Here is a 121,442-nt window from a genome sequence, read left to right on the forward strand (position 1 = left end):
CGCCTCTGGCAGGATATATTATGGCGCATAGAGGCACAAAAGACAGCAGTAGTGTGCTTTTGTGGGTGGAGCTTCTTCTGAATGCTTAGGTTGTGACGGAGTTTAGGCTCGATACACCTCCTTTTTTGCTCGCGGCGATCATTTGAAAATCAGCCGTAGGCGCTCTGCAATCTGGTGTTATAAGTCCCTTGATGAGGTCATAGTATCGGACAGTGCCACATAAAGGTTTCCCGTGTGCATCACGGGCACGTGACATCCAAGTGGTGATCCGATGAGACGGACAGGCATTCACTGATTCTTCATTAAGATAAGGCGTAAATTTTTCTTTCGAAATATTTCTGCAGTCTCTAAGTTCTGAGCAATAAATTGTTAACGGGCTCTTTGCCAGCACGCACGGGCATTGCGACAGCCTGAAAATGGCCTTCGAAACGTTTTTTTCCGCGTGAGAAAAAAAAAAGGGTTTTACGTGCCATCACCACGATCTGATTATGAGGCACTCCGTAGCGAGGGATTCCGGAAATTTGGAGCACCTGGGGTTCCCACCAGAAGGGGTAATTCGGGTGATCGAGGCACAACGCCTGACCTCGCATTCTTCCGAAATATCGAGGGCACATGGCATAATCTTCGGGAGGACTTGGGTAGTGACCACTACGTTCTCGAAATTGTGGTGCAGGCCAAACCCGAACCTCCGGTCAATTACAAAATACGTTGATTGGCATCTTTTTCTGAAAATTTGATCCGTAACAGCCTCCTCAAGCGAATCATTTAAATATCCAATTGTCAATCTCAAAGAGGCCGTCAAAACCGCGACAAACGAAATCAGCACACAAGTTGAAGTCCCCAAAATGGACTCGCGGTTAGCGCATCTCCTGGAGGCTAAACACGCTCTTGCGGAGACGTCGGAAACGTGGAAATTAAATCGCCGACTACGAGAAAAACTAACGTCAGTAAACAAGGAAATAGAGTGGTATTCCAGACAACTGGCTCTGCAACAGTGGGACGAGACATGCAACGAAACGGACGTTCGCATGAGCTAAGAGGAACCTGCTTAAAAGGCTGCTCAATGACAAACAGACCAGGAATGCGTTTACTTTCGCCGTCCACAGGCTCATATATAAGCAGGTCACCTCGGGCCTCACAAACGAAGTAACTGCCAACGACCTGGCGCGAACCTACCTACCCTTCAAGGAAGGAGATTCGCAAGGCATAAATGCAGGAGCGGATTATACACGGGGCTAGACAGGCCAGTATTAGACGAACCTTTCACAATTTTGGAAATCAGACACGTATGCTTCAATTTAAATGAGAGATAGGCCCCGAAGCCAGACGGGGTCACCAATAAACTCTTCCGGAATCTGGAGGACAAGGCGATCGAAATCCTAACGGCAGAGATAAACGAAGTGTGGAGCTCGGGGCAGGTCCCGTCGGAATGGCGAACCACCAACGTGGTGCTCATCCCCAAACCGGGCAAACCTCCGCATATAAAGAACCTGCGTCCCATCTCTCTAACATGGTGAATATGCAAAGTGGTCGAACATGCAGTAAAGAATCGAATCGTTGAACACACAGAAAACCGCGAACTATTTAAGCATAATCTAATAGGTTTTAGAAAAGGACATTCCACACAGGACCCAATGCTCCTCCTGAAAAGATCCATATTCGAGAATGAGGCCGAACATGCAGTAAAGAATCGAATCGTCGAACACGCAGAAAACCGCGAACTATTTAAGCATAATGTAATAGGTTTTAGAAAAGGACTCTCCACACAGGACCCAATGCTCCTCCTGAAAAGATCCAAATTCGAGCACGAGACGTGGTACGTACGAGGAATCATTGCACTCGACCTCGCTAAGGCCTTTGATAACGTGGCTCACGAACACATCTTGAACGAAATTTCCTATCTCAACCTAGGGAGGAAATTCATTAATCTCAGACCCTCGTTCTTATAAAAAAAAGCGTTTCTTCGACTGGGCACGATCTCGGAGGGCCCTTACGAAATAGGCAACTGCGGAACCCGTGAGGACTCGGTCATATCCCCGCTACGATTCAATACCGCCATGCATAAACAATCTGAAAAGCTGGCCGAACTCCCAAAAATAGGGAACGCAATGTATGCAGACGATATTAAAATCTGTACCCCAGGTGGATCTCTGGCCGATATGGAGCAATCTCTCCAAGCGGCCATAGATGTATGTAACGGAAGAATTTCTTACATACACGGGTCTCAAGCTTTCACTGACTAAATCCAAACTCCTCCTCTACAGACAGTCTAAGCAGGGTGTTAGGAACCTGGAGCCTCTCAACGGCTGCCAATCGAAATTACGACACGAGAAGGGCACACCATTCCGAGGATGAACCTTATCAAAATTTTAGGTATTTTAATCAACGCCAAAGGCTTTAATGCTGAAGCTCTAAACAAGCTAGGCGCGTAGGCGAAAAATATACTAAGACTCATCACTAGAATCCCAAGCGAAAGGGAATGACTCAAGGAGGACAACCTACTCAGGGTCTTTTAAGCTTTGTTCATCTTACACGGCACCGTGCCTCAAATGGAGCAAAATCGAAAAGAACAAACTCGACACGCTCATCAGGTTCGGCGTCAAAAGAATACTTGGTATTCCACCAGTCCGCTAGCATGGTAAAACTACTCGAACTTGGAATTCACAATACCACAGACGAATTATTCGAAGCTCAGTCTACTGCACAGATCTCCAGGCTTTCGTCAACAAAGCCGGACATTAAGATTCTTGATGAAGCTGGTATACTCCTTACACACGCACCGCTCGACAGACACCCCCTGTCTAAATTAGCCTGGGAAGGCATAAAGGTTGAGCCCATACCGAGGAACATCCACCCAATATATAACGAAGGTCGCAGAAGAGTGCGGGCCAGAACCGTCCTTCAACGTATCGATCCTTACGGGGCAGATGCATTCTTCGTCGACGCCGCCAAACATGGCAGCGAAGGCAGGTTTGCAATCTCGGTCGTGGTCGTGGACACTTATCAGCGCCGCGTCAATCTACACTAAACACGCGAACGAGGAGGAGGAAACCGTGATAGCCTTGGCTCTTGAGCCGCAAAAGGCCCGGCGAACATTTTCTCCGACTTGAGCACGGCGGTCAGGGCTTTCTCGTCCGCTCTAGTTTCTAGACACGCAGCCGGCATCGTCAACAGGTCCTTTCGTATTACTACGGGCGAAGAAATTGGAGGTCATAGCATAGCGTGGTTCCCGTCCCACGTGAACGATATAACTAACCAAACGCGTTGCAACCGTAACGAGCAGGCCAACTGCCTGGCGCGTGAATTCACGAACCGCACCAGAGCTCATGGTCCGGCTTCCCCACAGGATTGCCCCTTCAAAGGCCCTCTTACCACCTATCACGAAATTACGTCGCATTACAGACACAGCAGAAGGAAATTCCCTGGCCCCAGCACGAAACTGAATAGGGCTCAGGCTGTAACTTTCAGGCTCTTATAGACCAGATCCTACCTGACCCCCAGAGCGCTTAGTTGGATAGACCCCAACTTCCCGCAGTCGGGCTCCAAATGCGGTCACGCATGCTGCTCCTCCAACCACATGATCTGGTTGTGCCAGTACAACGCGGGCTCCGAACTTCAATACAAATTCAAGTGGGCCGCCTTACAGGAGAGCTCGGAATTCACGCCCCAACTACAGGACGTCCATAGGGCCCGCGACGTCGCAGTGTCACCACCTCCCTGTCTCGTCGTGGGCGGTGACACCAACTTGATTGGGGAACCGAAGTCAAGTTCCTCGTGACACTGCAGTAAAGTTCTTGTCGCTGTCACCTGGGGTTCTTTAACGCGCACCTAAATCTAAGTATACGGATGTTTTTAGTACTCATCTAAATGCGGCCGCCGTGACCAGGATTTGATCCCGCGACCTCGTGCTTAGCAGCCCGACACCATAACACGCGATAGTAGGCTACACGTATATAGCGGCTACGCTGCTTTGTTAAGCTGGTTGTCCGAAGTCTAATTGTCAGTCATAGGTGCATCCAACATGTCTAATCACGCAAAATTTGACATTCAGTATCTTCTTATACTTTTTGTTTTTACTGTTTCATGCCATCTTCTATAGAGCGCCTTGTGCAACGTATGTGTGACCCGCCACCCTAAGAAAGAAAAAGAAGAAAACGGACAAACAAAGAAAAAGACGGAAAAAGACCCAAATGTTCACATCGAAATACAATAGCAGTGCCAGCAAATGGCAATGCTACAATGCGCCGCAACAGGTATTAGTTCTCACGAAGCGTGGTATAGTAGCTATAGTGTTGTGTAGTGCGTTAACGCGCATCTGAAGTTTAAACTGATGAGCACAAAGTCTGGTGTCGCCGGAAACCCACCGTTTTTTTTCTTTTTTCTAATATGTAGAGATGTACCGCGACTTGGCGCTCGGTTTTTTTAATATGCGTTCTCATTTCGAAAGGGGGCCCTATAGAGATTTGTAAAAGGAATCTGGCGGTCCAATGCCACCAGCTTTCCAATATGTGGGTGGCCTTCCCAGCGTACGCAACTCCAGTAGTTGCCCAGCACCAGGCCGGGAGCGTGCTTGTACCTGTTTCACCGGTAGTTACCTGGCGGCAGCACACGTCCGACTTCGACGGAAGCGGAGGATGCTCGACTATATTACCAAACTGCTACAGGTACGGATTGCGCATACTAAGACGAATACACAGCAAGGCACACAGATAAACAATGGCGACCACTCCCACAACTGATATCAGAAATGTCCGGCCTGGTGTCTATATATATATATATATATATATATATATATATATATATATATATATATATATATATATATATATATATATATACATATATATATATATATATATATATATATATATTTATATATATATATATATATATATATATATATATATATATATATATATATATATATATATATATATATATATATATATATATATATATATATATAATCCGAATAGCCACATGACGCTCGCTATAGCACGGACGAATTCAAGAATACCATTTTTTTATCTGACAGAACAATCGACGTTGTACTCACCCATTTAGCCTCGTCGCTGATTATGGCTTTCGCCTCTATAATTTCCCGCATAGATTGTTTTCATGGCCGCTGACAATGCGGTAGTTTGAAAATAGCGGGCGAGCAACCACAGTCGCTGCAATGTGTGGACAGGAGCACACCTCTGTACCGTGCAACGTTTTAACGAGATGGCGTTAAGGGCCCCGTGTCGCAGCAATACCGGCGTTGGCGTCCCGCGTGCACCGTCCCTCGTCCTGTGTCGGACGTCGTTTTGGCAAAAGAATTTCGAACCACGCATACTCAAACACGCAAGTCCTCCATATGCCGCAAGAAAATTACTGAACCAATTGAATTTTTTCAACGTAAAATATGTAGAAAAATCGCAAAGACCCACACACTGTAATGTAAAAAAAAGCCCACAACCTACGCACATGATAGCATTGGATTGTAGTCTGAATATACGAGAAGACATGACTGTGTTACGCGAAAACTAAAAAAAAGATCTGGCAGGCTGACTTCGGCGATATGGTCGCTTGAAGCAACTGTCCCTCTTGCAGCAACCCAGGGTGGCCCCTGTTTGAAATTTCGGGTAGGCTGGCGGTGAACGTTTCGTTCGCCGCCAGCGTTTCCCGGTGTAATTTATGGTAACATAAGCTGCAGTTGCCGGGAAGCTTGAGAAGCAGTCAGGTGTCTTTGAATGCTATCGCGTTCCACTCTCAAAGACGAAGCTTAAGCGTCCTCAAAATTTTTGTTTGTGATCCCACAAACATATCTGTCTATATCGTCTCTGCACCGTGCAAAACGTAGCTGATAAAGGCAGCCCTACACTTTCCGACACGCGCATAAGAAATGTTTTGCAATAGCGGTATATATTTCGCAGGCATTTACCTTCCTACACAGCTTTGCAAGTAATCAGGCTCAGTTTGTTACGTTTGATCTTGATGTACCATGTGCAGTTATGCCAGGGCCACGTGAAAGCTTTCGCGCTTTTCAACCGTATAGCTTTGGAAGTGCTTGAGTACGTGTTTTATTTCACAAACCGTAATTACCCTAAACATTTTGATATATGCTTACGCTCAACCGATAACGTGGCAGTTATTTTCGCGAAATATGCAACTTTGTGCAACATATGGCTATTCCGGCAGAATGGAAAAATGCGCAAAATGGTCTTCTACAATGTTTTCCAGCATTTCTTTTGTTTTTTTCGTCTAAATGCTGTATTTGATTCCCATCTATTTAACTTCGCATACACATTGGCCACCCATTTCTCTGTGTCTTCGTTAAATTGGATGGCGGTGGCTTTTGAAGTTACGGCAGCGCAGCGGGCTAAAGATTGCGCCACTTGTAAAACAAACCCATAATGCTCTGAAGCACGTGCTTACGTAATTTATTGCAAAATACCAGTTAACACATGCTTTCAACTTTTTCTATATCTTACTTATGATGTACCAGTTGTTTTTGTTAAGTATGAACGAGCTCGCCTTTAGCACATGAAGATAGCAAAAAAACAGCTACAATAATAATTATTTTGAACGCTTCTTATTAAGCCAGGAAGGTGAACGTTTCACCACACAATATTTACTACATACTGTTAACCTTATTTTGGTCGACTTGAAGTTAGCGCCTCGCACAGTTATTTTAGGACTTTGGGAAACCTAGCGGGTAATTACAGTATGACACTTTGGAACACTTGTATGATTAACTTTTTACAAAGGCTGCAACTAGCCCATACAGAGGAGGGCATTTATCGTTCGTAACAGAAAACATGCTTCCCATTTCAAAGAAATGTAAACACCGTGGATCGCACATACCACCCCAGAGACCGGGCAAATGCGACTACATTCTTCGTATATAAGAATTTGAGGAAGGCTAGTGTTCAATAATTATTGTGAAAGCACACATTTAACGTACAGATGTCCGAGTTTCAGTGCGAGTCGCCAGTAGAGCGTCCGATAATTTCTGTAAATATGAAATCGCTACCGCTTTTGGTTCTTTCAGGAAAGCGGCGAACGTTTTTGAACGTTTCATATAAGAGCTCGATACGTGCTGGAAACGATTGTCTGGCAATATTAATTTAACTTCTAACTTAAACGCACACTTAGCAATTGCCCTTCGTATCGCGCCTGATTGTATTAATGTTGCAATAAAGTGTGAAATTCGTGAGTGACGCAGTTCTTTTTTCCGGAAGACCGTGAAAAAATGGCCACATAACATATAACCTCTGTGAGCTAGCGCTTCAAGTGAGATAAACAGCTTCGCCGTAAAACGGTTTCGCGTGGTCGCAAGTAAACAGGAAATGAAGTCCGCAACATAGCAGCCACGATAAATATAAAATAACGCCAGTGACGCAGACAGAGCCAAAAACAAGAGGGTGGTGCGCTGTTGTTCCTTTTCTCTGTCTGAGTCCCTGGCCGAGCTCCCCTACTTTTGCAGCAGTCAAGTAGCCAGTGTTATACAACAAATTCAAAGAAATAAAGCTGGTGTAATTTTTTGAGGGCTAAAGAGCGTAGTTACATGTGTGCCGCTAATTTGGACGACGAAGAAGCGCTCGTTCCTAGCCAGAGATCGGCTCCGTGATTTCTAACTAATTACGCAGTGCTATTTACCTCGAACGTAAGTTTTGCTTGCACCAATGTGTCCGTGAAGGCCAGCGGCATCGACCGATCCCAGCTGACCCCAGAGAGTTTCGCCTTGGAAGGGAACGGACGTGTCGTCGGCGCGCTCCCCAACCACGAAGACGACGCCATCTTCACCGACCGCCCTCGGCCGGGCCGCTTTCGCCGGAAGCCATATGGGAAGCGGCTTTCTTGCCGTTTCCCACCGACCGCTCGATGGCTCTTGCAAATCAACCGCCTGACGCACCTGCGCGTCCCGGACCCTCGCGGGTGACGGACACGCGCCGCCAGGACCTTGACAGCATGGATTTTCAAGACTCCGCTGCTCACAACCTCACGACACCAAAAGGACCCAGCGACCAGAACGCCGGGACAGAGAGCCAAAGTCAAACAGATGGGGATTGGCAGACGGTCCTCACGCTTCGGCAGAAAAAGAAGGATGCGAAAGAGAAGAAGATCAGAGCACTGGAATATTCGGGGACCTTGAAGAATCAGCAAGTTTCCACTGGTCAAGCAACTGGTAAATCTAAACACAAACCAGCATACAGGCGGTTACCCCCCCTGCCAAAGGATGATTTTAAGATAGTGGTGCGACCGCATCAAGGGCTACCGGTCAAGAACCTGACTAGTCCACTACTGGCGGATGCCGTGATTGCTGCATGCAACGGGAAAATATCAGATGAGCAATTTCTGCTCAGAATCAAGCCGGGCTCCAGCATCTTTATCGTGTCCACGCCACACCAGACAGTGCCGGACTACGTTAGACGTATTGAAGTGCTCAACATCAACGGCCGGCCTCACTCGGTCAACGCCTACGTAGCGACAAGTGACGGGACAACCAAGGGTGTCATTCACGGCTTGGACCCGCACACGACACCTGAAATGCTAAAAGCGAATCTACGCATACGCACGCAAGGGGTTGAAATTCTCCAAGCGCGCATGTTCCGTAACACTAAAACGGCCGTTATCACCTTTTTTGGAGGTATTACGCCGCGGTACGTCTACTACAACGGCGGAGAACTTGCTTGCTATCCCTACAAGATTACCACTCAGGTGTGCAAAGTGTGTCACCAAATTTGTCACCGATCGGACGTCTGTCCCCAGCCGGACATCCCAGTGTGCCGTATATGTGGACAACGGGACCCTGTAGCCGGACATGAGTGTGCTCCCAAGTGTGCAGCCTGTGGGGAGGGTCACATGACACGAGACCGAAGTTGTAAAAAGCGTTTCAAACGCCAAAGCAAAAGAACGCCGAGGACTGGCGTTCAACGGACTGCCCGGAAGGACAGCTCAACGAAGCCACCTCAACGCCTACGTTGGTTCAGTTCCGATGATGGAGAATCCGCATCCGATTCCTCGCCGGAGGTATCAGAGACTCGCCGTCGATCCAGGTCAAGATCGCGGACCCGAAAGAACTCCAATCCCAAAAACCCACCTCATTACCAATCACCAAAACCACCTAAATCGGGGGCTTTCGGCACTGTGACCAAGCAAGTGCCACAAGATAACACGGTAAGCTGGGCACGAGTCGTTTCTCCTACTGCTCCTATAACAGAAAATCCCGAATATCGGAAGATCGTTAACGAGAACAAGCTCCTCCGCGAGAGCTTGGCAGAAATTAAGCGAGAGTTGGCCTCCCTCAAAGCTAGTCGCTGTATCGAAACGAACAAAACAACACATACTAAAGCAGCAGGCATGCCTCTCGAGGTTATAACGATGCCGAATTCTGTGGAAGTTACACTCCAACAAGTTGTGCATCAATTACAAACTGTGCAAAATTTTCAGCAGCAGATGTACGCAGAATTTCAAAGCCTAAAAACTTACGTCGATGAATCTGTGGCCAATGCAAAGAGCGCGGCTCGTAAGCGAGCCAGCATTAGCCCCAGCGCTCAATCTAACCGCCGTCCGCGACCCATATCGACCTCGGACAGCGAAAGCACTATTCATGGCGAGTAGGACGCGAGTACATCACGAATATCTCGAAATTTGGCAATGGAACTGCCGCACCTTCCACAAACGGGTGGCAGCTCTACAACAATACATTAACAAGGTGCCAGTCAAACCTGATGTTATTTGTTTGCAAGAGATCGGTAACAAGCCGGTCAGATTGACTGGCTACTACACGATAACCCACCCAGACTACCCTAAGGTCGCGACGATGGTGCTCAAGGACATAGCAATCAGTATAGATTATCTGGCGACTAGCAGCATCAACCATCAAATTGTAACAATACTACCGCAGAAGCGTAGCAAGGCAAAAACAATAATCACGAACGTGTATAGCCCCCCTAAAGAAAGGAGGGCCGATTTCGAGGCCATCATTCGGTACGTCATGCGTCACTCCAGCACCCAGGATAGACTACTGCTTCTTGGGGACTTCAATGCTCCTCACACCTGCTGGGGTTACCGAACAGACACCCCCAAAGGCCGAGAGCTCGAGCGAGCGACCGAAGCATATGATCTCCAACTCATAATTCTCCCTCAAAACCCGACAAGACAAGGTAACAGCCTCAGTGCAGACACCTTTCCAGATCTCACATTCACAAATAATGTCAACGAGGTATTTTGGACCAATCTAGGAGAGAATCTAGGCAGTGACCATTTCATTATCAGTGTGTCGGTAGGCTCCCCGAAAATTCGGCGACCCTGTGGCCAGGTGGTAATCACGAACTGGGTAAATTATCGCAAAATCCCCATGCCAGAGATATCACCTGAGAACGCTGAAGAGTGGGCAAAACACATACGAGACGCTCATAAAGCAACATCTAAGCGGCTAGCGCTCACAGCGGAAACGCCGATAGTTGACAACCATCTGCTACATATGTGGGAAGCCAGAAGGGGGCTAACTAAACGATGGAAAAAAAGCGACTTAATCGCAAACTGCGCCACAGAATTGCTGAAATATCAGAGCGGGCAAACGCTTACGCACAGAAATTAGAGACAGCGAGTTGGGCGAGCTTTTGCGACTCACTTCGCGAAACGTTACACACCTCCAAGACATGGGCGATACTTCGCAGCATAATGGAACCAGGAAAAACAAAAACGGCCAATAACCGCACTCTTCAAAAACTTCCCGGAGAATTTTCAGGAACAGATCAGGCCCTCCTCACTAAGCTTAAAGAGAAGTACGTAGGAGCAGTAATCACTCCCCCATGCACCTTGCCATACCAAGGGCAAGAAAACGCGGTGCTAGACGCTCCGATAACAAAGGCAGAACTCTTCGCGGCAGCGCAAGCTGCGAAGAGAAATACTGCTCCAGGACCAGATCAGCTCACAAATGCTATGATCCGGAACCTGAGCGACGAGCACCTAGAACAGCTTACCCGGTATTTTAATGAACAGATATGGGAGAGGGGCGTAGTTCCCCAACAGTGGAAGGAGGCCAAAATCGTGCTTATTCCGAAAGCAGGAAAACCTCATGATCTACAAAATCTAAGGCCGATATCACTAACCTCCTGTCTTGGCAAATTATTTGAGAAGGTGATCCACACACGTCTCACGTCTTACATTGAAGACCGCAACCTATTTCCCACTAACATATCCGGCTTTCGCCAACATCTGTCGACACAAGATGTTTTCCTGCTACTTCGCGAAGTTCTATGCAACACCATGGTTGGTGCGGAACATCTCGTCCTGGCTCTTGATTTAAAAAGCGCATTTGACACTATTTCACATGAACTTATCTTATCTGAGCTAAGTGACATCGGTTGTGGACAAAGAATCTATGATTACGCCCGCTCTTTCCTGACCTCTCGCATCGCGACAATAGGCATTGGCACTGCGCGCTCAGACCCTTTTCCCATGCCCAATAGAGGTACACCGCAAGGGGCGATACTCTCCCCCCTTCTTTTCAATATCGGTATGAGACGCTTAGCCAAAACACTCGACGTCATACCTGGGCTAGGGTACGCGATATATGCAGACGATATTACCCTATGGGCAACCAGCGGCTCGTTAGGACCAAAAGAAGAAATCCTGCAAGAAGCAGCGACCGTTGTTGAAACCTTCGCTCGCAGCAGTGGAATGAGCTGCGCTCCCGATAAATCAGAATTTATCCGGATACGAGGGCGAGGCCGTCAAACTCACGAGCCGGTGAACCTCTTTCTAGGAGACAGCCAGATAAAGGAAGTCCAGAAAATGCGAGTCTTCGGACTGTGGCTGCAAAGCAACAAACGGGTAGACCATACCATTAAAACCCTTAGGACTACGGTGAAACAGATCTCTCGTATGATCCGTAGAGTAACTTATCACCGAAAAGGTTTCAAGGAAACAGAGACGATCCGGCTCGTTCACGCTTTTGTGCTAGGTCGTCTCACATATAGCCTCCCTTTCCAGGACCCCACGAAAACAGAACTAAAGGCCCTAGATGCGTTGATTAGAACGTCGTACAAAGCGGCTCTCGGCCTACCACAGGGAACCTCTACTGAACGCCTGCTGGCCCTCGGGATTCACAATAACTACGAGGAGCTACGGGCAGCGACGCTCATATCTCAACGGGAGCGGCTTAGCTTAACCACCTCTGGCAGAAAATTACTTTGCCGCGTGGGTTACCCTACTCATCCACAGTATGCGGGAGAAGAACTCGAATCTCTGACCAGAGTCCTTCGTGAAAGGATCATAGTAGCCCCAATCCCTAAGAACATGAGTCCAAAATACCACCAGGAACGTAGAAATGCTCGAGCTCGAAAGTTAATGCAGCAATTCGATGGAAACCCGGATACAGTCTACACAGATGTCACTCGATGTGGTGCTTACAAATACGCCCTCGCAGTGGTAGGAGCGGCCACAAATCAAGGGCTTGTGACTTGTGCCACGGCTAGAGTTGCATCTGCGAATACCGCAGAAGCTTCAGCCATCGCGCTAGCTATTAAAACTAAGGACGCTCTGGGACAATCGTCGATAACTCTTACAGATTCCCAAGTCGCATGTAGACTATTCCTCACCGGGAGGCTACCACACAGCACCACTCACCTATTAGGATCCAACCTAACGCAGAAACACATGATCATCTGGTGCCCGGGTCACGCAGGACTCGAGGGCAATGAGAGAGCGGACGGCGCAGCTCGTGCTTTTGTCAACCGAGCGGCCGACCACTCTGACGAAAACCCCTTTTTACCACGAGACATCCTTGAGCACCAGAGGCGCGAGCGAAGAAAGTACAGTCCACCAGACCCTGACCTATCCAGGCAGGACTCTTATGACTGGCGCCGAATACAGACGCACACATTTCCAAACCTTTATTTGAAAAATGCCATTCACGCAACGCTGTACAGCGCTCGCTGTCCTTGGTGCGGAGGCCGGCCAACTCTCGCCCACATTACGTGGGACTGCCAGAACAGGCCACCCAAAATTAATACACCAAAAATAGCCGGCAAACTTTCCGGAAGGGAGCAGTGGGAGACTTGGCTCGCCAGCGAGGATCGGGAGACGCAACTAGCGCTTCTCGACCAAGCACGGCGGACCGCTCAAGCCAGTGGGGCCCTGGACTAGGGGCTCCACCCACTCGCTTTCTGCATTTTTTTTTCTTTTAAATAAATGTTTCGATATATATATGCCGCTAATTTCAACCTAGTAGCTGACAGCAAGAGGAAGCTCCTTAGATGCTCAGAACCCATATCTTTACAACTAATAAGTAATTTTGTTTTCGCTGGTGCATTTCTGTTGCTCATCCCCGATACGTTGTCCTTGTCGTCATTCTCACACACACACACACACAAAAACGAAATGCAGTTACAACCAAATGAGTAGTTAATGAAAGCTCGTAACAGGATTTGCTTTGCTGATACATGTCATAAAGCCGTCATCCGTCAGTTTTCCTATTATGACTCGCCCTATATGGCAAAAAAGTTTGAGTTGCAAATAAAGAGCTGTGCTTGAGAAGTTGGCGCTATCCGGGGTGAGTGACTGCTGTTGTCGCAGTAAATGAATCCAGTGCTAGAGGAATTGTTGAAGTATGCCGATTCTCTTTACAGCTCAGCTGTTAGTGAGGCTGTAGAAGCGTTCGAACCATTATTGCTTGTTTTCAGGGTGTTCTCAATAACATGGATAATGTGCCGGATTCATGTTTATAAGAAGAGGGGCGTGTCATTTAAAAAGCATGAGATTATTTACAAGCAACTACTTACGGAGTGTGCACGTTAATTAAGGTTAAATCTAAATTGCTAAACCATTGTTTTCTGCTGGTTTGGAGGCGTTATATAGAAAGCGCACCGAGCTTCGCCGCTGCCTTGATAGAACCCAAGCTTGCAACAATGTTTTATTCGTAGGGAATTGAGGCCATGATGTTATTGTCACCTACTGAACGTTTAAAATGCGTAGCCCAATTATATGCTTTGAAGATAGTTATTAAATGCCACTCGCTATTTTCACCCCTTTTATGAGGTGGGTAGTTGTTTCCCCAGTATTCTGGGTGAACTAAAAGGGGCACGTTTATATTTTGTTAAGGCAGAAGGAATGTTCTGTGTCATGTGCAATAAGCATTTCAACTGACCTATAGAACCCTTGTAGAGCTTTGCTTGTATATCTTGCAAACCTATCAGGAACATTAGCCGAAGTCCTGAATGCTACCCTTTCACAAAAAATAAAGTTTCGAAGGAATAGGAGACCCCTTATGGCTGGCGTGTGGTCTACATCTCAAGAGCGCCACGTAATTGCTGAGTTTGCTGAAAATTCCTAAACCAAGTGCTTCAAATCATTACAAGGCCGTTATCCGCAATGTTTTTTTTATTGTGTAATTAACAGATGCTGGAGCCTCTATAGGCGTCCAATGCTTTTTTTACCACTCGGCAAAAAAAAAAATGTTATCACAACCTTTCTCACTCCATATGCCACAGAAACAGCACAAAATACACTCAGTCAACATCAACACAATTTTCTGTGCTCGAGTCCAGAAATCCAGAGAAGATAAAGATGTATACAGATGGATATGTAAACACAAGTGCTTGTCCGGCAACAGATACGAAAACACAGTTTGCAGATGACTGCACACAACGTAAGTATGCAAACGTAGCATACGGTACAACCACTTGACAATATAACAAGCTTGCGCTTACGTCAAACATGTGACTTTTAGAGGGCACCAAAATTTCGGATTAGCCTAAGATGTTGGCATCTTCTAAGTAAACTTGTGAAGCGGCAAGCGCTTTTCTGTGGAGTCCCGCTGTTGACCACGGGGCAATATTTTTTCTTTTCAGTACAGATGGTCACGTATATAATTAAATTAACTCTGCTCTCAATGTTCACCATGTAGTTTTGTATCTATAGCACTCGATGTAAAGGTGACGCCACGCAAGAACTGGCACTCCACCACACATGCGGCTTTCATTATCGGTATATCTTCCCCTTTATACGCAGACGTATTGTGCCGTAATTATTCCTCTGCTTCAGCGGTCACAATACCTCGTTTGGCGTTAGATCAAACGTTTAAATTATCCCGAGCGGCATCTTTCACCGTCCCCGAACTTTTTTTGTATTGAGTCTTTGTTGCGCCTCATAGCGTCAGCAGAGAATGTTTCTTTCTTTATTAGCGATTCTCTGTAAAATACACTTATTGAAACCCTGCTCGCGAACACCAGAAGAAGCGAAAGTCATTATTATTACATCGCAGTAATAATATTAACCGTTATTATTATTACTGCGATGTCATTACTGGGCACTGTGTGTGTGCGTCTCCGTCTGACAAATTATTTGCCTTCAGTTCGCGCCTCTTCGTGCCTGTCTTGCCTCTTTCATTGGACCCCGCGACATCATTGCTTGCGCTGAAAGCTTGGCACTGCACCAACGAAATTGAACGGGGGGGGGGGGAGAAATGAAGGAAAGAAAGAAACGTCGAAAAAGCTAATGCACGCGGCTTGTTAATCTTGTCAATAGTGCAAGTGACGGGCTCTTAACCTCTTTTTGGAATTAGCTAAGAGCGTTTTCGGATGATTCACCGTGATAAATGTCGATAGCGAAAGTGTCCAAGAAGGAAGTGAATCACTATGCACCAGTAATGAAGGTACTTTGCATAACCTCTCAGTAGCCACGATCGATCGTGCGTCATAATGGGCCTCAGGACGCTTATCACCCCTGGAAACACGAGTACAGATAGTTGAAACAAAAAGCACAGCGCATGTCATTTGAACTTTGCGAGCTTCCTTGACGTCTGCCAGTCGTCTGGCTCTGACTTTCTTTCGTGTGGAGAGTGCGGACGCGGCTAGAAAAGCCTGCACGAACGTGACTAGCATTGCACACTTAGCAGAGCAAAATAGGGAAAAGGTTGAAAGAGCCACACGGGATATTAGACTTCACTCCAAATCGCCAACAGCGCAGAAGAATGTATGCTGCTTTTCTTGGATAGTGCCGTGGTATGTGTTTACTTTAGAAATAGAGACATCTAATAATGTAATCGTTATACCACAGTGCATGTGGTCCGAATCGTCAAATGACTCAGGTGAGGCCACTGTAAGAAAAAAGAAAACTTTGATTAGCCGATGATGAAGCTGGGTCTCGACGAGTGCCATCGTACTTAAGCCTAATTTGTAATGTGGTTCAGCTATAGAATGAATCAACCTAAATAGTTCGATGTCACCTTTTTCGCGCATCTCTTTCTTTCAAATGTAAAATAAATCAAGTACTCGCACAACAAAGCTTTATTTACTTATTTATTCATTACAGCGAAGCTATGTATGATTAGGATCCCGGGATCTCTTCGCGGCGTAACGTCGACAGAAAACTGTCATCTATGGCTCATACACGAAAATACTCATATCCCCGTAAAGCAAATGCTGCAAGTATTCAGCAAAGTGAAGCGAACAATGCATACATTCCTTGGAATCATGCATGCAGCATACAGAACAGCATTCGTTTCAAGAAAAAATAATTTCAATACAAGCATCCGTACCACGTACAGGTGTCTTAGCGTCATCGTTGGCTTTACATATGCGAGAAAGTGGATCACAGATTGCAAAAGACGCCTTACCACAAAGTGCTACTGCTTGGCGTTTGGACCTACACACATCACCACTGCCTCAGCAAACTTCACGCTAGGTAAATATACCTGGTAGCCAAGCTTCCGTAGTAGCCCATGCGTTCAAAACATGGCGGTTCATCGACAGTTGGCGGTTCATCATGGCGGTTCATCGACGGTTCATCGACATCGTCACATGGATGGCTCAGCGCCATCAGTGTGACGAGGGAACACTTCTGGCAGAAGAAAAAAATATTGTGACGACATATCCGGTAAAAACAGAAGTGACGTCATTTGGTTACTGAGCACGTGCTGGTGGGTGAGTTGGTTATACATGATTACGACGAACGCGCCAAATAAAACGACGGACGCTTGAGATCAAGATGCGTGGTGATGCTTGTATGAGAGAACCCTCAGTTTCTCTATCGACAAAGGAACTGGCGTATCTTGGAGGCGGCGCTTACGAAGCTGTTCTGTATCGTGTTTTCGTTGCGTGATACAGATGACGGCACTGTTTTTTGTTGATTTTTTGACTCTCGGCAGCAGCTATTTATTCCTGTGTCAAGAAATAAACCGCTCACTTGTTCGGGCGCCTACGTGCTTGTCCCATGTCGTCTTCCTTCGCCCGTCGTTTTATTTGGCGCCTTCGTTGTAGTCATTTTGTTCTCAAAGGCGCGAAGTTTGTTTTGGTGGCCTACCATTAGAGCTGTATATTCAAATGTCCCGCCAGTCAACTTCATGGGTGTTTCGAGCTTTCAGCGTGGAATGCGATGCAGGAAAAGGCCAGCCGTACGGCTGTCGAAATAGCATTCCTGCACAGAACATACTTTCTTTGGAGGCCGACGAAAGCTCTAGGTGTAGAGTGCTGGTCCTATCGCCGCACACCACGCACGTGGGCCAGCGAAGTCGCACGAAAACAACTAAAGCAAACAGCTATCTTGCGGTCATAACTCATTACATTTGACTGAACAGGTCAAGAAACGATGAAGCTAACCATGTCACCAAATTCAGACATACGTCGGCGAGCAAAACAGCACAACGCGTTTGGGGGGCTTATTTTATCAGGGGAACTTACGAGCGCGCCTTTCTGCACGCTTCAAGAGCTGTATTGCATTGCAAGTGATAGCGGCGTCTTACGACGGGCGTTGAGAAAATGCATTTATTGACAATATTAAAATAAAATGAGGTCATTGTTGTTTACTCGTCATAAATATAAATATTAACCAGTAATATTGTTTTCATCCGATGAATCTAAATGTGTCTCGCTTTAGTTACAAAAAAAAAAACGCTTTTTTGTTTCGCAATGTTTGTTTCCTCGAAGCATAGTCGCGCTTCAATCGCTGCTCCCTTAAGTACCCTTGCTGATGTCCGTGACAGTTTGTTCTGAACCGCTTTTCGCCCGAAGCATCGCGACCTATTTGCATTGGCCTTGCTTCACGAGCCGGCGTAATCACGTGGCACAATCGCCAGGCTAATTGAGCGGCGTGGATTCTTAGCTAGCTGATCATTTTAAAGGCGTCACCGGCAACGATTCGGCTTCGCTTACCAGCAGTGGTTGCGGCAGCTCGTGCAGGTGTCTAAGCGTCGTTCCTGGCTGTACAGGTTGGTGACCGTTTCCTATACTACGAATGTAATTGTCTTTGCCGGAACTGCTGCTACCAGTGACGAACTGTACACTGTCTCTACCAACCAGTGACAGTACCTACGACGGCGGAGCTTGCTAGACGAGTCGCAGAGCTTGAAGCCTGGTCGGAGAAATTATTTGATGAATTCGCAAGCAAACTTGCAGAAAGATACGAATGGAAATTGGGCGCATCCAGTGATAATTTTACTGCGCTGAAGTCCGAGCTGGAGAGCTTTGTCTCGGGCTCGAACGCGCTAAACAATTTCGTGGGAGAGCTCAGGACGGAAGACGCCACTCTTGTCAGGGCTGACAGATCTGGAGCGAAGGAAAGTGAGGTCATAACAAAGCGCGTTGATGAGTTCGACCAGTACTCACGATTGAACAAAGTTCAGCTGAAGGGAATTGTGTGTACACAAGGAGACAACTGTAATGTCATCATGAAAGCGATATCTACAAGGGTAAATTGCATTGTCAACGACTCCGACATTGATTGTGTTCATCGTGTACCAACCAAAGCTGGTGACGATAAAAATGTCGCTGCCCGGTTCTGTTCGCGCGAAAAGAAACAAGTGTTCCTCAGCAAAGCATGTGCGTCGCGGCTTTACACGACTGATCTTGGATGTACTGGACCTCAAAATAATGACCTAATAATCATTGCGAATGGCCATTTGACCCCTGAAAACAGGAGGATTTCAGCCAAATAATTGTCATGCAAAAAAAAATGGCTGTGGCTTAGCTAAGGTTAAGCCCAGGATGCGAAGCATACTAGCCTTTATTTTAGTTGTTGAACCACTGTTTAGCCTGGTGAACTGCTGTTCCTTGGCTATATTTGGTTCGGCTAGACGAAGAAACAACTCATGCGTTACCCTGCTTCGCCTTCAAGAGTGGAACGCGACAGCGTTCCCGTCGACCCGCCAGCGACTACGCGCCCCGCATTGGACGCGGTGAGCGTCGAGCAACGCAGCGTTCGGCGCGGCAACGAAATGTGCGCCTGAGCAAGCGTCGCACGCCTGAGCCTTAGAAACAGCTCGTTTCTAAGGCAACACCGCATTCACTAGAGGCGCTTTTGTACCGCTTTGAAGCATCGTACTCGTGGCTCAGTGGTAGCGTCTCCGTCCCACACTCCGGAGACCCTGGTTCGATTCCCACCCAGCCCGTCTTGCAAGAGTTGAGCCAAAGCCACTTCTCCTCTGTCGTGACGTCACGGTGTCACGTGATTTCATGGTCACCGCCGCGCCTGAGGAGCTGGGTTGAGCCCTCGTAATATGCTTCGCATAAAATAAAGAGACAGAGAGAGAGAAGAAAAGGCCATACCTGTGTTCTGCCAATTGTCAGTTCAAGGCGAGGCAAACCAGTGAAAGCCGTTCTTTCCGTGTATCGTCGGAAGCCGATCTCAGAATGTTCCGATAGTCTACGCGGTTCAGTGAGACTTGCTGTTGGGCGAGTTGGTTCCTACTGCGAGGAAAAAGAAGTGCCGTGTGGTCTTAGGGAAGGCTGCTGTGTTTTGTCCTTGATGCGAAGGCCTTGTCCTTCACCCACGAGTTACCGTCTGACGACTCAGTGCAATTTTTAAAATTTATGCCTGTTTTTAGGTCATGGTGTATGTTGGGCGTATAGCCCGAGAGCGCTAAACGCGTTCTCGCTGTACGATTCTTCGCTGTCTAAGTTAATTAAGAGCGGGATCGCGAAAGTTTCCCTGGGATCCCCTCTCAGGAAGTCCTGCCCGCATGCAGTGCGGAGTAGTTTTAATGATCAGGTACGGCGATCGGTGAATGCCGGATGCCCCCGCGCGGTCGTAACGGCGATAGCAGAGGTTTTTCTGCGTGAAACAAAAGCAGCCCGTTCCAGGGTGAACACCGGGTGGCTAAGTAGGAGCCATCCAGAAGTGTTGCCACATATGCGTCGGGTATCCCACAATATAAAAAAAAGATAGCCAGCAGGCACAACGCGATGTTCGTTTTTTACCGCCCCGCACAAGCTGGCTGGGCTTTGCCCCAGAACCTCTTCTGAAAAGAAGGAACCCGGAGGTGGCGGCTTAAAGCACGTTCTGGGGTATGTGAGATGCACAGTAGGCGATGTCTACGAGATTTCGCAACCTTGTGGAAAGTCGTGTGTTGGGGGCTCCAGTTGCAGCTCGGCCTCCTCCTGATGAAATTTATCAGGGTATCAAATACATGAACAATAACCACAATGTTAACCGCTATGCTCACAATAACTACAATAATAACCGCTTCGTTCGCGCTGAACTGTCTTGTCGAGCGTTAAATTGACATTCTAGACAAAATCCAGAGTGATTTCCGGGTGCCGGGGGTCGTTTTAGTCGGCAGTGCATGACAACCCGAAATAATTTCGAGAGGGGGGGGAGGGCTGAGGCCCCATACATCCCCCCCCCTGGCTACGCCCCTGACCACGTGTTTTCTAATTTTATTGAACCTGTTCTTGAGGTTTATTGAGGCGTTCTTGAATGAATTGTTACTGACCGTTATCCAATTTTTTGGCGCTTTCAGCATGACTCGACGAATGTTGGTCGCTCGTTTAAAAAAGCAATACTTAACAAATAAGAGTTCATTCACCAGATTGCTCAAACAGAATGGTCCTCCAGAACAAACAAAACAGACGCTAATATCGTATTTGACGTGTTTTCAGCAGCGAAACCGTCAGTGTGTGACTCTTCTAGAGAAGTAAAATGTCACAGGAACTCGGATAATCACAGCCCATGGCTGACTAACAGTTTACTCCAATGTATTCGTAGAAAGGAAAATACGTAAAAGAGTAAAAATGTCGGTTTATTACACGAATAAAATCACGGTGCAACGTGTACTGCAACACATTAAACAAATTAGTAAAGGAAGCTAAAAGAAACTACCATGAATATAAAATTTATAATACTGGTAATGACTTCAAACAGCAATGGAAGATAATACATATTGTATTGAATAAGAATAGCAACGAGATGACCTTTAGTGAAATAAATTATTCTGTTTTTTTTTACTCACTAGGCCCTCAGATATTGCTAATGCGTTCAATGAATTATTTTGCAGCAATACATCTAATCATGATGTCACTCTTCAAATATCATTTCAACATTGCTAACAATCTTTTTACATTTTTCCTACGGGCCAGAAGGAACCCTTAAGCTTAATAAATAATCTTAAGGTATCCACTGCAGGTGTTGATGAAATTCATTCTGCATATGTAAGAATGATAGCGCACCTTATATCTTGTTTTCTTTGAGATGTCATCAATCTCATGCTGAGGACGGTAACATTTCAAGAGCCACTAAATAAGGCAAACGTAATCCCGATACATAAAAAAGGGGGACATCACCAGTCCTAACTCTTAATAAATCGTTATCCCGCCCTTTTCCAGAAAGGTGATAGAAAAATGCTTAGAAAACGGTGTGTGTATATATATATATATATATATATATATATATATATATATATATATATATTGATGCCTAAGCGATACGGGTTTAGAGCCGGCTTCTCCACTAAGCTTGCAATCGTATCTTTTACTGGCAAAACTACGCAGACCATCGATAAAGGCGACTATGCTAAGGCTGTATATATCGATCTCACCAAAGCTTCTGACACCGTAGCTCGGTGCAGTTTCTTTTATAAACTTAGGTGTATCGGTATTGTTGGTCCCGCACTAAGGCTCTTCAAAAGCTGTTTATGTAACAGGTATCAAGCTATTTATATCAATCCAACACTGTGAAATTATTTATCCATTCAGAGAGGTAAAGTAGTAAAGCTTGCGTTACACAAGACCAAAGCTGCTATATTGTCAAAAGGCCGGATGCTTAAAGGGACAAGTTATGGCATCGGTGAGGATTTCTCGCGCCCAGTCCAAAATGCCCGTAAACAACTAATTGCTTTTGCGAAAAGCAAGAACCAACCATTTTCCGTCCGTTTCAAAACTCTGTATATGAACCAAAAGCGTTACGTCTTTGACGACAGTACTAACAGCATCAATGAATTATCATAGCAGACGAAGCACCAAAAAAAGAAAGAAAGGAACCGAGCATATGCTGTCTCTAGCGATGATTTTTCACTTTCTGCAATTTACACTAACATCCGCAGTTTTCTTCAAAAACGTGAACGTATATCTAGCATTGTATTGTACTCTAGCAGTAATCTACTAATACTTACCGAGACGTGGCTCACTGACGACGTGAGCGATACTGAAGTGCTATCGGACCTACCAAACTTTCGTGTGTACCGCAATGACCGTGCATCTACGCGCGGTGGTGGTGTACTGATTGCATTCCACGAACGATTGTCTTGTGCAGTAATCAATGTTCGGTCACAGTTGGAAATATTATGGGTGGCTATCCAATCACGCCCACACACAGTACTACTAGGCGTTTGTTACAGACCTGCCCACACTACTTCCGAATTTTGCAGCCAGCTTAACCAAACCATGTGTCAGCTTATTGCTGCTCACCCAAATGCACACATACTACTATTTGGCGATTTTAACTTCCCGCAAATAGACTGGCACACTGACACTCTGTGTTCTTCGACAGGACTAACCGAAGCCAGGAACTTCCTCGATATCTGCCTCAATTTTAACATGACCCAGCTGGTTTCTGAAGCAACACGTGCTTCACAGTATACATCCAATATCTTAGATCTAATATTAACCAACAACCCCGAAAGTCTTTCGTACATCCATTATCTCAAGGAAATAAGTGACCACAAGGTAATTCATGCTGGCTTTTCTTTTCGACCAACAAAGTGCGAAATGTACAAGAAAACGATACAGTTGTATGACAAAGGCGATTATGAAGCGATAAATGAGGGCCTTTGCGCATTTTTTCCCACATTTGAGACAACGTTCCACAACCATAATGTTGACGCCAACTGGACACGTTTTAAAGAAAAGCTGAAGGAATTAACCGATAAATTTGTACCTAAAGTAAGTTTCAGAGCCAATCGTCAAAAACCATGGTTTACGAAAACTTTAAAAAGGCTTGAAAATAAAAAGAAACGTCTATTCCGGGTTGCAAAGATTAGAGATCAACCAAAAGCATGGGAGAAATATTATGAAGCAGATAAAAACTACCTTTCTACTCTACATCAAGCAAAGCACTCTTTTTACCACTTAGAATTGCCCAAGCTACTAAAATCTAATCCCAAACAGTTTTGGAAAACACTGAAAGACGACGAACGGCGAGAAATCGTACTCAGCAGTGACCTGAATGAAAGGATTACGGACGTGGACTGTGCGAACTTGTTCAACACCACGTTCAGTACTGTATTTTCTGATGAAGGGACCGCACCCCCATGTTTACCTTCGCTTGACTTTCATTGTGACATGCCAGCGATAAATTTTTGTGAAAATGGAATTTCATCCATAATAGAAAATATTAAATTGTCATCTTCTGCTGGAATGGACGAAATTAATACCAAAATCTTGAAAAACACCAAACACAACGTCTCACTTTATCTCACCCTAATTTTTTCGCAGTCACTTTCTACAGGAATCATTCCAGACGACTGGAGGACAGGGAAGGTCGTTCCTGTTTTCAAGTCAGGTAGCAGAAATTCCCCACTAAATTACCGCCCTATCTCTCTAACAAGCGTCCCCTGTAAAATCATGGAGCATGTGATCTACTCCCACATAATAAATTTCCTTGACAGTAATCACTTTTTCCATCCTTCACAACATGGCTTCCGCAAGGGCTTGTCATGCGAAACACAGCTTGCAGTTTTTCTACACGACATCCACACTAACCTGGATAATAACATACAGACTGACGCGATCTTTCTTGATTATGCTAAAGCGTTTGATAAAGTGCCTCACCAACGATTACTTGCGAAACTCTCCCCGCTAAATTTACATCCTACTATCTTAGCATGGATTGCAGAATTTCTTACTAATCGATCGCAGTACGTTGTTATAAATTACCACCTATCCACACCGGTTCCAGTAACGTCAGGCGTCCCCCAGGGATCGGTTCTTGGCCCCCTCCTATTCTTAATCTATATCAACGACTTACCTTTGCATGTATCCTGTAATATGCGCATGTTCGCGGATGACTGTGTTATCTACCGCACCGTACTTAACTCTTCGGATCAGATAACCCTACAAAGTGACCTTGCTAATATTTCAGAATGGTGTACCACTTGGTTAATGACACTAAACGTTAACAAATGCAAAAGCATGTCATTTACCCGCAGTCATAACCCTCGGACGTTTGCGTACACAATTAACAATTTCGCTCTTCAATCAACCGACACTTTTAAATACCTCGGTGTCACTGTATCAAACGACCTCAACTGGCGTACGCATGTGCATACCATCATTTCAGCTTCTAACAAAACTTTAGGTTTCCTAAAACGTCATTTGCGGAAAGCCCCAAATCACGTAAAATTACTTGCCTACACATCACTTGTACGACCGAAACTAGAATACGCCTCAGTAGTCTGGAATCCGCATCAAGCATATCTCATCGACGCTCTTGAAGCGGTGCAAAACCGTGCTGCTTGATTCATCCATTCGTCGTACTCATATGGCATAAGCGTTACGTCACTGAAATCACTATCTGGGCTTCCGGACCTCGTTTTACGTCGGCGCATCGCTTCCCTCTGTCTTTACCACAAATTCTTTTACAGTCCTATCCTTCATCAAGCACCATATATCACGCCCGCAGCACGCATATCATACCGGACGAGCCACTCGCTGCAAGTCTCACGACCACGCTCACGAACATCAACATTTCTAGCCTCGTTTTTTCTTCGCATGGCGGCAGACTGGAACGGCCTCCCCGCCGCCATTGTCGACATAATCTGCCCATCCATATTTTTACAGCATGTTACTGACCATCTCCAACCACATTGTACATGATTTTTCCTTATATGTGTTGTTTGTATTTACATACGTGTATGTTGGTCTACATATATAGGCTTTGATATATGTAAATACATCTGTGAATATACTTGAATATGTATACTATGTATGTGTATATATATGCGTGCTTGAACTTGAACGTTACTTGAACTAGTCTTAATTCGAATCTTGTACCCACCCCTTATGTAATACCCCTGAAATCGGGGGTCTTTAAGGAAAATAAACTGAACTGAACTGAACTGGAGGTGTACCACACGGGTTGATTTTCGGGGCGCTTCTAATTCTCATCTATATTAATGATGTTCCTAAACCATTCTTTTATGCAGATGACCCTACCATAATTGCTACTGAACAGTCTCTCCGTTCCCTTACAACCAGACTAAATATTGATCTAAATAACACGCTTGAATAGTGCCGGTGTAACTCCCTCGATATTAACCTGTCCAAAACCACGTTCAAGATTTTCAATTCCACCCAGGAATGTCTCTCATATACTCCGGCAGTAAGCATTAGATCTAACTTCATTTGAGAGTTAATCGATGTTCATTACTCGGCGACACGCTAGGCTCTCATTTAAAATACAGAGCTCACGTCGCTTATTTGCTGCGCGACACAGCTAATGGAATAAGAATAATGCTAAACACGCGACATTTTTTGCTACCCCAACGTTGATAACGCTTTATTTTGCTTTTATTCACAGTCATTTCACCTACTGCATTGTGACATGGAATGGTACATATACTACGCATACACTGTATAACCCATTGCAACACATTCAAAATCAAGCAATGAAGATTCTTCCCTTCAGTTCATTTAGTTGCAGCGCCTCGGAACTACTTCACAAATACCGGTTAACAATTGCCCAATTGTACAAATTTCATCTTGTAATCATTTTGAATCGGTATCTTAATAACCTTTTGCCATGTAACATACGAAGTGGTTTCAAACTTGTTAACGACAATAAAAACAGATTTGCTTTCAATCATAATTTGCCTTTACCTTTTATTAGAACTACGGCAGGCAAACAAACCGCTTTCCTAGAGTACCATTTTGGAATCACCTCCCGACTCACATCAAACAAACCACTTCGTTATCTCATTTTAAAAAGGAAGTTTCTTTCTTTTTTAATAGATGGTTGATTTCTTTCTTCTCACCTTTGTCACACAAACGCTTACGCACCAAATTCGGAGTTATGCTTGTAAAATACAGTAGATGATACTGATTATTATGTATGTCTTTTTCAATTCTTGAAATATCCCTTGGGACTAGTGTATATTATTTATATTTTATTCTATCGCTATCTACCAGAATTATTCATTTCTTGCGTTTTTTTTTCTATTTTCTGCTTTTACTACTTGGTTTATCTCATTCGTGATACCCTGCCGTCAATATAGATATTCGTTTCGTGCACTAGCTGACAGGAGTTGCCTCCCCTTACAGCTTCGTGCTGTGGGACCTCCTTGCGCAGCTTCATTTATGCAACACATCTTGTAGCTGAAATAAAATATTGCGATTATGATGATCGGGCGCTCCGGCGCCTACATGGAATGCGAAGCACGTAGCGCTACGCGCACACGTTTTCCGGCGAAGATTACTGTGGCGCCAGCTGCGACGGCGGCTCGACTGTCGCATACGAAGCAGGGATGGACGTAACTACACTTTGCTACGTAAAGGAAGAACCCGCCTAGCAATATATTTATGTTGTGGCGGTGCTATGCGAAGGCCACGTACGGTGGAGCACTCTTGAAGAGCGGCGCGCGTCCGAGGCGCGGCGAATTTCTCTCCTCTCTGGTCCAGTCTTTTTGTAGGCGCACGAAGTAGCGGAGCAAGCCAAGTCGGAGGCCGTCGAAACGTTTTAGGCTAGTCGGTTAGGTAAGGTACACGTAAATGTCGCCACGCGAGTAATTTCGACCTACGTCGCAATGGGTAATCCTTCTAGTTGTTTACAGCTTCGCTGTCGAACCACTTTTGGAGCTTCGATTGGAGACAATTTTTTTTATTTTCTTGCTTGCTTATGCATTCATTTATTTTACTATCCTGAAAACCCAAGAGAGGATATTGGAAAGTGGTGTGTAGGTTGGGGGAGACATCGCAGAATCTTTAGGTGCGAAAATACAAATGCACAAATCGATGAAGCACAAATATTGCAGTCGCATTACAGTGAGCAAAGTGATTTAACAAGTTAAAGTCGTAACGTATAGGCCTAAAGATGGAAAGGTAATGCAATGATCCTAGGCCAAAATAATAAACCGTGCCCTCGTAAAAAGTCGGAATGGCAATGAATCATCAATAATGGGCAGGATGTGCCTTTAGATAAAAAAAGCAGACAAATCTTTGTATGATACATAGATACACTTCCCTTGTTTGGGGTATTTTCACACAAACAGCGTCGTTTAGCGCGAGGTGGCTTCAATAGCTCGACTATGGCTTGTGTGGTAGAGCACGTGATATTGATAAACGCATTGCCAGCCACGCGCCACATGGGTTGCCGGGTGGCATTAAACTCCGAACGTAGCAACAGAAAGGGAATAATTCATGTTATGAAATCGTTCAAGAAACGCCAGTCTGCTTGTTCATCCTCATTTGGAAATTTTCGTATTTGTTTTGCGACGTTAAACGGGGAACTCGCAGCTCGTTGAGCCACCCGTAAACGCACTCATCGGAGTCTGGGAGCGGCTGCGCGGGAAGATAAGCCAAACTGGATAACTTTGGCTGTCTTGCTCCGCTGTGTAAAGAGGCGGGCGCCATATTTGCATCTGTCTCGCTTAAACAATTTGAATCTCTCTGACGTAGATACAAAAGGTGTCTGCGCGTCACGTCAGTAATCCTAACACGGATGGAATAAGGAATGTCTTTGGAGTCAACGTTTAGACAAAGAAACTTCTCTTCGACAAGGTCCCGACGCAGACAAATTCCTTTGTGGAAACGTTGGCACCAGACTGAGTCATCAATTTCGTCCCCTCCTTTGATCACTCTAAGTCTAACATTTCCTTGTACCTTCGCGTCATGGAGACACACGTGTCACATGGAGGCAGAGCACATAAACACAAAGCGCATGAGCTGGCAACTCTGACGAAGCCTTTACCAGTCGCGCAGCAAGCACGTGATGCATGCGCGCACATTTCATGTGTGCACTCTAAAAACTTCCACGCTTAATATCACGCTAGACTACGTTTAAGCATGGCGCGCATGTAAATCAGCGCGGATGACGTTTCAAGCACCACGTGACCTAAAATAGGCGTGACGTTCCTTAATGTAAGGATGAGAACAAGACTGCCTCCCATGGTTCTGTCTTGTGCTCACTCACGCTCTCACATCACAGGCTTAACATCCCATGGAGCGCTCGCGCGGGAACTATATTCACACTTATAAAAATCCAAACAGGGGATTAGTGATATATCACGTGATCTGAGCGGAGTGTGGGTGAGAGAGAACAACGCTCTGCGTCTTCTCACTTCCCTGCGGGGAATGCGAAACTTTTATTGGGGAGACTGAAGGAGACCGTGGTGTTTTGAAGACTGCGCTCAGCCATTTTTCGTGTAGATTTTCCTGTGGATTTCCACGATCGACGTTCGTTCATTCTAGCACAGAGCTTCCGGTCTAATTGTCAAAGTTGCTGTGTACCGCCATGTTCACTTCTACAAACATTCATGGCGTACAACGCGGGTGGTGTATGCATACATTGTGCACTGTGCCGACTTTACGAGAGTTTTAAGGAAGATAATTTACCGTGATCGGACGGCTCCAGAGCAGCATCTCTACATGGATAATAGATGTGCTGCTGTCCCTCACCTGCCATTCATGGACCATTCAAATATACAGGTAAGAACATCAGATATGCTTTGCTTTTATTAAATAGCGGTTAACTGTCAATTTGTCATGATTTCGGGTATGTGCTTGTATGATGTGTGGTGCAAATTTGCCGTAATGTGACATTTATTGGAAAGCGAGAACCTTTTACGCGAGCTGTAACGTTGATCCAAATAGAGAGCAGTCAGCCTCATGCTTTTCAACAAGTTTTAACACCATGCTATTGAATTACTCTGAGTTGCTCAATCTATTATGCTGATGTACCGAATTCCCACAATATCTGTTGTTTTAATTTTACATTCGCCAGCTCACCGTTTTCTCTGTGCCCGCTGCCTTTTCGCCTCGGGCAAGGGTGGGGAGCTGGGAGTGGACACTCTGCATTATGCACCGTGTTTCTTGTCATGATTTCGAACTCTGTTAGTGGCGCATCAATGTGGTATGCCGTGTAGCTGCCACGTATGCTGCTCATAGTATACCGCTGCTTATAAAGTGAAAACTCATAATGTTGTGAGCTATTTGTCGACTGACAATAACCTGCATTTCCGAAGCGCTGCATGCAAGGTTGCGACCACGCGTGCTATTCAATTTGCAACCTCCATTGTGCTCTGAATAAGGATATCTATGTAGTGCAGCTCCGAATATTTTTCATTTTGGGCTTTAAAGAACGGAAGTGTGACCGTGTTCAATGAACATGATTATAATCTGCCAGTTGCCGCTCTTGATTTCAAACTGCAAACTAATAAATGCCCGCAGTAAGAGTTCACGTGGGATAAGTTCACTTAGAATGCCATTCTTGTCCAAATTCCCATCTCCATCGGGTAGGGAATTAAGCGTAACTAGGTTTTTCAAGCTCACTTTTGCTTAGATATTAAACGTTTTTTTCGAGAGCGGTGCCAGTTGTGTTCGAATTTTTGAACTTTACTCATAGTGGCAAAGCCTTTAGCGCAATTCAAGAAGACAGGGACCTGAGAGAGACACAGGACAGCGCTATGTCTTTGTCACGTACCTGTCTTCTTGAATTGCGCTAAAGGCGTTGCCATTATGAGTAAACCGTACCAACTAGCCCAATAATCACCTTTGTGTTAAACTGTATTTTTATTAGGAGTATGATAGAATAAAATCATTTACAGCTACGTGTTTCATCTAAAGGCGTTTTACGCACTGTTATATTGTTTTTTTAGGTTACATTTGAAAGCGAATAAAGGTTTGGAAACGGGATTGATGAAAATGAACAAAAATTTAAAAAGCTCCCTTTGATTTATCAGAAGGAAGCAACGGAATCCCAATAAAGAAAGCAACAAAATCCCAATAAAGAAGGGCGTCAGGCAGGGAGATGCGATCTTTCCAATGCTATTCACAGCGTGTTTACAGGAGGTATTTACAGGCATGATTCGGGAAGAATTGGGGATAAGAGTTAGTGGAGACTTCATTAGTAACTTGAGATTCGCTAATGATGTTGCCTTGCTTAGTAACTCGGGGGACCAATTGCAATGCATGCTCGCTGACCTGGATAGGCAAAGCAGAAGGGTGGGTCTCAATATTAATGTGCCGAAAACTAAAGTAAAGTTCAACAGTCTCGGAAGAGAACAGCAGTTTACGATAGGTAGCGAGGCACTGGAAGTGGTAAGGGAATACATCTATTTAGGGCAGGTAGTGACGGCGGATCCGAAAAATGAGACTGAAATAATCAGAAGAATAATAATGGGCTGGGGTGCGTTTGGCAAGCATACTCAGATCAAAAACAGCAGGTTGCCATTATCCCTCAAAAGAAAAGTGTATAACAGCTGTGTCTTACCAGTACTCACCTACGGAGAGAGAGAGAGAGAGAGAGAGAGAGAGAGAGAGAGAGAGAAAGATACTTTATTTGGCTCCTTCAAGGATTTAGCGTCTCGAGGTCTCGGTCGTCTTGGGCGCCGGCGACTTGGAGCCTCTTCCGGCAAGGGTGGGCCCCTATTCCAGGGCTCCACTGAGCCTAGCTACCTCACTAGCGTGCTGCACTAAGGCCCTTTGGGCCGTGAACTCGCAGCTGGTAAGCCGACTCTCCCATTGCTCCGCACTCCGGTTATTGTGTTGGTGGAATGATTTATTGTGTTTACATTCCCATGTGACATGGTATAGTGTGGGTGTGGCCCCGCACCATGGGCAGGTGTCTCTGTATTGTGTTGGTTACATTTTGTTTAGGATGTATAAATTTGGGAAGGAGTTTGTCTGCAATCTGCGCCAACTCGTTGCTTCCTCCTACGTTAGAGCTTTGTGCGGTGGGGGATATTTGGCTCTCGTTCCTCTGTATAAGTTTAAGATTTCTGTGTATCCTCCCTCACAAGCGTGTGGGTGATATTCCGGGGCGCGCGACTGCTCTGCTCGGTACGCGGTCTCTCGAGCTAGGCTGTCGGCCCTTTCGTTACCCTCTATGCCTGTGTGGGCCGGAATCCAAATTAATTTGTGTGTAACAATCTTCTCGGCGAAGTTGGCTCCGCCAAGAGTTCTGAGGGCGGCTTTGCTGATTCTGCCCCTCGTGTAATTTCTGCACGCTTCCTTCGAGTCTGTTAAGATGTTTAGAGGCCTGCATGTCCTATATCCTTCTACTGCCGCCAGCGCCACGGCAATTTCTTCGGCCTCCGCTGTATCGGCTGCCTTTGCCGTCGCACATGTGACCAGATTTCCGTCGCCGTCCACCACCACCGCCGTGGTCGTGCGCTTCCCTTCTCGCGGGTAAGTGGCAGCATCCATGTACACCGTGTTCTCTAGTAGCACTAGTGTCTTTTTCACGTATTCGGCTCGCGCCGGCCTTCTGCTCTCATGGAGGTTGGGGTCCATGTTCTTAGGTACTGGCCTAACGCTTATTGTTTTTCTTAAGCAGTCGGGCACGTCTGCGTATCTATCCACGTGTCCGCTCGTGTCCCGTCCCAGCCTAGTCAGGAGCGCTCTCCCTGCAGTGGTGCTTTTGAGTCTGGCTTTTTGCGTTTCAAGCAGGGCTTCCGCCAGTTCGCTGAAAGTGTTGCTGATGCCCAGTTGGAGCAGTTTTGCGTTTGACGTATTTTTTGGCAGATGGAGAGTACGGGAAGAAACCTGGAGGCTTACGAAAAGGGTTCTACTTAAATTGAGGACGACGCAACGAGCTATGGAAAGAAGAATGATGGGTCTAACGTTAAGGGATCAGAAAAAAAACAGGTTGGGTGAGGTATCAAACGCGAGTTAATGACATCGTAGTTAAAATAAATAAATGGCGTGGGCAGGATATGTAATGAGGAGGGAAGATAACCGATGGTCATTAAGTGTTACGGACTGGATTCCAAGAGAAGGGAAGCGTAGCAAGGGGGGCACAAAGTTAGGTGGGTGGATGAGATTAAGAACTTTGAAGGGACAACATGACCACAATTAGCCCATGACCGGGGTTGTTGGAGAATTATGGGAGAGGCCTTTGCCCTGCAGAGGGCGTAACCATGCTGATGTTGATGATGGTGATTTATCAAAAATACTGAAATTTTCAGAACCCTCATACATTGCTTTAGAAGCGTAGTCGCGACCCAAGCTTGCAATGCATGCTGTCATGACTGCGGTGATTTGACCATCATTCCCATATCGCCCATTACTAAAAGCTTCCAAACCGTAACATATTAAGAACAATCAGTAGCAGAAATGTCAGAAGTGCAATCAGTGTTAAAGCAGTGTAAAAGAAAGTGCTCTTCGTTACCACATTTTGTCAAAAAGAAACATGTTTTAACCTATAAAGTAATATACTTTGGGTATTAAGACATTTTTCTTTTTTTTTAGAGAACACTATGTGACCTTACAAGGCCATGCATTGTCTCGGGGGAAACAAGTCTCCTCATCAGCGGCTGTGAGCAGGAAGACACTGAGATCAGTGATGACACATCCCTAGAAAAGTCAATAGTGATGTGGCTGTGCCTCTTTGGGGGAATGTAATATGTAACTTATCCGATGGCATATGACTAATGTTTGTGCAACCAACTTCAATCCAAGAACAAGCAAAGAAATATCATGGGCGCAAACAAGATTACAGGATTCGTACACTGCGTCGCACATTGAAATAAAGATAAGATAAAGACACGCTTTCTCGGCGATCTGAAAATGCTTTCAGTCTAAGATTTTTTAGGCATCAGCGTCTCATTGCACCATATTTTCTGGGAATGAATATTATGAATAAATGATGTACCCCAGGAAGAAGTATGTGTGTCCTACTTCTTTGGTTGCCTAGAATATTTGTCCTTCTTAGCGAAAGAAGCCTGTGAAAAAGAATTTGATCAGATATTTACGGCCAAGATTCGGAGAAAGAGTGCAATGAAACGTTGATTTTGATCCGGGAAATTCTGTCCTGACGTCGCTATCCTACACAAGGCCTGCTATCTTCGAACGTCCGGCACAGCATAGCATTGTTGAGATGGCATTCGTCATTTTCTGCAAGGAGATATTGAGGTGCTTGTTTACGTTTTAAATCACTTGGCGTCGTCGGAGGGTGCCAGGGTTTCGCAAAACCCCTTCTTAGTAGATTAGTTTCAGTGTCACCGCCGGGGGCGTCTTGCATAATTTCATTGCAGCATACTCAGCTTCTACTTCGCCGGCCTGCTGTCACTGTCAAAGCGTCTTGGTGCGCCACAGTCTGCGACGCAGAAGTTAATGAAAAGGACTGCGGAGAGCTATGTGAGCAAAGCTCGTTTCAGAGAAGCGACCAAAGCGCCCAAGCCAACAAGGGTCGGTGCTCCTTCGTTGCTTACAACGCATGCAAAGAAGGGGCGAGAGGAGATAGGGCATGCTCCTCACTATCCACCTTGCGCCATCGGGAGCGCTTTCTGAGCGTGGAGATTCGTCACACCATAATAAGCGTGGGAACAGGGCTCCTGATCACGTCTGCTAAGCGTGAAGAGGAGTTGCTGATCACTCCTAGCAGGCGTGATCAGTAAGTGTGGAGAAGTATCACGCTTAGATTAAGCGCGTAAAAAAACTGCAAACGCACGCTTAGATAAGCGTGGATTTTTAGTGCAAGTTATGGAACCGGTGCGAGAATGGTAGCGCGTCTGCTGCTTTGGCTGCTCACGCAGGTTCTCGTCGGTTGTGCCGTGAAGGGGTGCACACATGACAAGCTGCACTATCGCAACCACAAGTTACCTTTTCTGGCCACAAGAACACCACGTAGCTTGCCGACGGTGGTGATCAGCGTTGGCTTCGACGAAGGTCCATGCAGTCCCACTACGTTGAACCCCACAGGGGCGTCTGCCTCAGCAGGCGTTTAGTGTGTTGCGGCACCACGTACCCGAGCACACAAGGATTGAACCCTCCTGCGCGTACTCGTGCGCGGCTTTACCGTGCCTGGGAAAGGGGGATCCTGGGGGTTGAGCCGATGCCGGGTGTTCGGACCTTTAAAGCCCCCCGGTGGAGTCAACACACCTGTTGGTCTCTACTTCATATAGACGGTAGGCCCGGACTGACCATACCGGGGGAAATCGGCAGTCGCCTGTAGGTGCCCCCTCTTCAACCCTTTCTTTCTCTCCCACTTTCAATCTTTCCTGTGTTCTACTCGCTTATTCTTACTTCGGAATTTCCGGGTGGCAAGGGTTTACCATGTGTAATATATTCAGCCTTGGATATATACATTAAGTTACAGTGGCGGTGCATAGCTGGCGTCTGCAGGTTCGTTGGAACCTGTAGCGTCCCCTTGTTGGGCTCGGTGGTGGGTCGCTACCACCGCCACTGAATTTTGAAACCATCCAATGGCAGAAGCGTTCCCGCGATTTTCAGATCGGGTTATGAAAAGAGGTCGCACCGAAGCAGCTTTCCAGTGCTTTTTGAAACCAAATGAAGACACACGTCCACAATGCCATGTTCTCCACAGTGAAGGCAACAAAACCGTAAAAAACTGTCACCATTTCTAATTTCCAAATGCCTAACAAACACGATTGGACCAGGATACAAGGCCTCAAAGATGGCTAGCGGAGACCTCCTCATCGAATTGACCAAGAAAGAGCAACTAGAAAAGCTCGCTGAACTCACCAGTATCGGTGACATTAATATGAATCTCTCCTCATCGCTCACTCAACACAAGCAGGGGTGGTATATCAGAAGAAGACTTCCTAAACATCAGTGACGAATAGCTCAGGAGAGCACGTTGTTGGGCGAGTCGGTCGTACATACTTAAAGAAGGGAATTGCGCTAAAAAAGACACGGGCGAGTAAGGACATGGACGGGCGCACCATGTCCATGTCCTTACTCGCCCGTCCATGTACGAATAGCTCCTTGAACGAATGTACGAATATGTACAAATAGCTCCTTGAAGGATTTCAGGAGCAAAATGTAATTAAGGTGCAAAGAATCACACTATGGCGAAATGATCAAGCGATCCCGACGAAACATGTGATATTGACATTTGGTAGAAGCACTGAGCCTAGTTCAGTTGACGTAGGATATTTGGAAATCAACGTGAGACCACACGTTGAGCCCGAGGCGGTGTTTCAAGTGCCAGAGGTTCGGGCATGCATGGCAATCGTGCAGGGGCAAAGAAACATGCGCGAAATGTAGTGCCAATGACCATCCTTCTGATAACTACAATGCTCCCACATTACGTAGCAACTGCAAGGGCGATCAAGGGGGTTCAATGTTGAACCGAACTCCAAGGCGCGAGACGCACTTCCCAGCGCCTGACTCCCGATCATCCAGCGCCTCACAGAAGGCGATGGAGGTTGGCCTGAAAACGCCGGCGTCATTGACGCCCAAAGATTCGCGCTGCTTGGAGCGCTCCAAGAAGGAGAAACATCTTGTAACTCCGCCGAAAAAGGGACAGGTAACCTGAATGGCTTCCGCCTTTCATAAGAGTGATCAGCTTTTTAATATATGACCACTACAACTTGTAAGCTCACACCCTTAAGTATTTTTTTCAATTCCAATAGCTTTCATATTCATTGGAATCGCAGAGGCCTAATTTCCAATCTAGGTGACATCAAATAGATTAAAAGTGGGTTATCACTAGTAGCATTCTGCCTTCGTAAAACGAACATAGGCCCCCAAAATAAACATTTTCTTAAAGGTTTTACTGTCGTAAAAAAGGACCGCGAGCGCTATCACGAGGTGTCGCTATTGCTCTCCAAGGTGGCATCCCCACACGGAACGTTTTATTACATTCTCTGTACGAGGCAGTAGCTGTCACCGTTTTATCATTTAAGACTGTCACCATCTATTCATTGTACATTCCTCCCTAAATCCATTTCACTACTCGAAACCTGGAAAATTTAAAAGAAATGTTACCGGAGCCATTTGTTTCAGTAGGAGATTTTAATGCTCATTGTACTCTTTGGGGCAATGTTAAAACTGATCAAATAGGGCAACTCGTTGAATATATTATTCTGTCAAATGACATCTGTTTTTTATACTCAGGTGCACCGACCTACTTTTCACCGACTCCCCACGCTATTAGTTGTTTAGATTTAGCTTTCTGCACACCGTATCTTTTGAGTGATCATAAGTAGGAAGCTCTCTACACGTCATATTCGCGGAATTCGTGGCTGAATGCTAGACTGTCTATGTGATTCCATGTCAGTTAGAACATTTCAAGTACGTCTTGGCACAATACTTTCACGGACATGTACACAAGAAAATGGCGTTCCACAAGGTTGCATCCTGAGCACGACACTCTTCATAGTCAAAATGAACTCTGTTAAAAAGATCGTCCCATCATCTGTTGAACATTCAATATGTGTCGACGATTTGCAAGTGGCTTGTCGCGCCTCAAACTTACTCATCTACAAAAGACCATTACAAATAACGATCAATAATCTTACACAATGGGCTAACAGAAATGGTTTCCGATTTTCAACACACAAAACTGTTACAGTTCTCTTTTTCCAGAAGCGAGGGTTACACTGCAGTCTAGGTCTGACATTATATGGTACAACGCTACCGGTCAAAGAAGGCTACAATTTTTAGGCGTACTTTTGACACAAAACTGAACTTTCTGGCCCACATTAACCCAACTAAAATTAAAGTAAAAGAAAGCAATAAATATCCTCACGGTTTTCTCGAACAAGCACTGGGGATCTGACCCATCATGTCTACTACATATTTACCAGTCCCTTCTACGTATCATCCTCGACTACGGTAGTGTAGTTTATGGTGCAGCTGGGCAGCCCTACATTAGGCGACTTGATCCAGCCAATAATCCCGGCCTACGACTGGAGAGTGGTGCCTACAGAACAACGCCTGTCCAAAGTTTATAGGCTGACTGCAATGAGCCTTCCTTACAGCACCACAGAACACTATTTACACTATGCTATGTGCTGAGGATTCGATCATCACCACAACATATATGCAACAACATCGTAACACACTGCAAGTCACCGATACACTACACAAATAAACCGAACAGGATTCGGCCACTTTTTTTACGACACGAAGAATACTGTCAGACTCATGAAGTTCCTAATGAAGTCCTGCGGGTTGCTGAAATGCCACGAAGATTGCCCCCGTGGTGCAATTTTACACAGCTATGTGACTGGACACTAACACATCTAAAGAAAAAAAGACATTCCACAAGAACACATAATACAAAGTTCGGAACTATTCAAGAAAATTATAAAAACTACGGAATTTCCGTGTAGTTAACTCGCATAACACTTCCATACAGAGACAGTAAACGAGTGATTCATAAGGGCCTAACATAAAAATGGCAACAAGAATGAAACTCGTGCATAAATAAGTTACATATGGCTAAACTCCTGCTTAGCGAGTGGAAATCAAGCAAACCGAGAACTGTTCTATGAGGTGATGTTAGGCCGACTTCAAATTGGACACACGCATCTATCACACAATTTTCTATTTCGAAAAGAAAACCCACCAACTTACGAGAAATTTCATGAATTGCTAACAGCAAACCACATCATTATTTCATGTCCGAATATTGAAGCTCAGTTTCGGGTCAGTTTTGGGTCAAATTAGTTCTGTATGCCTTTGCGGTTCAGGCCCCTTTACCGTTAATGCGCTTCCAATTTGGGAACGTGTCAATGCTTCGTGCTAGCCGTCGATTCGTGCTCATGAGACGTGCTGCATTTTATTTATTGCTATTGCTTGTTTTGCGGAGATTGGGAACTTAATATTGATCCCCCTAGGATGCTGCTCTTCAGAAGTTCCTGCTTGGCCAGAATGATATTAAGGAACGACTAGCCGCAATTGAATTTTTTTTTGCTGATAACAAAGATGCCAAGAAGAAAATAAATGCTGGCTTGACAAATCTGCAAATGAACATCCGTTGACGAGCTCCGAAGTAGTTTACACATTGCCACAGGCCTAATAATCTTCAACAGACAGAACTGCAGATGCCAAAGGTGAAGTTGGATGCATTTAAATATAGGAGTCGGCACTGCGATCAGATATTCTTTGGCATTGAAGGTAAAAAAATATGAATCATATGCGAGGGCAGAGAACCGCACTAAGGATATCTGCTGCTCGGCTGTTGGAGCAAGCAATGTACGCATTGAGGGAATTCACCACCTTAGCAAATTTAACCCTAGCAAAAAGTGCACTGTAATTGAGAACTTCGAGTTAGGCAAGATGCCCTGGACAAAACAAGACATGTGTAGAGCACGGGAATCAGGATCTCTCAGTGTTTTTCCATAGCTGTAAGGTGAAAACAAAAATGCTTATGGCAAAACGAAAATGGACGTCAGGTAGGTTCTGATGAGTTATTCCTGAAACATGCCGCATTGTACGTAAAGATGGTAAGATACGTGAAATACATAGGAGGTAAGTGCGGAACATGACAGAATGAATTACACAGCGCTTATCCATCTCTGCCGATCGTAAATTGCTGTAGTAGCAAAAAAAATATATGACTTTCGAAACTTCATCAAAATAACTAAACCTTCCGTGGTTCTTTCTTCAGAGCCGTGGTTGTGTATGGCATAAGTGACAAACAAGTATTTGTTACAAAGCACGTGATTTATCGCGTGAATCGAAAATTTTACGGTGCATGCTTTCTCCCTTCAGGACATGTGCGGCTGTTTGATTTCATATACGTCCACGTAGCGGTAAATATTTGGAAGGGAGTTCTTATTGTAGGCCTTCAAGATGCGCAATTAAAAAAGTACATGAGATTTTACAAAATATGTCGAGATGGTCGCTGCAAGATGTTCCAACTTGGTTATTGAAGGTTACGGTATCTTACCTTATGGTCAGTGCCCATGAGCAGGAGATGTATCAAATGCTTACAGTAAAGAATTATTCGTCCCATGCGCTTGTTGGTAACTCACACAGCTGGCATTTCCGACCGACGTGTAGAGACAATTTTAGAATCTGCTTCTAACTGATGTTCCCGCAGCTGCGCAGCCTGCTTTTGGTTTGCCAAGCATTAGCAATGACACACTGATCTGACTGAATTTAAATTAGAATACGGTAACATTCAAGGTTGCATGAGTGACGAGTTTGTAGCTGCCTTAAAAAGCGCGGGCACGGGATGTGTTACCCGCGCTAGAACCATGACATGCCTCATAAGGATCTTTAAACAAGATTGCATGAGTGACGAGTTTGTAGCTGCCTTAAAAAGCGCGGGCACGGGATGTGTTACCCGCGCTAGAACCATGACATGCCTCATAAGGATCTTTAAACGGAAATGCGCACTCTTCATGACTGATAAAATATATCTAGGGAAAGAAATTCGAAACTGCGGTAGCGCTATGTGGCCTTCTGGGGACATGATGTCGCGACGAAACAAAAGTAAACCCTGATTTAAGAAAACAGTGCGCACTTTCACTTAGAAAAGACAATGCACGTACACAGCATATAAGAATTATCGAACATTGTATAGACAAAAAATACTGCAAAACGTCGCCAAGCTATGAAGAGTACAATTATACAAGCGAAATAATTTTTTGTTTAATTTGCATGTAAAGGTGCGCGCAAATGAATCTTGGCACTGCATCAAAACCAAATGGCAAAGATAACATGTAGATTACGTGTGTGTAACAAGGTTGCAACCTTATTCACGATAGCGTAGGAAAAGCGGTGCGCTTTGAGCAGCTATCCTGCCTTTCCTGCCCGCGCAAATAGGTCCGTCATTACCACAATTTCAGTTTACTTTGTGACTGTGCAATGGACACTGTTAATTTGACCCGCCGTGGTTGCTCAGTGGCTATGGTGTTGCGCTGCTGAGCACGAGGATGCAGGATCGAATCCCGGCCACGGCGGCCGCGTTTCGATGCGGCCGAAATGCGAAAGCACCCATGTGCTTAGATTTATGTGTACGTTAAAGATCCCCAGGTGGTCGAAATTTCAGGAGTCCTCCACTACAGCGTGCCTCATAATCAGCAAGTCGTTTTGGCACGTAAAACACCCCAATTTAATTTCTTTAACTGTTAATTTGACAAAAGGGTAATTGAGTTGCTGCTCAAAGATTTGGACCCGACTAGTGCTACCAGGCCCGATGGTTAACCGAGAGCTCTGTTCTGCTCATGTGCGCAAATTGTGTGTAAGTACATGTACCTAATTCTGCTTTCCGATCACTTGATCGGAAAGCAGCTCATGTGAGTGCGTCTGCTCACATAGGTTCTCTCTAATTATCGTCCGAGGTCTCCAACTGGCTTTCCTTCTAAAGCTATTGGACATGCTTCGCCAAAGTGGTAATACGCTGCACATCGTTCTGGTATCGTTACTAGTATTGTCGTATTATATCGTTACTGGTATGCAATTGTCGTCTGATGTGTCTAACAAGCATTGTTTCTAAGGCTACTGCACATGTTTTGCCATACTGCTATTATAAACCATGTAAATTTTGACATTTTGTTTAAGCAGCCACGTGACTTTCCAATACTTTTTGCTTGTACTATACAACTCAGCTGAGTAAGGTAACATGTGTCCTCTTAAGAGTGCTAGATAAACGATCGTCAGGTGACTGCGCATTTGTGTACTTTAAAAAGGCATCCCCACACGGAACGTTTTATTAAATTCTACGTACGAGGCAGTAGCTGTCACCGTTTTATCCTTTAAGACTGTCACCATCTAAAGGCCGTTGCTCATTTTCTTCGGCGAAAAAAATGTAATAGAATATTACCGGAAAAAATATCGAGTGGATAAGGGAAAAATTAAATCCAAGAACTGATTGGCCGGGTTTTAATGCATGGTTCTTTCCCCTTGAAGTTGATCTACCTGGTGTGCCGCAAGAGTATATATATAAAGTCATGCATCCAGGACATCAACGAGGTGCGACGTATTTTTAACACATTTCTATCGCATTTGTCTCTAAAATACCACAGACTTTTCCAATACCTAATTATGACGTTCGCTCTGACATTTCTTCAAATATAGATTTGTTTGCGGACGATTGTATCCTCTATAGAGTGACAAATGATCAGGATGATTTCGTCACATTACAAATTGATTTGAATAGGGTTTCCGTATGGAGCTGGAAATCGGGCATCACTATGGCAAAAGCCGGTCCAAATGTGTGTCTCTGCAAAAGAAGTGCCCCACAAGCTATCTTACAATACAAAGGATGCGAAATTGACCTCTGTATCTGAGTATATACTCCTCAGAGTGTACTTATCGCGAGATCTGAGTAATTGTCATCGTGATATCGTGTGCGTAAGCATATCGAGATTTAGGTTTTCCAAGACGCAATGCAAATCACTTTTCCTGAGAAATTAAAGATTTATTATTTAAAATGGGTATTCACTCAGTTGTACAATATGCGTATTTGGAATGCGATGCCTGGTTTTAAAATGACATAGATAAATTAGCATGGGTACCAAATCTAGGCATTCGCTATGTTTTTAGAAATTATTCGAGAGATTCAGTGTCTCGTGCTTAGTGCGCACATTTCGCTGGGAAAGCGAAACATAGGGACCTGCGTATACTTAAGTTTCAGCATAAGCTTTTTAACAGTAAATCTGGCATACATCATGACATAAACTTGTTTCAACCAACTTATTTATGATTGTGCAGAAATTACATCTGTCAATTTAAGGAAATCTCTTGTAGGACAGACTCATTCAAGAATTAGTCTTTTTCTAGGTTCACAGAAGAACAGAACGGATTGCACAAAAGAAAGTTGTCTGTAAATTCCAAGAACCTATTTGCGTTAACACAGTTGTGTAGATCTTGCGTTTCGGGACTGCTTGCAGTTTTGTCACGATTGCTTTCATTTCTTTTGATCCGCTTGTATTGATCAATCCGACCCACGGCAAGGTGTAGCTTTCACATGAAGAGTTTATTCGAGTCTGCGCAGACCAGACCTATTCTGCAATTTTGTAACTCTTTTTTTAGCATGTTGATTACAACACGCGTAATGGGGTCCACGAGCAACGAGCCTATCGCAATATTTTTCTCACCTGATGCGCGTGTGTGCGCCGTTCCCTACCAGTGCTCAAATGCCGTGTCGGCACGATGCTGTTTCACTGCACGAGGTGTAAAAAAGAAAAGAAAGAAAAAAACTGCGTGAAGGCGGCAGGTTTTACCTTGTTGTAGGGGACACCTGCGTTCGAACACGTGCGATTCTTGACCCGGCGGTAGTTCTTTCCCTTCGTGCTTATTTTTTTATCTTCGCTACTCTGCACTAAGTATTAATTTCGCTAGTCCTAGAGAGAGAGAGAGTCGCAAGGTCCTTGAACACCGGAGAGATTACGGAAACCGTGCACATGCTTTCTTTCTCAGGAATGCGAAAGGCTCCTTTGTACCAATCTCGTGTCTGCGCGACTTGATTAAGCGCAGTTTTTCTTTTTTTCTAGGGAAGAGTGATCGACGCCTCTCCCTGGTGTCCACTTCTTCCGTGACTACCTTCGCTGTGCCCACAAAGAGAAGCTGGCACGGTATTTGGCGACAGTCCTTCTGAATACCTATTCTTCGAGTTAAACTGAAGTGACATCTGAAAATGTTCAGTCCAGCGGTGTCCCATAGCATCGTCCATTAGTTTAAGGCAAAGAGAGAAGCATGCTTTTCTGCCCCGGAGCGCCGAAGACATACTGACAGACTAGGCTGTCTACGTGGTGTGCCTGATCCAGTTCGAGCATCTATCAAATTAGTGTTGCATCCTGCCATGCTTTACCGGTGGTTTTCCGCAACTCGCTTCCGGCAGGCGTCAGTCGAGGGACTTATGCTCGCGGTGCTGTTGCTGTTAGCGTCAACGTGGTTGGCACAAGCTTCGTTAGCACTGCATGAAACAGCGAATGCTTCGAGCACCGACAGATTGGAGACCATGATACCGACGTCGACAACTGCTTTTCCGGAGGATGAGGGCAGGACTGACTACGGGCAAGTGATGCGTGCCTTGGTGGCCCGAGCTTTTGCCAGCATACCGACGTCCTTTCGGAGGAAGTTGCTGGAAGCCGACATCCGGCCAGAGTGCACGGCGGGGCTCTTGCGGACGCTGCGTGGCTTCCAGAACCTCGACCCTTGGGCGCTGAAATGTGAGTCCTTGAGAAAAACCTACAATCGTCCTCAATATGAAATGGAAGAGCGATTTTTAAACAAAAATTGAATAATCGTGATACATGGCCTCAAACATAGCAACTGCATACATAAGAAGATTTTCTTAAACATTTGCTCTCATTGAACACTTTTACGGGGAGACATGTGTGTTAAGCGGCAATGCGGGCTTAAAAAAATTATTTCCTTTCATGTTGATGACGGCTTTCCCTGTGCCTCCAACAGGCATCTATGGCTTCTTTAGGTGCGAATGAAGAAGTCGAATTGTTCACCACTTTCGCGCTCCCTTCTCCGCTCCGTGCACGCTTGCTCTATTGCGCATTAATCTAAATGCTTTCGTAGGACACTTTTTCGGAAGCTGGTGATTTTAACGATGATGTTCGCTCTGCTTCTCTGGCATCGTTCTTACTAGGCTGCAGTGTTAGTTATATGAAAATAGGAACTACCACCTAAAGGAGACAACTCCTGGCTGTCACAATAGAGAACGAAAGTTATCTATTTAGTTGTTCATGCATTCGCCAGGGGCACCGTGGCAAAACGAAAAAAAAAATCAAAGTGATCGAACATACCATAGAAAACAGAACCGAGTGTAAAACTGCTCTTCCTGTACAGTTCTATCACTTTTTACATTGCGCTGTTTGTTTTCCACGTCGTTAACCTAGGAACAGACCCAAGCCACCGTGCTGGTAGAAGGGCGAAATACGGCATTATCTTAAACAGAAATTGATAAAACAAAGAAAGACGATGAGTCTTTTAATGCGAATCATGAGACATGGAGAAGCGGTCCGCAACAAACTTGTGTGCTAGGAACAAAACCAGAACGCCCTGTAGGCGTAATACCTCAAAATTTGCACATGTTACAATTATCGTAACTAGTCGCAAACATGTCGATAGATTCTTAAATATGTCTATAGACATAATCCCTGGGCCAACGTAAAGCTTTAGTCGTATTTCTGATGCCCTTGAAGAGGTACATGTCACTTTAGCGCAGGACTGGTATTTGGACAAGGACGACAGGCGATATAACCTCCTTGTAGATGCATTCGGCGTGAATCAGACAGCATACGGAACTGCTATTTCCTAAAAGGATAACTTTTGCGCCTAGCTGGAATTTCCAAATATTTCCCTAATTCATTGCTTCTTTTCTTTATATAAGTCTAGTAATTTCTCTGGGTTAATTTTCGGCGATTCTCCCGTCGTGGTTGCTTTGTGGCTTTGTCGAGCAGCTTCGTCTCAAGTACTGTTCGTGCGCGTCTCTATACCCTTCTCCGTTACCCTTTCCGTTCTCTCAGCGTAGGGTAAGCAACGGGATTCTTGATTGGTTAACATCCCAGCCTTCCTTTTATCTCTCCCTTTCTTGGAGTTACGCTGCTAAGCACGAGGTCGAAGGACAGAATCCCGGAAGCGGCGGCTGCATCTAGATGGGGACAAAATACAAACATGCTCGTGTACCGTGCATTGGATGCACGTTAAGGTGCCCCAGATGGTCAAAATTATTTCTGAGTCCCCCACTACCGCTTCCATCGTAATTATGACGTGGTTTTGGCATATAAAACTCAAGAATTTAATTTAATTTTGGTGATTCCTTTATTGACTGATCGATTGATTGATTGATTGATTGATTGATTGATTGATTGATTGTTGTCACCACATATTTTTGCCGCAAACGCATTTCGACGCTGGTGCATGCACTGATTGTTACTGTAAATCTAGCATTGGAAATCGGAATCTCTAGGTAGGGTGCACACCGGGAAAGGATTGGAAAAGGCTTACCGCCTTCACGGACTTTCGTAATACTCGCATTGCTCGTGGCGTCGTAGCTGAGCTTTTTATGACGTAGGAATTTCATTTTGCGCCATTCAAACGTGCTCGAATCTGCAGACAGAATGAACTGCCTCCAGTGTTACGAAATTCGAGGCACTCTTAAAGGTACATTGTTCCAGCTATTTTCAATGTGTTCTCATCCTAAAATGAAAAGAAAATCATTGCGAGGTTTTTAGTGTTAAAAGCACGATGTGATCACGACGCACGCGTGGGATGTCGGATTAGTAGTGACGTCCTGGGTTTTTCTTTATTGTGCACCTAAGTCTAAATGGCAGACGGGTGCTTCTTGTATTACGCCCGCAGTGAAATGCGGCTGCTGGGGTAGGCATCGAACCAGGGACATCTTAATGGTGTAACGCCATAGCCACTGAGCCTATCGCTGCGGGTGTACTCTCGTGCTAGCATGCTGTTGAAATATTTAATGCAGAAAGGTAGAAGGAGGCTATAATTGTTGCTCAAGTTGCCTCACGCATCATGCCGATTATGATTAGATAAAGCAGCATGCGGACACGTGCTTACCGCTGACGACTCCTCATCAGTGCCTGGTGTATAATCTGCGGCGCTGTACTTGAATCGACGAGCAGACTAACCTCGATGCAGATACCACTCTACCTCTTCTGGTCTATCAACCGGGCTTCTCAACATGTAATGCCAGTTATATTGGCTGCGAAAAATTATCCTTGTTGTGCCCACATACGTTGTGACGTTCGGGTACTTTTTTTTTCTTTCTTTCTTAAGAAAGTATTCCAGCCCTACTTGTTTTTTTACGAGCATACAAAAAGAAATGGCCGGAAAGGGGCTGCTCCAACTATGTTTATTGAAACTTACATACATTACATTTATAAAGCAATAATGGCTGCAGGAAAAACAATATGCACGCAACGAAAAGCGCAGATTATTGGGAGCGGACTGCTTAATGTCACGTTTTGTTTAATAAACCAAATTCACTGGCACTCAGGAAGTGGGAAATGGTGCTTACACATGTGTCGCCTCTCTGCGTGATCAAAAAAGGATTCCAATAGCTCTAGAGCTAATCTGTCCCTAGTTCGGGTTTGAATTTTGATACCCTCGCGTCGTGGATCCCAAGTTTGATCGTTAAATCTTGGCGAGAGCGGCAGTGGGCGAGTGCATTTTGGGACGAGGCGGTGACGTCTACTGTTGATGTTTTTTGTTCTCTGGCGTGGTCTTTGAAACAGCGCCCAGTGTCACCCTCATGAGCTTTGCCCCATGAAAGTGGGATATCCTAGTCAACACCCGAGCACATCGTACGTACAGCTTTTTGCGTCCTTCCACAGCTGGAAGTCGGTGGGCCACCACTGCTACTTGCAGAGAGGCGACGCGGGCGACAACGCCACTTCGGTCTCTCTTGGCGCCAGTGAATTCAAAATACCTTAATCTGCGGTTTTCTTCGTGTGTATTGGGTTTATCCTACAGCCATGAATGCACATGCACTTCGTGCCTTCTTTCTTCATAAACGTACGTGTGTAGGTATCAGTCAACACATATGGAGTAGCACATGTACTGTCACGCCTTTCTGGGTGCTCGTTAAAAATAGTAGCGCTGAATTACTTTCTTAAGAAAACTAAAAAAAACACACATCACATGCTAGCCCCGTGAGCTGTTTTAAAAATTATAGTTTTGGGTAAGGGTCGCAGGGGAGACCGTTTCACTCTCTTTTATATCGGGCTTGGGTGGGTTTATGGATGCACGCAAATACTTTGGAGTTGTGATGGCCCGGACTGGTAGGCCCCGACCCCTCCCTCTTGCATTTTTACTTGCCCATGCCAGCGCCACAAGCCACCCCTACAAACAGCTCTGCGATCTGAGTGTAAATATCATTGTTCAATGCGCAGTGTTCGATGCATCCGGCAAGTACCCCACGGGCCTCTTCTGGGGCACCCGCGCGGATATGGGAGCATTCGACGAGTGCCTCAGCATTGTACTACGTGACGGCTATGGGAACATGCTGTCGCGAGGACAGTATTGCAACCTGATGATATACGTCACGAACGGCTCAGCGGCGGAGGAGATGGTTCACTCAGTCTCGGATGTGTTGCACCCAAGGGTAAGTGAGACTGAGTTTTATTTGTACTGTATTCCCCAGGACGACGTTCTGTGGAGTAATGCGTTTTTTTTTGGAATGCTATGCAATTCTTCATCTAGTCGGAGCCATGGTCACAGCAAGGTTGCCTGCAATGACGCGCCAATCCGGGAGATAAAACAGCTTCAAATGCCGGCGGGCATAGCATACAAACTGGACTTAGATTGCGAATTAGGGCGACGCGCGACAGCACGTCATGGACATGAGCGCATACGTAAGATCCATGAGCAACATGTCGTCGTTGCTGCCGTTGCCATTTCATAAGCTTCATGACAATGTTATCATACATTCGTTCTCGTCTCATCGTCCTCTTTCCGCCATTTTATGTAATACACGAAATGGCCTTCAGCACGTTACAGGCCATAAATAGGGCTTGGCGACAAGGTCTATTTCTGGATTAATAGCTACCTGCAAACGAGATTCGTTTCCTTACTTACCGAGGATGGCCTAACCTCCCAGCATTACAGCAACCGTGTGGTCCCCCAGCACGGAGTACTGAGCCCGACGCTATTCAATCTAGTAGTCATTGGAGTCGCCGACATTCTCCTATGCACCGTCGGGCTCTCCATCTATGCCTACGACATTTGTATTTGGACATCCGTTGTGACGCGACTTCATCTTGGAGGGAGGATTCAGAAAGCAGCCATTTTACATCATCCTACTTTCGGAAACAAGGACTTCAAATATCGCGGGCAAAGTGTGCCGTGATAGCATTTACCTGGAAACCATTGTCTATCTACGCGATATTATTCGATGTTCAGCGGATATCGCATAACGCAAGTCACAATTTTTTTTGGGCGGATATTGACAGAAATCTTTTCTGTACCTCTCATGTGAATGTGAAAAAAAAAACATCTGACGGAAATTTGCTAAATGTTTAAGTTCCTAACAGGAGATCCCTGGCGAGTGTCACTCTATCCTGCAACTGTACACGGTCCTCTTTATTGGATTCCTGCGGTACAGTTTACAGGTTATCTACAACGCCTCAACGAATAACTTCAATGCAATCCAACGTATCCAAGCTCAAGCAATCATAATATTTCTTGATTTACCATGAAGCGCGTCAACGACCGAAGTTATTGTAATCGCTCAAGATTATACTATAGGAACGCACATTATTATTGAAACAATGCGTGCGTACATTAGACACTTTGCCCAGACCCCTACCCACCACGTCGACATTCTTCCACTAGAAAAGCGCCACACGAAATTCAGTGTGACTGCCTTCGCGCAGCGTGCCTCTCTTACGTGAGGGCACGCACCTGTGGCCAGACCTTCGATTGCTCCATGGTGTGCAAGCCATACTAAAGTAAACATCACAATCCCAGGACTTCAAAAAAAGTCGGACATACCTTCACACGCACACAAGAAAGTTAGTTTACACCTCTTGTGTGGGAACTTCAGCGCCTGCACGCGCGTCTATACTCAGGGTTCAACTTCATCAGCCAGTTGCGGTGGCGCTTTAGCTATACCGACAACGGGAATATCCCAACGGTTGAAGGCTTCCCGTATCACTACCACTACAGCCGCAGAACCCTCGACTGTCCGCGGTGCGCTTCATGAGATGAACACGAAAATATTGCAGGTTGGCCTTACAAAATACAGTCATTCGTCCAACATGGAACTCACATTCAATTGACGTGCAAGATCGGGGGACCTATCCACCATCTGAGAGAAGGAGGTCATAATACCTCTTTTCCGTCGATACCAGGCCTTTGCTGTATCACTGCAAACGATTATGTAGACAAGGCAGCTAAGACGTCAAACTAAAGATACCGCTACGTTCCAATTCCTCTTTCAAAAAGAGAAGTTGCGAGACAGCATCGCATTCTAGCACGCACACTCTCATTAGCTGAGTGGAATACCGCACATACAAGGTGCACCAGAATGCACCAACTAAATCCTTGCATGCAACTCGGACCTCCGGCCAGATTTAACCGATGCGAAGCGTCCCTTCTGTCTTGGTTGTGGTTGGGAGTTGCGTTCACGAAAATGTATTCAGCACCTATTGGAATGGCTGGCAGCTCTGTATGTGATGTCTGCGGCTACGAGGAGAACATTGTCTATCTAATGTGCTGTTGTCCTCAATTTGAAGCACAAAGACAATCTATGTCTATCGCATTCAGGAAACTACATGATCGTCCTATAAATGAACAGACAATACTAAAATCATCAGCTCAGAAGGAAATGAGGGCACTTTTGTGCTTTCTGAGACCGTTTGCCTTGTGCGAGTGCCTTTGAGTATGCAGTGCAGTACGTGCACGTATCTCTCTTTCTTTACCTTCTCTATATGTATCTCCCCTCCCTTTTTTCTATTTTCTTCTCCTTTTCCCAAAGCAGGGTAGACAACCGGACTTTGACTGGTTAACATCCCTACCATCCTTTTATATATCTCTCTGGCTGTCATGGCGTAGTAATTTGGTCGTTATCACACCCTCTTGAAGCCCTCGTCATCGTTCCATCATCGTTATGCTATTGTTGACAGCGGCTCGTCATCAAAAAGTCACCGTCATGCTGTCGTGGTCGATAAATCGTCATATTGTCGTTGGAATTGCCCTGTCGTAAGCCCATTGTCGTGATACCTTTGTTGTGACACCGTAGTCGTGATTCAACCATCGCCATCCGATTGCCTTCATGCCATCTTCGACAAACCGTGGTCGTTGTACAGTCGTGATTATGATATGGTCGACATGCCGTCGCTATCGCACCAGTGTAGTCATTTTAACATTGTCATCCCATCGGCATCGCTCCAGCATCGGAATCATGTTGTCATCACACCATCACCATCACTCAAGCGTGGTCGTCTCGTGGTTGTCATAAAGTCGTTGTCGCAACATTGTAATCATATCTTAGTTGTCACGCCACCATCATCACACCATCGCCATCATAACATCGTCGTCACACCATCGTCGTATACCATCATCGCCTCTCTTTGCACACCTTTGCGTCATCTGTACCTTCAACAAATGCTTGGCATAGCATAGATAATAACCAACTATGACTACTGCATCAGTGTCTTCAGTTCAATAAGTGCTAGGTCCTAGTGAATAGCTCTAAATTTACTAACATTTCGGCGCATAAATTTACCAGGTACAGAAAGATATTTTTCTCTCAGTGCGGATTTTTGGTTGTTCAAAATGCTTCCTTTTTGGTTGTGTAATTATGCCTGATATTGCACCGAAGACTCAGGTGATAATTTCTTCTAGCCAAGCTGTGTTTAGCTAACCCCCCTCCCCCCCCCCCCCCCTCTTCTGAGTGGCCACTTGGTTCGGTTTACAGAACCGCATCTTGAAGTACTTAAGAAGCGTCGTCAAACTCAGAGTAGAAGACGTAGTTCAGGTAACATCTCATGAGAGGTCACGTGAGAGAAACATCAAAAACAGAACCATGAAATATCTACGTCACCAGGGTCTTTACAGACGAAATGTCAGATATCGAGAGGTCTTGCCACAATGTTTAGTCGATAGGCTACGGGACAGGCGGTGGCATCATTGAAAATGTTGTGCTACCTGATCAAGCTAAGTCCAATAAACATATTCTCGGAGCTAGCTTCTCACTTAGGCATAATAGATTAGCACAAATACCTCACCTAAAACATGAATCTTGTTTCTTTATTGTTTAGCGTTGCTTCGGAGGTGATCGGTAATGTATAAGTCCACTTACTTTGTGCATCTATATTATATGAAAGCGTGCATCCATGCCGCACCACGGTCCTGCCTTCATGTATGGGCCCTTGTTTGTCACAATAATTTTCTACCTTTTTTGCAGCTACTATACTTCAGGAACTATTTTTCCTTCACGGAGCTTCCTCTTGGTCGCCTGGCAGTGTGCTCTTTAAACGATTGCAACCAACAAGACATGCAAGCCTTAGTGGCCATTGGTGCGTACAATACGTTGTTCTCTACGCGTCGAGAGAAATGGGGGCTGAAAACTGTTGTGTTTAACTTTAGTATTTCGTTAAGTGTCCATAGCGACTGCTTCAGTGCGTCTTAGACATGGGTGACGGAAGCCACAAACTAACGTTTTATTTCATTCAGGAATAAATGCAGCCTGTGGTATTTAATAGTTTCAGAAAAGTTAGGAGTGAGAACAAAGAGACAGCATAGATATGTCCATGCACTGCACAAGGGGTGTAGAAAGGTGCAAGCGCAGCCAACCATATAAGTCGGCTGCTGCAAGGCTGGGTGACTCTACACTTGCCAGTGGGAAAAATTCATATGTGCTCTACGTTCACGTGTTTCCTTAAACAGTGCACCGCACTGTACATATACCCTGTACTCACCACTGCGTTCGCACAATTCATGTTCAAGCTATGAAAGTGCATGAAATAAAAAAAACATACACTAAGAGTAATGACTGCCGAATTTCAGAGTCCATGCACATGTGCTTATTATTGCGAACTTAGCAGTCAAGTCCGCCTTTGGTAATTCCTTCAAGGTGAAGGTATTATTACGAGCCTAGAATTTCTGCTGTTCTTTAGGCAACGGCAACGCTGGGTTAGTGATAGCGAGCTGACACAGATCTTCAACCATGGAAATTTATAACGTTAGAATTATGTTATTAGGCAGGGAAGCATAAAAGTTCGGGCATACAAAAGAAGTGCTTCTAAAGAAAAGGGAAAACGAAGACCGAATAAAAGAAAAAAGAAAAAAAAACCCGGGCCTCTTGCGTGAAGCGCTTTCTCCGTGGGTACATTTAGCGAGCAATGAAAGGTGAAGGTACTTCACGCTTCTAAAATTTGGCACAAAGCTTCCTCGAGACACGCCCGAGGCAAGCATGCATCGGGCACTAAACGTGACTTTGTACTGATCGCTTGCTAATTCGCATGATGCCAAAAAAAAAAGGACAGGGCATCCAGACGTCCCCAGTTGGCGAAGATTTCCCAGAGGGGCATTCTCTAGCTGTGCGCATCCACTTGGGTCTGCGACGCCAGAGTGAATTTAGATACTTTACTCAACCGTTGGCCCTGTTCGGTTACTAGCAGCTCTGAAGCCTGCTTCGCTTCGACCATGACGGCATTGGTTTCATGGCCGAACTGCTGCGAGAGCAGCGAGAGCTGCGCATATGGGTTGTCATGGTACCAGTGCGAAAATTTCATTACGGGAAATTTTCTCTTTCGCAGACGGGCGTGTAAGGAAGAGAACGAGAACGCATATGAATTTCTTACGATGCAACTAGGAGAGCTGCATCGCCGACGCTCTGCGCGTCCTTCCAGTCGCTGGTGTGTTTTTTAAGACCGTTCATCACGCTGCCTCGTCGTCCCAATTCGTAGTGTCGTTGTCATACGGCGCCGGCGCTGCACCTCGCCCCCATGCAGCGTCTTAAGCCCTACCATGGCCCTCTGCCTCCTTTTACCTCGTAAGCCGCAAGGATGGCTGTATTCTTGTGGGGCAGTTGTAAGTAAACAAAGAAAGCGCCAAATTGCACGGAATGCTTTCACTTCTAGTATTCTAGGGATGTTGGCATCGTTATTATCGAAAAGTAATAAGTTTTCATTATATGGATGTCCGTTTCGCGACGACATGCATGAAATATTTGTGAATACTGGAACAGAGGTTATTTTCGTTTGTTTCTTTACAATCGGCAAATATTAAAGGAAGAAGAGTACGACGTGGGCTAGCGTGTTAGCACAGGTGGCGCACTCATGTGTTTCGATTCGTGTCTGATTCCAGCAGCCGCTACATGGACGCATGTTAGCTGTTCTCTGGGTAATAAACTCCATTTCCCACTCTTTTATCGGGATGACTTTGTTTCGCAACTATCCTCATTTTGCAATTGGGTGCAGCTATATCAGCCCAATGTATGTTTAGGGAGACATGCTTCATATGCGAAGGGCAATTAGCGTTAGATAAAAAAATAGAAGTAGGTCAGCTTGGTGGATGAGCCAATACCACTCCGACAATGGCTATATATACTTGTTGAGTGCACCCTTGGCATGTATCTGGAAGTGCCGTTTCTCCTTCGTTTCTCATTTATTCCCCATGCAGTGCGGTTATCCGTAATTGCATTATCTGTTTCAACAGCATTTGTGGCAACCATTAACTTTCGAAGCAGTAAGGTCACTTCTGTGCATGTCTGCTTTGTAAATTACGGAATGAGCCAGCATTGCTGAGTACGAGTGCTGCGTGAAATTAACAGATTTTTCGTTTCACGAAATGTCTGTTTTATAAGCCTGAGGCTTTATAAATACGCAGATGTAGTATTGCAGTATTACTGGCTTGAGGGGGCGGGGGGAAGTTGTCCCTAAGGAAGAGGGGCTACTAGTGCACAGCAATTCTCACAGTGCGTGAGATCGGCATAATTCTTTATTTTTGTTAACTTCTTTAGTGACGCCCCCTTTCCTGCGCCTCGAAGTGTCTGATTGCGTAACAGGGGAACCGGAACCGTGGAGCAGAAGAGAAATAGGAATTTGGTAAGTCACTTTCACTGAACTTTACTTCATGGGAGGCCTACACGTTTATAGCACACATAATAACTAACAGGAACTAGTTTGGTCGCCGAGAGCTCTGAATTTTGACGCGAGTCAAGAAGTAGCATTAAAGTACGTCGTCAATAAAATAACCCCCGTACAGCTATCATATCATTTTAACGCACCTGTGTGTTGGTACACCTATCCCTGGCAGCTTGCCATAGAGTAAGTAGTGGCTTTGAGTGTCCCGCGAAGTGCGTGTGCACCTCGGCGTCACCACACCGCCGCAAAAAGATCCCGCTGCGGCGAGCGCGTCTGTGGGGTGCGCATTGCTTAGATCCCCCGGGCCCCAAAACCGGTTCCTCACGCGGTAGCCGGCGCGGCGAGGGAGAGAGAGAGTGCGTGTGTATCTGGTGAACCGCGGCAAGCGGGCAGAGTTTGCTGAACCGGCGAGGCGAGTGGCAGAAGTATCGGAGGCCAGCAAGTCCTGTCGGGGACGCCAGTTGTCAAACATTGGCGGTTAACTTACGGCGCTCTCCGTTACGGAGGGGACGGGCTGACAAGAAACCCACCTCGCTAGCCTTTACTGATGGTTCAACTAGCTCACCTGCCATAATGCGCAAGCCTGATCAACCGGCCACCTCTCGTCTCGAGGCGTGGAGATTATCGCCGGTCAGCCAGTCGAACCAGCAGTAAAAGCACGCGGGGTGGGTTCGTTGTTATCCCATCCCCTCCGTGACGTAGGGTGTGGTAAGTTAACCACCAATCTTTGATAGACAGACTGCATAAAAAAAAAACGCAAGTCCATTCCAATCAGTGAAAGTGGATGTGTAGCGAAGCTCTTGTCGACGTTAGACGACGTTAGACAAATACTACCACCAAAATCGAGGTCCGTCACGCGCGCAGCATACATCCTCATTCTTTTAGGCCATCCGCCAAGCGCAAGTTATTTTTTTGAATGAATTGAAATTTTTAAATTGCATCAGAAAATTGATGAAGTATGACTTGACACAAGCTGTAAACATGATAGATTTGGATTGTAATTGGAATGTATGATGAAACAAAATTCACTTAGGCGGTAACGCAAAGACAAGACTCTTTTCCAGCAACTGTTTGATGTCTGCATGATTGGTTGTGGCCGCAATGTGGTAGTACTCTTTTTTTAGGGAAGCGCTGAACAAGCCCACGAAAAATCGCGACCAACTAGAACAATAACAGATTTGCTGTAAAAAAATCAACGTCGCCATTAAAGCAATACATGGGGGCAGAAACGCGAATCGCCATGTCTGTACGACACCTGGTGGTGTAGTGCTCAAATAAAGATGTACCGGAACATTTTTCTGCCTTCTCCATTGTCGATGAGGAAAAGTGTTGTGGGAGAAAGGCTTTCATGCCACGAAGTCCCTTACATCAGCAAACGTGAGTACTGTGCTACACCAGAGAGCAGTAAGGTATCTCACGGTTTTTTTTGAGCACAGTGCCTACGGAGCTTAGCCGTTGGCGGGCCCATCGCAAGCAAGATATTATTCTAAAGTGGCAATGATTGAGTGCATGCGTAGAGAAAGACGCTTCCCAGCAGCCATATAGACACACTAGATGTGTTGTGTAGTAGCCGCCTAATATGACAACACCATTTGTGACACTTCTATATTGTTCATGTTTTCGTTTGCTTTATTATTCTTGCCTTAGCAGTATACCGGGATTGTGAAATAGCTGTCCCTAAAGAGACCTAGGTTATCATTTTTCTACGTTTAGGAGAACATGAATAATACCACCAACGTTAAAGCAACAGTGAGCGAAAACATACCTTTCTTCGAATTTGATGTTCTTTTGAAACAAGTGAACGCATTTTGCCACTCGTTAAACATTTTATTACACTTATCTTTCACAAAATAAATAACGAGCGGCCGTCGCCTGCAAAAATGGACGACCATTTACTTCGCACAAGCCTTGATTTAGATGTAAACGTAGAAGGATAAATGGATTTGTTTTGGAAATGCGAATGGCAGCTACACACATGAGCTCGACCCTCGTAGTGCGTTTCTTATAACGGCGGGTATCAAGAACACGCACCTACCTGTAACTTGGGGAAACGAATACTTTTGTTTTCTTGGCAAATTTCCGCTCCGAATGCATGCGACTGGTAGATTTCTGGGGTCGCAAACACATTGCTACCCTTGTTTTACCCCCGCCTTTGGAAAATTGCAAGTTACCAGCGTGTCAGAAGTAGCCACTTTAAGACAAGTATATAGCCAAATGAAGGGGACACTCTTGATAGTAGTTTGTACGTGTTTTCTACTTTGACGTTTACATAAAGGCACAGGTAAACGTACTGAGGTCTTGAAGAGCTATTGACAAGCAAACTGTAGTGAGAGCAAGTTTTGTAGTTGATAGTGTAGCTGTATAGGCTGTGAAAGTCTCAGTGTGCTTTTGCTTTCAAAGTAGGAGAAGCTGGTTGGTTTGTCTCTAAACAGTCTATGCAGTGAATGAGTGCCGGGTAATCTAATTGCTCTTCTTTTTCTTCTACGAATAAATAAAATTACAGTTATACATCCTCCAAATATTGTGTTTCACCACTCAAATGTTTAAGCCGTGTGGCATAGCACACGTAGCAATAGATAACATTTTTTAAGGACATGAAATACGCATACATGCTGGCCATTGTTTTCAACAACCCCTCTGACTCAACTAGTTATTGCGGCTATAATGTTGCCAAATTTAGTTCCTTTATTTGAACTTTGTTACATTACCACAGCATAAAGACTTCACTTTTTTTATGACATCATGCTTTAAGAATCAAGCTGTCGCTTTTGAAGCATATTAAAAAATATAGAGTACTTCCTCTTACAGGGTGTTTTTATGTACCCTACTCATCGCCGTCGCAGCTGGTACCTATGTCGACTGCTTCATGAACCGAGAGCCAAAAAGCAAGAAAAGCCGCAGTACGTGGAATCCATTTTCGTATATTTCACGATACCGTAGCGTGCGAGCACTTAAAAACAAGTTTAGACAACGATGTTGCTCGACCTGATGCTGTCTACATGCGCACTGTTTCCTTTGCTGGATAGAAGGTTATTATAGTACCGTTCAATTCGAAGCCGGTTTGTATCGGTGCAACGATCGATTGTTCTTGACCTAGTCGCGCTGAAGGCAATGCCTTGAAGGAGGGAGAGGCGTAATAAGCGAAAGGATCAAGGTTAGCCCTTTCAGAGTCGGTTGTTTTCCAGACGTGACGCGCCCCCAGTGTCGGGTTTTTCTCTCGGATACTGCATAACAAACACAACTGTTTGTATTTGCTTGTGAAGAAATTAAAAAAAAGTATATGGAAACTGGCAAGTGCGTCTTTTGTGTCGTTCTTACATTACTATCTGACAAAAGAAATGTCAAAAAGAATATGGCGGGGTCGAAACGTGGAACAGCGTCGGTACGTCAGTGCCGCTGAAAGGTTTAGTGAATCTAAGAGACAGGATGGATCTATAGGAGCTGTGAGTAAATTCATTCGTCCATCCGTTAATATTTTGGTTCAGTCGTCTCTGCGGTACTAAGCGGTGTTAAAACGACAGGAATTATTCAGTGAACGAGAATCATGTATAGCTCCCTGCCGGCGAATCGCGATTCGTTGCCGATTGTGACGCGATTCTGCTAACTCATCGGCCCAGCCACCCCTGCCTCGTGGATCCTGTTGTACTGCCGCAAATGAAGGGCTCGCGAAACCGTATAGATCGCGCTGACCTGATCGTGTCGCCACAAATGCATGTCGTTATCGACCCTGACGGAAATGTGCGCGGGCTACTTTCTTTTCAGGTGCTCTGTTCGAATTCATCGCGGCCTTTTCGGCGACATCCAACACCCGCATGCTGCTCAAGGTTGCCGACAAAAATAAGCCAGACCACTACACCCTGCAGTTTCTGCACGGCATGCGCTTTTACGGCATCGTCCACATTGCCCTCGGCCACTGCGGCTCGGTAATGTCAGACACGTGGTGTGAGTAGGCCATGCGTGCTTCGCTTGTGTTTTCGTTCCTCTCTTCTGGCGATATTTGCTTAGCTTACGCTCCTACCGACATCAGCCAGACAGTGTCGGTTAGTGGTGACGTTGGTTGTGGATCGTAACGCGACTGAACCGTAAAGAAATTACTTAACTCTCGCTGAAGAAATGCTCGTGCTCCTGACGACTACAATCGCGCATGCGCGCGAGTGCAGAGAGCAAACGCGTTGTTATGGAAACTATCGCGCAATAAATCTTTGTCTGTGCGGTAATTCCGCAACAAGCGCATTTTTCTGAAGTAAATAAATTTTCTGGGGTTCACCGCCGATGATGGTGCTGTTCGCCAACGAGCTTGACGAAAATGATCGCGTGCAGAAACACCTGGAACGCGTAGTTCAATGTAGGGAACGAGAAGAGGGGCACATAAATAAAGGCCGGGAATTTCGTATTCTGAAAAAAAAAAGGCTTTGTTAGCAAGTTACCACAACATTTCCGCATCGGATATGCCTCAATCTCGCTTTTGTTGGCCAATTCCGGATTTTGTGCAAGGTAAAACTGTTGGCCGATATGTCACCGTGTACATGCCCCTGGTTGCCCTGATGTTTGATGAATATATACGTATATTACACTCCGACGAAGGCCGGCCCTCCGACCTAAACGTGCGTAGAAACATATGCCATTGCGTTCGTCTGTTTTCGTTTTTGAATGTTATACCTTCGGGACTGCCGCGAAATGCTTCGTTTCATAAGTATATGTATATATGAAAAACAAGGAACGGGGTAACCGAGGAGTCCGATTTTTAATAATGATATTGACATGTGAACTCGTTTATCTTGTACGTATGAGCGCTTTTACCGTCTAAGAAATGTTATCGCTCATCACAGGACGCGTCTACATGTATCGGAAGTTTCTAGAATGTTATCGATGCTTCTATCCGCTGTCTATTGTCGCCGAACCTTGAGTAATCTGATTGCATGCATGCGCGACGGCAATGGCGTAGAACTTTGTGGAAGGCACGCCAGGCACGCGGGTCCCAGCATTTACTCTTGAACATTCGATGACTGATCTGTAAAAGCCGACGCGCTTGACTCGCTGATCAGATTTTCGATGATAGCCGACTGTGTTCGCCGTTTTGGTTGAGCACTGTGTAGCCTGTTTTTCTGGGTACATGTTCGCCCAATAAAGTTAGTTTCGCCATTAATAGTTTTCTTGCTGTGTCCTCAACCGTCACTACTACGTGACATCTGGTGGAGGTGCCTTACGTTCATGTACCGGACGCCCCCACAAAGCCGTCACCCAATCCCGAACGCGGCAAACAACAACAACGTCGCCAAGAAGCAGCGAGGTAGGCGGAGGCTGTAAGGACTGACCCCGGAGCTGGGACTTTTGCCTGAGACGACCAGGAAAATCGTCGCCCAGTCAATCCCAGTGGCACTCCCAGCGTCTCCCATCGTGCTGCAGCAGCCCAGGGAGGCTCCGACGTTCCGCGGTTCAACATTTCAGGACCCGGAAACCGGGCTTCAGACGTATGAGAGGGTCGCTGCATTTAACCGCTGGAACAGCGACCAAAAACTTAGATATGTCTTTTTTGGATTGGAAGGCATAGCTAGGACGTGGTTCGAGAACCGAGAAGCCACCTTAACAACGTGGGACCTGTTCCGAAGCGGCTTCCTGCAGACATGCACAAGCGTCGTACGCCGAGAATGAGCCCAAGCGCTACTAGAAACCCTAGTGCAGCTGCCTAATGAGACCACCACAATTTTTACAGAAGAAATGAGCCGCCTATTCCGCCACGCCAACCCGGAAATGTCAGAAGAGCAGAAAGTCCTCCTACTGATGCGTGGTGTAAAGCAGGAACTTTTCGCCAGAATGGTACAGAGCCCACCGAAGACCGTCGACGAGTTTCTTCGCGAGGCCACCAGCATCGAGGAGACACTGGAAATTCGGAACCGGCAATTTATCTGCCGCACGAACTCGACAAACTACGCTGGAGTTCATTCACTTGCCACCGACGATCTGAGCGAGACTATCCGAGCGGTCGTGCGGCAGGAGCTACAGAAGCTGTTCCCTTCATTACAGCCTCAAGTGGCTTCAAGTGCCGACGCCGTCCGTGAGGAGTTCCCACAGCAACTCGGAATAGCCCCTGAATCGCTGCAGCCTCAGCCGCAAGCGATGACATACGCCGCTGTTGCCCACCGTCACGTTCCCCCTCTGCGCCCACGGCAGGGCCCAGTGACGACACAGTTCCGTCGTCCGCCACCACCACGCCGCCAGCACACCAAACCGTCACCCCACGTAGCATTCCAAGGAAGACTGACGTTTGGCGTGCCCCCGACCACCGTCCGCTTTGCTATCACTGCGGAGAAGCCGGGCACATCTACCGCCGATGCCCGTACCGGGAGATGGGACTCCGAGGCTTCGCCCTTAACGCGCCGAGACCACAGCTTCGCGAACGACCTCGCAATATCGCCGACTACCTCGCCGCCACTCAGTGGAGCCCTCGACGACCGTCCCGTTCGCCGTCACCAGGGCGCTACCTGTCACCGCAGCACCAACCATACACTGGCCCAGCCTGGGGCCGCTCTGCAAGCCCGTATACGGAAAACAAAAAGCAGTAACTGATGGAGGTGCGGTTGCTGTTCGTCAAACTGACGAAGATCCACCGCCGAAGACGCCGAAAAGACTACCTCGACGACATAACAAAGACGCGCCGCCGTCCCGACGAAATCCGGAAGCAACGAATACGCCGATGAAAGGCAAAATGAGGACGTCATGTACAAGCCACAGGTCAACGCGACGCAGCCGTGATCCGACGCCAAGACCTAAGTAACGCAAGACGAAGAACCACCGAACTCAACGTGCTTCTCGATGGCTACGCAGTCACCGCCTTAGTAGACACAGGAGCCGATTACTCCGTCATGAATGGACCCATCGCCGCCCAGTTGAAGAAAGTTAAGACTGCATGCGAAGGCCCTCAAATTCGGACTGCTGGAGGACGCCTCATCACGCCGACTGGAATCTGCACGGCAAGAATTACCGTTCGTGACCGGACTTGCCCTGCCACCTTCATTATCCGCCAACAATGTTCACGCGACGTCATTCTCGGCATTAACTTCTTAAACCAACACGGCGCAGTCATCGACCTGAAGTCGAAGTCCAGAACCCTGTCGGATGATCAAGAGATACCGCCGGAGAGCTCTCGTAGCCACCATGCCTTGAGCGTGCTCGAAAGTCAAGTCAGCCTGCCGCCCCGTTCCGGCATTGTCATTTCCATCGGCACCAAAACACCTGCCGACGTAGAAAGCTTCATCAATGGTGACCAACGCCTACTGCTAGGCCGTGAAATTTGCGTTGCAGGAGGGATCGCTCGACTGCACGGAGGAAAAATAGAAGTGTTGCTGACAAACTTCAGCCAGGAGTTCAAACACATCAACAAGGACACGACAATCGAGGAAACTTCGAGGAACTTCTGGAAGCCAGCAATGCGTTTGTCCTCTCAGATTCTGTCGCATCTACCCCGGCGACCATAGTTCCCGAATCAGACTTCGACGTAAATCCAGGTATCACCATGAGTAAGCAGCAACAGCTCAGCACTCTTCTCCGACGGCATAAAGACCGCTTTTCGATGTCATCGAGCATTCGACAAACACCAGTTGCAAAGCATCGCATAATAACCGAAGAGTGCGCTCGACCACTCCGTCAGAGCCCTTACAAGTTTCGACGCGAGAACGTGAAGCTATTAGGCACCAAGTCGACAAAATGCTGCGCGACGACATCATCCAGTCGTCGAAAAGTCTGTGGCCATCTCCAGTAGTCCCGGTGAAGGAAAAGGACGGAACCCTACGTTTCTGCGTCGATTATCGTCGACTGAACACGATCACGAAAAAGGACGCATACCCCCTTCCACGGAGAGACGACTCATTCGATCGGCTCTGGAACGCTAAATGGTTCTTATCAATGGTCCTCAAGTCTGGCTACTGGCAAATAGATATCGACGAGAGAGATCGCGAAAAGACCGCCTTCATCACGCCAGACGGCCTCTACGAGTTCGAGGTCATGTCATTCGAACTATGCTCGGTGCCTGCAACGTTTGCGCGCGTCATGGACATGGCGTTAGCAAGATTGAAGTGGCGGACGTGTCTTGCTTACTTGGACAACGTCGTTGTCTTCGCCGGAAATTTCTATGATCACCTTGGGCGGCTTGCGGCAGTATTAGAGGCCATCAAGTCATCAGGGCTCACTCTGAAGCCGGAAAACTGCCGCTTCGCTTACGATGAGCTTGTGTTTCTAGGCCACGTCATCAGCAAATCTGGAGTACGGCCCAACCAGCAGAAGACAGCTGCCATCGCAAAGTTCCTGCAGTTCACCCACAAGAAGGCAGCGCGTAGATTCCTTGCCATGTGCGCCTACTACAGGCGCTTTGTCAAGGACTTTTCCCGCATCGCTGAGCCACTAACACATCTAACCAAATGTGATGTCGAGTTCAAATGGGAAACGCCACAGGCCGACGCATTTCAAGAATCCAAAGGACGCATGCACTCGCCACCGGTACTTGCACACTTCGATGAAGACGCCGATACCGAAATCCACACTGACGCCAGTAGCACAGGCCTTGGTGCCGTCCTAGTCTAGAGGAAAGACGGGCTTGAACGGGTGATGTCTTATGGTAGCGGGTCGCTGCCAAAAGTGGAAGGCAATTATTCTACTACTGAAAAGGAATGCCTTGCCATTATTTGGGCTACAGCTAAACTCCGCCCTTACCCATATGGCAAGCCATTCAAAGTCGTCAGTGACCATCAAGCGCTGTGTTGAGTAGCTAACTTAAAGGACCCTTCAGGACGGCTGGCGCGGTGGAGCCTCAGACTGGAAGAATATGACGTCACGGTAATCTACACGTCCGGACGAAAACACTGTGACGCCGACTGCCTATCACTCGGCCCCATCGATCCCCCGTCGCAAGACGACGAGGAAGACGATGGCTTCCTCGGAATAATGAGCGTGGAAGCCTTCTCTAAACAGCAATGAGCAGACACGGAGCCTAAAGGCATCGGCGAGTATTTGGAAGGAAACACCGACGTTGTCCGAAGGGCATTTAAGCGCGGATTGTCTTGGTTCACGCTACAAAGCAACCTGCTCGTGAAGAACTCGCCAGTCCGCGCCAGCTACCTTCTTGTTCCGTCAGCGCTGCGTCTTACGCTGGCTGTGGTTATCGGCATCTCCTGGGGTGTGAAGGCCAGATTTCTCATCAATTTTCCGAGATGCGTTCGGTTGTCACCATGTCTTGCAACGGCCACGCACAGTGCTGTTGCTTGGTCAGTTCAACCTTCTTTGTTTAGACTGATGCAGGGACCAGGAAAGGGACTCAGTTTCTAGTCAGCTGGTCTGTATGCTCGTCGAACGAGCTGCAGCCAGAAAAAAATTCCAGTTGCGTTTAACTTTTCGTTTTGCTTCATTATTTCCTCGAGTGACGGCTCACCGTGACGCTGCCAGATCCTCAGAAACGTATACCCGCGATATGAGTTAGATAAGGTGGAAGATAAAATAATGCGAAACAGCGTCCACCATCAAAGCATGCAATAACCCTGAAACCCATAAGCAGAATGAATGTCACCCGCTACATCGTCTGGTTTTTCCCTTTTTGCACAGCAGTTTTAATGTAAAATTGGCAACTGGGAACAAGAGTCGCAAGGAGCTGAGAAATTAAGTGGTCTACTAATGGAGAGGGCCAAGGCAATAACCAAACATGAACAAAAAGCAAAAATTAACAAGTTTACCCGTTCTTTGCGAAAATATTTATAGAGCAGCATCTTTTTATTTAAAAAGGAAGTACTGAAAACGCCGCCGAAAGTGGACAATAATTCCGTGTATCTAAAATGCGGCTTCTACAGTTATCTATTGAGCCGCCTGACGTAGCCACTTCTCAGCTGTGATAATGTGGGTGTTTTTCTAACCTACCACGGTGCGAGCAGTACGTCTAGAACCGCAGTGTCTTGCGCTCTACGTGGTTGTACGGGACTGGCGACCACGCATCGTTACGCAACTTCCCAAATAACAATACAAGTCGGTTTTGGTACCTGATTTAGTAGAGCTGTAAAGGGGGGATCCAAAGGAACTGTGACTGTTCCTAAAATGTATGCTCTTGTAGAATTCTTCCACAGCTAATTAAAAAAAACATGCTACTAGAAATCCTTACTTTACACTTTCGCTTGTTCACTAGTTTTTGCCAGTGTTCTTCCTGCGCTTCATTCATGCGCGAGTCCATTTGATGTGGTTTCTTGTGTAGAAAGTAAAAGAGAGGTGCATCTCACAGGCGTTACCTGTCAGATGTGAGATTGCTCTTTTGCGGGTTTGCGCGTATTTATGGTGAATGGCGGGCATTATTCACATATGTACTAGTAAAGGTACCCATTCCCCTCATTTGCATAGAAAAGTTACGTTGGGCTGCCTCCCCCCCCCCTCCCAGAAAAAAAGACCCTGGGTACGGGCCTGACACACACACACACACACACACACACACACGCACACACACACACACACACACACACACACACACACACACACACACACACACACACAAACACGCGCGCGCGCACACGCACGCACACGCACACACACGCACGCACGCGCGCACACAAACACACGCAAACATACACACACACAATATATATATATAATATATATATATATATATATATATATATATACATATATATATATATATATATATATATATATATAGACGAGAAGAAAGGGGGTTAACCGAGGGGCCCGATATTTATTAGTCAAGTAATGAGAAGCCAACAAACACTGACACCAAGTACAACATGCTTGTACCACCATGTAAAACATGGATTTCGCATATATATATATAATATGTATAACCCCTAGCATATATATATATATATATATATATATATATATATATATATATATATATATATATATGTTAGGGGTTCTCTATTCTAGCGGTAGGATTAAAACAGATGACCCTTAGCCAGCAGGACGAAGTGCTAACCCTTAGGTCTCTGGCGCATGTCACAGTAGGCTGAACAGAAATTATCGCGTGTGTGCCTGCATATAACGTCACTTGTCACGTTTTCTTGCATTCTCAATTATTGGAATGATCCACGCAATTTCGCGCAGTAGTCGGTATTTACGAAAAAGTATAACGATTTCTCTCGTACGCTTTAAGAATAACAGCGCTCGCATTAAACGCAAAATTTTTCCTTTGCGCCAGAATGGAAACGCCAGGCAACGAAACATGTCTCGGCGTGTTCGTGCACAGCGGAGGTCAAAGTTTTCGTGCTCTAAGCCCCCCGACAAATGCACAAAAGAAGCTGTATTCTAAGACCTCAATGCAGACAGCTTTGCTGGCTGGAACAAAATGCAACACCGCTTCTGCTGGCTCCGCCGTATTCCTCACTCCAGCGTTCTGACAGCGAGTGTGCGCAGTTATCCAGTGAGGTGTATTTGCGTTTGCTCGTGCGTGCGTGACACCATGCTTGTTAACTTAGTTCGTAAACGAATCTTTACGAGTGTGCACGACTGATAAAACTAATATCGTTACTTCGTATAGCTGTGTACTAATTAGGTATTGCATTCGATGGTTCACCTTCGCGGTGGAACAGCGAGTTCCTTTTTTTAAAGGTTCGTATTGCACCCAACGACCACTGGGTATGGTCGACAGTTAGAAAGGAGCTTGTTCTTTCGAAAATGGATGCAACAGCAGACAATTTATGAGAGCTCCGAAAAGTTACGACTCAGGCAGCCCAGTTGCCTGACTCAACCCTACGCGACTTCCAAGTTAAATTGGCCTCGCTCAATCATAGTGTTGTCTTTCCTGGTGCTTCATCTGTGTGCTAAACCAGTAGTCCTCTTTTAGACATTATGAGCTGGCTTTGAAGCTCAAGATAAAGGCGTGACGAGGATGATTTGCACTGACTTAAGCTAAACTTCAATGCTACATTGTCAAGGCCTCGAGGAATACGTGGACAGAAAGAAAAATAGCGCTGGTGCCTTCTTGCTCATGCATGCATGTGTTTCGTGTTCAGATGTGATTTGGCTCATAACACGGAAGTTGCGGATGGCGCGTGAATACGTTAAGTGTTTTCGGAATTAACTTGAGCTGTGCAATGTTATCTTTCATGATCCGTGTGAACCAATTCATTTGCTTTGGCACGCAATCTTAACCGACTTTAGCTGGGCTAATCTGCCGTCTTGAGGAGGCAGTGGTCATTTCAATGTGGGCCACTTTGTTTGTTCTGCATATGAAGCTATTCATTACTATTCGCCGAGTGACTCAGTGCAAACTCTTTCTACTCTTTTCAGCTGGGCTGCTCAACTTGTTCCTCCTATCAGACAGGTGGTCATTTATGATCATAACGGCTGGGTTCAGCAGCGTCGACACGTTCTTTTTTCTGAGGCAAGTATAGCAATGTGTAATCCGGCTTATATAGAATATGCGAATAACACAGCCCAACTTCACTTTAGCTATAGTGAAGACTATTGAAATGTCCCTGTAACTTAATATAAATGCCGTCAAGCCGCAGAAGCGTACATATTTTTTTTGGGGGGGGGAGGGAGGTGTTGTTCTTGGTTCTTTGGTTGGCTGTGGTATCCAGATCCCCGTTTTTGTGAAACTGTGCATTTAGATGGAACAATTCGGGGAATTGGTCATGTGATAATTATTTTTGACATGACATACTTGTTTATTATATCGCATACATTCTATTCGTGTGTTCGCATTCTCGGAGACAATATCTTATTTTTTTTTGCAGCGGATTCTTTCTATGCTTTACTGTCACAAGGCAGAGGAGAAATGGACCAATCGTCTTCGTAATCGGCGTTATCAGACGGCTGATTAGGTAAAAAGCGCTTCTGATTGTTTTGCGTTTTGAGGAGGCAAATATGCGTAGCCATTCAAAGTGCATTTTAGAGCGAACAGGACCAAACTACGAGGAGGCAGGACGAGGCAATACCCTCATCGGAAATATTTATTACTCCATACCTCCACTTGTTAGAAAAAAAAAACCAGAAACTAGACCTGAGGAGCGTATGCAGAGAGAAGCCTTCATCCGAGACAAATCGACAGAGCGAATAATACAAATGATTCCAAAGGACAAGCATGTTCCGTAGGCCTCTTTTCTTATTAGCAGAGGTGTGATGTAATAAATATGTCAGTTGAGAACAGCGTCTTATGCTTTCGCCTTATTGTGTCGTCCTGTTCCCACGGAATTTTATCATGAATGGCCACCAACTCGCTCGTGAATGAATTTTGTTGTGTGACCATGATATGGATATTTATCATGCATCCTACGAATGTACACAATAAATGGGAAGTTACAATCAACTTTGCAGAGAGTTCACACAGACTACACATACTCACAAATCAGATACAAAGTACATCAAACTTCCTCCTAGCGCATGAGAGAAAAACTTGTCTAAGTCTTCCGTAGTTACCAGATCTGCTTGGTCAAGCTACAACAACTATTATACCGCTCGTAACATTCCTATTTTTGTAGATTTTGGCAACTTGCTGCTGTCAAAATGAGACAGCTTAGTTTCCAGACAAATTGATTGTGAGATAAAGTTGCTGGGAATAGCTTAGGGGTGAGGGAGGGGATGAAGTGAAAAGGAAGTTTCGGATGGATGGATAGATGGTCGGACAGACGGACGGACGGAAAGAAGGGTGGCCGGGCGGGACTTTATTTACTTCCGAGTTTTACGGCATCGCCTAAATTCTTCCAATCACCACGAATTCAACTTCGAAGCTTTCGTCATAATGATATCTGTATAATGATTACTCATTTCGCATCGAGTGATGTTAGGAAAAAGCAATGAGGGCAGGGTTGATAAGCACAGCCAGTCTTTAATCTCTCGCGTAATGAACTATGATGGATTTGTAATAAACGCGCCAATGTTATTTTATTCCAAAGTGTTGGAGATTATGAAGGAAAAAAATGCGAACATGGCAGGAACGTGGTCTTTTGTTTACCTCTAAGTTACTCCTTGTAGTTTTGTAGTAATTAAATCCTCATTTAATTTACTGTCAGCTTCTTCAGTCGTAGTCATAGTAAAAAATGAAAAAGGAAAATTAAAGAAAAAACTATACCTACAGGGCTGCTGATAAAAACGGCGCTTGACACAGTGCTGGCTGTGTCTACAATAATCTGACCCTGCTTAGCAATTATCTCCGCATGGATGTGAATACGATACACATTAGGTAAGCAGAGGGTTCAGTTAACCCGCAGCCTTAATGCCCGTGTTCTTGTTTTTCATCACACTACAGAAGTGCATTGGGAAAAAAAAGTTCTATACACGTAAACGGACATCCTAGCCGAAGAGGTCAAGGTCGAGGAGAGATGACGACATTCTCCTGTTTTCATTTTAAGGAGAGTAATTATATCATTCTCTCTGCAGGACTTGCATTCCACTGTTTTTCATCATCATGTGCCTGTACGCGCTTCAGCCCTTCGTCACCGGTCCCAACACGAAGGCGTTCTTCCAAGATCTGCAGAAGGAGGTGGCCTCTCATTGGTGGCACTTGCTTCTACAGATCCGTAATTTCGACAGAATCAGCGAACGAGTAAGTGTAAACTCTTTATGAAAACGCCTTTACGAAAGGCATTTATGTACTGTATGGTGCATTTCGTCGTTTCATATTACTCTCACTGCAAATGCTGGCGGCCTACTCTTCAACGTTAAGTTACATGAACCTTTCGCTTGTTTCAACATTAGTTTTATTCAAATACACGTCACAGTCATGTAAGTGCGTGAGGTCTGCACAAAAGGAATGGTTAGTTGGTATGGTAGTTTGGTAGTTGGTAGTTGGAAGAATGGTAGTTTTCCGCGAGTACGGGCCGGTGGTGAATTGCACAATCTTGTAATCTTTTTTTTCTCTCTTGCAAATAACTGAAGTTTACCCACAATTACAATGTTTGCCATATACGTGACACAAGTAGGGACCAGCAAGTAAGGATAAATAAGTTTTAAAAGCTTCGCAATAATTATGGTAACAATGAGAAATTGGAGACGTACAACGAGGAAGAGCGGTAGCTGCTAAAAGGTGACAGGGCGAGCAGGAAAGGGGATGCGAACTGTCTGCAGAAGCTGTGATGTTGCGAGAACATGGCCATCTGCTTGAACAATGAATAGGCAGTCAAGTTCTTCTAAGCTAAGTCAACGAAAATTTGGACAGTGAAATGCCTTTGGCAGACGTACTCTGAGTGTTCAAATGGAGTGAAGCCTAAAGGAGAGCACAAAATAAAGCTTGTTCATTCAATACAAGAGTTGTATTGCCTGTACATATTCCCTTGTCTCGTGTTTGGGCCCTTTAATAATATTTGTTCATTCATTTTCAATCAACCTAGCGCAATTCACTTATAAATCATAGTATCGATCATAATCGGTAAAGCAATTATTTTACGTGTCGGTTTAACTGATCTTCGTTCAGGCAATTTAAGAACGACTAAAATGACTGCGTTTATGAAACTGCACATGAAACTTGCACTTTATAAAATTAGAAATACGTGCTGTACGAGCTCTCGGAATGTTATCGAATACAGCATTCTCAATTGGTTAAATCGAAAGTTCTTGCGTGTGCGTTTACTTCACCCGATTGATGCATTGATGCACCCGCATTGATGCACAGAAAATCCACATGGAAACATTTAATGAAATATTTTATGAAGGCTACATGACCAAAACAAGTCGGGCACCACTGATTCTGATAAGCACATTACGTTAAATGCCTTGCCCTTCCAAATAGACAGCGTGAGCTCCTTGGACTTGTTTCTTTAAATTCATGAAAATAACTTGCTTGGCAAGCTTAAGGAAGTTTTCTTGAAATGGAAAAACTGTCATCTCCTCGCTTCAGCACAAATAAGCTACAAAGGAAACCCATATATGATTTTTATTTCGGAAAAAGGATTTCGCAGCTGAAAAAGAATTTGTCTTGGTCCGCGATTCTAACCTGGGACCAACGCCTTATCGGCGTGGTATTTATAACTCGACGATTCAAGTTGTCAAATACTTCACCGTCTCTCTGCCATAGTCCAAGCTCCTGGTTAACTCAGATGGTGGAGTGACAGTCTCGGTAAGGCTTTGGCGCTACATTCAAGTTACCCGGGACCAGGACAAATTCTGTTTCAACTTCGACGCTTTCTTTCTTAGAAACTCATATGGGTTTTCTTTGTAGGGTCGTGGTGCAGTCGGGTGGATGACACTTTTTTCCTTTCGTGAACTTTCCTCTACCTTTTGGACTTCTGCAGAACCGATTTGCAGGAACTGGCATTGCGTACATTACAATGACCGAACTTCATTTTTACATCACCTGCACTTCCCACGTATTCCATCGAACTTTATTTCGGATGTAATTACCAACCTTACCTTTTTCGTACCCGGTCATTTTCAACGTACCGGTCCCCCACCGCTTCTCTCTCTTTTGATGCCGTTCAATCACCCTGAGTAGAATGCAGCTGACTATACACACGCCAGAAGAAATATGTGTGTTTCGCTAAAAAGCTTTCTGTGTCCTAATGATACCTATTGCCGGTTTAGGGGGTTCCTATTGGCCTAACAAGCGTGAACCTTAGACGGGCCAAGGGAGTAGACACAAGCCAAGCGCTCTCTCTCGCTCTCTCTCTCAGTGCTAAGAACAGTGAACTTTGTTTATGTGCAATGTCCCTCTTTTTTTCCTCGTGCCAGAATGTCATACCGCACGTGTGGTACCTGTCGACGGATTTCCAGCTATTCGTCGTGTCTCTTGTTACACTGCTGATATTCAAACGGTGAGCTCATTGAAAAAAAGGAACATCATAATGGGAAAAGCCGCGTACAGAAAATATGCAGTCGAGATATCTTACTACTTACAGTGCATGTAAACATTCAACAAATATGTAATATATATCTACTTCTTACGTGTACAAATTAAGAAATTGATTCAAAAGCACTACGGGGTCTGTTCTCAAAATTGTCAGATTCAAATGAAAGCGGCCTTACACAAACACGCCAGTAAAATATTTTTTAAAATTTCAATTATTTGCTTATACTGCGACACTTAATGCTCATGCGGCAATACGATCCTCTCCCGCATATGCTTACTACACGAATGTTTTGACTATATGAGTGCTTTTGCTTGTAGATGATATAGTTTATTCGTGACCTAGTTGGATACATAAAGATATAATCGTGGTGTTATTCACGATTGGTTTCCTTCCAAAAGGAAGATGGAAATATAAGCACACCTACAAAGAATCCTGCGCAAACTAAATGACAGTTTTTAATCCAACGTAGAAAATTACGAGTAATCAAATAACTTCAACGATGTAACAAACAACGAGATAGATAAGCTTCACGTAAATTAGGTTTATTTACTGTGCAGACACCATTGGCCATTTCCTTTTACATGAGTGAATACCGGATTAGATATACAAGGCCCAACCATTCTTTAAAATAATTACTTATTGTTTGCTAGAAAAGTTCCACAATTAGAACGATCCTGCCGATGTTGTTTGACAAGGACACTTGATACACAGGCGCAGGACACTCACAGTCGGAGCATTCGCCATTCTATCTCTGCTGGGCTGCATTGCTGGAACGTGCGTCGTTGCAGTCTTTCAGCTCTCGCCGTTTATGATCTTCCCAGGATCGGTTGCGGAGTAAGTATTGAAGGTCACTGCCAATTCAAAGTACATGCGGTCGCTGCACCCAGTGAGCGAACATTCACCAAACCCTCTATTAGCATCGTTGCACTCGTTTTTTTGTTTTTGCGAGACAGTACTCGTGGACAACTTTCTGTGGCTATGGAGGGAAAGCTGCGGACGCATGGGCTGCTGCACATGTGTTATGGCGCCAAGCAGTCCGGCAGCGTTTGACAGTGCTTTTGGTTTATCGGAACAGACGCTAAAGCGACGCAGCTTCCACGTGCGATGGTAGACGGGGAAGGGAAACGCCGCAAAATAAGTAAACCTCTACACTCGGTGGTCTGTTCTGTCTTATTTAACTGCTGCTAATAAGGTGCTCATGTTTTGTCTTCCCCAGTCTAAACTAACGGGGATTAAAACGCGGGCCTCTTTTTAGAAGCGTCCTCACTTGTGTGCGCTTTGTCTCCGTAGCTTTCCCTTCATAGCAACAGAAAGGAGTCCGCGAGTATAGGTCACTGGGCACGATAACAGCAGCTAGAGTGCGGCCCCAAGACCTTATCCGAACTTTCCCTTAACACGGACCTTATCAATCTACTGCGCCGGAGCACAAAGCGCGTATATAAGCTATTTCACTATGCTTGAAATCAATTTTTTTAAAGTTTTGAGATAAAAGACATGCACATCACGCCTCAAGACTAACATATAAAATTTTTGCATAACTTGCGGCAACGTTGACTTGTAAAATAGTCGTTATGTACACAGAAAAAGTGATGAAAGTCTGTAGGCTTAGATTTTACCGCAGTCCTGCTACGCGACAAGTTGCTAAGTGCTCACTTCATTGAGCGGGCTACGTCCATGAGGAGAGCCGGAAACCGTCCAGGGCCTGTGTTTGTAAACAGCGAAAGGGGTCTATGATCCTTCACTAATCGTTCTGACAGTGCTCCCCGTGCTGGAAAGTTGCACTTTTATTCTTTCGTAATTTTTGTTCTGCTTGAATCGTTTCAGCGTCATGCTGCGAACTCTGAACGAATACTACATCCGGCCCTACTACCACGCCGTGTGCTACTTCGGCGGCTGCATGACGTACCTCGTCTTAGACGACTTTAAGGAGAGGAAGATATCCAAGGTACCGCTTAACAAACCCTCACATGCCAAGACGCTACGCATGCTTAAAATAGATATTTCTTGATAATTTAGATGTAATGGGTTAGTTATTAAAATATAGTGAGAGTACATGATGGCCAATTACTAGTTTCATTGCAAGAATTGTGGGTCGAAACTCCCCGCGCTTGCACGCCAGCGTGAAGTCATGAATATCGACGCATTTTCTTTTTTTGGTGATATGGCCCTTTTGGTTTAGTAAAAATTGTTGAAACTAGTGAAGTTCAGTCGCTGCCTCTTCTAGAACAGAAGGTAGGGACAAATCAAATGTTCAAGCTGCTCGGGTACCTACTGATTTTCACATTTTCAAAAGTGTTCCCAAATGAGTCTTTTTTTTTTGAAACAATAACAATATGGTATTCATAATTGGGCTGTTTCGAGATATACAATATCTTTAAGCTCTGTTGGCCATCCAGTTAAGCCTGCCGAGAGGGGGCACGTGCATCTCGCACTCATTATGTTCCGCATTTCCGGACATAATGGTACTACTACTACTACTACTACTACTACTACTACTACTACTACTACTACTACTACTACTACTACTACTACTACTACTACTACTTCTAATAATAATAATAATAATAATCAGCAGCAGCAACAAGCAGCTGGCGGCAAGCAGCAGCTTATGTTTAAGTTGACTGCACGACGAAGGCCTTTTCCTGCGATTTTCGATTACCCCTGTCTTGCACTAGGTGATTCCAACTTGCGCCTGCGAATTTCCCAATTTCATCGCACCACCTAGTTTTCTGCCGTCCTCCACTACGCTTTCCTTCCCTTGGCAGCCATTCTGTGTAACTATAAGGATGCACCGATTATCCACTTTACGCATTACATGTTTTGACTAGCTCCATTTCTTTCTCCTAATGTCAACTAGAATATCGGCTTTTCCCGTTTGCTTTCCGAAAAAGAAAAACCGATCTCTTAATGTCTATAAACGTTAGGCCTAACATGTTTATTCTATCGCTCTTTGCGCAATCCTGAGCTTCATTGTTCTCCAGCTTTTTCGACCTCCAAGTGTCTGCCCCAAATGTTACCACCAGTAGAATGCAACGACAGTACATTTCTTTGCAATGAAGGTGTTAAGCTCCCACTCAGATTTAGTGAGGCCCGCTGCATGTACTCCAACGATTTTTGTTGTTCTGCAAGTTTCCTACTCAGCATCAGGGTCCCTCGTGAGCAATTGACCTAGATAAACGTACTCCAGTACAGACTCTAGAGGCTGACTAGCTATCCTTAATTCTTGTTCCATTGCCATACTGTTGAAAATTATCTTTGTCTTCTGCATACTTATCTTAAGCCCCGGTCTTAGACTCTTTAAAGGTCCTAAACCATTTATTGTAACATGTCTACAGTGTTGCTGAAGAGGACAATGCCATCTGAAAAGCGAAGATTATTGAAATATTCGCCATTGCAGCTCCCTCCTAACCCTTCCCAGTCTAATAATGTGAATATTTTTTTAAGCATGGAGTGAGTAGTATTGGAGAGATTCTGCCTTCTTGCCTGACCCCTTTCTTGATAAGTAACTTTCCACCGTTCTTGAGGAGAATCGACGTAGCTGTGGGATCTTCGTAGATATATCATAAGGTATGCACGTGTGCCTCCTCTACTCTTTGATTACGCAATGTCTCTATGACTCCTGGTGCCTCAAATGAATCAAATGCATTATTATAGTCGATGAAAGTCAAGATAGAGAGCTTTACTATTCTCCGTAAATTTGTCGATTACCAGATTGGTGACATGGATGTGACGTAGAATACCTCTTCTTCAAGTCAGCGTGTCCTCTTGGTTGATTGATGTCAAGCTTCCCTTGATTCTATTGGAAATTGTCTTGCTGAATATTTTATACAATACTGAAAACATTTAGTACATGGTACTTATGGTTACCCGAAGTGTAACGAATACGGCCTAAGCTCAGCCGGGCCGCGAATTGAGCCCCCAATCTCGTGTTCACTAGGAAAACGACGTAGCCATCGAGCGACGATGGTCCCGGTTAGTTCATGATAGTGTCCTATTTTTCAGCACCTATAAGGTGCTAATCCTCGCTTCAATCTTTCTTAATGCGTAAGCGTACTTCCTGGTGTAGTTGCCATGTGTTACATATTTTTCTATTCTTCTTTTCTATTTTTCTCCTCCTCCTTACGTATCGGCAGTTTCTGCTTGGTTTAATTTCCCACTGCTGTTGTTACTGTACCCAATAATAACAGAAAACTCCTTGGTTGTACTCGCTGCATATTTATTCGTTTGGCGAGCTCCTGTCTTTTCGATAAATATTGTATTCTTTTATGACATGCCTTTTTAGTAATTTCTCGATGTAATAAGCTGCAAAAAGCGCTTGAGGGTAAAAAAAAATAAAGAAAACATGATGGACCCATAATTGCCCCTTTTCGCACAAGTAGTGCTCCCGAAGCTCGAGCCAATGGTTAATTCTTGATTTGTTTACAAGAGGGACATCGTGCGACACAAATTTCTGACAGAAAGAAACCATGTGTTGCAAGCACGTTTATTACTGCGGTCCTCGTGGCATGCATATTTCTCAGATTCCGCACTGAGTCTCTGTGTGATGTGTGTTTCGCGTTCATTTCTCCAGCGGTTCCAGCAGGTCTGCTGGTACGGCTCCGTGGCCTGCTGTCTCCTCTGCGTATTTGTGAAGTTCGCCTGGTACAGAAGCCCGAACCCCGTGTCGACAGGCGTGGCGCTCCTTGCGTCATTCTTGGACCGCATCCTCTGGACGCTCTTCCTAGTATGGATCACGCTGGCGTGCTCCACGGGACGAGGCTGTAAGGCGGCAAAATTTTATGTTTTTGTGTGACATTAGGATATTTAAATTTGAAACATTCTTTAGCTGCCCTCCCGTCATTTTTTTCGCGTCATCGTCAGTAGCCTTGGTGGATTCAAGGATGCACTTGCATAGGCGCTACAGCCGGTTTGGTTGGCAGCAGTTCCTTCGCCGTGACATCATGCGGTCTCTTTTCGTGTATTCCCCAAGGTGGCCCGTCTCGATTAATCTTGCCAGATCGTGGCCTGAAATGAGAAATATTATTTGCCCCTGAACAGCTGCTTTGCGATCAGTGGGTAGGTAATTAGGTTCTTTGCTGGGCTCGCTTGAAGCCAAGCTATACAAAAAGAAGAGTGCTACATGGCCGGTGATGGTATTTGAGCCGGGTTCCACTAGCGCACTAGCTCGATGTTTTGCACATTCGGCCGCATACGGATGTATAGCACGATAGTATATAACAGCCTGAGCGATTATTCTCTAATTGAAGTCAGTGCTTTGATGCACTTTGGCAGTCGTGTTTATCGCCAATTGCAAAAGTGACAGACATACAGCAGTGAGAGCGCGCTTTATCACTATTTAGAGAAATAGGCAGAAAATACAAGGAAAGCCAGGGAGCTTAAGCACACGGACGTCCTGTTTGCTACCCTGCGACATGTAGAAAAGGGGACGGAATACATATCAAAACGTTTATTTGAAAGAAAAAAAAAGGAAGAAATCACCACGTAGAAAACTTGACAAAGAAAGCGCATACGTTCCGTGTTTTGCTTTCTCGACCGTATTTCTCTGTCACCTGTCTTGCGGTTTGCATACACAGAGTAGATAGTTTTGTTGACTCTTTAGGTGTACAAGGTAATGCTATGCAGCAACAAGAAACAACCCAATGATATTCCAGAGGCCTCAGCGCGGTGTTTGTGGTTTGTCTTGCGAAGTGGAGGGAGAAATATTTATAGTGTATTGATTAGCGATTATGTGTTTACCGCTTAAATCTCCGCAACCACGTGCCGGCGTTTGCACGGTTTATGAGTCTTCTGTCGCTGCGTGAGAAGGAATGCCGTGTTTACAAAGGCAATATTTTTTTCGCTTACAAGCAAAGCCCATTCTGCAAGCCAATATGAAGTATTCATATTCATATTCATATGATTATGAAGTATTCGCTATAATGCAAAATTTGGTAAAGAAGGGGAGTAACAAGCATATGACTCCCTTAGGGCATAATCTTCGTTGGCCCGCCGGGCTCGGTGGCCTGCCAGGCTTGGTAGGCAACATCGGTCGCCGCACCAAACAACACCGATGAGCACAGCTGCTCGGCGGTCAGTCATCGTTCATCACGGCCACTCTGCGGAGCGTCTCTCTAATGGACGGTGCCTCGAGCCCTCCCCCGTTCACGAACCCGGGCGGTTCGTGACACTGGCGGCGAGTAGCCACGGATCGACCTACGCCGCCGCGAGTGGGAAATTTTCCGAGGCCAAAAAGTGGGACATTTTCCTGGCCAGCTGCGGTACCCGCGTCTCCAGTCTCCTGCTCGACCTTCTCAATCCAGCCACGTCGCATGGTAAAGCGTTGGGTGAGCTGCTCGCCATACTGCGCTCGCATTTCAACCCAGCACCGTCCACACTAATTTAGTGTTTCTGCTTCAGCAACCGGCGCCGCCGGGAAAGAGCGACTCTCGGGCAGTTGATTGCTATGCTACGAGGGTTAGCGAGTGCCTCCGTTTTCGGGGACCAGCTGGACTCGCTGCTCCAGGACCGTTTCGTCTGCGGCATAAACGGCCCCGCCATGCAGACGCGACTCCTGGAGCTTCCCGACCCCTCGCTGGACGAAGCCGTTAAGGCAGCGCTGGAAAAGGAAGCTGTCGCCAAGGACTCCGGCGAGATTGCCCGTGCGACAGGCTCACCGTCGGCGAAAGTGGCGGTCAACAAGTTGGCGACAAAGGGCAGTACCTGCGGTCGCTGTGGTAGTGCCCACTCCGCGTCACAGTGCCAGTTCTCTCAAGCACAATGCTTCACGTGCCGGAAAACGGAGCACCTGCACGGGTATGCCGAAGGGGGGGGGAGGAACAGCAAACAGAAGCAGCCTGGTTGAAGCGCAGGTACCACACAAGCTCGCGGCCAGGGTAGCTGTCGCAAGGTTACGCGGTGGGGGCATGCGGCAGCAGCCTCGAGTTATTCCGCGGCAAGGCTCTACATCATGGCCGAGGACCCACCGATTTTCGACATGTGGCACACAGGCCTTCTACCGTCGCATGTGCGCCGTACATGCTGACCGTCTAATTCTGCGGTTGCCCCATTTCTATGAAGCTGGGTCCAGGGGCCAGCGTGTCGGTCATGGCTGGGAAACTGTTCAAGCGTACCTTCCCCGTCGTGTCCGTCGAGACTTCGGGCGTGATGCTGCACAGCTACTCCGGGCAGCTCTTCCAGGTCCAGGGTCAGACACAGGTCAGCGTTCGCTTTGGCGACAGAGAGGCAATCCTTCCCCTTCAGTTAATCAAGGGGTCGTCGCTGACGCTGCTGGGCCGAAACTGGATTCATGCACTGGGCGTTCATCTGCCAGAGTACCAGGAAGCCAGCCTGCATGTGGCGAAAAACGTCGCCAGCTTTCTGACCGAGTTAAAGTCCCCGTTCCAGCCAGGGGTGGGCACATTCTCCGGCACGAAGACTGGCATCTACGTACCTGAGGGAGCTCGGCCACGTTTTTTCAAGCCTTGCCCCCTGCCGTTCGCCCTGAAGGACGGGATCACCCAGGAGCTGCAACGGTTACAGCGAGAGGGCATCCTGGTGCCCGTCAACAGCATCTGAACGAGCCGCTCCCATCGTACCAGTCCTCATTCGAGACTGCAGTGTCAGGATTTGCGGGGACTTCAAGGTTACCATCAACCGCGTTGCTACCGCCGACAAGTACCCGTTGCCCCGTATTGAAGAACTCTGGTCAGCATTGTACGGAGGACAGAAATTTGCCATGGTCGACCTCAGATATGCTTACCAATGCTGGTGCTCCAGGATGTTTCCCTGGAAGTATGTCACAATATCGACAACTTTGGGGCTCTACCAGCACACGCGCTGACTGTTTTGCACGGCCTCAGCCCCAGCCATATTTCACAAGGAGATGGATAACATCTTCAGGGGCATGAGGCACGTGGCATCGTACTTCGATGAAATCCTAGCTACTGACAGTGACGATGGGGACCTCCTGTAGAACCTGCACAACGTCCTGACACGACTGCAGGACGGCGGTCTCAAGCTCCAGCTGAAAAAGTGCATTATCCTGGCCCCCAGGGTTGAGTACTGGGGACATGTCATTTCTCAGGCTAACGTAGCCCCGGCTCCTCACAAAGTTGATGCTGTGCTCAAGGCGCCTAAGCCCCAGAACAAGAGGGAGCTTCAGAGCTATGTCGGCCTCATCAACTTCTTCACGAGTTTTCTGCCGAGCCTATTGAAGCATTTACAGCCGCTCCATCTTCTGGTTCGAGGTGATCAGCAATGACCCTGGAAGAAGGAGCAGGATCGGGCTTTCCAGTGCATCAAGGAGCTCATCACCAAGGCTCCATTGCTTGTACTCTTCAATCCTGCCATGCCTGTCATCCTGACGGCAGATGCGTCGTCATACGGAGTGGAGGCCGTCCTGGCACACTGGGACAAGGATGGCCAGGAATGCCCTGTGTCATTTGCTTCTCGTCAGCTTCATGCTGCAGAACAACGCTTAGCCAGCTGGAGAAGGAAGGCCTGGCCCTCATATTTGGTGTCGAACGCTTCCACCAGTATATCTGAGGCTGGAATTTCGAGACCGTCACGGACCACAAGCCGCTGTTGGAGCTGCTTGGGCCTGACAAGGCAGTCCCGGTGCAGGCATTACCTCGAGTGGTACGCTTGGCCTTGAGGCTGGCAGCTTACATTTACCAGCGTGTTTACCGTCCGGGAAATGACATGGGAACTGCTGATGCCCTGAGCCCCCTGCCTCTGCCAGAAATGCCTGATGGAGTGCGCATGCGGCAGCAGGCGTACCCAGAGGTACTTTTCTGATCTGCGCAAGCGACCAGCCGGGACCCAGTCCTGTCGCAGCTGGTTAAGGCGGTGTCCCGTGGGGAGGAATTGTTCTGCAGGCCTATAGCCACAAGGCCGGCGAGCTGAACTTGCAGCAGGGCTGCCTACTTTGAGGTCTCAGGGTGGTCACCCCACAAAGTATCCTGTCCAGGGTCCTGCAGTTGCTGCACGCGGGTCATCCTGGCGTAGAAAAGACCAAGATGGTGGCCCGGTTCATGGTTGGTCACCTGCACCAGGACATCGCTCATCTGCCAGGAGCATTAGCGAGCTTCACGTCATGTGGAAACCGCCCCCTGGCCGTTCCCACAACGACCCTGGTCCCGCTTGCATGAGTATTTTAATGGCCCTGCAAGGACCATGATGTCCTGGTGGCCGTGGACGCCTTCTCGAAGTGGGTGGAGGTTCTACCTGTCACCACTCAATCAGCACGCGCGGCCATTGCATCGATACGACAGGTCCTCACCGCCCAGGGGTTACCCGACGTCATCGTCTGCGGCAACGGTCCTGCTTTAGCCAGCACAGAGTACCTGACCTTTCGCCAGCACAGAGTACCTGGCAGTACAGAGCACCTGGCATTATCATCCGGCGTACAGAATCCGCCGGATGATATTGGCTTCATACCACCGCGCTTCAAACGGTGCAGCCGAGTGGGTGGTGCAAACCATGAAGGACAACCTCAAGAAGAGCCAGACTGGAGATTTTCGGACCCTGATTGACCAGATACTGTTTCAGTACTGGAACACGCCGCACGATGTCACTGGCCGTACACTCTGGGAGCTCTTGCTGGGGCGGATGGTCAAGACACCCTTGGACGTCTTGCATGCGGACCTCCGATCCACAGTGTTCCTTAAGCATCTGAAGCAGAAGTTGTCTGCTGACCCAGAGTGCCGTCCCGGGCCTTTGCCGGAGTCGGGAGCTGCAGTTTTCGCCAGGAACTTCCGTCCTGGCCCACGCTGGCACGCTGGACTGGCGGTGTCTCCTGCCAGCGTCTCATTGTTGCTGGTCCGCATGCCAGACGGGGCCACGTGGCACAGACACGCCGACCATGTTAGGCCTTGCCTCGGGACCTAGCTAGCACCCTCGACTGCCACTTCATAGTTTCAACCCGCAGGAAGACTAGCGGCAACACCAGTGGCTTCCAACGGAGCACCGCCCACCTTGGAAGCGGCATGCGTTGCCAGCTGTGCTGCGGCCGTTGGGCCGGTGTTAAGTCCGGCACCCCTCGCAAGGCCGCCCAGCGCGGGCCCTCCGGACGGAGCGAGGCTGGCTCACGCAGCACGCGGCGTTGCTACACCTGGCCCGTCAACACCGGTGCCCAGGCGGAGTACTCGACCGCGGAGGCCAGCGGACTGTTATTCGCCTGGGTAGCAGGCACCGTCGATCCGCCTTGGACGGAGGCTGAGACTCATACTTCGAACTTGGATGCTTTTTTATTGTTAACAAACAAACTAGGGCTAAGGCGGTGTAACAAGGAAGTGATGCCCTCTCGGGCATAATCTTCGTTGGCCCGCCAGGCTCGGTGGCCTGCCAGACTAGGTAGGCAACATTGGCCACCGCATCAATAAGCACCGCTGCTCGGCGATCAGTCCCCGTTCATCACGACCACGGTGCGGAGCGTCTGTCTAACGGAGGGTGCTTCGAGCCCTACCTCGTTCACGAACCGGGGCGGATCGTGACAGGAGCTTTACCGTGCAGCGAGAAAGTCCCTAACTTCTGCAATGGGAGAAGAACGCGAACAGTTTTGCGTCCGTGCTTGGAAGAAAATTCCCACATAATGAATCTTCTCCTTTGGACAAAATTTAACAGGAACGTCAACAGTAAGAACATTCGCGCATTCCCCATTCCCAATTAGCAATTTCTGCGCTTTGTCCTGTCGTATTTCTTGTGTCCGTTGTTTTGCGCTATCAAAGTAATTACGGTTAGCAGTAAGTTCGCCAAATGTAGATTATGAGTGAGTTTATTCTGCTGTCTTTTTCTATATTTTTTTATTGCGAGAAAACGGAAGTGCTGTTTTCAGTAAAAATGAAAAAGAAAAGCACGATTGTGCTGTTCTTTATCGGAATGTTTACTCCACTGTATTAAGAGGCGGCAAAGTGTGACAGATTTACAAATTGGGTAAAATAAATGCGAACTTAAAAATATTTATCTTTCTTTCACCAGCGCTTTTCCTCTTTAATTTCATGTTACAGTTTTAATCAATAAAGTTGGTCAAACAAATTGATTGCGGCTTTGCAGTGCCTTCCAAGCACTCCCACTCAGAACATTTGTGGCTTTGACGGGTGTGACTATTATTACTCACCCTTCTTGGCACTATGTAGCATTACTAACCTCTCTGAAAAATACAAGACAACAAAAGAACACTAAATAACAACATGGTCTGGCAGAACACGAGAATATGTTTCTTGCCATAATCGAATGTCGTATTAAGAACTCTGCTCAGGAGTACGGATAGCATGAATTCACAGAAGGGGAGCTACAAGAGAAAGTGTGTGGGTACCGAATGATGCGCAGCCGTGAAGAATACCTTCTACAATTTCAACACAGTCGCAAGAATTGCACGTAGTACTGCGAATCATTTTGTCTGTAGCTAACCACAAGTCGGCGTACCCTTCATAAGGTGATAAGCATTAAAAAAACTATATTAGCGCCTTGTGACGTCATAGTCCCTTCATAGTGGGTGCCCTGAGTCGCATTTTGCAGTCATTAACGTATCTCAACTTTTCCATTTCTCTTTCCTTCATAAGAAAATATTTGATAACATTTGAGAACGCATCACACTATTCCTGTTTTTTTTATTTTACAAAAAGAGACTATGTCGGACTTTGGAAAGAATTGCTACGCTTCTACTAGGAGTCATCTGGGGTTCGTACTTGCGCGAGAAATTACAGTTGAATTTATTCTATTTGAACTCTACTGTTGGCGCTAAATCCTTGGCGTCACAGAATAGGAGCGAAGCGGCAGATGGTTCTGGCTGCAGGTACAGCGCGATCGAACGTAATCTGGAAATGCTTGCACCAAGGCTTAACGCACTGCAGGTAGTTTGCGTTTTTCGGTGTAGCGGCGCGTTAAGGAGCTCGTGTCGCCGAAAAGCTGGTGTCGTCGGCGTCGGTGGCGTTGGCCGCGAGTGAAAATCCCGGTAGCCAATTCATAAATGAAAACAACTTGCAAGATGGGCTGGGTGGGAATAGAACCAGGGTCTCTTGAGTGTGAGACGCAGACGCTACCACTCAGCCATGAGTTCTATGGTTCAAAGCGCGACAAAAGCGCCTCTAGTGAATCCGGTGTTGCCTTATAAACGTGCCGTAGAAAGTTATCCTGTGGTGTACATCGGGAATTATGAGCGTGTAAATTACAGAAGTCGCAGTTAAATGAGTAGCGAAGTACGTTTCCGCTACATTTATTCTGCGCTTGGCTCACACGCACAGCCAACTTGCGGCAAACACAGAAGACCCCCTCCTCGTAATGTACGGTGCTGCCCCGAAAGGTGGTGCGCCACTCGCCCGCTTCTCCCCTTCATCTCGTTTGAGCGCAGTGGGGCGCTGCGGGGACCGGTGCGAGGAAGCCTCAATACCCTTCTATTTAATAAGCTTTCTCGCTCTTTCCCCTTCCAACTTACAGCATGCGTCACTAGAACCCTCATGTTTAGACGACGCGGCTCCTCTTTCCGCTCACAGCGCGATTTCTAGGTGCAGCCTCCGATGCGGGACGCCTCTGACGTGATGCGGGACGCCTCAACGCTGCGCTGCTCGGCGCTCACCGCGTGATTGGTGGGTGCAATGTCCGATGCGGGGCGCATCGTAAGTTGTGCTGTGGACTTAGATGTGTTGTATATGTAAACTATGTTTTTGTGTGACTCAAGAGCATCCCGAGCGAATGAGTGGGTGGTGCGAACGTGGTGCGATAGCGCTATTGCGTTCCACTATTGAAGGCGGAGCTTAAGCGTCCTCCAATTTTTTTTGGCGGGTTGAGAAAGCATTTTGGAATAACTATTCATGTCCAATACTATGTCTGAAGCATTTATCCTTAGCTGGTGCACGTAGTAGATGGAGAAAGTCTCAGTCTCGGCGCATCTACGTGTTAAAAAATGGCGGCGAAAACCCATCTTTCTCGTACAATTCCACATGCTGGCGAGGCATGTTATTGCGAGGTAACATCAGAGCAAAAGTGCCAGTGGTCATTGTCACGATCCTCATCACCACAGGCACTGCGAAACATTACTACGACCGCAAAGTGCAGAGATATACCCGAAGTGTGCGATCACAACTGTCCCACACCTAGGAAACTTATCCAATGCCTGCATACTTTCTAATCGGATCGCACCATAAACCCTCTTCTGTTCTATGAACATTTCTACTAACTGAAGTTTTTAATAAAGTGTAGAGATACTCCCTGTATTTAGAGCGTACAGCCGTGCTACGGCATGAGTGATTCTGTGCGACAATAGTCATAGCTCTAGAACGAGTGATATATTCCAATAATACTTCGGCTTATGTGCGAAAAAAACGGGGATCTGTGAGTATAGGTATAATTATTTTCCGTGGGATTCAGCAAGACAACACCACATTCTTAGCGCTCTTCAAACGGTATAAGCTAAGCTTTTCTGATCTTTTTTATCATGCCCAAATGATACGAGCAGCTCCTGCCGCGTTAGTTCAGTTACTGTGGCATTCTCCTGCTAAGTACAAGGCCACGCGGTCCATTCCCCATCGCAACGGCCGTATTCCAATCAGGCGGAATCCAAGAACGCTCTCGTACACTTACATTTAGGCGCACTTCAACGAACAACAGGTGGTCGATATGAACCAGTTTCCCGCTACAGCGTCTATCCATAGCAAATGGATGTTACCTGTTTAACTTGATTTATTTGTTTTCACAGTTCCAGTGATATAGCTGTTGGGATTCACGATGCGCGTGCCTATTGCGTAATAATTGGAACCATCTCTCCAGATGTACAGCATAGGGTGTGGTGTTTCGTCCCACGTTATTTTTTTTCTTTGCGGCTCTATACGGTAGCTGCTTTTTACCTTGGCGCGCGTGCTCGTCAAGTTCAAAGGCGGTTGCATTTCTGTGGTCACTGAATGTCCTCGCATGATAAGTCTCCAACTCGCAAAGCGAGCTAATTCTTCCGGTTTTTGCATGCGGAGGCGATCAAGAAAAGAACTGTTCTTGCAGAGCCCATCTCAAGATGAATGACGACGTTAAGGCGATTAGCATTGAAGCAATGTAGGGACGCGGGATATTGCCGTCAGAGACGCGTTATGCATGATTCATGTCATGCCCCTCTCTGGCGCTTGCCACTATAGCGACGGCACCACGAGGCCGGCCCGTGGCACGCATGTGAATATAATTTCCCCAGAGAAGATTGGTTTATTATGCATGACGCGTCTTCGATTCCCCCCGACACGGGATATGTTATTAAATGTTTTTTTTTGTCATTCAAGAGGCGGCCTATGCACGCAGTGGCACATACACAGTGATTTCGAGTTGGAGACAAAGATGTTTACTGAAGAGCGGGGCGTACCCCGTGGTACATGGTAAGGGAACAAATTGGGCGCGAAATAGGTTCATTCAAGAGCGGCACCTAAATAGTGGGCCACACCCAGTAAGTAAATTTAGAGTGAGCGAGGTTCATTAAAAAGCGGCGCATAGCCGGTGACCCAACTTGGTCCGACGGTTGGTTTCTGTCCCTGTTTTCTTAGCACAGCGGCACGGTGATGTAGGCATCGACCAGGTATAGAATGCCCAGGGGCCCATGTTAGCAGCACCACGGTTGGATTGAAAAGAAGATAGTCCCCAGGAAATGCGTGAAGTTCCCCAAAAGATGCTAATTGCACCAAAAATATATTTCGCGGAACCCCTCTCACGATGACTCTCGACAGCGATGCGTTAGCATTGAATAACATAGGGACACAACGTATTGTCACCATCGAAACGAACTGTGTATGACGAGTGTACTGAGACGGGCCTCCTCTTTCGCGTTTTCTAAGAACGCTGTCAGCCATGTATAGCGGCCGCCGCGAAACCTGCTCATGGCACGCGAAATCCATGACGCACTGGTCTCCTCCCTCTAGCTTCTTTCTGGACTTGACTCGCCATCTACTGAGGCTGCTGAGAAACCGGCGCGTGCCCTCCGAGACTACAAGCGTGGTGCGCCTGTGCCTGCGAACACTGAGAGTCGTTCCTTCACTTGTTGAATACTCAATAATACTTGAGTACTCAGTGATCCAAGTTGGCCAGAGATTCATTGAAAAGCGCACATACCCAGTGCATTCTTGGCGCAGCTCGCCAAAGCACTGGCGGGAAAGGCGTTCATTGAAAGTGCTAGATACCCGTTGTAATTGTGGCGCAGCTTGCTAATGCGTTTGCTTGCTGTACTTGAGAAACACTGGTGACGTGGGCTCGATTTAAATTTAAGGGATCTCTTTTGTCATTAGATAGCTATCAAATTGCGCCATGAGGGTGCGCACTCGGCACAGAATCACATTTCACAGCGTGGCAGCGCGTCTCACGACAGGGCAGTTAGTAGACGGGAGTGCTCACTTGCGTAAACGTACGGAAACATGCTGTTTCATCTGGGAGATAAAAATAAAGCGCTTGTTGCTTACAGTCAAGCCAATCCAAACGTCCAAATCGGATCCATGTCCAGGTTATGGCACAGTAGCTGCTATTTTGGAAACAACCAAGAGTCACGCGCTATCCGGAACAAACTAGAACTACGAGAGCAGCACTTGAGGTCCCTCACAAACTCGCCCGCGAATGGGGTACATGTGTACTCTGGGGCCTTGTATGCATCACGTACGGTTCGTGTTGCGTTCCGCACATGCTCGTCATGCAGAACGTAGCACTCTTGCAGAGGCAGCAGCGTTGCTTATGCACCGCACGCAGTGCTAAAAGTGTCTACTGTAGAGTGGCACATTCCCTGTGACACATACCTAGTTCCTGAAGTTGGGGTCAAACACCTTCACTGAAAAACGCACAGACTTCGAGACACAAATTGGTATCAACATGTTCGCTGAAGATCAGCAAAAACCGAGTTGCACATATCGAATGCTTTAAGTCGGCGTCAAAGAGTTTCTTTGAACAGTGGTACCCACTCATTTGCGCATTCACAGTGACTGATGTCGGCGTGAGAGATGTTCGTTGAATAGCGTTGAACACAATGCCACACATTCAGTAATCGAAGTTGGCCCGATGATTGGTTTTCAACTCTGTTCCCTCAGCGCAGAAGTCCGATGCACCATCCATTATACCGCGGACTAGCCTTCGGCTCCCCCCAATCAAGTTTCCCAGGACACTCCAATAAATTTTTTGTCACTGTCATGCATTTACCAAGGTATGCGGGAAAACGGCTCGTTTGAAGCATAGATACAATCATAGCTCCCGGAAAGTACCTGAAATGGCGAAAGTATACTACCGCTTTAGAAAGCTCTTGCGTCAAGACACGACGCAAGGGGAGAAACACCTTTCATTTTGAATGCAATGTGGGTACGTTGGTGCCCGATCTGTTTTCCATCCAAATTGGATCACTGAGTAGTCCGTGTTATATAGGTTAGGGCATTGCGCTGCTGTGATGAGGGAACCGGATTCGAAGCCAGTTGCTGGTTCAAGTTGTGTCACGGATATGTGACATTGCGTAGGTGCCCTTGATGAGGTAACCCATTTCATGCCAACTTGTGTTGAAGGGTATCCGATACTGCTTATCTGGCGCTGTTTAATTAACCTCTTTCTCCCCAACTTTGATCACGGCGTATGTGAACCTAGGTTTGTGCCACACTTCACTGAACCTCTTTGATCTCAATTTAGGTGAATGACTATATGCATTTGCGTATGAGGCGCTCTTCAGTGAACGCCGTTACCACAAACGTGGGTCATTGTGTGGGTGCCATACTTGAGCGAACTTCTTTGGCACTAACTTGGGGCCCTGAGTGCGTCGCTGGGGGACTTGGGTTACTTGGGTCACAAGCTGGTCATCGCTGCAAGCATCTGTGGAAGCTGTGGGAGATGAGGCAGTATCATCTACTAGTGTAGCGGAACCGATTGAGACATCGCCGTAAATTGGATGGATGTGTATAGCAGGCATGCAATGTGTATATGTGCAAATGAAGAGAAAGTGTAGATAGAAGGCAGCTGGAGCACGTAAAGATGGACAATCTGCAATTGAAGATATCGCACAATCGTGTCTACGCCTCGTTAGTTTGACCATCACCAGAATTTATCAGGTATAATGTTTAATGAAACAGTTAGCATAAGAAAGGATGCTAATCTTATTACAGTCGCTAATGATCTCCCGAGGTTGAACGCACTACACATTTTTAGTCGTCTTCTTGGTGTCGCTCTGTAAGCAGTGATTCATAATATCGCTACTTGTGATGCTTCTTCACAACGGGTACTGCGACCGGTACGATCGTATTTCCCTCTTCTTACCTATTTATATCCCCCTCCTCTTCCTCAAGGCACTGAGACATGCTTTCGAAATAGGTGCAGAAAAGAGCACTTCATCTCTACAATCACTCTCTCTGTCAACTTTTGCTTTTGGAGTACATGTATCCAAAATTCAAATCAATTACAATAGGCGCTCATATGTGCCCATATCACCGAAATAGGACTTCCTAAAAGCATATGGCGACCATTTATGTCCCTTCGAAGCCTGGCTAAGCTCATAAGTTGAGGCCATAGGGAAAAAAGAGAATTCACTCGATGTTTGTCTCTGCAGGGGCTCTATCGAAGCTGCTATCCTGGAACGCTTACGTGCCGCTGAGCAAGCTCTCCTTCGGCGTCTACCTCATCCACGTGCCTTTCCTCCAACTCTTGTTCCACGCGTCAAGGGAACGAACGTTCTGGTCGGTGTTCAATCAGGTAAGTTACAAAGTAACTGGCTTACCAGAATTACTTAGAGGGGGAAAACGAGCAATGCCTGACGAAGGCAAGTGCTGATGTCGAAACGCTGGTTCTGACCTGAAGCTTTGTATTTTCTCGCACTGTCGATGGCTTCAAGTCATCATCATCATCAGCCTGGTTACGCCCACTGCAGGGCAAAGGCCTCTCCCATACTTCTCCAACAACCCCGGTCATGTACTAATTGTGGCCATGCTGTGCCTGCAAACTTCTTAATCTCATCCGCCCACCTAACTTTCTGCTGCCCCTTGCTACGCTTCCCTTCCCTTGGGATCCAGTCCGTAACCCTTAATGACCATCGGTTATCTTCCCTCCTCATTACATGTCCTGCAAATGCCCATTTCTTTTTATTGATTTCACTTAAGATGTCATTAACTCGCGTTAGTTCCCTCACCCGATCTGCTCTTTTCTTATCCCTTAACGTTACACCTATCATTCTTCTTTCCACAGCTCGTTGCGTCGTCCTCAATTTGAGTAGAACCCTTTTCGTAAGCCTCCAGGTTTCTGCCCCGTAGGTGAGTACTGGTAAGACACAGCTATTATATACTTTTCTCTTGAGGGATAATGGCAACCTGCTGTTCAGGATCTGAGAATGCCTGCCAAATGCACCCCAGCCCATTCTTATTCTTCTGATTATTTCCGTCTCATGATCCGGATCCGCCGTAACAACCTGCCCTAAGTAGATGTATTACCTTACGACTTCCAGTGCCTCGCTGCCTATTGTATATTACTGTTCTCGTCCGAGACTGTTATGCATTACTTTAGTTTTCTGCAGATTAATTTTTAGACCCACTCTTCTGCTTTGCCTCTCCAGGTCAGTGAGCATGCATTGTAATTGGTCCCCTGAGTTACTAAGCAAGGCAATATCATCAGCGAATCGCAAGTTACTAAGGTATTCTCCATTAACTTTTATCCCCAATTCTTCCCAATTCAGGTCTCTGAATACCTCCTGTAAACACGCTGTGAATAGCATTGGAGATATCGTATCTCCCTGCCTGACGCCTTTCTTTATTGGGATTTTGTTGCTTGCTTTATGGAGGACTATGGTGGCTGTGGAGCCGCTATAGATATCTTTCAGTATTTTTACATATGGCTCGTCTACACCCTGATTCCGTAATGCCTCCATGACTGCTGAGGTTTCGACAGAATCAAACGCTTTCTCGTAATCAATGAAAGCTATATATAAGGGTTGGTTATATTCCGCACATTTCTGTATCACCTGATTGATAGTGTGAATATGATCTATTGTGGAGTAGCCTTTACGGAATCCTGCCTGGTCCTTTGCTTGACAGAAGTCTAAGGTGCTCCTGATTCTATTTGCGATTACCTTAGTAAATAGTTTGTACGCAACGGACAGTAAGTTGATCGGTCTATAATTTTTCAAGTCTTTGGCATCCCCTTTCTTATGGATTAGGATTATGTTAGCGTTCTTCCAAGATTCCGGTACGCTCGAGGTCATGAGGCATTGCGTGTACAGGGTGGCCAGTTTCTCTTGAACAATCTGTCCACCATCCTTCAACAAATCTGCTGTTACCTGATCCTCCCCAGCTGCCTTCCCCCATTTCGAATTCGTCTAGACTATTGTCTCTTCCATTATCGTCGTGGGTGCCACTGGTACTGTATAACTCTCTGTAGAACTCCTCAGCCACTTGAACTATCTCATCCGTATTAGTAATGATATTGCCGGCTTTGTCTCTTAACGCATACATCTGATTCTTGCCAATTCCTAGTTTCTTCTTCACTCTTTTTAGGCTTCCTCCGTTCCTGAGAGCATGTTCAATTCTATCCATATTATACTTCCTTATTTCGGCTGTCTTATGCTTGTTGATTAACTTCGAAAGTTCTGCCAGTTCTATTCTAGCTGCAGGGTAAGATGCTTTCATACATTGGCGTTTCTTGATCAGATCTTTCGTCTCCTGCGATAGTTTGCTGGTATCCGGCCTAACGGAGTTACCACCGACTTCCAGTGCACACTCCTGAATGATGCCCACAATATTGTCGTTCACTGCTTCAACACTAAGGTCCTCTTCCTGAGTTAAAGCCGAATACCTGTTCTGCAGCTTGAAGGCCTCAAGTTTGCATTTCTTTCTTCTCGCCGCCGTAGTTCAGTGGCTATGACGTTGCGTTGCTCAGCACGCGGGCGCAGGTGCCACAATCGGCCAAGGCGGCCGCTTTTAAATGGGAGCGATGTGCAAGGAAAACTCATGTTGCGTGCAATTGGTGCGCAGTAAAGAACACAAGGCTGTGAAAATTTATTAGGTGTCGTCCAATACGGCGCGCCTTATAACCAGGTTGTGGTTTCGAAACGTAAAATCTCCCAAGTAAATTTTTTATCCATCTTCATGTGAAACTTCTATCTGGTTTAGATTTCTGACCGCAATGCTTTATAACCCCCTTTGAACAGCACCACTCCTCATAGTGCGGATTCTTTCATCATAAATACCCCTCACGCACATGATCACTAAACGCTTGGTGGAGGCTCTGTGCAAGCATATCTAGGGCTCAATTCATGCGAAGGAACAGTTTTATTCCTCGTGCCCTAAGGAAGCGACTAAGAACGATAATCTTTAAGCTTTCAAGAAAATCTATCGATGTTCAGTGCGACCTGAGTTGTGACACAAGTGTATACGATGACACTTAAAACAAGAACTGCTCATGCGCGAAGGTTTCGAAAGGAAACGATGTCATGGAGCGCGTTACATGTAAAGAAAGAATAGCGGCAATAAAAATTTGATCAACTACTTGAAAAATACCTATCTCCAACAGCCCGCAGGAGCGTCTGCGTCAGCAGGCGTTTGGTGTGTTGCGACACGACAGACCCGAGCACATGAGGGTTTGACTCTCCCGCTAGTAGCCGTGCGCGGGTTAACCGTGTTCGTGGAAAGGGGGATCCTGGGGGTTGAGCCCACGGTTGGTATTCGGACCTTTAAGGCATCCGGGTGTAGGCAACACACCTCTTTGGCCTCTGCTTTGCGTAGACGGTACCCCAGGACTTACCCACCCTGGGGAAACTGGCAGTTGCCTTTACTGTGTCTATCTCCTCAGATCTTCGTGTTTCTCCTTCTTTTTTACCTTTCCTGTCTTCTTCTTCTCTTCCATTTACTTGATTTCTCCTTGGCGGCAAGGGTTAACCTGGTTTGGCTATCCTGCCTTGGGTACATCATATTTGGTTACAGTGACGGCGTACGGCTGGCGTCGTGCAGACTTTTACACAAGCTCAAACACGTCCCCTTGTTGGGCTCCGTTGTGGGCGGTCGGCGCTGTTGCCGAACAAATACATGTTCTTATGGCAGCGTAAACTTCTGTCGTCTATAATCGGTGTCTGAAACGATGCCGCACTGAAGCACCGTTGCAGTTCACTTTACGGAGCAACCCCCCATAATTTCCCATGTACTATGTAGTCCACAGTGAAAACAACATACCAGTAAGAAAGCTCTCCCCATTCCTGGTGGCCAAGTGCCTGAAAGATAAAATCGGAGAAGCCTCAAAAATGCCTAGCGGGGATCTCCTCCTAGAACTAAATGACAAAGATCAGGCGCAAAAGCTCTTGGAACTTACTAGCTTTCGCGACGCGACAGTGACAACTTTACCACACAAAACACTAAATACAAGGCGAGGTGTATTTTATTTATTTATTTGATAAATACTGCCAGCCTTCAGAGAGGGCCGTGGGCAGGAGTGGACAGTACATATGAAGAAATGACCAAAAATAAGAAGACAAGAACACATTACACAAGGCTCGCACCACGCACTGAAAATCAGCCAAAGACCGATAGTTTGCACGTCGCTTGCATACGAACTGGTGCTACAGATATTAAATTGTGCGCTGATATATTGACAGAGTGCTTGACAAGAAAAAATTAGACCCTTCAAGCTACGCATGCGCGTCGCACGATATGAGAAACTGCTGTAATTCATCACTAATCGAATATGTGTGTGAGTAGTATGTGTAATATCACAGGAAGACTTTATTGGCCTGATCGATGAGGACCTACTGGAAGGCTTCCAGTAGCAAAATGTTACCAAAGTGCAAAGAATTGTCATCCGCAGAAACGACCGAGAAATCCCAACAAAACATTTCATACTTACATTTGGAACAAGTGTAATGCATACCTCGCTGGATGCAGAGTACGTAAAAGTAAACGTCAGACCATATATATCGAACCCCAGACAACGTTTCCGGTGCCAAAACGTTCGGACATGCTTCACATGCATGCCGAGGCCAAAGAACCTGTGCTAACTGCAGCTCCAGTGATCAGCAATCTGACAACTGCACTTCTCCACATTTCATTAACTGCAAAGGAGACCATCCAACTTACTAGTGGTCTTGCTCTTGCTGGAAAAAGGAAAAAAAGGTAATTGCACTAACCGTGAAAGAAAACATCTCGTTCTTTGGAACCAGAAAGCGACTATCGTACCTTTTACAACGTAGTTACGCCGCTGTGACAAAGGTGGGGGCAGCGTCACAGAGGCCTCAGAAGTCCTCCGAGCCCGCGCACAGTGGTCCCGTAGTGACTCCTCCCGCCCCCGTGGTGGAAACAGCTGGTGCTGCTCCATCTTCTTCGAATGGCCTGTCGATACCAGTTCCTAAGGGGCCTCAAGTTGAACGAACCCCAAGGCCCGAGACCTGTTTCGGCACCCAACTCTCGGTCCTCCAGCGCTTCACAGAGAGCTAGAGGTCGACCCAATAACCGCGGTGTAATCGACGCCAAAAGACAAGCGCTCTCTGGAGCGCGGAAAGAGGGACCAAGTCCTTATAACCACTCTGAATAAGAAAGCGATAACCTAAATATTATCTATCCTTTGTATCAGCCTTCTTTAGATTTATGTCACCTAACATCTTTCCCATCTCCTATTCACTCGTAATGCCATTTTTAGCTGACAATTTCATTTATTATCCACTGGAATTCTAGAGGTCTCTTACATTACTTAGGTAACATCAAAGACATGTTATTTAACTTCTCTCCTGTGGCCTTATACTTACAGGAAAGATACCTAGGCGAAAAACACAAAAATATTTTAAAAGGTTTCACTGCTGTGCGGCACGACCGTACTCAGACGAACCCGCTTTCGGCTTGTGTAGTCATTGTTCTGCAGGGCGGTATTGCAGCTAGAGAAGTTCCCATGAACAGTTACATAGAAGCCGTTGCTTTCACCGTTTTAGCTCACAAAACCATCACCAATTGTTCACAGTGTATTCGACCTCATACAAATTTTACTACTAAACACTTAGAAAATTTAACAGGTCAGTTTCCGAAGCCATTTGTTTTTTCAGGGGATTTTAAGGCTCACTGTACTCTTTGGGGCAGTGTCAAAACTGACCAAACAGGGCAGGTGGTTGAATATTTTGTTCTGTCAAATGATATCTGCCTTTTAAATTCAGGTGCACCAACTTACTTTTCACTGACTTCCCGTACTTTAGTTCGTAAGATTTAGCTTTTTGCTCACCATCTATTTTTGTGATCTTAAATGGGAAGCCCTCGACACGCCATATGGTGTGATCACTTGCCCACAGTCATCAAATTTTGATCACCACCACCAACCTTGGTCTTTAGGCCACGCCGGTGAAAATTACAGCTCGCTGACTGGCCGGTTTTTATGAAGAACGCGAAACTGGAAGTTGTCTTTTTGCCAGAACTAAGCATTGACGAACTTGACATAAAAATCACTGAGGTCATAATGTCAGCGGCAGAAAAAGCAATACCCGAGTCATCCAGTATTGTTCGCAAAAACCTAAATCCGTGTTGGACAAACGATGTACCGAATCCAAAAAAAGAAGAAAATACGGCCTGGGGAATCCTACGAACTACCCCACTTACAGCAACCTTCTAAATTTCAAACAACCCAAAGCCAAAGCACGATTTATTCTAAGATAGGCGGAGAAACTAGCATGGTAAAAATACATGTCTTCAATCAGTAGTACAGTGAAATCAAAATGATTGTGGTACCAGGTTAGGAAATTTAAATGAGGGTACTCGTCATATACAATACCAATACTTACATGTCCAGGCACAGAAACGACACTACAGGATGAGGCTAACTTATTAGGCCAACACTTTTACAACATCTTCAGCACAGCTGACTACTCAAATGCAGCTTGAAAGAGCGTAGGTTAGAGCGTGTCGGTATTCCATGACTAAGATTTTTGGGCGCATGAAAAGGGACGAGAGACAGTGGCAGGACGCGGACACAGCGCTAGGACATAACGCTGTGTCCGCGTCTTGCCACTGTCTCTTGTCCCTTATAAAGAGAGTCAGCTGACAAACAGAGGCTGCCCACTATTGGGCCTTCAAACGAAATTGATAATAACCGCCTCACAATGCAAGAATTGAAGAGAGTTCTCTCTGCCAGTAAAAAAAAAAAAGAACGGCAACAGATCTTGACTGTGTCCACTACACATTGCTGGCACACCTATCTCAAGCATCAGTAAAAACACAGTATATAGGTATCCGGAGTAATGCCTACAGATTGGAAAAATGCAGCCGTAGTGCGTTTTTGAAATCAGGTAAACCTGTAACATCCCCAAGCAGCTGCAGATCCATTGCATTAACAAGTTGTCTAGCCAAATCCTTCGAGAGGGCTGCTCGACAACTGACCGATTCGTACGACTAGAACACCAAATACGTAGCGCGTTTCTACACAAACAACACTGTCTTGCACTTTTATTTTCAATTTAGAAAAAGCATATGATACCACGCAGCGGTATGGAAGTTTAAAAGACCTGGATGGACTGGGTGTTCGTGGCAGAATGATAAACTGTCTATCTGATTTTATGGCAAATAGAACATTTCAGGTGCGTCTCGGCACAATACTTTCACGCACATTTACACAGGAAAATGGCGTTCCGCAGGGTTGAGTTTTGAGCACGACAATCTTTATAGTCAAAATGAACTCTGTTAATAAGATTGTCCCATCCTCTGAAATGCACTCAATATATGTCGACTATTTCAAGTGGCTTGCCGCGCCTCAATTCGACCCATATGCGAAAGACAACTACAAACACCGATAAATAATTTCAAACAATGCGCTGACGAAAATGCATTCCGTTTTCCAATGGACGAAACTGTTACAGTTCTCTTCTCCCAATAGTAAGGGTTACACTGCAATTCAGTTCTCACATTGGATGGTACAACGTTGGCGCTGAAAGACAAATTTTTAGGCGGAACTTTTGATACAAAGCTGAACTTCCTGGCCCACATTAACACAACTAAAATGAGATAAAATATAGCACTAAATATTCTCAAGGTGTTATCGCACATGCACTGGGGATCTGACCGAACTTGTCTACTACGTATATACCGGTCCCTTGTTCGGAGCATTCTCGACTATGGTAGTGCAGTTTACGGTGCATCTAGGCAGCAATACATCAAGCGACTTGATCCAGTTCATAATCTGGGCCTACGATTGCCGAGCGGTGTCTACAGAACATCGCCTATCCAAAGTTTATATGTTAACTGCAATGAGCCTTCCTTACAGCACCGGAGCACTACTTAAACTTTCCTATGTATTGAGAATTTGGTCACCACCACAACATATATGCTGCAGCATTGTAACAGTGTAAATCACAGGCACACTACACAAACAAACCGAACTTGATTCGGTCACTTAACTTACGACACGAATGATACTCTCAGACTTATGATGTCCCTCATGAGGTCCTGCAGGTTGCTGAAACGCCACCAAGATTTCCCCCATGGTGCAACTTTTCACAACTATGTGACTGGACACTAACGCATCTAAAGAAATAATACATTCCACAAGAACACATAATACCAGAGTTTCGACATATTCAAGGAAAGTATAAAAAATACACGCAATTTTACACTGACGGCTCTGAAACACAAGAATACGTAGATTTCTGGATCATAATAAAAAATTGGGAAAATAGCATTCGGATAATTAATTTTTCTTCAGTTTTTACCGCCGAAGTTTATGCGATATGGACGGCAGTAAAAGATTACCACCGACAAGTAGATGAATGCTGTCATATATACTGATTTGTTGAGCACACCCAGAGCACTAAAGCTTAATTCCGCGTCTGAACCCCTACTTGGCGATATCCTAAACATGGTGGCCTACAATACATACAGAAGACCCATACGACTCTGCTGGTTCCCAAGCCATGTTGGGATACCAGGGAATGAAGCAGCAGATAGATGCGCGTTCATGGCAGCGCACGAAGGCATAACGCCAACGACACTTCAAGGAAGAGACAGTATTCGAGCGATTCATAAGGCTCTGACGTCAAAGTGGCAACTAGAATGGGACTCTTGCATATATAACAAGTTACATGCAATAAAATTCTTGATTGGCGAGTGGAAGTCATGCAGTCACCAGCAATGCTTCTATTGGTTGATGCTATGTAGACTCCGAATTGGGCATTCACACATGGCCCACAATTTTTTACTTCCAAACGAAAACCTGCCAACTTGCAAGAAGTGCCATGAACCACTTGCTTAGTCATAATATGCACATTATTATGACGTGTCCACATACAGAAACACAGAGATGAAAGCTTTTATAGAATCTCTATATCTTATACATATCTTTACACCCCACATCAATACTCGGATATGATCCGCCAGTGCCTTTCACTGAATTGTTGAGATTCTTAGAAAAAACCGGTTCTTTGCACAACATATAAAGTAACGCAGGTTTCGCTGCTTTAAGATTGCATTTCTTAATATCTTGTGGCTGACGCAGCATGGCGTTAGTCGCTTCTGCGCCATTAAACGCGAATGTAGTACCCTATCTCCAAGAAACTTATTGAGAAGGGACTCAGCACAAATCTAGTCAAAAGGACAGCGGTAAAGTAGTTTCAAGGCAAGCTCCCAAATCAGCATAATACCTGAAATATATTTCTTTATATTTACTTTTGTTATCATTTTACTTGAAACAAATAAATGCAGCATAACCCAGCATAACAAGGTTGTCAACGCAGCATAATTAGTCATATAAAAGATGGACAGAAGAACCAACAAAGCATTGCAGATATAACTAACAACAAATGTACAGGTTTCAGCGCAGTCAACACTACAGGTATATAGTTCAGCGCGACCAGAATGACGTTTATTGTTTTGGGCAACAGCAAAAGCTACTTATGAACGCGGTTTATATTGAGACAGCTTAAAGCACTGTCTTAGTCATAGGCGCGATCGCCTACATTTAACGTAAAATTGCACTTTAGTGAGCATATGCGTGCAGTCTGATGCGCATAAACATGTAATGCCTTGAGCGCAAACTTGGTCACCATTCAGAAAACTGGGTGCCGAGAGAAAGGTAGTGCAGCGAAGTGTTGCGATGAGACTAGGGAATTTACAGGGTATTACATGCAGTCGAGTTATAGAAATCGCTTGGTAAGACCTTTGTCCATCACTAGACCCCTCTGAATTTAGTTGTGGAGTTGAATGTCCCTCCTGCACTGCTCAGTGTGTTATAAGGAATGCTTAAGTGCGCGACTGCCGATTAACTTTGCCCAACTTGGTTTCTTTAACGCGCACTCAAAGCCCCATGCACCAGCGTTTTTCGCAGTCCACTTCCATCAGATCCGCTCCGATCACGTGGCTGACGAAAGAAGTCCGGGGCGTCGTGCTGAGCGGCGCTGTGCCATGGTTACTGGATCACCGTGGCGGGTAGTGGACATAAGTACTGGCCGATAACGGCGGTGATGGTAAAGCACGATGATTGCACAGTGTCACTAACTCAAGCATTAGCAGGAATGGCTGGGAGATGACTAAGGCGTACTGTGGTTCTCATTGCGGTTAGCGGTTAATTGTTATCAGACAGCACAACACACTGGAGACAGACAGAAACGACCATACAAGTCCTGACTGCTGTTCATATGCGCGGCCACACAAGTGGCTGCAGCAGCTATAACAGTGGCGGGAGTAAGGAGCAAGGAGGTAGCCAGATGCCCCTTTGCGATAATTTGTGCTAAGGGAAAGGAACAAAGGAGCAATGAAAGAACTGATTGGAGAAACAGTACTACCTGATTGAGGAGGTGCGCATCGTAGAAGAGAAGTGAAGCGGCTAAGGCAAGGTACTATACGGGAAACATTAGTGATGTTGGTAAGCAGCTATTGTTGCTTTTGTACTGACATTTGCATAAAGAGTAATTTTGGTCACCGGAAAATTATCGGCGACATAGCTGGGACAACCAGGAGTAACAGCTTTGCAATAGCCGTACTTGTACCATTATAGTCTCTAAGAAATCGATAAGGTGATAGAGCTTCGTAAAATAACATTTGAAACTGATGCATCATAAGGCCTCACACTAATATGCCAATTTGCGTAGGCTTGTTAGAATGCGAATTCTTCCCAGAAATTTTCTTTTCGGGTGTTTATTCAAAGACAGTGAACCGCCCCTTATTTCTCTCTTGCCTTTCAGCTCACGTTGCTGTTTCTTCTGCTCGTCTGGAGCTTCTTGCTCTCCTATTTATCTTTTCTCATTTGCGAGGCACCGACTGCTGCTCTCGACAAGTTGTTGTTCACCAGGCTAATTGGAGGAGGAGGACGAAGAGGAGAAGGAAACTCAGAAAAGGCACAACCTGAAAACAATCACGGTGGTAGCGACGTGAAGAAACCGGAGACTGCCGAAGACAGCGTCTGCTCACGCTGCTAAACGGACAGTAAGCTGGAGACGTGACGTTTTTCTCCAATCACCGTGAGACTATTTCTACGCGGAATATTGTGGCTTAGCAAGCAACTAATATCCTAAACGGTGCACCTATTGCTTGAAATCTGCCATTTATTACCGCTTTGAGCTGGTGACTTTGGCGCCAATAATGCTGAGGACGATGTTACAGGTCGTATTGCCACCTTGTAGTGACAGGATGGTAGGCACCCCCGAAAGAGGAGGAGTTGAGAAAGGAGGAAGAGTTGAGTGTACTTCCTTTGCGTAGTTAATAGAGGACTTGAGAGGGAATACAAGGTACGTGTCTTGGTCATGTTCACTGTAACTGTTGCTGGACGTAAGGCAACAGAGTGAAGAATCATGCACGATTTTACTAACTTAATGAACTATATCGTTGTGAACATCTTTTTTTATTAGCGGTAGAACAAAGTGCGGGTGGTTTGTGTGATATTGAGATGCTCAAGCGCTGCAATTCTTAACCAGCACGTTAAACAGCCACAAATCAAGATAATCCACTGCCTTCCACTATAACGTGTGTCTTCTTATTTTTTTCGTTTTCTACACTTTTGCCGTCGGCTAGTTCATGATCAACCTTTTTTCCATTTCATCGATTCTGATGTGCTGATATTTGTTGACACTGTTCTTCCTCGCCCTTAAGTGTAATGCTTTCAGTTTATCTCGAATAAGCTCTTACGATGCGATTTAGAGTGATTGATTTTTGTAACCTCTGCCCTTTACCGCTATGTTAATCCCACATCTGTACCTCATGTTTTCGTTTCACTGTTACCCACTCCAACTTTGGATGCCAAAGGGCAGTTGGCAGTATTGTGTATATATAAGCAAATAAACAAATAGATGAATAAATAAATAAATAATAACATATAATATATTAAAAAAGCATATAAATCTCTCCAATTCCTTTACTTGTCTGCGGTTTCCACAGACTCCTGGAATAGAATGTTTTGGAAGTGCAGATGTTTTTGCCGTTGTATATCGTCGTTGCTACCCAAGTATAGTAAATGTTAATACGCACTGTACTGAGTGCTGGGCGAAGAGCCGTGTTCCCTGCAGGTAAGAAGAAATAGCATCTTTTTCCTTTATACAACCTTTCGGGGTCTCTGAAGAAGTGACTCATTTGGCGCTTTTTTCATGACAATCGCCTGCGTTGTAACACTGTTGCGAGACGCGTCGTAGTCAAACATGTTCACGTATCGAAACCACCTCGCTTTCCGTGATATCCATGGATATGTCCTGACCGTCTTCCACTGACGCTGTTCGTATGTACGACAGTGGCTTTTATAATTTTAATGCTTACTCCTCTGTAGAGAATTGCTGGTGAGTTACTACAAATATATACGATGTACCTGCAGACATGAGCGAAGTTGTTAATCGTACACCCTACGCTTTTGCGACCGTGCACGTTACAATAGCTACATAATGGTGTGGAGCACCATGCGCGGTAGTGGTCACTGGAACCGCGTCTTTAATACTCGCTATAGGAACCTCGCTATACTCGCTATAGGAGGAAAATGGCACACGGTGACCGGATACCACAGGCAATTGTGCTCATCTCCATTCAAAGGGAACGGGTGCCTGTGTGAGCTGACCGCGCTTTCTGCTCATAAGGCTAGAGTTCACAGAGAGAACCTTGCTCTATGGTGACACGGTCTGGAAGGGGACTTGGCAAAAAAGACTAAGCGATGCAACGTTAGTTACCTGCGGGCCGACGGGAACGATAGAACAACGCTCGTCACCAGTCACAAAATCAAAAGCATGAGTGTTTGTAGACGTGGAAGCCAGGCTCTTTGCGGGTACATGGAAGTTCAGGCCACGCATTTGCTGTGCGCAGTATGTGTCAAGCAGGCCGTTGTTCACCGAAGGTTTCGGGACCGCTCCTGATAGAGACCGGAACTTTGAATTCTTGGATAGCGGAGGGAAGCCATGATGCTGCACGTGCCATGCGTGGCATGAAGGGGTAGACGTCAACGGCGTGTAACTCGCAGGGACGTTAACACGGGCTCACTATCTTTGCCAGCTTCCTCAAATTTATCTCTTCAGTTTGGAATAAGTTTATCCCGATAACTTAAGAATGCAAACATAACGAGTCACGATGACCGCACGATACCATCAAGACGATAACATACCTGCAGCTTCGCAGCCTGTTCCAAAGATTGACGCGATCTCGTTAGGCGAGGGTGCGACACCGTCAAATAAACCGGCACTCGCCTAAGATTCAAAAGGAAACAAGACATATAATTATGTTTCGAGACCTCTGTGCGTACCTTGCTCAGACACATTGTGAACAAAGCGCTAGTAGCGGTCTCGTAACGTCATTACATGTTTTATTTCCTTTTGAACTTTAGGCGAGTGCCGGTTTAATCGAAAGTGCCTCACATACACGACACATGTGAACGGAAATATCCCGATCCACATAGTTTTGCTATACATTGTTAGTTCGATCAATGAAGAACACAAACACACGTGCAAATGAGCAAGCAGTGGTTTTAGTATATGCTTAAACGAATGAAGGCGACAGCCTGCGCGCTGACGAGGCATTCATTAAATTACTTGACATTCTCATTCGAATGAGTTGTTACTTCCTAATACTTCTTATCTCCAGCCAGAAGTTGTAGGTTTGAGAGCCTTATTCACCTGTATCCTAACTGTGCTTATCTTGCTGTGCTTAACTGTGCTATGTTAACCTAACCTTGCCTAACCTTCGCTTCATCCACATGGTCACCATATCAAGATTATCTAATCCGTATGTTGGAAGCCGTTCAGAATAGGGCAGCCAGATTCATCTTTGGCAACTACTACTATCATTCGAGCATTACCCGGAAAAAACAAGACCTTGCATTTCAGTCATTTGAAACTCGGCAAGCCACTGCCCTTTTATGTATGTTTCACAGATTCATTTATAGTAATAACTTTGAATGTTTGCCGCTTCGTGCTCCTGTGCGCACATTTCGTCGCATTCACAAGACACTTAGTTTTATGCGCATTCATGGCCAAGCGCAGGGATTTAACTTGTCACCACTACCAAGAGCTAGTGCAGATTGGAACAGTCTCCCGGATCGCATTGCATCCATCTCCAATCGCGAAAGATTCCGTGGTGACCTTAATTCGTGACTTGTTAATATTGTATAACGATGTTGCACTTTGCTTTTTTTGTCAAGTAATTATTGTTGCCCCCGTTAATGCCCTTCAATAGGCATCTAAGGGAATGTGAATGAATAATTAAAGAAATAAATAATTAGCACCGAAGGTTCTAGGTTGGGCTCGCATCAAAGGTTGCAGGTTCGTGTTCCTTAATTACGTCTATTTTAAGTACCTGTGGCTGAATTAACTTCGCATTAAGGCAAAGCTTGTGGGTGCGATGGTGGCGCCATCTGTTTTGGTGCGATTCAATTTTTGCCCCACGAAAGGCCGTGGGTTCTTCTCCCACCAAACGTCGTGAGTGGCACCACTGATTCTGGAACCATTGAATTTTGGTGCCATAACACTGGACGGTAAATTTTTCGATGGCGTCGGGCCACGGTTTTTTCGACCCATGAAGCACTTAAGGCTTTCGCCTTAATAACAGCACATGTGACGGTAACGTCGAAAAGCGTGTACACTAATACTTGCAGGTAAAACACATCTCGGAAGCGAATACCTTGGGCGGCTCATGGGAGAAACGATCTGATGTCCAGCGTGACGGTGCCGAAATTAGTGCGAACATTAAACCCTGGCTGGGAGCCGAACCCACTACCCTGGTGTTAATTAGGGTGAATTAAGACTTACGACCTTTGGTGGATTAGGTCGAATTAGACCACCATATTTTTATAAGAGCATGTAGCCGAGGGGATGAAGTAGCGTCAGCACGAGCTCTGCGGTTAATTAGAGTATGTTGAGGGCCCAGTTATTTAGGAGAGTTTAGGCACTCGTGCCCACTACTTTCATGGGAGTCGAAGCGACTTGCAGATATTGGACCTTTGGTGTTTATTAGGACCGCAATAACTGAGGTAGAGTTAGTTAAGGCACTCGAACACACGATATTTGGTGTGGAAAACAAGAAATGGAAGTAACAACTACCGCAAGTAACGTTTTTTTTTGCATGCTGGATAATAACAAAGAAAGCAAAAATACGTTCTCTGATTTTCTCTACGGCGTATACTTTGAAGCAAAAGTAAGTATGCACACAGACGAATACTCATTGGGGCAAATTTTAACGTGATAGTCTTAAGGAGCCCGTCTCGCAGATAATCCATCGTCCAGCGTCTGAGGCCGTTTCGGCATGGAGATTTTCGAACCACACATACCCAGGCCGTTCATGTGACGCAAGGAATTCACTGAACAAACTGAATTTCTCAAGTTAGAATACGTGTAAAATTGTAATCTACCATTTACACATACCTACACACATCATAGCTCTAGGATTATAATTTGAACATAAAATAAAACGTACTTCTGTTACACGAAAACTCAGACTCCTTTTCCAGTGTTTCTGCAATGCACAGACCGGAGACGGCGTCCGCCATTTGCGCAAGCCGGCGCGTAAATATCTCGGAGTCCACGGTGCGGCGCGCCCCGCTTCCTTGAAACACTTCCAGATGGGCTTCGCCTCGCGCTGGGCGCTCATGAGAAGGCTACGAATGAAGCTGCCCAGGATGATATGGGCTGGACAAGTGTTGAAGTTTGGAACCTCACAGTAAAATCGATTATGAAGAACGACTGAGGATTATAGAAGAAAGTAAATGGGCTGGGTGAGTGTTGAGGTATATGTACAGGAAAAGCATTGATTTACAGTGGCGAAAGAGAACTAGGAAAGTTACCAGCAAGTATACGTCCTGTAGGGTGAGCAATACAGCAACAAAGAACATCAAGCGGAAAGTCAGAGTGGATGGAATAAACTTATGGGTGTCGGCAACAGAAAAGAAACCTACCGTGAGTAACTACTTGAGAGGAAAAAAACTAAATCAGGAAAGAAACGACTTATGACAACTCAAAGGGAAGCTCACTACTTTTCGAGGTGAGACCAGGATGCTTTAGAACACGCATATATAAGGCGAGATATAGGAAAAAGAAGCATATGCTGGCTGTGGTAAAGCTAGGGAAACGATGGTGCATATTTTATTACAATGTGAAGATATCTATCCAGTGGTCGATTTAGCACCACTGTCCTCCTTGAAGCTCTTTCGTTCAGCGAGAGCAGGGGAAAGTAAATATGTCCGCAAGAGAGATTAGTAAGAAGCGGTTGGAAGATTAGCGGAGGCAAAGTTGGGAAGCGAAAAAAGAAACCGAAAACGCACAAAAAGAAATTGCACAATAGGGGGTCAGAAAATTTGGTTATGGGAATTCATCATGAGTTTTTTTACTTTTCTTCTTTTTGTTCTTTTTTAACCTAGGTAGGACATTAGGCAGTATAAAAGCAAGAACTTGGTGGCACAACCCACCGCCCCGTTCCATAGGGGGCGCTCATAACATCCATCCACAGGCGAAAGCTACGCGGGGACTCCGGGGGCGTATTTACAATTACTAGTAGGTACAACGGAGCGTGGCACTTGTAGAGACGACGGACGTTTGTGCGCAAGCAAGAGTAAGAGCGGGTGCGAGAAAGGAAATGTGGGGACTTTTGCTCCTTGAATATACGACTCTGCCTAAGCACTACTGATGAGTTTCTTAGCGCGTGTTGCATGCGCTTGTCCCTAGGCCTGCCAGCAGAGGTCGCGGGGCGCGGTAGTGCTGAATTCATACATAATTCATACATGCGCTTTATTTCTGTAAATCCTGACAATAGGAGGAGACGCGCATTAGAAGCACTAGCGGCGGCGGCGTCATCCGTATTTTGTCACTTTAACATTGTTTTAAATTTCCACTGTAAACACAGTGCACATACACATTATATTTGAATATACGAACAGGACAAATTTTATTATATTTCGAAATAGATGGGGGTAGCCAACTAAAAATTATTTCTAAGGGTATGGATAGTCTATGCTTTGAGAATCATTACGTTACTGTATGCTCACTACTCTTCAAATTCCTTTGCGTGATTTTTTGACCATGAAAAGAAAACCTATACAGTTCAGTAACCCCTTCGGGAGATTCTTTTATTAATGGCGTGTGAATTGCACGTGATTGTTGTGTGTCTCATATTCCTTCTCTTTCCAGTTAGAAATGCTAACGACACATGCAAGAAGAAACTCATCTAATAATTTACAACATTTATTAGGGATGGAAACATCGTGAATTGCATAATTATATACAGGGTGTCCCAGTTAACTATCATGCGCCAAGATTTAAAGAAAGAGCAATGCGTTGTTCGAAGAAAACCTAGTACCCTTTGTGGACAGTACACTGGAGTAGCGGCCAGCAATTTTTTGTTACTAAACTTTAGCTATATACTTGTAATTAATTATGTATTTTGAAACGTACTACCCTAATTATCAAAGTTTCAATGATTCATTTGAAGCCACAGCCAGGTGAGCTATAACTGCGGTATTTTGAGCGATGTACTGATTGCGTGCAAATTTTTTTCCGACTGATAAATAAACCTCGCGAAATGGGCTAAATACCACGTGACTGCGCTCCCACCCGGATCATAAAGCAGCGCCCTCGTACAGGTTCCTTCCGAGTTAGCCAGAACGAAACGAAAGAAATAAAACGTCGTGATCGAGGTAGTGGCTTACCGGCCGCGCCCGGGTAGAACTAAGACGTCGTGTTTGGTGTTAGTTAGAAACAAGCTGTGATAGCTGTTGTGTTAGCGTAGATAAAGTGCACGGATAATTTTTTTGCCACAAAACCTATCATCAGAAAAGCGAATTGAGAACGTCAGTGCAAAGGTTAAAGGTGCGTTTTGTTTCGCCCGAACCACCATGTCTTTCTCTAATAAGCATAAGGTGAACGTGATCCTTTCTTTGGTATTTGCAAGTGGAAACAAGAAGCAACGGTTTCAATACCTCGACTATGGCTTGTGTGGTAGAGCACGTGATATAGATAAACGCAATGCCAGTGGCAGCCGCGTGGCACACGTGTTGCCGGGCGGCATCAGACTCCGAGCGGAGCAAGACAAAGGGAGTAATTTATGTTATGAAATTGCTGCAGGAACGCCAATCTGCTTGTTCATCCTCATTTGGAAATTTTCGTAATTGTTTTTTGCGACGTTAAACGTGCCACTCGCTGCTTATGGCGCCTCCCGTAAACATATTCGCCGGTGTCTGGGAGCGGCTGCGCAGGAAGATGAGCCAAACTGGATAGCTTTGGCTTTCTTGCTTCGCTGTGCAATGAGGCGGACGCCATATTGTGAGTATATTTGCATCTGTCAAGCTTACACAATTTGAATCTCTCTGACGCAGATACACAAAGTGTCTGCGCGTCATGACAGTCATCATAACACGGATGGAATAAGGTATAATCTGGGAGTCAGCGTTACAACAAACAAACTTCTCTTAGACAAGGTACCGACGCAGGGAAGTGCCTTTGTCGAGACGTTGGCCCCAGACTAAGTCATCACTTCTTACCTCCTCTTATCACCTTAAGTCTACTCGTTCCTTGTACCTACGCGTCGTGGAGACGGACGAGTCACATGACGACACAGCTCATAAAAACAAAGGGCATTCGCATCTAACGCTGCAGGCACATTTCATGTGTATGTTATGGAACCGGTGCGACGATGGCAGCACCTCTGACGCGCTGGCTGATCACGCAGGTTCTTGTTGGTTGTGCCGTGAAGGGGTGCGCACTTCACATACTGCATTATCGCATCCACCAGTCATCTTTTCTGGCTACAAGAGCACCCCGTAGATTGCCGATGGTGGGGACCAGTGCTGGCTTCTATGAAGTTCTGTGCAGTACCACTGCGTTGAGAACCTCTCTGAAAGTCAGTGAACCTTGGCACTTCGCAGAGCACCACTACAGCGCACAAAGCAGCGTTTCGGGATTCTTCTGAGGTGTGGAAGCAGCGCGACACTGCCAGCGCCGTTCGCTTTTTGGCTATTTCATGCAGGTTGATTACATACAATCAGTTTTGGGTCAAATTAGTTGTACATGCCACGGTGGTTCAGCCCCCTTTACTCTCCATGCACTTGTGCTCTGAGGATGTATCTATGATTCGTTCTAGGTGTCGATTAATGCTCGTGAGACGTGTGGAATTTTATTTGTTGCTATTGTTTTTTTGCGGAGATTCGGAATTTAATCCTGCAGAAGTTCTTGGTTGGCCAGAATGAAATTAAGGAACGGTTAGCCGCAATTAATTTTTGTTGCTGATAACAAGGATGCCATGGAGAAAATGAATGCTGGCTTGACAAATTTTGAAACGAACCTCCGTTGACGAGCTTCGAATTAGTTCTCACATTGCTACAGGCCTAATAATCTTCAACAGAATGAGCTGCAGATACCAAAGGTGAAGTTGGACGATATTATATATAGCAGTCGGCCATGCTATTGCATTTTCTTTGGCGTTGAAGGTAACAAAGATATGAATCATATGTGATGGCTGAGAGCCCCGCTATGGATATCTGCCGTTCGCCTGCGGGAGCAAGCAATGGACGATTGACGGAGTTCACCACTTACCAAATTTAACACTAACCAATAGTGCACTATATTTTAGAACTTCGAGAGAGGAAAGATGCCCTGGTCAAAACAAAAATCTAGAGGGCACGGGAATCAGCATCTCTGTGTTTTTCCACAGCTGTAAGGCAAGAACAAAAAAGCTTATTGCAAAACGATAATGCACGTCATGTAGGATCCGATTAGTAATTCCTGAAGTATGATGCACTGTACGCAAATAAGCGAAAAGAAAGGGGTTAACCTAGGGGCCTGTTTTTTATTTCTCATGTCATACGAAGCCAACAAACACTGACACGAAGGACAACATAGGGGAAATTACTTGTGCCTAATAAATGATATCAAGAAATGATATATTAATGGAAATGAAAGTGGATAAAAGAACTTGCCGCAGGTGAGGAACGATCCCTCAACCTTCGCATTTCGCGAGCAATGGTCTACTGATTTAGCTACCGTGGCTCCATTTCCTCATCCACTTTGTTGGGTATTTATGTTTCCTAGTAGAACATAACGAGGGTCTTGAATCCGCCAACATTGGTGCCTTCAGGTAGCAAGTGTAGGTTTTTTGACCGGTTGCCATCGCCCAAAAAGATCACGTTCTCGTGACGCCCGCTGCAGAAAGGATGTTCCACATCCGCCACCAAGGTTTGTGATTGGTGTCGAGGCTAACATTCCCAGCGTTCTACTAGGAAGCATAAAACATAGCATAAACATAAACATAGCATCGCAGCGAAATGCGCAGGTTGGGGGATCGTTCCCTACCTGCGGCAAGTTGTTTTTTCACCCACTTTTATTTCCATTAACTTATCGTTTCGTTATTTCATTTATTAGGCACAGCTATTTTCCCCATTGTTGTCCTTGGTGTCAGTGTTTGTTGGCTTCTTATGGTATGACTAATAAAAATTGGGCCCCTCGGTTACCTCCCTTTCTTCTAGTTTATTACATAACGAGGGTCTCGAATCCGACAACATTGATGCCTTCAGGTAGCATATGTGGGTTTATTGACCGGTTGCCTTCACCCAAAAGGATCACGTTCTCGTGATTCCTGCGGCAGAGAGGATATTCCACATCCACCGCCAAGGTCTGTGAGTGGTGGCGCTGGCTAACACTCCTAGGGTTTAATAGGAAACATAAATACCCAATAAAGTGGATGGGGAAATGGCGGCGCGGTAGATGAATTGGTGGAACATCACAGCGAAATGCGAAGGTTCGGGAACCGTTCCCCAACTGCGGGAAGTTTTTTTATTCATCCACTATGATTTCCAAAAATTTATCGTTGCTTTATTTCCTTCATTAAGCACAAATAATTTATCCTATGTTGTCCTTGGTGTCAATGTTTGTTGGCTTTTTATGATATGTACCTAAATAAGGTAAGACATGTCTATGATGAAATACATAGGAGGCAAGCCCAGAACATGACAGAGGGATCACACAGCGCTTATCCATCTTTCGCGATCGTAAATTGCCGAAGTAGTAAAAAGAACATGTCCTTAAAACGTCATCAAAATAACCAAACATTCCGTGGTTCTTGGTTGAGAGTCATGGTTGTCTAATGACATAAGTCACAAAGAAGTATTTCGAACAAAGCACGTATCGTATCGACTGGATCGCGATTCTTACGGTGGATACGTTGTCCCTTCGGGACATGTGAGGCTGTTTGATTTCAAATACGTCCACGTAGCGGTAAACATTTTGCAGCGAGTTCTTTTTGTAGGCCTTCAAGATGCACAATTAAAGAAAGTATATGGGATTTTACAAAATATGACGAGATAGTCGCTGCTGATTACTTGGTTATTGGAGGTTATCTTAAGTTACCTGATGGTCATTGCCCGTGAGTAGCGGATGCATCAGATACAGGCAATGCTTAAGGTATAGAATTATTTGTGCCTGTGCGCTTGTTTGTAACTCACATATCTTGCAATGTCAGCCGACGCGCAGAGACAATATTTGGAATCTGCTTCTAACTGACGCTTCCACAGCTGCCCAGCTTGCGTTTGGTTCGCCAAGCATTAGCAATGACACACTGGCCTGCTGAGTAAACCTCAGTTGGAATACGTTAACATTCAATGTTGCGTGAAGGACGAGTTTGTAGCTACCTTAAAAAGCGCGGGCACCGGATGTAGCACTGGCGCTAGAATCCTGCTATGCTATATTTGAACTTTTGAACGGAAATGCGCAATGTTTATTACTGATCAAGTATATGTAGTGGAACAAGTGTGAAATTGCGGTAGCGGTATGTGGCCTTCTTGGGACATGATTTTTTGACGAAACTAAAGGAAACCATGGTTTAACAAAACAGTGCACACCTTAACTTAGAACAGATAATGCATGTACGTACCTTTTAAGAAGTATTCAACTTGTAGAAAAAAAATGCTACAAAACTTCACGCACGATATGAAGAATTTATTTAAACAAGCGAAATAATTTTTGCTTTACTTAATTTGCATGCACAATAGCGCGTAAAAGAACTTTGGCAGTGCATCAGAACGAAATGGCAAAGATCACATGTGGATTACATCTCGCGAACGGGGTTACAACGTTAGTCATGATCGCTGGGGAAAGAAGAAGCGCTTTGAGAAGCTATCTTGCCTTTCCTGCCCGCGCCAATAGGTCCGTCATTAACACAATTTCGGTTTACTTTGTGACTGTGCAATAACCACTGTTAATTTGATAAAAGGGCAATTGAGTTGCTGTTCAAAGATTTGAGCCCGCCTAGTGCTACCAGGCCGTATGGTTTTCCGACCGCTCTGTTCGGGTCATGTAGGAAAAGTGGGTGGAAGTACACGTTCCCAACTTTCACCAAACCGGGCAAACAACGCGACTTGATCGGAAAGACGCTCATGTAAGTACGTTTGCACAAATCGGGATCTCGAGATATTGTCTCTAATTATTGTCCGAGGTCTCCAACGAGCTTTGTTTCTAAGGTTACTGGACATGTTTCGCCTTAGTGGCAAAGCGCTGCATATCGTTCTGGTATCCTTACTGGTAATATCATAATATATCGTTACTGGTGTACAATTATCGCCCGATGTCTCTAACACGCATTGTCTCTATGGCTATAGGACATGTTTTGCCTAAGGCCATTACAACCATTCAAATTTTCACATTTTGCTGAACCAGCCACGTGACTTTTGCAGACGTTTTGATTGTATTATATTACACAGCTGACTAAGCTAACATGTGACCTCGTAAGAGCTTCTCGATAAACGATAGTTATGTTATTGTGCATTTGCGTCTTTTAACAAGGCATTTAGGCTATTGTTCATTCCCTTCGGCGCAAAAAAGAAGATGTACAATATTAACGGGAAAAATATCGACTGGATCAGAAAAGTTAAATCCAAGCGCTTAACGGCCAGTTTTCAATGGATGATTTTTGCCACTTGCATTTGAAGTTTCTAGTGTGTGGTATATCTAGTATGTGGTATATATATATATATATATATATATATATATATATATATATATATATATATATATATATATATATATATATATATATATATATATATATATATATATATATATATATATATATATATATATATATATATATAACTTGCGCGGTGCTACAAGGTAAATGGGCAAAGTATTTAATTTCCACATTTTCGATCGGTGGACAGATTTCATCAGGGTTTACAAGAAAATGGCTGTTCTGCGTTGAAACTGAAGTCAGCAGACCGGGTGCCGGGACGTTCTCAGATACATCAAACCGAAAGGGACTGTTGTGACTGTGATTGACTTTTTCTCGGCGCTTTGGCTGTCTTATTGGCAACGATTCAGGGCAAGAGGAAGGCAGAGTGCCATATATGTAGGGCAAAGTGGTCAGTGAAAAAAAGAAGAAAAAAAGGAAGAAAAAAATTACCGACGATTACGTTACTTCATAATGCGAAATTTGAGCGCAGCAAATAAGCTGTTTCACCTTTTCGATAGATTGAGGCAAAGAAATCGAGCAACACAGGTATGCGCTATCACAGAATTTTTTTTTTCACACGTATTCCTTTAACAAAGACTCCACTAACAGTTCTTGACAGTCATGAAGGAAGCTTTGTGGTCGGAGAAATAGACTGATATATGTTCGACTTGGTACACCAATGCTTGATTCTCAAAGACGAGATCTATACAAGTGCCTCGCGAGGTTGTCACAGCCGTGGGACGCGTTACGAGCGAGAGGAACGGGATGTTCTCCCGAATAAATGTTAGGAAATTGCTGTTTGTCTTTATGTCAACATTAAAGTCCCCCGCCACCGCACAGGGCGAACGGCAGCGGCAATTTCGGCTCGGGCGGTGCACATATACAGATCCGCCGCCACCGATCTGGCTCTCTGATTGCCACCGCACAGGGGTTGCATTGGAGGAGGAGCGAAGAAAGCAATTAAGTTCGAGCCGGCGCTTTGACAACCGGAGACTCGCAGGAAGAGGGGGGAGGGGGGTGGCGTGTACACCCAGCGGCAAACGATGGGGGCAGAAGCGCGCGCAGCAAGCGGACAACACGATAAAGGGAGGAGGGAAGAGATAGCAGCGATTGACTGATGCCGCTGACGCCGATATTGAGTCAACCCCAGCTGCGGAGTTGGTTTCAGGGACAACGCCGCCGATGCCGACACAAACAATATGGTACCCTCGCTTCCGCAGCGCTAAGAACCAGGTCTAGCCGTGGGAAGGTGGTCACGTATTCGTCGACGTGCCGGGGCCTACGTGAAATAACCGGCGCGTCGGCAACTGAAGAGCGCCCTATCCGCCACACAAGAACAGGGGGGGGGGGGGACCCTTTCCTCCTCTTTCTGCATGGCGGCGACGGTGTTCTATGCAGTCACGTTATCTTGACTCTCTAGCGGCGTCAGCGGCATCCAGCGGTATCAGTCGGTCGCTGCTAGCGCTGGGGGGATGAAAGGGGGGCGGAGCTGGTTACGAGGCCGACGACAACGCCGACGACGACGCGAAACCCAGGAACGGACACCAAAGAGCTGCGCTCTAAAACACACAGCTAAGAAGCGGGAGACAAGTCGGAGAGTGGAAGGGGGCGCATAACCAGTGCGCGCATAACCAGTGCGCGCATAACCAGTGCGCGCACCGCCATTGTGCAAGTTGAATCGGGCGTAGGGGAGCACAATAGAGAAGGGGTCCAGAACGCAGACAGAGGAGCGGTAAGTTGTGGAAAGTAACACTGTGTCACAGTACACACATACAACATTGGGCAAGTTGAATCGGGCGTAGGGGAGCACAATAGAGAAGGGGTCCAGAACGCAGACAGAGGAGCGGTAAGTTGTGGAAAGTAACACTGTGTCACAGTACACACATACAACATTGGGCAAGTTGAATCGGGCGGTGGGGAGCACAATAGAGAAGGGGTCCAGAACGCAGGCAGAGGAGCGGTAAGTTGTGGAAAGTAACACTGTGTCACAGTACACACATACAACATTGTGCAAGTTGAATCGGGCAGCGGGGAGCACAATAGAGAAGGGGTCCAGAACGCAGACAGAGGAGCGGTAAGTTGTGGAAAGTAACACTGTGTCACAGTACACACATACAAGGCACGGCCCGTTCCAGCAACTCTGTGGTCCAGCTAAGGCGCGAAAAAAATATATAATTCCAAATATACCATATACGTGAGATTCGCCAAGCAAGTGGGTACCTGGGCTTAGGTTTAGGGAGTCGAGTTAAGGAGCCCCTTGTGGTCCAGCTTTTGAGCGTTCAACCGACAACTGACATCAGGTCAGCTCGTGCGGAGTCCCAGAAGGGGCAATAGGTCACTTAGAATGCATACTTGAGTGGCAGGGGGAATTTATTGGTTTTCCACTCGCCCCCTTGATGCGCACGCGGAGGGAGGAAGAAGCAGTGGCCAGCGTCTCAATTTTAGAGTCGCGAACATGTATTCGCGCTTCCCATGAACTCTCACGGCATGTCCCGGAGGCACGTCAGCCGCCCCGATTCTCATTAATTCCTTTAGCGTGCGTTAAAATTTATGGATGAAAAAAGATTCTCTCTGCTCACGTGCACGGGTGTGTTGGAAACCAGACTGCAAGAGCACAACGCTCGCGCCTTCAAAGGAGTGATGTGGCAGTCGAACGTGCCTGGAGAAGAGTAAATTCGGGAGACTTTTCACATGCGCGTGGTGATTGTTGAACCACAGGAGAAAAAGGGTCTCTGTTCGGCGATATATTCCTGCTTACACCCTTTGCATCGAATAATTGTGCACGACGTTACTGGAAATTCCAGTCAAGATTTTCGTTAATTTTATACACGAAGGACGAGTTCGATGCCTTAGCCGTGTCTGTTGTTGTCATGTGACGACATACCTTGCAACGAGGTTTCCCACAAGGTCGACAGCCCTAGGGAGTATTTGGCTCCTGGGTCCTCGCCCTGACTAACAAATCCCTTAAATTTTTGTTTATTTTATATAAAGCCCGAGGCGGCCGCTTGAAGACAGCAGCGAGTCGGATGCTCTGTTTCTTGATGTTGAAATGGCGGTAGAGAATGGCATTGACCCGCGGAGTACCGGTAGTATATGTGAGGACCAAGTGAGGATCTCATGGGGTATTGGTATTGCTCACCCTTTCTCCCATTATATGTGGTCGACCTAAGCTGCGGGCTCGTTCAATGGTATTGCGTACTATTTTTGGAGGATACTTTTTTTGGCGTATAAGAGCAGATTTCAGTTCCTCCGGGTTTCGCTCAAATTGTGCAGATTCGGACCAGATTCTTTCGTATCTTGTGCGCCTGGGCGTAGGGGTGGCTACTATAAAAATGCAGATATTGCTGAAGATCTGTCGGCTTTTTGTACAGGGACGCGGAAATGCGACCAGCAGTCAGTGACAGAATGACATCAAGGAAGTAGATACTATGTGGGGAAAAGTTGTGCGTAAAGCAGATTGTCAGGTGCAGATAATTCAAATTGGAAATGAAGACCAAGAGGCTTTGTTGTCCTCTCTTCCGAGAGACTTGCCGTCTCTCCTGCTACAAACGGCGGCATGCGCACTGGTGCTGCGCAGCAACCGTCTTCTCTCTACTTGCCTTGTGTCAACGGGAACCTAGTTGACGCTACTCCCCGCCCCCTTCCACTCTCCGACTTATGTCTTCCTGCTACTGTGTTTTTTTTCTTTTTTTCTTTTTTTCACTGACCTCCTTGCCATACATACATGGGACTCCACCTTCTTCTTGCCCTGCATCGTTGCCGATAAGGCAGCGGTAAATCAGCCAAAGCGCCGAGAGAAAATCAATCACTGCCACAACAGTCCCTGTCGGTTTGATGTATCTGGGAGCGACCGGGCACCCGCTGTGGTGTCTTCACTATCAGCGCCGAACTGCCATTTGCTTGTAAACCTTAGTGAAGATCGGTCCACTGGTCGAAACTGTTGAAATTAAGTACTTGTTCTGTTTACCTTGTAGCACCGCTCAAGTTCTTTACGTTTGAAAGGTAGCCTGAAGAATTCCTCGTTACCTACTACACACACCCACCCACCCACACACACACACACACACACACACACACACACACACACACACACACACACACACACACACACACACACACACACACACACACACACACACACACACACACACACAGACACACACACACATATATATATATATATATATATATATATATATATATATATATATATAAGTCATGGATCCATGACCTAGAAGAAATGTGACGTAATTTGAATACATTGCTCTCGCATTTGCCTCTAAATCCCCAAAGACATTTTGAATACCTTATGATGACATTTGCTCTCACATTTCTACAAATATACATTTGTATGTGGACGATTGTATCCTGTACACAAGTGACAAATTATCAGAATAATTTCGTCACATTACAAATTGATTTGAACAGGATTTCCGTATGGTGCATCACTATTAACTTGAAAAAGTCGGTCCAAATGTGTGTCTCTGTAAAGGAAATGCCCCACGAGTTTTTTCACAATGTAAAGTGTACGAAACTGACCTCTGTATCTGAGTATATATACCTCTGAGTGTACATATCACGAGATCTGAGTTGTCATCGCGATATCATCTGCGTCATCGTGATGTCGTATATGCAAATCACTTTTCCTTAGAAATTAAAGATCTATAATTTAAAACGAGTATTCGCTCAGTTGTAGAATATGCTTCTTCAAATGGGATCCCTGGTTTTAAAATTCATAGATAACTTGGCACGGGCACCAAATTGAGGCGTTCGTTATGTTTTTAGTGATAATTTGAAAATTTCAGTGTCTCGTGCTTATTGCCTACATTTCGCTGGGGAGGTGAAGCGCAGGGACCTGCGTATACGTAAGTTTAAGCATAAGCTATTTCAGTGTAAATATCGCATACATCATGGCAAACTTGTTTCGACCAACTTATTTATTATTGTTCAGGGATTATATACTTTCATTTAAGGAAATCGCTTGTAGGAAGGACTCATTCAAGAATCAGTCTTTTTGTAGATTGACAGAAGATCAGAACGGATTGCACAAGAAGAAAGATGTCTGTAAATTCCAAGTAGCTACTTGCGTCACCACTGTGGTGCAGTTCTTGCGTTTCGGGACTGCTTGCAGTTTTGTCACGATTGCTTTGATTGCTTTTGATCCGCTTGTATTTATCAATCCCGCCAATGGCAAAGTATAGCCTTCATTATTCAAACGACTAGCGCTAAATAACAGGGACACAGACAGAGAAGACGAGAGGACGAGCGCTAATAATTTCTGCACTATCTTGCGCTAGTCTTTTGAATAATGATGACACACCAACTAGCCCCGCTCTCTGCCTTCATAGCCTTCACGTGAAGAGTTTATTTGAGTCTGCGCAGACCAGACCTATTCTGCAATTTTCTTACATATATTTTAGCATAATGATTGCCACACGCGTAATGGGGTTCATGAGCAAAAAAATACGTATTGCAATATTTTTCTCACCTTATGCTCGCGTGTGCGCGGTTCCCCACCAGTGCTCAAATGCCGTCTCGGCACGACACTGTTTCACTGCACGAGGTGTTAAAAAAAAAAGAATAAAGAAGCTGCGTGCAGGCAGCAGGTTTTACCTTGTTGTAGGGGAGACTTGCGTGCGAGCACGTGCGATTCTTCAGCCGGCGGTAGTTCTATCCCTTCGTGCTTATTTTTCTTATCTTCGCTACTCTGCACTAAGTATTAATTTCGCCCGTCGTCGAGAGAGAGAGTCACAAGGTCCTTGAACATTGGAGACATTACGGAAACCGTGCACCTGCTTTCTTTCATATGAATGCAAAAGGCTCCTTTGAACCTATTTCGTCTCTGCGCGACTTGATTAGGCGCAGCTTTTTTTTTTCCAGGAAAGAGTGGTCCGCGCCTCTCCCTGGCGTCCACGTCTTCCGTGAGTATCTTCGGTGTGCCTCCAAAGAGAAGCTGGCAAGATACTGGGCCACAGCCCTTCTGAATACCTTTTCTTCTAGTTAAACTAAAGCGACCTCTGCAAAAGTTGAGTTCTGTGGCGTCCCATAATATCCTCCATTAGTTTTAGGCAAAGAGAGAAACATGCTTTTCTGTCCCGGAGCGCCGAAGACATACTGACAGGCTGGGCTGTCTACGCGGTGTGTCTGATCCAGTTCGAGCATCTATCAAATCAGTGTTGTATCCTGCCATGCTTTCCTGGAGGCTTTTCGGAACTCGCTTCCGGCAGGCGTCAGTCGAGGGACTTATGCTCGTGGTGCTGTCGCTGTTAGCGTCCACGTGGTTGGCACACGCGTCGTTAGCACTGCATGAAACAGCGAATGCTTCGAGCACCGACAGATTGGAGACCACGATACCGACGCCAACTACTGCTTTTCCGGAGGATCAGGGTAGGACTGACTACGTGCAAGTGATGCGCGGACTGATGGCCCGAGCTTTCGCCAGCATACCGACGTCCCTTCGGAGGAAGTTGCTGGAAGCCGACGTCCGGCCGGAGTGCACGGCGGGACTTTTGCGGACTCTGCGCGGCTTCCAGAATCTCGACTCATGGGCGCTGAAATGTGAGTGCTTGCGAAAATGGTACAGTAGTCCTCAGTGAGAAAGAGAACAGCGATATCTAAAAAATCGCATGATCGTGATGCATGGCCTCAAATATAGCAACTGCAAACATAAGATTTACATCTATAATATTCGGTCTTACTGAACACTTTTACCAGGGGGCATGTGTGTTTAGCACCAAGAGGCGCGGCGGATATATGTATATATACCACTATTATTATTGCCACCTGGTATTTTGAGCCAGCCCACATTCAGCATTGCGTGCCCAGCAAAGCGGCGAAGAAGTCGACGAAGTCAAAGATCCCGCGCCAGCTGGAGAACCGTCGCTTAGTGCCTGGCATTTTTCGTCTCTGGCTGCTCGTACTGTTACTTACTCTTGCGTTAGCGCGTGACAAACTGGTGGAGGTGCGGGTTAATCTAATCTATGCACCACACCCCTCCAAGCAGCAGGAGCTCCAGCACCGTACTGGTGATTACGCCTGTACACCGGGGCAGCAGAAGGATCCGTGGACAAGCCCCTGCATTTGGACTCCTCCCAGAGAAAATGGCAGCTCTGACCACGACAACAGGCATGGAAGGCCCAACGCTGATTCATTGTACGCTACCGAATCCGCGAACGCCAAATCACTTCCACGGCGCCATACATGAGGATGTTCATGACTGGCTGGTCACACTATGAACGTGTTGCCGCGTTCAACAAGTGGGATGACGCAGGGAAACTGAAAAACGTATATTTCAGCCTTAACGATGGTGCACGTGTTTGGTACGAGAACCGTGCAGATGCCCTAAATTCATGGGCAGAATTCAAATTTCCTTGGACGTTCCTGTACTGCTCGACGGTCGTGAATTGACTGCTTTAGTGGACACTGGAGCGGATTATTCTATAATCAGCGAAAAAGTGGCCACCCTTCTGAAGAAAGTGGCGACGCCTTCGAATCAAACGCCAGTTCGCGCAGCTGGCGGGCACATTGTCACCCACTCGCCATGTACACGGCAAGAATACAGATTCGCAGCTCTACGTTTGTTGTCAGCTTGAGCATTCTCCCTCAGTGTTCTCGAGACCTAATCATCGGCATGGACTCTCTCAGGGAGCACGGAGCTATCATCGACATACGACAACGGCTCGTCACTTTCTCGACAAAGAAGCGCCGCAGCGACGAGCAACACCATCCACCCTCGAGCATCACTTCGTGTCATCGACGACGCTGTCATGTTACCACCACACTGAATCCGCGAACGCCAAATCTCTTCCACGGCGCCATACATGAGGATGTTGATGATTGGCTGGTCCACTATGAACGTGTTGCCGCGTTCAACAAGTGGGATGACGCAGAGAAACTGAAAAACGTATATTTCCGCCTTAACGATGTTGCACCTGTTTGGCACGAGAACCGTGCAGATGCCCTGAATTCATGGGCAGAATTCAAACACCGGTCTATTGAGACGTATGTGAGCCCTGATCGCTGGGAGCGAGCTGAGCGTGATCTCCAGTCCCGTATACAAATGCCGAACGAAGTTGTCGCAATGTATGTCGAGGACATGACGCGTCTCTTTCGACGAGCCGACCCCAGCATGTCGGAAGAAAAGAAAGTGTGGTACCAGATGCGCGAAGTGAAAGAGCAGCTGTTCGGTGGTCTCGTGCGCCGTCCTCCCAAGACTGTGTCAGAATTTCTTTCCGAGGCCGTCACTATGGAACAGACGCTTCGGCAGCGGGCACCATCATACGAACACGAAGTGAACGCAGCCTCACCTGTGTACGACTTCGGAGCTCTCTGGGGCCACGTCGATTTCTTTCGAGAGCTCATTCGTTCCGTAATCCGCGAAGAACTCTAGAAGCTGCCGGTAACCTCACAGCCGACGCTCAACTCTTTGTCCAGTGTTCTCCGTGACGAAGTCCAGCAAGCGCTAAGAGAACCACCCTTCAACACAGAAGCTCGACCGCTAAGAACTGACAGCCCACAAATGTCATATTCGCAAGCTTTGAGGCAACCTGCCCCACCTCACTACCCGCTTCGTACCGCGTGCCCAGCCATGCTACAGCCCGTCCAAGCGGCCTCCTATTACCAGGACCACCGACAGGCCCCAAGGACATCAGACGTGTGGCGCGCACCTAATCGCCGTCCCCTTTGCTTTCACATTAGCGAAGCTGGGCACGTCTACAGACAGTGCTCCTATCGAGAGCTCGGACTACGCGGATTTTCAGCAAACTCGCCGCGACCTAGGTTCGGCCAGCGTCCTCCTGAAATTGAACAATACGTTGCCCAGCAGTGCGGGTCCCCATCAACTCGACAGCAGTCACGCTCCCCTTCGCCGCGGCGGTTTTCTCCCACTCGCCGTACGTATTCGAGCGTGGCGCGGGGTCGGTCGCCCAGCCCGCGCCGGGAAAACTAACCACAGCAGCCTTCGGGGGCGAGGCCGCTCAGTCTGGACGTACCCAAGAACCCCTACTGACGCGTACGCGGACCGACGATACATCGACGACGACAGTACCTGCTGATTACAGAAAAAGAATTTCCTTGGACATTCCTGTACTGCTCGACGGTCGTGAATTGACTGCTTTAGTGGACACTCGAGCGGATCATTATATAATCAGCGAAAAACTGGCCACCCTTCTGAAGAAAATGACGACGCCTTGGAATCAAACGCCAGTTCGTACAGCTGGCGGGCACATCGTCACCCCACTCGCCATGTGCACGGCAAGAATACAGATTCGCGGCTCTACGTTTTTTGTCAGCTTGAGCATTCTCCCTCAGTGTTCTCGAGACCTAATCATCGGCATGGACTTTCTCAGGGAGCACGGAGCTATCATCGACGTTCGACAACGCCTCGTCACTTTCTCGACAAAGAAGCGCTGCAGCGACGACCAACACCATCCACTCTCGAGCAACTCTTCGTGTCATCGACGACGCTGTCATGTTATCACCACGTGCAAGTGTCGTGGTTCAGGTGGCATGTGACAGACTCTTACACGGTGAAGCGGTCGCAGAAAGCAATCGCTCTCTCCAGCTTTCTCAAGGTATTTGCGTAGCAAGAAGCCGTATTGGTCTCCATAATGGCCACGGTGAGGTTCTTGTCACGAACTTCAGCTGGGAACACCGGCACGCTTTCCCCGGTACTGTCATCGCCTGCGCCAACCCGATCGCCGATGTCACTGAGGGTTTTGTTTCCGAGGCAATCGACAATGCTGAAGCACCTATACGCAACGTCGACATTGGCCCAACGCTTCCTGAAGAGAACAAACAACCCCTACGCGAGCTGTTGCTCGAGTTCCACTCTTGCTTTGCACGGTCGTCGAAGATACGTCAAACGTCGACTACGAAACACCGTATCATCACCTATGACGACGTGCCCGCCATACGGCAACAGATTTATCGTGTTTCCCCGACCGAACGACATGCGATTCAAACGCAGGTGAAGGAAATGCTTCAAGACGGCGTAATACAGCCTTCCTGCAGTCCCTGGTCATCGCCAGTCGTTCTTGTTAAAAAGAAAGATGGCACGCTTCGGTTTTGTGTTGACTACCGGAAGCTAAACAACGTCACAAAGAAAGACGTGTACCCGTTGCCTCGTGCCGACGATTCTCTGGATAGACTGAGGCGCACGAAGTATTTCTCCTCTATCGATCTGAAAAGTGGCTACTGGCAAATTGCAGTACATGAGCGGGACCACAAGAAAACTGCGTTTGTGACTCCGGACGGCCTTTAAGAATTTAGAGTGCTCCCTTTCGGCCTGTGTTCTTTGACAGCCACATTCCAGCGCATGATGGATACAGTTCTCGCTGACCTCAAATGGAAAAGCTGCCTCGTCTATCTCGATGATGTCGTTATCTTTTCGGAGACGTTTGACGAGCACCTTCGACGCCTTCGGAACGTACTCGAAGCCATTCGATCGGCTGACCTTACACTCAAGCCAGAGAAATGCCATTTCGGTTACGAGGAACTGAACTTCCTTGGTCACGTCGTGAGCGCGTCGTGAGGTGTTCGGCCCGATCCCGAGAAGACTGCTGCCGTAGCTGCTTCTCCCACTCCAACCGACAAGATAAGTGTCCGACGGTTTTTGGACTTGTGTGCTATATTATCGACGCTTCAATAAAAATTTTTCAAAGATTGCAGAGACGCTGTTTCGCCTTACACGTGACGACGTGCCATTCC

General features: G+C 46.1%; 1 protein-coding gene across 4 annotated transcripts; it reads left to right on the forward strand.

Annotated features, from left to right (window-relative positions):
- Positions 1-18,003: 18,003 nt before the first annotated feature.
- Positions 18,004-99,615, forward strand: LOC139056050 (nose resistant to fluoxetine protein 6-like). Of its 4 annotated transcripts, none has more exons than XR_011512113.1 (17): positions 18,004-18,199; positions 42,611-43,288; positions 46,985-47,196; positions 51,001-51,112; positions 53,560-53,644; positions 56,492-56,583; positions 57,446-57,625; positions 65,957-66,050; positions 66,406-66,492; positions 68,048-68,213; positions 70,334-70,416; positions 71,164-71,286; positions 72,277-72,397; positions 75,023-75,212; positions 87,962-88,104; positions 88,594-88,668; positions 98,531-98,608. XR_011512113.1 is itself a non-coding variant. In XM_070533869.1 (17 exons), the coding sequence occupies exons 2-16, from the start codon at positions 42,919-42,921 to the stop codon at positions 88,615-88,617; spliced, it is 2,082 nt and encodes a 693-aa protein (XP_070389970.1). In that variant the 5' UTR covers positions 18,004-18,199; positions 42,611-42,918; the 3' UTR covers positions 88,618-88,658; positions 98,531-98,648. The 4 variants fall into 4 exon arrangements, 3 of the variants coding, with proteins under 3 accessions (XP_070389970.1, XP_070389969.1, XP_070389971.1); XM_070533869.1 differs by having other exon boundaries at positions 88,594-88,658; positions 98,531-98,648; XM_070533868.1 differs by lacking the exon at positions 88,594-88,668 and having other exon boundaries at positions 98,531-99,615.
- Positions 99,616-121,442: the final 21,827 nt, after the last annotated feature.

This window comes from Dermacentor albipictus, chromosome 2 (assembly GCF_038994185.2).
Source record: "Dermacentor albipictus isolate Rhodes 1998 colony chromosome 2, USDA_Dalb.pri_finalv2, whole genome shotgun sequence".
Taxonomy (NCBI): Eukaryota; Metazoa; Arthropoda; class Arachnida; order Ixodida; family Ixodidae; genus Dermacentor; species Dermacentor albipictus.

Coding starts and splice junctions, on each gene's coding strand:
- LOC139056050 (XM_070533868.1), top strand. CDS start 42,919: ATGCTTTACCGGTGGTTTTCCGCAACTCGCTTCCGGCAGGCGTCAGTC. Junction 51,113..53,559: donor GCAAGCCTTAGTGGCCATTG/GTGCGTACAATA, acceptor TAACTTCTTTAG/TGACGCCCCCTTTCCTGCGC. Junction 88,105..98,530: donor TCTGGTCGGTGTTCAATCAG/GTAAGTTACAAA, acceptor CTTGCCTTTCAG/CTCACGTTGCTGTTTCTTCT.